The sequence below is a fragment of the Rhynchophorus ferrugineus genome, unplaced genomic scaffold (genome assembly GCF_030347505.1).
Source record: "Rhynchophorus ferrugineus isolate W39M unplaced genomic scaffold, kcgeb_rfMv2 rfM1, whole genome shotgun sequence".
Lineage (NCBI taxonomy): Eukaryota > Metazoa > Arthropoda > Insecta > Coleoptera > Curculionidae > Rhynchophorus > Rhynchophorus ferrugineus.
In genome coordinates, this window is record NW_027472580.1 from 60209196 (window position 1) to 60353374 (window position 144179).

The 144179-nt window shown below is 30.9% G+C and overlaps 2 protein-coding genes, 1 long non-coding RNA gene and 2 pseudogenes across 7 annotated transcripts; 2 read left to right on the plus strand and 3 right to left on the minus strand.

The window, feature by feature from the left end:
• Nucleotides 1-7844: 7844 nt before the first annotated feature.
• Nucleotides 7845-9993, minus strand: LOC143191454 (putative RNA-binding protein EIF1AD pseudogene; annotated as a pseudogene). The gene is made up of 2 exons (XR_013004512.1): nucleotides 9905-9993; nucleotides 7845-8391 (listed from the first exon to the last, which is right to left on the minus strand). The product of XR_013004512.1 is annotated as a putative RNA-binding protein EIF1AD pseudogene (transcript).
• A 3376-nt stretch (nucleotides 9994-13369) lies between these two features.
• LOC143191497 (putative RNA-binding protein EIF1AD pseudogene) lies at nucleotides 13370-110569 on the minus strand (annotated as a pseudogene). Of its 2 annotated transcripts, none has more exons than XR_013004528.1 (2): nucleotides 110430-110569; nucleotides 13370-13824 (listed from the first exon to the last, which is right to left on the minus strand). The product of XR_013004528.1 is annotated as a putative RNA-binding protein EIF1AD pseudogene, transcript variant X1 (transcript). The 2 variants fall into 2 exon arrangements; XR_013004546.1 differs by lacking the exon at nucleotides 110430-110569 and adding an exon at nucleotides 88420-88557.
• LOC143194046 (uncharacterized) lies at nucleotides 23850-27750 on the plus strand. The gene is made up of 3 exons (XR_013005170.1): nucleotides 23850-23983; nucleotides 27434-27556; nucleotides 27610-27750. It is a non-coding gene; the product is annotated as an uncharacterized LOC143194046 (long non-coding RNA).
• On the minus strand, nucleotides 38991-40067 carry LOC143194051 (uncharacterized). Its single transcript, XM_076400605.1, has 2 exons — nucleotides 39969-40067; nucleotides 38991-39879 (listed from the first exon to the last, which is right to left on the minus strand). Exons 1-2 carry the CDS (start codon nucleotides 39985-39987, stop codon nucleotides 39125-39127), a joined length of 774 nt encoding a protein of 257 aa, XP_076256720.1. The 5' UTR covers nucleotides 39988-40067; the 3' UTR covers nucleotides 38991-39124.
• On the plus strand, nucleotides 46578-85731 carry Nplp1 (Neuropeptide-like precursor 1). Of its 2 annotated transcripts, XM_076396359.1 has the most exons (7): nucleotides 46578-46739; nucleotides 57839-58002; nucleotides 58059-58246; nucleotides 58404-58655; nucleotides 62146-62331; nucleotides 72222-72402; nucleotides 85436-85731. In XM_076396359.1, the coding sequence occupies exons 1-7, from the start codon at nucleotides 46668-46670 to the stop codon at nucleotides 85581-85583; spliced, it is 1191 nt and encodes a 396-aa protein (XP_076252474.1). In that variant the 5' UTR covers nucleotides 46578-46667; the 3' UTR covers nucleotides 85584-85731. The 2 variants fall into 2 exon arrangements, with proteins under 2 accessions (XP_076252474.1, XP_076252566.1); XM_076396451.1 differs by lacking the exon at nucleotides 72222-72402 and having other exon boundaries at nucleotides 85436-85648.
• Nucleotides 110570-144179: the final 33610 nt, after the last annotated feature.

The following is a 144179-nucleotide window of genomic DNA, read 5'->3' on the forward strand; positions in this document are numbered from 1 at the left end:
AACAATATTTATAGTAATAACTGACATTTGACAATATCTAGTATCTGATAACTTATAATGTATTTTCTAATATTATATTGCTATTAACTCAAAAATCAGTTAATAATGCATGTTATATAATTATAATTGCATGTTATAATATTTATCTCAAAACCTCATTTTCTTTGTTATATATTCTTTATACGTATTTAATTGGACACTATCCATATTATATGCAGCCATACACAATTTTTCACTTTTATTCTATGCAATTGATTTTAGCTTTTTTCATCAATCAGAAAAAGTAACACCTAATTATTATTTTTCTTATTACATTGCCTTTGCTCAGCATATACAATTAATCATTTTAAAACAGATCCCCATTTGCAGATATAATATCTGAAAAAGGATTTTCGTTCAATTTGGTTTTGTAATTTTCAATAAATAAATAGAAATAGCTTTGCACACAATTGAATTAAATAGGTCCGTAGTATCATTAAATAATATTTCTTACTAGCCTGAAGTTGAAAGTACATATTTATTTGTTTCAATGGCATCTGCGGATAAACTATAAAACTATAACTATAAACTTAAAAATTTAAATTACGTTTGAATGACGTTTTAATGAAAGCCTTACTAATAAAATTACAATTAGGAATTGCATATTCGTTAAGTAATGATATTCCATATTTGGGTCCATTATCATTTTGTCATTTAAATTTCGTATAATTAAAAGAATGTAATACTTAAAAACCGTTTGTACGCTGTACCAGAATCCCATTGGAAAATATCGTCTATACTATATCTTCTTACGTCCGGCATTTACTATTTCAGACACGCAAAGCATGGTTAAGGGTGTGCCCATTTAAGTTCCCATTTTATATTTCTAGGTATTGTGATTTAAACGGCTTACTTTTGCTAGTTCAGAGAAAAAGTATCTTTGTTAATAATCAAATAACTCAGTATCGAGACTAAATAAAAAAGTCCGAGAGGCTGTTGGGTCGTTAATTAATAATAATAAAAAAACTCAATGTTTTGGAAAAGGGCTTACATTGGTTTTCCATTATATTGTTAGGAAATCATCCTTTAAATCAAGTTGCTATGCGATCCGAGACGAAGTGTCACTCACACAAGTGGAGGTCATCACTTGTCAATAACAGAGCCTACAGAGGACTCTCTGTAGTATTTATGATTGTTGTAGCACAGAGAACTGCTTCACCCACTTCCTTAATATAAATTAGCCAAAATTTCACGTCTGGACCGTTCTATCCTTTTCTATTAAGAAATCTCTACTTGTATACAGTAAAGAGCATTTGGTACAAGATATTTCGAAAATCAAATTCAGTAAAACCCGAACTTACACCCCTACCTAAACACATTTACATCGATGAATCTAAGAGCAAGGAAATAAAACGGTTGGCCTTATGATCAAGGACGCCATTAATACTGGCTCTCACTATTAAAATACATTTCAATATAAATGTATATTACCTTACATTGAATCCAAATTAAGTGACATGACTACCTACTTGGCTAGCGCAGAGGTCAAGGTGACAGGAAGTCCTCTTTTATAATTGTTTATAATTGTGATTGTCCAAATGGCAAGATTGTGAAATCCGAGGCTAGTGGCTTAGGACCGTGGTTCGGTTCGGAAACCACGTTAAGCACTTCGTCCAGGTCAGATAAATCCTAGTTAGTAAATACGAGCATGATACAACTGAACTGGGACCTAATGGAACATAGCAACAAGTTATGTCCCATAAAACACGACTTCTTCTCCTCTATTCTCCTTTTCAAATCCCGGTAGGATTATCCTTAACCAACGTTTGCTAGGGTATACCATATATTCTTATAATGTAACTCTTCGGCCACATTGAATACCGAACCTACCTATCCTCGATGACAAACAGACTTGTTCAGCAGGATAAATCTACCCAAGTTCGTTAGATTTCTTGAAATCATTATCTTACAAAATTATATCTGATCACGAATTTTGCTATCCAAATCTATCTTTCTTTTACACGCACAAATTTCCATATATATGTGTTTAATCATGTAGCTTTTTACTTCATTATTTTTATTTTATTTTGTTATGTAATGTTTATATTCATATTGAGATCGTAACTATACACCATGGTATCGCCAAATTATACATATGTACTCAAGCGGCAAAAAAATGTAAGAAATCATTATTAAATTTAATATTATAAATATTTAAGCATTGAAGAATCTTGCAATATATGTCAACATCGGATCGGTCCAAATTAATTTAGCTTTTTTCATATTTATTCAAATTCATTTCAACCCTATTCAATAATTATACGTGCCATCTATACATTAATTGGTTTAGCGAACATTTTGCTTCTGTTTTTATACAAAACGTGGGAATCTGGCATGGTTAAGGATTATATCGAGGGAGAATTTTTACTATGAAACTGAGAAACTTTAAAAATTTAGAATGAAACTAACTACACAATCTGCATAGATGGAACACGTGGGACAAATAGAAGAAATTAAGAATTATTAACAATACATTTGTGAACATTTTAAAGATTTAATAAATATTTATCTGTTTAATGGTTAATGCAATAGGATATGTACTATATAAAATTTTGTTCTTTGAACTTTGTCGCACTTATTTTAATTAATTACTTTATAGACCTAAGTTTTGGAAAATCATTGCAAATAAATTCATAAATTTAATCATTGTATATTTATATAAATTTCTAAAGGAAAAAGGAAGAAATACATATAGTATGGTTATAAAATCGTACTATATATAGTGTGAAATTAAGCGTTGGGCTTCAAGGCATCAATGTAAGAGCAATTATGAGCTGTTTACGTTGAAACTGACTATTTTAGAAATTCCAATTACTTGATACTGAGTAACAGACACAAAGACTTCTGAGCGATCTTTTTGCATGATAACGTTTGATCAAACGTTGCAAAACTTGTTATAGATAACGGTATTTTATGCATACCTTATCTTTCTGATCACCAATTTTTCAGATTAATGCAGCATGATTTACGACTGCTCTACAATATCGAAATCGCTGAAGCGGCACAAAAATGAATATATGAGCGAATCGCTCTCAAACTAACATCGCTCTTTTGACACCGTATCGCCAAAGAGATGAAAATAAGTTATATAAAATGATGTCAATGTCAAATGATCAGGGCAATTCTTAACGGCTTTCTAGAAAGAGACTCCCGTGTATTTGTTTCAATGAGAAAAAAAGAAACATACTCATAGACAGAAATGTAATAAATTTATAAAGCTTTGCTGAAAACCTTGAGATTCGGTTTCTCACTGCTATTTATTATTTAATTATATATATTGTTAAATAGTTGTATCGAATATATAATATCTGAAATAATAGATCATGTTGTTCAGTTTAACCGGTTTTTATTAAAATTATTTTTAGCTTGTTGCAGCTGCACTGTATATAAGTATGGGTCCATTGGTACGGCCATCACAACATGAAAATTATAATTTTGGATTCACCGAACAGAAACGGTCCTTATACGAAGCCGGTGACTCACGATCAACTTCATATCAGCTCTATCAGAGATCAAATATATGAAGTGTATAAAAACAGTGAGTAGTTGTTTTGATTGTTAACATAATTCAATACAAATATTTTAGAGGAAACTGTCTTGAAAGTATCCATAGATGGCTTATAGAGATGGCCTTTGAGGCATGTTAGTTTACATAGGACTTAAATGGAGTAAAGATATCCCGCGAAGATGCCTAATGAAATTTCCAGACATTGCTTTAAAAAGAATACAATTTTTAAAAGCATATAATAAAATCAAGGACGATTTATTATTTCAATTAGTGTATTTAGATGAGACATGGATATGTCAGAATGAGACATTCAGTCACTCATTGCTAGATGATAATAAAAATAATGCTAAAACAACAAAAGTTGGCGGAAAAAGGTAAACGTTGGAATAACAATTGATTATACTTTATTAGTTATAATATATATTGCTCTTAGAGCTGGAGAATGATTAAGATTAGGATTAAGATTAATAACAAATTCGGTTTGGATCAACTCGACCAGACAGAAAAAGACATTGATATAAGATGAAATCGTGATCAATTGTTAATTAGATTGAAAACAGCTTAGCTATTTCACTTAAGTTAAATTTTCTGAACGTGGGATTATGATTCAATGCTGACAATTTCCAAGGCAGTGTGATGAGAGTGGAAACAACTAAAGGTGAGCATGTAATTAATATAAAATAACACTAGGAAGTTGTATAGTATATGAACGATATATGTGTGTAACTGTTCAGAATTATACATGAGCATTAGGTTAGAATGCATGAGAGCAGGATGATGATGTAGATGATGTAGATGTTTTGTAGATTTGGTAAATGTATTATGGAGAATTCACTAGTTAATTTTATCAAGAATAATGTACAAAGTTATGTTTTTGTTTCCTTATTTATATAATCTTCTCTTTTATTACAACATAAATATATAAATACGATTTAGCATATTAAAACAATTTTATTTTCAATAATCATTCTCTTCGTCATCACTATTTTCAGAGCTTCTCTCAATGGACGGATCTTCACCACTATTAAGTGAAGAAGAAGGAATCTCCTCAGATCTCGCATTGTCTTCACTCGAAAATCTCTCCGGTCATACGTTCTCCTTTTTAAAATACTTGATGTTATCAGGAATAAGTATTTTCATGATCTCTCACTTTATTGCTTTCCGTTATAGGTTTAATCAACAGATAGTCGCCCCGTTGTGATCACATGTTTTTCCGCAATTTATACGGCATAGATAGGAAAGTCGCACCTTTCGAGCCTGCTACTTGATGTAGATTATTGGCGCCGGTGCTGACTAACCTAACTATTTGCTGCTTTCCAGTCGGTAAGTCGAAATCGCTTCGGAGAATTTCGCGAAGGACATGCTTCTAATAGGCCTCGACATTCTAAAACAAAATAACAAATTGCATACGTTTTATTCAAATAAATCAGTTTATCAGTGTAATAATCAAGTTATTACTGGAGCAATTAATTAAAAAAATATTTTCACTAGCATTTCAAGGAACAACAAATAACTCGGTTACCTAAAGTAAGTCTTTCTATTATACAGTTGTCTAACACTTGTCATAATAACATTTAATATATATATATATATATATATATATATATATATATATATATAAGTTATATTAATATATACAATACAATAATTTATTTTATATTGGAAGCATCAATAAATTTTTATAAGTGAATATTTATATATTAATCGGCTTAGCGGTAATATTGCCTCATATTGCCTTCTTTTCTGAAGAAATTGGGGCACCTGAAAGCCTGAGATATTGCACAGATAAAGTTTATATCGAGGAAGAATTTTTAGGGCTAATGTTTTTTTTGATATGCGCTACAAATAAATATATTCCTATAAAACCGATATGAAACGTAAAGTGAGCCGTTAAAACATTATTAAACGAAGTTATTTATTTCTAAGCATTGCTTTGTGTTATTTATTCCTGGTATTCGGGATATTCCCCCGTATTATTGAAATTATAGGAGAAGCGTAGCAAGTTTGTATCAAAAAACGATTAAGAATAGTAAGGGCAGTGAAAAAGAAATCCGACATATGAGAAAATATCATCTCAACATATATTTACAAAATTCGGGAATAATAGGAGTTGTCTGTGTTCTTTGCGTATAAGATTTAAATATTTGAAATCACTGCTTGCTAAGGACTGCTATTAATTAATATGGTGCTAAAAGTTCGTTTAAGTTGTTTGTGTAAATTTTAGTGGAAATGGCTTCTGAATAATTTCTGGGTTAATTAATAAATACGTTAATTTGTGCATCAAGAGTTAATATGAATATTTCATAGAATGTTAATAGTTATATAATAGTTTCAGAGATTCATCATTTTGGTAGGGACTCAATGGAAGTCATAGAACATAAACTAACGATGAGCTATTTGGAAGGCCGGTATCGAAGAGTGAAGTAAATAAGCAAATAACAATGCTATTTTATATAAAAATTTATGTTTTTTTTAATCAAGCAGGTGAATTTATTTTCTTTGTAATATATATTTTTGTGAGTAATATGGATAAAAGATAAGGACTATATATATATATACATACATATACATAAATGAAGTAAAAAAAAGGCAGGAGTCAGAATGAAACTAACTACATAATTTGCATAGATGGAATACATTGGACAAATAGAAGGAATTATGAATTATTATCAGTCCATTTCCAAAATATTTAATTGTGTTCGTTATTGCATAATTAATTGGATTTGTTATTGGTTTAATATATATGTTAAAGCAAAATATCAAGTTCAAAATTTTATTCCTAAATTTTCTATTTTAATATACCAACACGTATTACTTCATTTGTTATACCATACTTATGTTTACATAAGAGAACATAAGAGTAAAGAAAGACCATGTATTTAATACTCTGAAGTTGTTACAGTTCTGAAAACAATCTTACTTATGATACTTTGTTATAATGTTCAGTGGCGTAGTCAATTACACTTATTAATATTTTCTTGATTGTTGAAAGATATTGGAAATTAAATTTAATTAAACGCAATTTAAGCAATGTTAATGAGTGTTAGGTATTGACATGGTGTGAATATATTTTAATACATATTCATTTATTATTTTAACTTCTGACTATTATATTGAAAAATCGTGAACACAAGGTTTAGTAATATATAATTTATAAATTAGTCCATTTACTCTATAACGAGAGAAACATTATTAAATTAAGAAAGTGTGGTCGAATTTAATTTATTATCCATTACATAGAATTCTAATTTTATTTAACATTAAAAATCTCAAGAGAGAGTTATTCAATAAATATTTCTAAGCTTTTAAAAGTCAAAATTTTATTGTTCTGTTTTTAATCTATATACAAAAGTATTAATTAGTGTATTCCCTTTATAGTTTTGATAGGTTTTGATTTGAACTTTTTGAAATATTTGAATGCAATATATTGCGACTTCTTGTCGAGGTACAGTTTCCTTACTAACTAAAAAAGTAGTGAGTGTTAATACAGTATAGTCTATCCAAGACATCGGTGAACATACGCCATAAAGATGTTTAATGTATTGCCTACTGTAACTTGTAAGGTCGTTTTAGAATTAGCCAATATTCTCTTTCTCATTTTATTCAAGTCAAAAAGACATACAATGATACCTGTTACGATCAAATACGTAAACAAATCGGCCTACAAAAGTCGTTCGGTTGTCAACTGTCTTCAAAATTCTTCAAAATATTAGTTTAACAACTACAGGTTGAAAATGGACAAACGCAAGCGCTTTGATTGTTTTTATACATTTCCATACATAGCTTAGAGATATGATCTATGAGGCATGTAGAACATATATTCGTACACTGTTAGGCAATATAGGATTTAAATGCAATAAAAACGTCCCGCGAAGAGGTCCAATGGAATTTCGGAATTCATTTAAAATAATACAATTTTTAAAAGCATATAATAAAATCAAGGAAGATTTATTATTTCAATTTGTATATTTAGAAAAGACATGGATATTTCAGAATGTGGCATTGGTTTACTCATGACAAAATGATAATAATAAGTGTTAAAACATTAAAAGTTGAAGGAAAAAGTTAAATGTTGGAATAACAATTGATTAGGTATATTTACTCATAACTTTCATTAATAATTCATTGTTGATATTCTGTTCTAATTCTTAGAACTGTTGGGCTGGTACGGTTAATTACACCTCTGGTTTGTATTAACTCGATCTGATACATTGAAGAAATTGACATATGATGAGTAAATAATTAATATACAAATTTATATATATATATATATATATATATATATATATAAATATTATCAAGAATGGCGTACACAGATATGTTTTTGTTTCATAATTTATATTATCTTTTATTACAACATAAATATCTAAATACAATTTAACCTGTCAAAACCATTTTATGTTCAATAATCATTCTCTTCTTCGTCATCACTATATTCTGAGCCACACTCAATTGTCGGATCTTCATTTCTATTAACTGACGATGAAGCAATCTCTTCAGGTCTCACATTGCCATCACTTGAAAATATTGCTGGCCATACGTTCTCTTTTTTAAAATATTTGATGTCATCAGGTCCAAGTATTTTAACGATTTCTCCCTTTACTTTGTTGCCTTCCATTATAGGTTCAATCAGCAGATAGTCACGCCGTTGCAACCACATGTTTTTCCGCAATTTATTCGGCATAGATACAAGGAAAGTGGCACCTTTCGAGTCTGCTACTTTATGTAGATTATTAGCACCAGTGCTGACTAACCTAACTATTTGCTGCTTTCCAGTCGGTAAGTCGAAACCGCTTCGGAGAATTTCGCGAAGGACATGCTTATATCTGACAGCCCTCGACATTCTGAAACAAAATAACAAATTTCATACAATATATTCTAATAAATCAGTTATCAGTATAATAATCAAGTTATTACTGGAGCAAATAAATAAAAAAATATTATTTTCACTAACATTTCACAAAACAACAAATAACACGGTCACCTAGAGTAAGTCTTTCTATTATACATTTCTATGCTTCTTCAACGGGTAGATAATACTTAACATAATAACATTTATTACCCTTTTCAATACCCAAATATATTAATAAAATACGGTATTGTTAACTAATTGAATGCAATACAATTATATGTTTTATATTGGAAGGCTCAATTAAATTTTACAAGTAGATTTTATTGAGGGGAAAATATATATATTTATATATTAGTCGGCTTAATAGAAATAATTCCTTCCGTGCTGAAGAAATTAAGGCACCTGAAAGCCTGTAATTTTGCAAAGTTAAAGCTTATATCGAGGGAGAATTTTTAGGCCCAACATTTTTGTGTAATATGCCCTACAAATAATTATATTCCAATAAAACCAGAATTTGGAATAGCCGCCAAATTAGTGATGTTATTTTTTTTAATAATTGGAACGATACGAAAAAGCAAAGAGACTAGTTAAAGCATTATTAAACCAAGTTATTTATTTCTTAGAAGTGTTTTGTATTACTTTAGGTTATTCCCGTATTATTGGAATTATTGTAGAACTGCAAGCTTGGATCAAAACGGTCAAGAAAATTGAGGTCACGTAAAAGGATATTTTACATTTTAAATAACAAATTAAGGTGCCGCTTTATCGAAGCTTTGAAACAGAAACACGACATATAAGAAAATATCATCCCCACATAGATTAACAAAATTCAAGAATAACAAGAATCGTCTGCTTTCTCTGCTTACAAGATATACATATTTTTGAAATAACAGTATTGATTTAGTTTGTTGTCTGGAGAAGATAAAGAAAATAAGAAAAATTGTTCTTGGTTAAGGACTTTAATTAATCGATATGGTTAAGGAGACATAATAAATCATTGTGCTAAATGTGATATTAAAGCTTGTTAAGATGTTTCTGTAAATTGAAGTGCTATTGACTTCTGAATAATTTCTGGGTTCATTAGTAAATGTATTTCTTAACAAAGCACCAACCTAGTATTATAGATAAGAAATACGTTAATTTGTGCATCAAGAGTTAATATGAATATTACATCGAATATTGACAGTTATGTAATATATTGGTTTCATAGATTTTTCATTTTCTATGGTCTATATGAATACATAAAAGAAGTAAAAAAATATATGCTCTAGCAGAAATGACACTAACTACATAATTTGCATAAAACTCTACTTTTAATTAGCAGTAAAAATCTCAACAGAGTTTTATTCAATAAATATTTCTGAGCTTTTAAACGTCAAAAATTTGTTCCTCTGTTTTTAATCTTAATACAAAAGTATTAATTACTTTAATAGTGTGTAGTTATTATTAATTTAGATATTACAATTATATATAAATGCAGATATAGAAACAATAATTTCACTTACCTTTTAGCAGAATTGTATATATGGTAATAATCCTTGTTTATAACTTTTATTGTTGTCTTGTTTAAAATAAATGTTAAATGTTAAAAGTTATGATCCAGCAATATGCACTACTTCAATAGAAACTTAGTACTGACTTGAAAATGTCAGATGTTGTATCTTTTATACCCTACATAATAAGTTTAGTATTGTAAAATAATAATAGCAATAAAATATTATAGGCCCTAATTTAAGTTATATTAGAAAGGTCGGAAATAATTTATTTATATAACTATATATTTGATCCATCTATTCAATAGATCTACCTATTGATATATATTTTATATATAACTGTTCTAAGTACAGAAGTGAAACGTCATAAGTTAATTTATACCCAACATTTCACTAAATAAATCTAATAAAATATGTTACTCAATTGCTATTAATGAAAACTATAATATTATGTCAATAATATGTATTAATGAAATTAAATATACCCCTTATATAATATGTCATATTGGGAAATATAACATATATTAATGATATTTGTTGTTTTATTTTATAGTTTTGTATTTCAAAAGCTGTGAATTATCGTCGCATTAACCTCTTTAATATTTCATAGTTTGAGATTAACTATTAACTGATTAGGAGGCCATACCAGAACGTTTCCGTCAATCTGGCCATTGGCGTGTCTGGGATGAATGTGCGATTTTATTGTCTTATCTATGAACTATTACAATTAGAGACATAGATTTACAACCATGCTAAAAGAGAATTTCAACACGCGACAATCTCAGAAATATAGGGCCGTCTTAGAGCTTGACCGCTTACTGTTACTACCATTTTTATCAGATCACTAAATATGTGTGTGACTTGATATATTTGTTTTTGTTGACAGTAGAGAATAGATTTTATAATTTGGTTAGGCACGAACAACTCTGAGTTGAGCGATTCCTTTCTAATCCCACATAATATTACCAGCTTCTTTAGCGGGTTATAAAGATTGCGGATCAAGTTATCACTCATCGTCATAAATATTAAACAATTTTCAATAACCCCTTGCTACGTTTTTAAAATATAATAAAGCAGCGTAAGATAAAAATTATCTTCTGCTATCAGTTGACAATTTGTGGAAAATGGAACCTGAACGAAAATATCAAATCCCATTTCGCTAACCAAACATATTTTGATATTATTCTGAGGGTATACTATCACCCGGCGCATTCGCCTAAACTGGCTAGAAATTTTATCTTTATCGCTTGTTCATCTTTCTGAAGATATATAGGTGATGAGGAATGTAAGGACCATCGTTTTTGTCTACGGAATTCAAAAATTGAGTCCTCGTCATGTTATGTGTATGAAATGTCTTGATTAATTTGAAAAGACTACCGAGAGCATTAATGCAATTGTGTAATCGTTACATTATTTCATACATTTCCAGAAAGCTATATATATGTGTACTTGTTTATTTTGAACAGTGTTATCAGTATTCATTAACCTGGTATCCGTTTACATATTTTCACAAATATTAAGCAACGTAACCTATATATTAAATTAGATGATTTCGACATTTCTCTACATAAAATAACAATGTTTCAATATTACATTTCAAAATGTTTAACAATAATTCTACAGTAACTACTTTTGTAATTTGATTGGAAAAAATCTGCTACCGAAACTCTTCAAACACTTTTAGAAACTAATGGTGTCGGTTTTGATTTAAACTTTATAAAAGTGGTTATATAAATGTTAGTGAAAAATAATCTAGATGATTAAAAATGAATGCAATATATTGCGACCTCATGTCGTGGTATACTTTCCTTACTAACTGTAAAAGTAGTGCCTGTTAAAACAATATAGTCTATCCAAAACATCAGTGAACATACGCCATTAAGATGTTTAATGTATTGCCTTCTGTTGTTTGTAAGTTCGTTTTGGGATTAAACAACACTTTCTTTCTCATTTTATTCAATTTAAAAAAACATACAATGATATTTGTTACGTTCAAATCCGTAAACAAATCGGCCTACAAAAGTCGTTCAGTTGTCAACTGTCTGCAAACTGCTTCAAAATATTAGTTTAACAACTACAGGTTATAAATTGGCAAACGTACACGCTTTGTTTATTTTATACATTTATAATCGGTGCTTATTTTTACGCTGATTGAAAATGCCGAAGACAGACAGAACATAACGCGTCTCTAAACAGTTACTTCGGACAGGAATGAAGTAATTGAACTCCCTCTTGCTAGTAAAATTCATAAGATAAATCGAAACATAAACATTTTTCCTGTTAACATAAATATTAAGTTGCAACGGTTTATATTCAAAGTATTATTAGCGTGTTGCAGCTACATTATACATTAGTTTAAGTCCTTTAGTACGGTGGTTAAAATATCTCAAAAATGAAAAATATAATCTAGGATTCAACGAAAACAAACGGTCCTCATACGAAGCGGGGATCTTGATGTCAAATTTGGAATCAGCTTGATGTTAGCTTTATCAGACATCAAATATATGAAATACATAAAACAGTAGTAGTTTTTTTCACTGTTAACGTAATTCAGTACAATTATTACAGAGGGAACTGTGTGGCAAGTATCCATAAATAGTTTAGAGATATGATCTATGAGCCATGAAGAACATATCTTCCTATACTGTTAGGTAATATAAGATTTAAATGGAATAATGATATCCCGCTAATGGAACTTTGGAATTGATTTTAAAATAATACAATCTTTAAAAGCATATAATAAAATCGAGAAAGATTTTTTATTTCTATTTGTATATTTAGATAAGACTTATAGGATATTTCAGAATGAGGCATTGGGTTACTCATAGCAAGACGATAATAATAAGTGATAAGACAATAAGAGTTGAAGGAGAAAATTAAATGGTGGAATAACTATTGATTAGATATTTTTACTCATAACTTGAATTAGTAATTCATTGCAGATATTTTGTTCCTATTCTTAGAATTGTTGAGCTGGTATGCTTAATAAAACATTTAGTTTGGATTAGCTCGATCTGACATATTGAAGAAATTCACAAATCATGAAACCATAAACAATTGTTAGATATATTGGAAATTATCAGCTTAGTTATTCACTTGAATTAAATTTTCTGAATGTTTGATTATGATTTTATGCAGACAATCGGTCAGTAAATAATTAATATACAATAACACTAGGAAGGCTTTATTGTGTTTGAATAACAGTTGTGCATATATATATATATATATATATATATATATATATATATTATATGTATGCAATTGTTCAGAATTAGATATGAGGATTAGGTTAGAAAGTATGAGGACTGGATGAATATTAACGATGATGGATTTGGAAATATGATAAATGCATTAGGGATAATTAAGTGGCTAATTTTAATTTTATCAAGAATGGTGTATACAGATATGTTTTTGTTTCATTATTTATATTATCTTTTATTACAACATAAATATCTAAATACAATTTAACCTGCCAAAACTCTTTTTTTATTCAATAATCATTCTCTTCTTCGTCATCACTATTTTCTGAGCTACACTCAATTGTCCGATCTTCATTTCTATTAACTGATGATGAAGCAATCCCTTCAGGTCTCGCCTTGCCATCACTTGAAAATATTGCCGGCCATACGTTCTCTTTTTTAAAATATTTGATGTCATCAGGTCCAAGTATTTTAACGATTTCTCCCTTTACTTTGTTGCCTTCCATTATAGGTTCAATCAGCAGATAGTCACGCCGTTGCAACCACATGTTTTTCCGCAATTTATTCGGCATAGATACTAGGAAAGTGGCACCTTTCGAGTCTGCTACTTTATGTAGATTATTAGCACCAGTGCTGACTAACCTAACTATTTGCTGCTTTCCAGTCGGTAAGTCGAAACCGCTTCGGAGAATTTCGCGAAGGACATGCTTATATCTGACAGCCCTCGACATTCTGAAACAAAATAACAAATTCCATACAATATATTCTAATAAATCAGTTATCAGAATTATAATCAAGTTATTGCTGGAGGAAATAAATAAAAAAATATCATTTTCACTAACATTTCACAAAACAACAAATAACACGGTCACCTAGAGTAAGTGTTTCTATTATACAGTTCTACGCTTATTCAATGGGTGGATAATACTTAACATAATAACATTTATTACCCTTTTTATAACCCTAATATATAAATAAGATACGGTATTGTAAACTAATTGAATGTAATACAACTATTTGTTTTATATTGGAAGACTCAATTAAATTTTACAAGTAGATTTTATTGAGAGGAAAATATAAATATTTATATATTAGTCGGCTTAATAGAAATATTTCCTCCCATTTTGAAGAAATTGAGGCACCTGAAAGCCTGTAATTTTTCAAAGTTAAAGCTTATATCGAGGGAGAATTTTTAGGCCCAAAATTTTTGTGTAATATGCCCTACAAATAATTATATTCCAATAAAACCAGAATCTGGAATAGCCGTCAGATTAGTGATGTTATTTTTTTTAATAATTGAAACGATACGAAAAAGCAAAGAGACTAGTTAAAGCATTATTAAATGAAGTTATTTATTTCTTGGAAGTGTTTTGTATTACTTTAGGTTATTCCCGTATTATTGGAATTATTGAAGAACTGCAAGCTTGGATCAAAAACGGTCAAGAAAAGTGTGGTCACGTAAAATGATATTTTACATTTTAAATAAGAAATTAATGTGCCGCTTTATCGGAGGATATCAAAAGCTTTGAAACAGAAACACGACATATAAGAAAATGTCATCCCAACATAGATTAACAAAATTCAAGAATAACAAGAATCGTCCTTTTTCTCTGCTTACAAGATGTATATATATATTTGAAATAACAGTATTGATTTAATTTGTTGTCTGGTGAAGATAAAGAAGATAAGAAAAACTGTTTTTCCTTAAGGACTGTTATTAATGGATATGATTAAGAAGACATAATATATCATTGTACTAAATGTAATTTTAAAGCTTGTTAAGATGTTTCTGTAAATTGTAGTGCTATTGTCTACTGAATAATTTCTGGATTCATTAGTAAATGGATTTCCTAACAAAGCACTAACCTAGTATTGCAGGTAAGAAATACATTAATTTGTGCATCAAGAGTTAATATGAATATTACAACGAACATTAACAGTTATATATTAATTTCATAGATTCATCATTTTAACTGCATCAAAATATAATCAAATATAATTTTAATTTAATATATGAATTAGCAGAAATTACACTAACTACATAATTTACATAGAACTCTACTTTTAATTAACGGTAAAATTCTCAACAGAGTTATATTCAATAAATATCATATATCATATAAAAGTCAAAATTTCTTCCGTTTTTAATCTTAATTCATAGGTATTAATTAGTGTAATAGTGTATAGTTATTATTAATTTAGTTATCACAATCATATATAAATGCAGATATAGAAATAATAATTTCACTTACCTTTTATCAGAATTGTATATATGTTTATAACTTTTATTCTTGTCTTCTTTAAAATAAATGTTAAGATCGAGCAATCTGCGCTACTTCAACAGAGACTGAACATTGACTTGAAAAGGTCAGATGTTGTATCTTTTATACCTAACATAAAAGTTTTGATATTGTAAAATAATTATAGCAATAAAATAATATAGCTATAATTTAAGTTATATTAGAAATGTCGAAATAATTTATTTATGTATCCATATAATTGATCCTTCTATTCAATAGATCTACCTATTGATAGAAATTTTGTATTTGAACTGTTCCAAGTACAGAAGTAAAACGTCATAAATTAATTTGTACTCAAGATTGCACTGAGTGAATCTAATAAAAGATGTTACCCAATTACTGTTAAAGAAAACTATATTAATATATCAATAATATTATTGAAATTAAATATACTCGTTATATAATATGTCATATTGGGTATAAATAGCATATATTAATGATATTTGTAGATTTATGTTTTAGCTTTGTATTTAAAAGCTGTGAATTATAATCGCGTCAACCTCCTTGATATTTAATAGTTTGAGATTAGCCATTAATTGACTAGACCATGCCAGAAAGTTTCCAGTTTTACTCAACCTGACCACTGGCGTGCCTGGTAGGAATGTTCGATATTATTCTCTTATCTATGAACTATTACAATTAGAGGCTTAGATTTACAACCATGCTAAAACAGAATTCCAACAAGCGACAATCTCAGAATTGGAGGACTGTCTTAGTGCTTGATCATTTACGGTTGCTACCATTTTTATCAGATCACTAAATATTTGTCTGGCTTGATATATTTGTATTTGTTGATAGTAGAGAATAGATTTAATAATTTGGTTAGGCACGAGCAACTCGTGTTGAGCTATTCTTTTCCAATTCCACCAAATATGGGTACCTTCTTTAGCGGGTTATAAGGGTTACGGATCAAGTTATCACTCATCGTCATAAATATTAAACAATTTTCAATAACCCCTTGCTACGTTTTTAAAATATAATAAAATAACGTGAAACAAAAATGATCTTCTAGTATCAGTTGGCAATTTGTAGAAAATGGAGCCTGTATGAAAATATCAAATCCCATTTCGCTAATCAAACAATTTTTGAAATTGTACTGTGGTTATACATTCGTCTGAACTGGCTAGACCGTTTATCGTTTCATTTTGATGAAGATGTATAGGTAACGAAGAAAGTAAAAACCGTCCTCTTTGTCTGCGGAATGCAACAATTGAATCCTCGTCAGGCTATGTGTATGGCTAATGTCTTGATTAAGTTGAAAAGACTACCGAGAACATTAATGTAATTGTGTAATCGTCACACTATTTCATACATTTCCAGAAAGCTACATATTAGATTTTCGTTTGTTTTGAACAGTGTTATCACTATTCATTAACCTGGTATCTGTTTTTGTACAAATTTTAAGTAAGGTAACCTAAAGGTTAAATTAGATGATTTATACATTTCTCTACATAAAATAACAATTTATTACTGATTTGTTCGATATATAAGACGCTAATAATAGGACGTTCAAAACTAATTTTCTACAGTAATTACTTTTGTAACTTGATTGGAAAAAATCTACTACCGTAAACCTTCAAACACTTTTAGAAACTAATGCTGATGCTGCTTCAACATATTCCAATTGTCGGTTTTGATTTATACTTTATAAAATAGATGATGTAGGTAATAAAAAGTAATATAAATGATTAAGGGTGAATGCAATATATTGCAAGCTCATGTCGAGGTATAATTTCCTTACTAACTGTGAAAATAGTGAGGGTTGAAACAATATAGTCTATCGAAAGTATCAGTGAACATACGCCATTAAGATGTCTAATGTATTGCCTAGTGTTACTAGTAGGTTCGCTTTAGAATTAGGCAATATTTTCCTTTTCATTTTTTTAAAAGTTAAAAGACATACAGTGATATTTGTTAAGTTCAAACACGTAAACAAATCGGCCTATAAAAGTCGTTACGTTGTCAAATGTCTGCAAGCTTCTTCAAAATATTAGTTTAATTATTATATGTTGTAAATTGGCAAACGTTGGCTGCTTACTTTTATTCTGATTGGAAATGCCGAAAATAGGCAGAATCTGTTTACATGAAAATTGACAGGTTTATGGAACGAATTAAATAATGGAGTCAATGCCAAAACCGAAAATGAATTACCTGACTTAATGTTAATATGGAAAATTCTGCATATTTTACTAGCAAACTTTGAAACTTTCAAATTAAGTCGGATGTTGTTAACTAGGAATGACATGAGGCCATTGGAAGAGCTAAAATAACAACTTTACATGTTTGAAAGGCATGTTACAAAAGGTAGTGATGTAAAAATCGAACAGGAAGTTTTAGTGGTAAAATCAAGTAAACTAAACAGGGTAACAGAATTAGAAATAAGTTTAAGGGAAAAAGTACTTGTAACTATTGCAAACAACCAGGCTATTGGATTAGACAATGTCAAAAGTGGATTGGTAATGGACGACCATCTAAGGATGCAACACTGAAGGAGGAAAAGGACATAGCAGTAGAGACAAATACAGTATTATTAACGATATGCAGTGAGATATTTTCTCAAGAAGTAGACGAAAACAATTGGTGGATTGACAGTGGGGCTATGAAGTATGTGACAAATAAGCCAGATTATTTTGTCACCTATGAGGCATTCAGTCAACCACAAAGCATTAAAAGTGCTTTAAAAGAATTTTTAAATGCTTATGGAAAAGGAACAATTCGGTTCCCATCAACAGATGTGAGGAAATAACATTGAAGAATATCTAGTATGTACCGAGTATTTCCAAAAATGTGTTTTTTGTTCTAGTATAGTAAGTTTGAGTCAACACCTATGTCTTGTTCAGTAAAGAGTCATGGTCAATTGATGTTATGTGGTTTTCGTGCAGTTAATGGTATTCTGTACAAAACAGCTATTAAACCATTAGTACCTGAACAGCGAGTTGATGTATGTTGTGTTGTAGAGGGTAAATCTGATCTGTTACAGTTGTATAATGGGAGATGGGGTCACAAAGATAAACGTCATGTGAAAGCAAAACTCAAAAAGAATTTTTGTATTGATGTCAAGATAGATAAAGCAGAAATCTGTGAACCATGTACATATGGAAAGGCACATCGTTAACCATTTGGTACAAGAGAGATGCTAAAAACTCCAGGTGAACTAATATCAACAGATGTGTGTGGATCTTTTGATGAATAATTTGGAAAGAAGCGTTACTTTGATTTGTTTAAGGCTAATTATACAAAATTTTGGTATTATCATTTTATAGCACAAAAGTCAGAGGTAATTGAAGCGCTGAAGGATTTTCTAAGGCACACAAAGACATTGGGACATTCAGTAAAAGAGATGCTGAGTGATAATGGCAAGGAGTTTGACAATGAAAACGTTAGATCTACCTTACGCAAAAATGGATTTACACAAAGGTTGACGGCACCCTACACTCCTGAGCAGAATGGAGTTTGTAAGCGAGACAATAGTATTGTAGTTGAAATAGTCAGGACCTTGAAATATTCATATCCAGAAGTGACCTATCCAGCAGGATTATGGGCTGAGTTAGTTAACACCACGGTATACATTATCAACAGAACGGGGAAATCATCTGTAGATGGTGTCAGTTCTTACGGATTATGGAGTGGGAAGAAGCCGCGGACGTTCTAAGGATCATTGGTTCAAGATTGTATGCCCATATCCTTAGTCAGAAAAGAAGAAAAATGGATAGAAAAGCTGTAAAAGGGCGCCTCATAGGATATGATGGTGATGAACGGTTTAGAATTTGGATTGAAAAGGATCAAAGCGTTATTTTATTGAAAGATGTATAATTTGAAGAGAAACCTGGATGTTGCAATGAACATGTTGAACTACCATTTCAAGATGTGAAACCAGAAGAGGAAGTTGTTAATGATGTTAGTTTAGCTAGTAGTTTAATTCATTAGTTCGTTTATATAAAATCTTCAACTGTTTAGATAGGTGTATTAAATAAAGCTCTTTGTTAAAACTAATATCGGTATATCAATTAATAATCGCAAAATCTCAACAAGTATTATACATTCTGGGAATTTTAAAATAAATGTTCAAATAGTAGATTATTAAAGGACATATTTCTGATGTAAGAATTGTTATAGAGAGCAATCTTGCAACATTGTATTGCGGTAATAATATTCTTGACAAAATTTTGGAGATAATACATTTTAATTTAACGTTAGGACTAAGATAACAGACCATATAAATGTGTGAATAAATTTGAATAAATCTCCGTAAATAAAACCTAAAAATGGATAATTTAAGTTAATTCAATAAATTTTAAATATTTTGGTAGTGGATCATGATGATAGTCTTAAAGATAGTACCATTGAAATTGAAAACACATTAATTGTATATCTTATATTTTGTCACAAATTAATAAAATACCCAAATGATTAAAATAAAGTCTTTTTTCTTAGAAAGTAGTCTGGCAGTTGGACCTCATCGAAGGCATTAACGGCAATTCACCCAAAAATTGCGAAATTGACTTCACAGAAGTTATAAAATAAACTGCAGGTATAAAATTAAACAATGGAGAATAAATCATTAAGGATAAGACATTAAAAGATCAAGTAGTTAAGAGTATGTTTCCATTATAGAAACACAATAACCGCCAACTACAATGTTCCAAGAGCAGTCGGTGCGAAGTCTTGCGAGGACGCTGCGAGGTCAGGATGGAATTAATTAGGTGGATGCGTCTACTATATATGGTTGCATAAGTAGATGTTTAAAATAGTTTTCTGTAAATTGTAATGAGAGCTACGGCGCATGTTCGTTACCAGCACAGGACGCCACTCGGACAGGATGAAGATCCGCCATCTTGAATCATTTTGTATTGTGGCTTTGACCGAGTTGTTTGTAGAAATAAGTAGAGAGCAATTCAGTTGAATCCAGTGTTTTGCCTAAACACCTTCACCAAATCGATTCTACAAAATCGATTCTAACAATTTCAAAAGCTACGAATTAAATGTTTCTAACACTAATTAATCAATGGTTTTTGATATATGGATTATAGTCGCGTCAACCTCTTTGATATTTCATTGCTTGAGATTAGCGATTAGCTGACTAGGAGGCATTTCAGAAGGTTTCCGGATTTACTCAACCTGGTTACTGGAGTACCTCGGATGAATTTTATACTCTTATCTATGAACTATTACAATTAGAAACATACATTTTCAACCATGCTAAAACAGAATTCCAACCTGCGATAATCTCAAAAATGGAGGACCGTGTTAGTGCTTGATCACTTACGGTTGCTATCATTTTTATCACTAAATATGTGTGTGGTTTGATATATTTGTAGTTGTTGACAGTAGCGGGTAGATTTAATAATTTGGCTAGGCACGAACAACTCGTGTTGAGCAATTCTTTTCCTATCTCACCAAATATTTAGCGAGTTATAAGTCTTATAGATCAAGTTATCACTCCTTGCCATAAATATTAAACAATTTTCAATAACCCCTTACAACATTTTCAAAATGTAATAAAGCAACGTAAGATAAAAAAGGATCTTCTGGTATCAGTCGGCAACTTGTGCAAAATGGAGCTTGCAAGAAAATATTAAATCCCATTTCACTCACCAAACAATTTTTGAAATTGTACTAATTGTATATTTTCCATTGCCAGGCGCATTCTCCTAAACTTCTAAAGAATGAACTATTTCAAGTGTTCACTCGGTAAATATAAATGAAATATTTAATTGCATTTTACATAATTTACTGTTTTAGAAATAAGTCTGAGAAAATATACATGGTAGGTCAGGTTGCTGAACGTTATGGCCACAGAGTTATTATGTCTTCCTCCCTATTACTGTATATTTAATCCAATTGAGTTAATATGGGGCATTGCAAAGAATTATTACAATATATACAAACATTCAGGTCGAGTAGGATGTTCAAACCAGAACTGTCTGGATTTATGGAAAGAGGCATTGTCGAAAAGTAACACCTTCAGTTTGGATGAGCTTGGTCATACACATTGAAGAACAAATTGGACAAGTGGTAGAATCGTGAACAAGTTTATGATATATTTGAAATAAAAAGCTTAGTTACTCACTTGATTGGTGTTTATGAAAGTGACAGTGATTGAATAAAACTTTATAAATGTTGGTTTAAGATTCAATGCCGACAATTACCAAGACAGGGTGATGATCTAAAGATACTTGATCTGTAGGAAATTGTATTATAGAGTGTGCAAGCTTTATGAGCACGTGTGTTATTATTCAGAATATATATGAAATTTGGTTAATGTAATTTGGTTAAATGTATGAGGAGAGAAATAATGCTAACAGTTTTGCAGATATTGCAAATGCCTTAAGGAGAATGCAGTGATTAAATATCGATTTATCAAGAAAGATGTATACAGGTAGTATCAGCACAAACTAAGGAGAAATATAATAATATCAAAATGATTTTAGAAGGAAATATTACATTGAAGGAATGAAGCCGAAGGAACTAAGCGTAAAAGGTAAATATGCTCTCTAATGAAAGTAAAATAAATTACTCAGATATTCAATTGTATATAATTGTATAATTACGTGAATTAGGCTTTTGAAAGATAGCACTACTTAAAAAAAACGTGCCTAGAATTATGTGTCACCTACCTATATTATTGTGGAAAAAACTTAAATGTAAATATATTATAATACATATATATAATAAACAATTCTAACCTATAAATTATTGTGGCTGTATAATTAATTATAGTATTAAGTTCTTCAATAACATATGCATTAGATGTATAATATTAAAATAAATTATAATACCTAACATTTTTGTTTCATTATTTTATTTAGATTAGAATTTTGTTATATGTTAAAGTTAAAATGTATTAAAACGCAGAGTTGATGCGGCAACATTGCGACGTTTTGACAGGTCACGTAGGTACACTGCTCTTTTGAATTGATTGTATGATTGAATTGTTGACAAACCATTATTCTTCGTTCGACACAGAGCCAGAAGGACAAGAAAAAGTTATAGATAATGATGTCAAATAGATGTCACAGCACTTCTACGACATTTTAGTTAAATATTTATGTGTATTTGTTACAATGAGATAAACAAGAAACTTATTCAATAACGGAAATTACAAATATCGAAAAATAGTACTTTTGAATAAACTGCTATGTACTCATCCTTAAAGACTCATGATCAATCCTGATTATGCTTTATGCAAATGTTACAAAGTGTATAAATAAAATATTTTATTTAAATCCTATTTTCTAATTATCCTCTAGTAAATATTCCCTCTTGGCAGGCTCTTATGTCTTTAAGGTTCACAAAACTGGGCTATAACTTTATGTATGGTAATTTGAATTTGCAGTTGTGAGAGTTCTGTAATTGACCAATAGCCATTGTTAGTCATCTCTTGTCAATTTATAATCGCTGTGTTCCGAGTCTTAGTTATTTCACCGAAAATACCTCCCAGATTCATGCGTATTTACCCAAAAAAAATGTAAATCTGCTTATGGGATAAGGTTCTTGGAAAATATAATATTCTCTCAGGATAGGGTTGTATGCCCATTACGTTACGATGCTTCAAGAAAGCATAAGCATCAACTATACCTCTTGAACATGAATGTTTATATTCAAGAGGCATAGTTGAGAAACAAACCATCGTTTTGATTCACATCAATGTAACTAATTGGATTAATATACAAATAGAATAGTACAATGGGTACTAATTTACCACCAAGTTTAGCCCAAAACGTTAGCCTCAATCATTGTGGGTCATCAAGGTAAACTGAAGTTGGCGTCAATTTGTCAATCGCTGGTAATATAATAATACAAATAATAGAGGCCTAAAGGCAGTTATACTTCGGAGCTATCGATTCACTATTGTTTTGGATGGACTATTAATAGAATACCTCAAAACTAATTCATTCGATCACCTTTTCAATACCAATAGACTAAATTTTGATTTATTAAATATTTGATTTTTCCAAATAATTACAAATAAATGTTTTGTTAGCCGGCTTGATGGCGCAGCGGTAAAGGCGACAGGACGGTCCTCCCACTGCTGCGATAGTCGGGAGTTCAAATCTTGCTGGGGCATGGTCGTAACATTTATGTTTGTGATTGTTTAATATTTGTGATTGTTCTAGGTAAGAGTATAAAACCCGACAACTAAAATGATGCCAGTTACGCCAAGCTGGGTAAGACCGGAGGTCTTCTGGAATGATTTATAAAGTTGGTCATTCTCCAGTCACCCTACCGACTGCCAGCCTACCTGCTAATATATATATATATATATATATGGTATATGGTATATATAAATATGGTATATAAAATTTAAATTCTAGCGTAAGGATAAAAAATAAAGGACATACAAACATAGAGAGATAACAAAATTAATGATATTTCTGAAAATTTTCAAAAATACAAGTTGATTTATTTATTAAACTAGAACGGAATTGCACATCTTGAAACGGTGCGGCACGCTTTGTCGTTTTTTATTCTCAGACCATACATTTCTTAATCAGTATTATTTTTATGGTGGTATCGAGCACACGTAGTTGATAGAAAACATCTGCTATTTTAGGGTTGAGTTTATAATTTAAGGCAGATTAAATTGCATTGTGAGTATATTTTATAAAATTTATTATTATTGGTTACATTTTTAGTAAATTGATTTTACAAATTAAGGGTCTGTGTATGTAAATTTTCTTAAATGTCTAATCTTGAATCTATCTTTAAATTGGTGGTATAAGTCTTCTGTTGTAGAATTTTGTCATATATTTTGCATTTTTACGATGTTATAAAAGTTTATATTAAATTTCCTCTTGCATATTTTGAACAAAATGCCTTAGAGATAAATTCAACGTTTGTTCATTCTAGTTTGATTTAGCTAATTCAACTTATATTTACCAAAACTGTAAGTTGCTTTTGGTATTAGTATATTAGGTATTAAGTATATCGAATTACGATTACAAATACGTTTATAACATAGTTGTTGGCTGCATAGTATCATCGATCACGACTGAAATAATTAGATATAGAAGATATGATGTTATTATGTTATCGTTGAAGACTAATTCTATTTTTAAGATAATTGCAAATAAACCAATTCTTATAAAGATCCGGACAACGTATCTATTTTATTGTATAGTTTGGGTGGTAACAGGAATAATGAATGAACTGATAATGATGGAAAATATCAATGATTCTATTTAACAATTGTATGTAATATAATTAATAATAAGCTAGAATAGGAGTTGGTCTAAACAGGATAGCCGGAACATAATTTATATTTTTCATAGGGTGTGAAAACAAATTCTGAGTTTTTGGGAAGTTTAGAGTTGTATCCAATAAAACTAGAACGGTGTATTTGTACATTGTTAGCCGGAAGTTTAACTTTTAATCCAAAAAATTTAGAAAAATATTCGGCTTCTTTATTAGAAGTGAAGACAGAAAGCCCTAATAAGCCTGATTTTATTTTGCTAGGTTATCTGATCGAATTTTTATTTCTATAGCGATAATTTTTCTTGAATACTTGATTCAAACATAACGATATATATTTAAAGTAATCTTTGATGATATTTTAATTCGGTTTGAAATTTCAATTTCACGTATTCGTACATTTTCGGCGACTACATATTTTGATTCGACGAAAAATCTACCGTCCTAACTTTTGATAAATTATTTCACTTAAGTCAATATTGTTATTACCGATTGTGCAAAGACTATTTTGAATATCAGAGTTTATTTTCGAATAACACCAATAGGATGCAATTGAAGTAGAAATACTGGGTTAACAGGTTTCAGTAGGTTCAGCTTTATAGTGTGAAAATACATATTATTTACATCAAATATATTTATAATTTTAAAGGGACATAATACTCATATCACAACTAGTTATTCAGTAACTAGCAATATTTCCTTAATATTGTTCTTTGACGATGATTGATCTTTGATGGACATACTTCCATTGACACATTTTACATAAATTTTGAACGGGTCACCGTTTTTTCACATATCTAAACTACATATTTAAAAGCGCTTTTCCTTACCACTGTTTGACGACGGGTAAGTTCACTGCGATCGAGTAATTGTATACTTCAACGTTTTTATGCTCACATAATCTCATTAGATGTTTTTTTCGCAAACCATTCAATTTCTTCGCTGACTGTTGGTATCCTTAGTTCCTTTTGGATTCTTCTTCTAATAATAACCACGGAGTGTTAATAATGACCAAGAACCTTGCTTTGATAATTCTGAATTATAATGATCTAGGATTTATTTGTGTACGTCTATTCGCACTTTGCTATTCAGATTGTTATCCAAGAAATCACCACATTTTTTAAGTCTCATGCGAAGTTCTGCTCAGAGTTATTTATATTATACTCAAATTTATTCAATTCAGGTCATCGTCTTACAGGTGAATTGACAATTACTTGACCGACTTGAAAGTTTTTTTTTTGGTAGAAATTCTAGAACGTTAATTTATCTTTTTCAAGCTTGTTTTTCAATTTTTGACAATAATTTTGTAGCCTGTTTAGTAAGAATAGTTTTAAAATACTTGCTATCATATCAAGATCAATTTTGTTGATGTCTTGTTCTTCTTCGAAAATTTCATAAGCTTTTTTAGTATTTTAACGACCAGAGAATAATTTATCTCTCACAGTCCCGTTATGAAACCGTTTGTTGCGTGCAGCAGATCACTGTAGACTATTTCAAAGCCAACAGACACCATACTACATGAATTTAAATGTTTATTCTTGCTGCGTTTCTACGGCATTTTAGATAAATACACAAGTGTATTTGTTTTTCATACGCCTTAACTTCGATTCTTTTATCGTTTTCACAATTCGGCGTGTCACTGCAATTTTGATATAACACTAAATATATTGTTAAATAATTATATCTAATATTTAATATCTGAAAAAACAGTTCATTCTGTTTAAGTTTAAATAATAAATATTACGATGTGTTTTATATTGCCATATTACTTGATGAAATTTATTTTTTTTTTGCATTCGAAGTAAATCATGTTAAAACCTAAAAATTAAATGCAAGCAGTTTTAGAGAGTTCTTAAAATAATAATAGTTTTCGTCCTAGTTTCATGTCCAAAGACAAACTAGATTTGCTTTAGGTTACTATTATTAATTGTTAATTAAATATGTAATTATTATATTCAGTAAACTTAAATATAGTATTTTTAATTTATGTTTTTCAAACTTAACTATTGAGCTTAATTTTGTAGAATATTTTGTACAAGTGGTTTCAAAATTATGTTGTCATAAATGCCTGCCATCATTTAAAGATCGACATTGTTGATGCTTTGTTGTCCTTTTTCGGAAATTCCACAAGTATTTTCAGTATTTTGATGAGCAGAGAATAATTTGTCTCTCACAGTTCCATTATGAAAGCAAGCGGTTTCCGTGCTGCACGTTTTAACACTGTAGATTCTTTCAAAGCCAAGAAACGCCATTTTTCATCTACTGCATGAACTTTAATGTTTATCTTTGCTGAGCCTTTTATTTCATGCAAAATTAGTTAGTCATCATTCTTTATTCCAAAGTTCGTATCGTTTGATATTGTCTCATTATGCATTGTGATTTACTAATTCCAGTTAACCAAAATATTCGTGAGAAAAAGCCGTATTTTAAAAATTTGATTAACAACATAATGACATATATTTATCTAACTTATAGAGAGTTGTTTTACATTTGTCAAGGCGAAAATCTATTTCAAAATGTCAAGTACATTTTTCAAGTAGAAAAGAAGCTGATTGGATTAACTTTCAATACCGCAACATCCAACTGTGTTTTTTCGAATTTTATTCATCTTAGTGTATAGTAATATTCTCAGTTTTTTAGCTAGTGAATTTTCTTCTATTAATATATCTTATCCAGCTTACCTATTTTTTTAAAATTTCATATTGTTGGATCTATTGGAGAAACATTGAATAGACACCAATTATACAAGTAGTTCTTACGTGTTTCGCTATATGGCGATTCGTTAAAGATTTCATCATCAAAACAGAAGCTTTTGGTACTTTCTGAAATATTGTACGTTTTTTTTATAGGATATATTAAAGCAGTATTGGCAACATCAACTCTGTGATACCAACACCATTATGAACGACATAAATACGAGTAGTAACGAAAATGACGTGCTAGAAGAAGTTCAGCCGCAGCCTACTCCTGAGGTATAAGTAAAGAGGTAAATTGTTATGCATTGATTATAATCAGGTTTTTGCAGGACACGCCTAAAATGAAGAAATTAAAATCCAAAGTAGATCGACAACTAATAGATATCTACTTGATGCGTCAAAAATTTAGATTACGAATGCGTCCTCGTCGGTTAGTAAATGAATTTTAACTATGGCCTGACAACTTCTACCTTTTGGTCATCTACCTTTTGTACTTATGTCTATCATACTCACTATGTTATCATTAAATGTTGTTTGTTTGCCTTGTTAATATATTCTATATGTTATATTATTATTATATGCTGTTATATTTTGTCAGCAGTAAATTTGCTTTTATTAATTTCTATTAGAGTATTTGTAACTATAAAATCCTATATGTAGATATATAATAGCATATAATATATTTGTTCAGTGTATTTATTTATTACGTTACTATTACCATATAATTTAATAAATAGTAATATTACTATAGTATTAAGCCATACGCATGTTATTCATTTTTATTTCTTTAGAATAGATTCCATATTAAATAAAAGCAATACTTAGTTACAAAAATAATTTGTTTTATTATTTTTAATCATAATGTGATTTACTTACAAACTAATTACTTAATTGAATTAAGTAACTAGTTAATATACTATTTACACGAATTGGAATAATAAAAATAAAATATATTCCATCGTTTTCTACAATTGCTTCTAATATTTCTGTTAACATGGTAATACCATGTCAAAAGAACGATGTTTCTGTGGCAGCGATCTAATCATCGATCAATTTTCGCTCTTTCAGCATTTCTAAACCATGTGTCTACGAAGCCATGCTGTATCAATCTGCATGGTGCCATCAGGTTAATAGCGATAAGTTTTACTAATTCATCGAAGAACTTTGTCCTGGTACCGTTGTATTTGATCGTCGGGTTGATGCCTTAGCAAAATGTTATAACTGCACTACATAAATATAACTAAGCTTTACTGTAAATTTTCTTAATTTTAGTTGAAACTGGTTAGTCTTCTGACTAACCAGTACAGTTGTTTAATATTGAGTTTAATTTCTCAGCTTTAGTCTAATGTGATTTTTCCAATATAATCCCCATCGAGATGGATGGTGAGGTATTTTATAAATTCTTTTCAATGAGGATTTTGAAGGTGTGCTCCAGGCGGAGATGTCTTTGGTTATAATGCATTTGTAAACTTCTAGAAGCATTTTATGGGCTTAGATCTTACCTACTTAGGTCTTGATTTTCCATAATTTCTCAATTTCGATATCTGTCTGTTCGCACTGTATAATTCAATACAAATTGTTATTTTATGTAGAGAAATGTCAATACCAAATAATTTAATGAGTTGATTTAGCAGCTTTTGTCACTGATATTTTGCCAATTCACATAGATACCGCTGATAATGTATGCAAGCTAGGTGCATACATAAAAGCATGCATTTTGATTTTGTTATGTGATTTTCTTCTGTTGTTCAAATTAGCAAGCATCAATAGTTCATTAAATTTTCATCGAATTGATTTAAAATTGTGAGTGTTTAAATTTATATAACGTAGCTTTCTAAATGAATTGTGTGTCTAAATAAAATCTTGTGGTAGTAAGTGGTAAGTAGAATCCCTAGCGACAGCCCGTCTTCTATAGAAGTAATGTTTCAATGAATTAAATATTTCTTTGCTCTATGCGATATATAGCCAATTCAAAGAAGCAGTGGATTCACGTCATTAAATTCTGACGTCAAAACGAAATGTTGGCGCATTTAACGTATATATTTAACGCGTTTTAGTTTATTTTGGCTTCGACATATAACAGTATTTTAATATAAATAAAATAATGAAACAAAAATGTTATAATATATAATTTAGTTTAATATTAGAGTACTTCTAATGTATATATTATAGAAGGACTTAAATCACAGTAAATTAAACGTCCATAATAGTTTATTGGTTAGAGTTTTAGAGATTTTATGCTATTTACATTGAACTCTTTTCTAATCCACCTATATTGTTCCCTGTAGGCATAATCGACCTAATTAATAATTGTATATCTAAGTAATGAATTTTATTTACATTTGAGAATCTTTTTATGTTTAGATCTTCTTCTTTTTGTTGCTGTGTTTTCTTGTCAAATGATTCTGATGTCACTCTATTTCACCTTAGTTTCTTCTGTTACTACCTGTCGACATTTTTCTTGATAAAATTAGATTTAATCACTACATTCTCTTTAATACAATTGTCATATCTCCAAAACATGATCATATATATTCTGAACAATTACACAGATTTCTATATACATAAATATTTTAACACGATTTTATTACGACTTAATACGATTTTCTAGAGTTATCCTAAAGTTATCCATTGTCCTGGAATTGTGAGCATTGAATCATAATCCCACATCCAGAAAGCTTCATTCACTCATTATCATATTATGCACCACTATACAAATCAACAAGTAAGCTCTTAATTTCCAATGTAACACTAGTTCACAATTCCACTGTTTGTCAATGTCATCTTCTGTATGTCTGATAGAGTTCATCCAAACCGAAGGGTGTAATTGTAGAGTCCATTGATTTCCACATATCCATACGGTTCTTGTCTGAATATCTTTCTTTTGCCCGTATATCTGCTGTAGTAATTATTTGCTACATCCCATAATTCGATTTGGTTAAATATGAAGTGTTATGAAGGAAGACGTTACAATCTGTGGTCATATTATTCAGTCATCTGATCTACGGTTTTTTTTCACAGATCTCTAAGAAAGTATGTTACATAAAACACAATTAAACATTTCATTTATATTTTCCAAGTGACAATCTAAAATACTTCATTCTTTAATATGGTATCATCAAAACTTTTATTTCTAGCATGAAGAACAATATATCTGTAATTAATTATTAAAACATATTATGATTTAGAAAACCTAATCAAATGTTATTCTAACTTTTACCTTCTTCCATCAACTTCTGTTTTCTTTTTATGCGCATCTTCCCAAGTGAGGTAAAATTTATTATTTTGAAATACTTATGTTTATACTAAGTAATTACTTATATCCCTCAAAGAGCTTCATACCCCTAAGCTTTCTACAGATATTTTCCATACCAACAGTTTTATCTGAAATAATTGTATTAAATTATGTTTATATTAAAAAAACCACCCATCGTTTTGATACATTTCATAAATTTAATCTTGAATAGAGATAACATCACGATGTGTAGATACATTATTTTCGGTGAATCCAAAATTATATCATTTCTCTTTAATTTGAGACATTTCAGTTATAGTGACCATACTAATATTCAATGCAGTTGCAACAAAAATATTTCCAATAAAAGACGCAGCAGCTTAACATTTAAAAATATCAATAATAGGTAAATTGAAACTCGGCCTGACACATAGATGGCGCTATAAGAATTAAATCCATACGTTTTCAGTTAGCCCAGACCCTTAAAAGATGCGTGTACAAATTTGACAGCGGTTGTGAATTATAGCATTTTGAGTAAAGCAACTTTTGTTATTGTGAAAAAAATGGATAAAAAGGAATTTCGCATATGGATAGAATATTGCTTTTGAAGGAAAAAATACAGTTGAAGCAAAAACTTGGCTTGATGCTTTTCCAAAAAATTGGGTTTTACCTTGGTAGGCCGAGGACTTTTCAAATGATTTGTTACTTACCTCTCTAAAGCATTTTGCAGTCCAATTAAAATTTGTGATATTGCTAAAGGTAACGAGAATATAAGGTCGATTATTAGTAAAGTGTTGCGACATCATTTGGTTTTAAAACAGCTGCAAATCTTCGCAAATTAGTTTCTTAGAGTGTCTAAATAGTTTCAAACGAAATGTTGTCCCATTCTTGGAACCAGAACCATTGATTGCCTCAATGATGCTGGACATGGAAATTAAAATCCAGGGAAAAAGGTCACAACCTGTCAAATTCCTATACAATCATTTCGCAGACGTTCAGCAGAACAAACTAAGCTTCTAGCTGGAAAAGTCTAGCTACAGCTAAACTGCATTCCTGATGACATTAAAGGATTAATTATGTTCATAAAGTATGCCATGTAATCGGTATGAAAATGTCGGGTGTGGTTATTGAAAAGTGAGCTCTATTCGTTCCAATAAAACAGTTAATGTACGTTATTAAAATTTATGATGTAATGTTGCCGCATTTTAATTTTAATTTGGTTTATTTTGACATAAAATACTAATTTAGATAAAATAATGAGAAACAAGAATAACTTTATAAAATATAATTATTTTATTTATTTCATTATAACACATCTAATGCTTATATTATTGAAGGGCTTAAAGTACAGTTAATTAAACAGACAAAATAGTTTGTAGATTAGTGTTGTTTTATTATATTTACATTGAACTCCTTTCCACACCACTTATAGAGTAAATTTCTAATCGTGTTTTATATAATGGTATCCCCTGAAGGCCTAATCCACTTTATTCAATTGTTTAATTGTTTCATTGTTTATCAAATTAATGTATTTTACTTTTATCGGAGTGTTTTTTTTTGTGGAGTAGTTCTTGTTCCCTTCGTTGGTTTGTTCACTTGTCAAGACTTTTTGATATCACTATATTTCATCTTTTATTACTTGCGTAAATTTTTTTCATAAAACGAGATATAATAACTGCATTCCCTCTAATTCATTTTCCATATCTGCAAAACAGTTAGTATGAATTCTCGCCTCATAAATTCTAACAAGTACTCATGTATATTTTGAACAATTACATACTCTACTATACGATGTTCAATAATGAAGCTATATTAATTATATACTCATCTTTAGTTGTTTTCCCATTTTTCATTCTGCGAAAGTAGAATCGTTCGTAGGTAGACGTGTTTCTTGGTTGCATCTAACGTATTCTTCTTCATTTTATAAGCGATGTTATTCACAGTACCCACAGTAATATTCAGCGCAGCAGCAACACGCTAAAAATATTTTCAATATTTATAACAAGCAACTTATAATATTTAATATAATTAATAATTATCTCTGTAACGGAATTTACGGGCAAAATGGGGCTTTCATTATGTCGTTCCTTTTCGAAATAACTCATTAAAGCCACAATCAGTTTGTGACCCTGAATATTTATTGTTTGTGGCATTTTTAAACAAAGTGATAATCAAAATTACCAAAGTACTAAAATAACGTTTGCCGGTTTATAACTTGTAGTAATTATAACTGATATTTTGAATAATTTTGCGTCGCGACAACCGAACGACTTAGACTGGCTTATTCTTTTACGTTTTCGAACTTACCAGACTGTATTGTGTCTCTTTTTAAATAGAATAAAATGAGAAGGAAAATATTGTATGATTTTAAAACGAATTTTTAAATTGTGACAGGCAATATATTAAACATATTGATGACGCATATACAAATAAACTTTGAATAGATTAAATGTAAAATACGTGAAATATAAGAAAACATTGAGTGGATTTTTTTATATTAAGTTCTCAACACAATCATAATTTAATACCATTAGTTCAGAAGAGGCTGTTTGATCCTGTAGGAAGGAGCATTGTCTACAGTAACCCCTTTGGTTCGGATAAACTCTATTACACATACAAAAGAAGAAATTAACAAATCTCGCAATCATGAATAAGTGTTCCATATATAAGAAATTAACAATTTAGTAATTGAATTGAACTAATAGTGAAAGTAAGAATGACTGAATAAAATGTGGGCTTGTGGGTTAATGCTGACAATTACCAAGACAGAGTGATAAGAGCGGAAACAACTAAATATGTCTATTTAGTTAATATGAGTTAAATGTAAAACATCATATAACATGTAAGATTAAAATGCGTAGATATGTGTCTAACTATTCAGAATATATATGAGCATATGGTGGGAATATATGAGGGGATAATTCAAACTAATTCTTTTATAGATGATTTGGCTAATGCATTAGTCGAGGATACATAGCTGTACTAATATCTCCGGATATAGCGCATGCGCATTTTGAGTTCCATTTAATTTTAAAACAGAAAATAATCCGAGTTTGGCGCATGCGTACATACAGCTTTATTTACTAGCATTTTTTATCCTGAATATTAGATTTAACGGCAAAAATATCTATAAGAAGGTACATACGTTCAGGAGGTAAATAAAAATGGTAAAATACTGGAAATAACAAAATAATAAAAATAATTTCTATATGTTTTTCTATATTCTTTCCTGTCATTAGATCACTAGGGTGTCGTTGATTGTTTTATATTCTGTTTATTTGATTTGAAGTCTACTTTTGTTAGCATATTTCATTATTTCATAGTATCGCTGTACACTGTTTTTACAACTCAGCAAAATACTGTCTAATTTATACTTCTTTGATTCTCTTTTTTTCGAAATTCACTTCCTCCGACTTTCACTCTCAACAAATTGTAGCTACATCTTACCTATAAAATCAAATTTAAAACACTACTTAAATATATTATGTTTAAAGTAAATGTCTAATTATTACCAGTTACTACAATTGTTGCTACTTTTCTTGATGGACAAACTTCATTAATGACTTAACTACTTCCTAAACAACAAGAATCATTTTCTTCTCTGTTCTTGTTATCATTAAATTTTGGCATATGTTGATACCTATTCATTTAACAATCCCACTATAAATAAAATTGATGCTGTTTGGATTTTGTAACTTTTACTAAAACCAATGTTAAACCACCAAGAATAACACAAAAATTTAATTATTATTGCCATAGAATTATTGATGCAACATAAAATTTAAATATTCTAGATTTTTTGTTGTTTTGACTTGATCGACTGTGCCGATCAACTCGAGAAGAATGTACAGAAGTTAATGTAATATTATATGCAGGAGAGTGCGCATGTGTCAAATCCGAAAATATTTGTGAAGTTGTGTATCCTCATTAATGGGAATGCAAGTGTTAAATCAGAAGATATACAGGAAATCACTAGAATTTTGCAACAAAAATGTACATGGGTAGTAACAGAAGAAAATAAGAACAAATATACTCGCAGCAATATGACGGGACAAAGAAATGTGAGATGAAAACAAGACAACGAGGGAAACCCGAACTAAATGTAAAAAGGTAAATATGCTTTTCAATGAAAATATAATGCGTTATTTGAAATAAATTTGTACACACATATCTGTGCACATAAATCTTAGCAACATTTCCTGCAGTTATCATACTAATTCTTTACTCACCTTTATTTGTTTTCACTCTCATGACCCTGTCTTAGATATTGGCAGCATTGAATTATATCATATTCCAGAAAGTTTAATTCAACTGGATAACTAAATTCCATAATTTGTCAATTTCTTCTTCAATGTATCTGATCGAGTTCATCCAAACCGAAGGTGTTATTAACCATTATTGTTTTCAGCATGACATACAATGTATCTGCAATGAATTATTGATAAATGATATGACTAATAAAACTTAATCAATTGTTATTCTAACGTTTAACTTTTTCCATAAACTTTTATTGTCAAAACACTATTTTTATTATAATCTTGTCATGAGTGACCATTGAGTATATTTGTCCCCTTCTGAAATATCCATGTCTCATCTAAATACATGAATTGAAATAAGACTTCCTTCATTATATTATATGCTTTTAACAATTTCATTCTTTTATCAGCAATATCCAGAATTTCATTATATCTTTTCCATATTTTTCAGACTAACACTTTCGTTTGAAATAATTGTATTGAATTATGTTAATACTGAAAAACTACTCACTGATTTTATATATTTCATATATTTATTCTCTGATAGATCTAACATCACGCTGGTCTTGATTCGTCACCCGCTTCGTATGAGGGCGGCTTTTTTTTCGGTGAATTCAACATTATATTTTCTATTTTTCGAGATATTTCGATGTCCGCGTCCATACTTATAGTGAATGTAGCTGCAACATGCTAAAAACTAACGAATTTTACTGGCAAGAGGGGGTCTCCCTTATCTCGAGAGATATATCAGAGACGCAATTTGTTTTGTATGGCTTCGGAACTTTCAATCAGAGTAATAATAAGCAGCGATTTGAAGTGTATCAAATTAAGCAAAGTATTAAAACAACATTTGCCAGTTTATAACCTCTTATCACTATCGCTTTAAGGAATTTTGCACACGTTCGAACTTATCAGACAGCATTGTGTCTCTTTTTAGTTAGAATAAAATGAAACAGAAAATATTATTTGATTCTAAAACGAATTTATAAATTGCGGAAAGCAATACATTAAAAATCTTGATGACATATGTACAAAACTAATTTGGATATACTACATATATATTATATGTTATATTATAGGACATAATCATTAATTTTGTTTTCTTGAGTAGGCCCATAATAAATAGCAATTACAACATCAAAACCTCATGCTTTATGGTATAATATTTTATTATATTATTCTATAAAGTTTTTGTTTGACAATTGATATCTTTAATCGTTAAAAGCCACCAAGAGCAACTGTCCATGACAGCCAATTATTTTTACCTGTAGTAATGTAGTTTCGATTTGCTACTAAAATTTACAAAATAAAAATACATTAATTCTGGCGCACTTTATATTTAATCAGAAAACTAAGGTTTCCAGTAACAACTTGTTAGTAAAAAAACCGCCTATTCCTCCCGAAAGATGTCATAAATCATCATTAGGATATCGTCAGTAGTATCGTTAAGGGATCTTTCATAAAATTACATCACATGCAGTATTCATAAATTTTTATCGTGAAATGTATATTCTTCCATTATGCGTTATATTACATAAGTATTATCACTTATAATCACTTATTAACTTAACTTATATTGATTATGATTTGTGATATTTATATTATCACTAGCTGACCCGACAGACTTCGTCCTGTCAAAAAGATTTGTAATGTGGCAGTTTTTGTGATAGGGCGTTGTGAATAAAAAATAATTAAATAAAACATATATAAGGATTGAAAAGTAAGTAATCTCTTTATTGTTAATCATGTGAATCATAATTATTATTATTATTATCATTGTAGTGCTTTGTGGTATACGATGTTTTTTGTTTGATTACCTGGCGCATAGATAAACAAATCTGATGGTTTTCCAACACGGGAACAGGCAACATACAATTGACCATGTGAGAAACATGGGTTTTCTAGATTAATACCACAAACACTTAATGATTGCCCCTGGGACTTGTTTATAGTCATAGCAAAAGCAAGCCGCACTGGAAACTGTAGTCGTTTAAACTCAAATGGCACATCAGTCGGAATCATTGGGATGCGCGGTATGAGAACATCTTCTCCTTTATACTTTCCTTTGAGTATAGTTGCTTCTATCACATTGTTTAGTAATTTTTTTATCGCTAACCGTGTACCGTTGCAAAGACGCGGTTGGTTGATATTTCGCAACATTATAACCGCCGATCCAACCTTTAATTGAAGATTGTGAGGTGGCAATCCTGGCAAATCCAGCGAGTTTAAAAATTCCGGTGGATAGTTGACTACATCATCTTGATTAGTAGCCGAATCAACTGATTTATATATCCTCAATTCGCCTGTAATTTGTTCTTGAATTTTGAAATTAATTCATTTACATCTATGTTTCCTGCAGCCAGTATAGCTCGTTCGCTCAACCAATCATGGTTTCTGTAATTTTGAGAAACATCTGGAAACACCTTCTGAATAAGTTCATCTTTTGATCGAGTTAACTGACAAAACTTTGAGGAAAGTTAATGCAGCCAGTCAACATGTCTATAGGAAATTTGCCATTACCAATGTCAATGAGTTGTTTAGAGAATATGTTTCCAGATTGGTCATTTTGCAACTCGACACGCATATTCTTGCTTAAATGAAGTACTTTGACATGTTTTCACAAATTGGAGGACTTTAGACATGCATTGAGTTCATCAGCTGGCGTTGATCGTGGAATCACTGGCAATGTTTGACGAAAATCTCCTGCTTATAAAATCATTGCACCACCAAATCGGTTATTATTGCTACGTAGATCTTTTAAGGTTCTGTCTAAAGCCTCCAAAGATTTTTTATGTGCCATCGTGCATTCATCCCAAACAATCAATTTACATTGCTGCAAAACATTTGCCATTGCAGAGTTCTTCGAAACGTTGCAGGTTGGAGTTTCATTGCTTTCCATATTTAATGGCAATTTTAGTGCTGAATGGGCTGTTCGACCGCCTTCAAGCAAAGTTGCTGCGATTCCCGACGAAGCGAGTGCAAGTGCAATTTTATTTTGTGAGCGAATTGTTGCTAATATTAATGAAATCAAAAAAGTTTTTCCTGTAAAACCAGGTGCATCTAAGAAGTAAATCCCTCCAGTTTCATCATTTGTTACTTTCATAAGAGTTTCAAATACATACTTGTACACTGTTGTTCATTTAACAGTGGAAGATTTGTTTGAATTAATTCTTTCAAAGCGTTGAGATCATACAGTCTTTCTCGATGCAACTCTTGGTTAAAAGCGTCATGCATTGGACGATTGGGCGCGGTCAGGCTTAATTGAATTAATAGTTTGTTTGACGTTATCAAGCACATGTCCTCAATTAAAATCAATGCTTCATTGTAAATTTCTTCACTGATTTGTATATTTGGATTTCCCATTCTATTCCGTATTTGATACAAAATATCATCACACATATAATCTTTGTACCTCATCCACAAATCAATTGGGTTTGATGGGAAGCATGTAGATATGATTATAGAAAACAATGTTCGTATTTGATGAGCGTGTGATCATATTACAGCATCATTGAGAGTTTGATCCCAATGAGCGTCATTTTCAAGCAATTGCAAACGTTGACAGGCTTCTCTGTAGGATCCACACAATTCACCATCAACAGTTCGTAACTGTTGGAATGATGTTGGGCCACGTACATTGACTAATAGCAGTCGTAAATAAAAACATTCATCATTGCTTGGATGTACTGAATAAATCCGGCCAATCGCATCGGTGGAATATATATCTGTATATCCTGGAACTGGTTTTCCTTGTTTCCGTCGTATAAATCTCCTTGAGGATTGATTCCAGGTATAATATTTTGGCATTTCAGAATATAGCAATGTTTGTGCGAAATCATCGTTTTGGCATGTCTCAAAAAAACTGGTTAATGTAGTAGATGGTGGCTGAGCAGCTTTTTGTACTGCGTTCTGTGCTGTAAAATACACTCTTTGTCCATTTTCTAAATGCACAGCTAAGTGAACAACAGAAGGGTGTCTCTCATGAATAGGAAAAGAAAATATTCGCCAAACTGCTTCATTACTACTGACATAGCGGCCCATTTGGTATTGGGTAACTTCATCATTAGAATTCTCTGCACCAATTCCAATCACAGCCATATCACTCCCTTTGGTTACATATTTGCAAATGTATTTAATCGATTTCACTGAATGGCAAGATTCAACGTTGATGTGTGCTTTGAATGTCTTTGATAAAATGGGTGAATACGGAACAATCCAACGATTATCTATTTCAATATCTTGTTGATTTAATTTGACAATTGTTGATTTTCCATTGTCTGCTGTCGATCTGCGACGATACAATGGATAACCGTCATTACCAGTAATTGTTTCCGATATTAATGTCCGTGGATATCATTTTGAACATTTACCATCCATCATACACGGTGAATTTTGATTAAGAGTTCCACAGGGACCATGTATCATGTTTTTGATAACTACCTCATGCAATCCAGGATCTACTTGTACATTAGGGATTTCAGCTGATATCACTGCATCAACTTCATTTGGCCTTATCTTTTCAACCAACCAAATCAAAATGTGTGCATGTGGCAATCCTCGTTTCTGCCACTCCACAGAATACATCCAGCAGCGTGTCTCACCAAACACATTATGTTTTACGATGAAATTCATTAAAGATTTCAACTTTTGTCTAAAGACTCTGGCTGTAATATCATGACGATCAATGGGTGATTGCCCAGGGAATAACTCCTGCTTAATTTCTATCCATTGCGGATTGCATGTAAATGTGATGAACAAATCTGCTGTACCATAATGACGAACATACGACATGGCATCTTGAGCATATTCGTGCATATGCCGAGGGCTTCCGATGTATGTTGCTGGAAGAATAGTCATCCGACCGACATTCTGTGCATTTCCATCAGTATTAATCGCATCTCGAAGGTGAATATACTCTTCAGATCGGAGTTTGGTTTGATTCAACCTGATGAATGTTAATCTCTCCGTTTCAATTTTAACATACATGTCAACAACATATTTGTGATATAATCGCCGACATTTCAATATGTGATTATCTTCATTTTCCCGAATCATTAGGCGGTATGAATAATAGTTCATTGAACTGACTTTTTTGTTGGTTTCAGAACCTGTAAACAGATTTTGTTTTAATAACATTCAAATACATAATATAGTGACTGAGATATTATCGCCATAGCTAAACTAATATTTTAGTTACCTGTAATGGGATTTATCATTTTTATTGATAAATCGTAGCCATCTTCACCTTGCCAAAATATAATGGGATATTGCAGTGCATCATATGAGCGGTGTGTTTCCTTTATACGTTGTAATTGATCATTCCGACGATGTAAAACAATATCACGGGATTCCAAATTTTCTCCAACTACAACGATAGCAACTTCATCAATAGTTGGTGCATTAAAACGTCTTGTATGTTGACCTGCAGGTGTTTTATCAGCTCTGATTACAATTTTGTGATTATCGGATGGCATCAGATCCAGGGCAGTTTTAAACAATATAATCAATCGATTGTGTTGATGAAACAAAGTTTGTAATTGTTCTACAATAGACCTCTTTACTAAATTGTTATGTGCACAACGCAGATCAATTTCTTGTGGTGAATTGCCCATAAAATAAATTTGCAGGAATTTGTTGTCGCTATCTGACACTGGTAACAGTGAACCTGCTCTGTCATATATTTGCCCTTGTATCTGTAAATAAAAAAAATATTATGGTGTGGTATAAATTAATGGATTGTCAGTGATCAAACTTAAATAATATTTGATCTTAAAAAGTATATATTTAGTTTTAACTAATATCTATCAAATATAAAATATAATAAAAGTGTCACTGAAACTGAATCACCATATAATATGATGACTAAGTGATATATTTCCTAATGATTAAGAAATTGAAGATTAGTAACACATCTTAACTTTGGTGACAGAAAATTTTGTTCGCTAAAATAATTATGAGTAACTTCTATAATACATACCTTGAAAGTTGGCATAAAATTTTCCCGAACTGCATTTGTTGCCCCAAATGAAATCATTTGAAAGCAATTGTTATATTGTTGGATATGTGTCAAAAAGTGTATAGAATCTGTTCCTATTCCTGAAACCAATGAGTACAATGGTTCTGGTGGTGGATCCAATGGTATCAATTTCACTTTACCATTTGCGCAACACAATCCATTGGCTTCGTTTTTGTATTTTAATGCCTTACAGTGTGAGCAAACCAAGTTCATAGAACCAATAACAACACATTGGTAGTTACTGTAGTCAATTGACACATCGTAACTGAAAGCAGCTGGATTCAAACTTGCGCGATTATTAGTTGAATGTCGCGCTCGCGCTTCACGCGTTTGTGATATCCGAATTCTTTCACGTTCATTTCCGTCGTCACGTTCTTGTGCAGTACGATTAGATCGGTAATTAGCTTGGTTTATAGCATTTCTGGTTCTTCTACCTAAATTGCTTCGTCTTATAGGAGGCATATCAAATATAAATTATTTTTTCACTAATCACGAACTAAACAAACACTAACTAACTAAACACTCTGCACAAAACACGATATACGAATTTGTTTCGTGTATCAGTTGACAATTCATCTGTCATCTGTCAAAAGTCATCTGTAACAGACAACTTTTTTTTTTAAATTTGATATGACTTGAACTCAAATCCTTTTAAGCCGTACGAATTGTTTTATTTATTTAAAATTTGGATATTAAAAATAATAAAACACTGTTCGTAACGCGATTTTTGTTTGACTGATGTAATGACGTGGAAACTGATGCATTTTATCTCGCGTGCCGAAACTAATACAAAAGAAACGCGAGTTTCGGAACGCGACATTAAACTCCTCCAGCTATGTATTCTGTGCTCCAACGCACACACGCACATTGTTTTGATAGATATGATCTTTGACGTTAGGAACACACCTACATTGCTTAGACAACAGTAAGTGCTTGTAATTTAATATGAACTTTATACCATAGCAAAAAAGCTCAAATTGACTACGTTTTAGTTACAAATCATTTGAATGGGAAAAAGAAAAGGGCTATTTTTAGGGTTTTTCCAGCAATAATTCTAATTTTTCTCGCCGTAAAAACCATCCTTGAACTTCAACGAATATTTTGAAAAGAGATTTGGCCAAATTGGTCCAGGCGTTGTTGAGTTATGCGCTTACCAACACATTTTGCGATTCATTTTTATATATAAGATTAAAATCATAAAACAAAATTTTTTTAAGTAGTTAATTTTTTTATCATTCTATTATATTGACATATAATATATTGATACAATGCGTAAAATTACTATTTAACATAAAAAATACCTATTTATTTTTAACGCTTTTTTTGTACCGATGAATTTTTTAGGAAGAAAAATTTAAAGAGTATATTAAAATGAATTGAGTAGATAATATATAGTTGATTATGATGTATTTGAGCTATGGCGTTGTTAAAAAGTCTTTTTATAGGCATTATGTAAGGCGTTACTTTTATCCATCGTATCCATCATATTATACGAGTATAATATATAGCGGAAAGTTGGCAATAATGGGAAAGCTAATATACTTTACACCGGACATCTGAAGCAAGCACAATATATATGTCCACGTCCAAATATGGTAACACCAATACTATTTATATAATTGGTAAAAAATCTCATTTCGGCGAAAAGGTATCTAGAAATAATTCATTATATAAGATTTTAGTTTTGTCAAGAATCAACGGAAATATCTTTCAGATTATTTTAACTATTTTTTAAATAAAATAAATCTGCACTTTCTCTATTGAACTCAGTAAACTTTACTTTAAATGAAATATAATTAAATACTTAAACACTTAACTGCTATTTAACGCATCCAGATTAGTGTCTTCATAGGCAATTAGCATAACTGGTTAGACCAGGTAGTATCATATATTTCGAGTCTGAAGGTGTGAAACGTAGACTCTTACTGTATCAGTGTCCAAAGTATGTAGCGATACAAAAAAATTAGATAAGTGTTCTTAAGAAAGAAGCTAACTTTGGCCTTGATTGTAAAATTTCCTCCCTTTCACACTCACCATCTTAAAGAAGTAGAAAATGTCATACAAATGAAAAGGTGTGTTACTGATTTCATATATAAGCATGAAGACAATCCAGTTGAAGCACGTCCAAAACATTCAGTATAAGGTTTTGGGAGATTGTGGATTAACCAAGAGAGACCTAGCAGTAAAACTTTGGGTTATATTAAAACAGAATTCAGTTGGCAATATTATCTGAAGTATTGATTCAATCAGCCGCTAATTTTTCGTTAAAATAAAATTGTTTTTAAGAACGCGTTAGTTTTAAGTTCTACATTTTTCATAACAGGCTTAATCGATATATTAAATAGGTGTAATAACAAAGGAATGTTCGGTTTTAAATTCATTTAATTAACCGCACTCAACTAGTATATCATGAAACAAAGACTTCATTTATATTAAAATGTGATTGAAGTAACTTCATAAATAAATCGCCACTTTTTTCTGTTGAATAGTTTTTAAGTAATTTAAGATTCTTATTTTAAACCTAAAATGATTCATAACCTATATCTCCCCTCCAACCATGTTTACCATAATGACCTCGAATTAAAATAAAATGGTATAAAATATATCATTGCAAAAACGTTGGTTTTCTCACAGAAGTCTAAGAGGGCTTCATTTCTAATATGATCTCGGAGAGAAAACTTAAATGGAAATAAAATTAGCTTTAAATATTGCACCTGAAAGACCTCAAACTAACAGTTTTCAGATTGTAACAGTATACAAGTTTGGGGGCCATTCAGAAGGATTGATAAGAAAGCATTATAATAAATGAGGGTTTTAGTCTTGTTTATAATATTTCCTCTGTTACACACTCGTTATATCTCATATAGGTGAATTCCTGCACTTGGTCTAACAGGAACCCGTTGAGATTTACAAAAGCAGGCGACACGCCAGTTATCATAATAGGCTCTTTCTGAGTTTTTCCTTCATTAATTTTTAATTGATATTGCTATGCACTACGAACTATCATAAAGATTGAAATTCGAAATTACAAAACAGAAATAATTCGAATCTTCATAAGGTTGGAAAGTATAGAGTGGGTACAGTAGTGTCTTGTAAACTATTGCTTGTAATATACTCGCAGTTTTTTTATCTTAATTTTGCATCATATTAAATACGTATGGCCAAATAATTAAAACTGAATCTGTTAGCTTCTTTAACTCTCCTTAAACTCTTCTAAAACTCTTCTGGATGTTTGTGTAACAATAATTACAATTTTGCATATAATATTTCAATAAAACAAAATCTGAGAACATTTTATACTTTGACATTAACTCTCTTAGACAGTTAAATGTCTATTTCTAAAAAAATAAAACATTGGTACATTGTTACAACTTTATAAGTAGAGAAGTCTGTTACGTCGTTGTTTGATTCGTGAGTAAATGATTTTATTGACTGGATTGAATAGAATTGAAGCTGAACGAAAATATATTATTATATTATGGCAGATGTTTAGCTGATATCCAATAAGTTTTATATGTGTTCTAAACAACCAAATGTTTTCAGTTAATTTATTGTTATTTTGTCAGTTTTAATTTAGTTTAGTTGGTACAATGTATTGTATTCATTATTTTAGACTTTTCCTCATCTCTCAGATGGCTATATATCATTTAAATTTTTCCGATCAGCTTGCATATGTAGTTGCATAAATAGTTGTGGGTAACATTTTAGAGACATAATTTCCTTAAGCTGCAGTTGTTTATAATTAATTACAAACGTTTCTTGTCCGATTTTGCTTTTGTTTTACTTGTTGACATGTGAATATACAACAGTCAATGACTATTAGCTTGAGTTCATATGAAACTACTTCCTTTCCTTGAACTTTTATAATGTTTCTCATTTTTGTTTATTGATATAGCAAACAGCAATGTTTATCAGCTGTCTATATATTGTTACTAATTACATCTTACATCAGATATGAAGAATATTAATTTTCAACTTATTTTACTACTACTGTTCTGTTATCTGCAAACGAAATTAATATATCAGTATATGTATGTATTATATCAGTATGTGTTTCCTAAATTAAAATAAAACTACTTAAGCTAAAGTTAAGAACATACACTTATACACAAAACAACACAACACAACGCAACTTTATAGTAAAACAAGTTCATCTTATTTAGTTTGCTTCAATTTTCTGATTTCTTGCGTGTTGCTTTATTGCTTCCACGTTGCTGTGGTTTAGGAATCTTATTTCATATATTATTGCGAAATTTTGCATAACTTCCTATATCCACTTGATTTCCAGGTCATCGTGCAGCTCTTCGTTAGTTATGTAGCGATAAGCATTGGTAATTAATGATAGGAGTTTGTTTTGGGTGCGTTGGATTACTAGTTGGTTTGATATCTTAGTACAACTTCATATTGGCATTTGAATTCATATTGGCACCCATAGGTACAAATTGACTTCATGATTGACTAATTATTCAATCACTTTGATTTTAGGTCAAGTTCATCTTTCGGCTAGTCAGTACAGTTGATTGACTTTGAGCCTAATCTGCTCAGATTTTTGTCTACTATGATGTTTCCAATTTAATCTACCATCGAGATCTATACCGAAGTATTTAGCTGATTGTGCTTGAGGAATCAGGTATCTGTGAAGTAACATAATTAGATTTTTATCATTTCGCCGCAACCTCTAGCCGAAATAAATTTAATATTGAGAATGTTCCTTTATGGGATACTCTAAATTTTCTTTCGATTATATATGATTTTACAGTCGTTAGTAATTCCGCGGTAGCAATTTGCTCATTTTGTAAATTAATCCCAAATGCCATACCCCGTCAAAACCTTGTGAGACCTCCAGGAATATTTCAGGACTGGACTTGATCGATTGTCGAGTGGTGATTTCGAAATCCAAACTTGATATCCGGTATTTTTATAGAAGTTTTAGTACATTTTAACATCACTTTCTCAAATAATTTTCAAATAATTTTGATATCGCAGGTATATCGATATATAATATCATTTCATGTATGTTGATTATATAGTTCTTAAGTTAAAAATTGATTAAAAAATATCAATCGACGCATATACATACTCATATATGATAACTACTTTGGCTGTTTTAATGTTATCACAATAGAAATGCAGTAGTTACAGTCGCTAATAATTTGGTATAAATTTCATTAACTTACGTGTGGCATATTATTCGAAAACTAGATTCAAAATACTAAAGTTTTTTTTTAATATAGAACAATACATTTTCATTAATGTTTTCGATGAATTGTTGATGAATGAATGCCATGTTGTAGTTTTTAGGTGATTTATATTTAGTATGGTTACTTAGTTCATCATGATTATATTAACGCCTGAATAAAGCTTCTAAATTCTGCAAATCTATTCTGAAATAATGGTTTTGTTCATTGGGTTATCAGGCACTAAGTCTATTTTATGGTTTCTATTAAAACTCACTAATTATTTGTATTAATAACGCAATGATTTTGCACCACGTTAACTTTTTCTTTCTTTATTGGATTAACTTGGATAACAGAGGAACTGTAGTTTCTACAAAACAACATATCACATAGTAAAATGTATCGCATAATTCAGATTAGACTACATCCGAACCCCTAATAGACACCGTTTATTTAAATTAATTTTCTAAATTTTATAAGAAAATGTTGCTTTCGGTCAACATCTAATGCTTTCGATCTTTATTCCGGCCTTATTAGGTCCTTTTAGGCTTCGACGCGAAAGTGCGGGGGCGCTCCTGTTATAAAACAGATGGAAGCATCACGACGCCGACAGACGCCCTTGGCGCCAGCGTACGTGTTGCATCAGCCAGCAACAGTTTGCGAATTTTATTGATAGTTCCGTTCACGGACTCTCGTTTGAAAAATGGGCAACCTGGGGTTGGTTCATGTTGCTTTGTGGTGTGCTTTAGTGGCTTGCGCCCTAGTCGATAAGAAGGTAAGTGAAAAAAATAGCAACAAGTTATTACATTTTTTTAGGAGCTTTTTTTCTTTTATGAATTTATTATAAATTATTTTCAAAATCCGTTATTGATAAATTCTGTTATATTCTAATTAATTTTCGAAATATATTGCATCAACATATTTATTAGATATTAAATTGGTATTAGAATTACTAAAATTTGCTTTTTAAAATATTTGTATAAACTAATTTATAAAATGTTTATGTAATATTTATGTAAAATAAGTTCCATTCATAAAGATTTTAGTACTATTATTAATAATATAAACGCGAAGCAAATAATATTTTATAAATCTGACATGGATTTATAATGTATTGTACTGCATATTGTATTAGCATATCGTAGGTGCTCATATTTCCTGTTTTGAAAGACAAATTCCAAAAAAAAACTATATAGGTGCTAATTATTATCGATAATTATAGTAAATTATTTATTAGCTTTTAATTGATAAATAATGAAAATGTGTGTTTCTTCAAACATTTCGTGCCAACAATTGTATTCTTAATATGTTATTATTTTATCAATTTACATGTGTTAAAGTCTAGAATATGTATTGTGGCAAACACAGCAGTACTTTTATATACAGTAATTTAAGTTTTAAGTTATGATAATTAGGCATCAAGCAGATTTTAAAATGATATTGCCTGTTTACCTATAATACCATCTCTTGGAGATTTTAAAAATATTGTAAATTTAATTCACCAACTATGCGAAAGGTGGTACTGTCGTTGATTAATGATTCATCGCTGAGAAATATGGGTTTTTGTACTATGGTATAAAGTTTAATAAATCACAATTAAAATTATTATTTGCAATTTAATTTACATACACAATTACTATTATATGAAAATAAATAAATATATACAATTGTCTTTAGAAACACAACATAAACACAGTTTAGAATAGCCATAGCCTTGATTTATTCCTTTTAAAATAACCAGGTATTTACCAAAAGGTAACGGTGGAAAAAAATAATAATTATATTAGCTATATGACTTTATTTTTTTCAAGTTTTTCAGCTAAATCAACACTCCTGAAAAGAATAACTTTTTGTCAAAATTCTATAAATATTGTAGATACAAGGAAAGCTACTACCACATCAGGAAGACAAATTCTATTAGCATGTAATGAAACATATATTGCAAATATACATGATATTTAAACGTTTGAAAGTTAATAAATTCGAATAATTTAAAAACTTTAAATTTTCTGGAATATTATCATATTAATTGAGCAGGACAAAAATAAGCGTAATTAACTGGTAAATTACATAATTTAACGGTTTATGATAGTCAAATTATATTTTTTATATAATTAATAAAAAAAAATAATCTGAATTATCCTATTAATTCAAATAATTATCGATTACTATAGCATATTCTTGAGAAATATAATTACACATAATGTATGGCTATTAACTACTAATACCACTATATATTCAAAAGTATATTTCATGCATTAATAAATAGTTTCATGTATCATATTTTATAAGTTGCACGATATTTAACTCTATACTTAAACAAATTGACACTTTCAGAAATAAATATTTATTTTAACAGTACATTATTTAATACTTACATGAAGTTAAATTTTTATCACTATTTGAATAATGAAGTTTACTAAATATTAGGTGTATCTCTTAATCCTTAGAGATTTCTTTATTTAATTTAAAAATTATATTTAAAATAGCGGTCTTATGAACGTTTGAAAATCATAAGCTCGGACTCAAGGATTCAGGATTCAAATGAGAACTTGATATAGAACTTGAACAGAAAAACTTACTATAATTTGAAACAGTTAAATCATATTGCGGCATGACAACGCTCAACCACAATTTCCTCACATAACTCCATATCGTATTTTCTTGTCAATGCAGCATATTATTTATGATTAATATTTTATTATTATTCTCCTGTAAGCCAACCGAAATTTATTTGGACTAGACTGGGCCTAGCGAGGGTCTCAAGGTATCGACATATAGAATTTATAGCAAATATATAAAGTGCACCCATGCCCAGCGGTAGTCGAACCCGCGACTATCACAACAGTCCTGTCGCCTTAATAGTGGCATTTATTATATAAAATTTATGTAATTAAACTTAGGGAATTAAAATTTTATAATAAACATAATTTAATAATTTTTAATATCAATGAAATATTTTAAAATGTGGTTAATACTTCATTTGAATTAAGTCTTATAATTGAGCACATAAAAAACAAGCATAATCATTAGCCTATATAAAATGAAATTTATTTGACAAATAAATATAAAGATATACAAGGTCCGACAGATACTGTTACAGTCTCGCGCGAATGTTTTCAGAATGGTTTATATCTACTTGTTCCGGGATGTCATCTCAGTAGACGTGGAGTAACAATGATCTTTTTAAGGGAACATTTCTTTGTGCACCTTATTTCGTTGCGCGGGGATATGGATTGACCACTACTGTCACCAGAATTGCCACCACTTTTTATAGGGTTACTTAAAATCTGAAGTTTAAATAGAACGCAAAATCTTGAAAATCTTTCCACAACCATAATAGGTGAAATTCAAAGTTTTATAGACTCTAATGGTTATATACAGTGAAAGTATAAATCAATAATATTTAATATTCACTTGAAAATAAGAGTTGTCATTCTTTTAAAAAACATCATATGCGCCTGTCGCACTCTGTTTTCTATTAATAGAAAGTAGATTAAAAAACAGCAAATTTATAATAAGTATTTACATTAAAATATGATTACCTCGATATTAGAGTCAAAATATAACTTTATTTTGTCGCTTATTAATGGATTATTTTAGATCTGATAGTTCAAAAATCCTAGATTATAATCATATTATATTGATTTCAAATTTACCGAAGGATCAAACGCCATATATTTTTACTTTCTTTTGCTACTATCGAAAACGTATTTATTATCTGTATTTTATATCTAAATAAGTTGTTTTTATCGCAATATGAAGGCCAAATTAATACGCTATGAAAGCATCACAATTTTAAATATTTGTAAATATTCATGACAATACTGTTTGTAAACAATTTTAATTGCAATGCTATAAAAAGATGCTCTAGATAAAACACGATTAATAACAGTTAAGGAATAAGAATTAGGGCTTTCAGAAATGAAATCAACCATTATTACATATTTATAACTGACAGTATATTTATATTCACAAATTAGTATCTATTATATAAAAGCTGAAATGTAAAGTATTTTATTTTTATAAATATTTATAAATATTTAATTATTTATCACAACACGGCTTGTAAACAACTTTAAAGATATAATTAAAAGGTTGCATTAAAATAAAATACGAGAAATAACACTTAAGGAATTAGTATTAGGACTTTGACAAATCAAAATGAAATCAAACATTATAAAATATTTATAGCTGACGCTATATTTATATATCCAAGGTAATTTTGTACATACGTCATCTAAATTTGTGACGTCAAAACATCGCAGTTTTGCCGCATTAACTCTTAATTTAAGTTCGATTTGGATACGATAACACTCTATTCTAAATAAAATAATTAAACAAAATGATATCAATTATAATTTATTTTAACATTATAGTAAATATAATGCATAAATTATCAAAGGACTTCAATCTACAATCAAGTACACAGTTATAATTGTAGGTTAGGGTTGTGCTTGATTATATTTACATTGAACTCTTTTCCATACCACCTATGAGTTTAGCGTACAGCTTTAGGCGCGCTCTTTCGTTTATCCTGTTAATACCTCTTTCTTGATAAAACTAGATTTAATCACTGCATTCTACTTAATGCATTTGCCATATCTGCAAAGCAGTTACTATTGTTTCTTTCCTGTTAAATATTAACCAAATACTCATGTATATTCTAAACAATTACATACATATCTGTGCATATAAATTTTTTACACTGTACAATAAGATTTTCTACAGTTATCATATAATGATTATATACTCACCTTTACTTGTTTCCATTCCCATCACCCTGTCTTAGAAATTGGCACATAGAATTCAGAGTTCAGTCTTTTTTATACCAGACACTATCTTTTATTTTGTTGTATTGAAAAACTACTCAATGTTTTTATACAGTCAGTATATATATTTAGTTACTGATGGATCTAATAACATCAAGCTGATCTTGATTTGTCAACCGCTTCGAATGAGAACGGTTTTATTTTCGTGAATTCGAAATTATGTTTTTCATTTTTTGAAATATGTCAGTGCAGCTGCAACACGCTAAAAATGTTTTCAATAAAAATCGCAGCAAATTTATATTTAACAGTATAAATGCTTATATCTCGTTGCTATTTAAAATATAAGTGATCTGGCGTCTCTACAATATGTTCCGCCTGGGTTCGAAATTTCTAATTTGAGTAATAATAATCAGTGCTTTATAACCTCTTATCAATATTGTTTTAAAGAATTTTGCATACGTTTGATAACCGGACGACTTTGACAGGCTAGTTCGGTTACACGTTCGATCTCTTATCAGACAACATTGTGTCTCTATTTAACTACAATAAAATGAGAAGGAAAATATTGTCTGATTCTAAAACGAATTTTCAAATTACGGCAGGCAATACATTAAAAATCTTGATGACGTATGTACAAAAATACTTTGGATAGATTATATATCCAAATTAGTATCTATTACTAGATCAAATTCATTTTATCAACATATGGAATATTTTAAAAACATTCTTGTGATAGATTACTATTTTGAGAATAAGCTTTTATTGGAACTATTTTATTCAAAAGAAGAACATAACTTAGTCAAGGTTTGCAAGACGTATTATATAAGTTATATGAGTTAGGACTTTGCTGGCAAAATAATATTTTAATATATCCATTACAAAGGTTTATATGAGTTTTCTTTTGTGGTATCCAAGACCACTGTTTTTCTTTATTTTTAGTACATCCGAAATTAGGTTTGTGGTCAATTTTAATTTCCATTGTGAATTTAATTTTTGGGTGGATCTTGTTCGTATGTAAATGGCGTTTTTTTTTTTAAATTTCTATCATCATGTTTGGTAACTTTAATAAACTAAATAGTAAACAAATATATTTTAAACCCACCTCTCTACTATTTCAAATTAATTAAAATTATGTTTCCTCACTGTAATTTTAATGTAACTTTGCAAGTCAATATTTATTGATCATTGGTCACATCAGATTTATTTGTTTGGAATAAATAACAATTCCAATTTGCTTGAATGTGGTATATTTTTCTATCAAACCTTTTGATGTGGAAACATAATGAATTTTCATTTGGCTTTAAGCGGAAATTTATAGCAGGTAGCGACTGGATATCACGTTGAAATTAATGGTCCATTTAGATACTGCGGTTCTGTTTTCTAGCGGCTAAGGCTAATCTGCTTGTGCAATGTTCCGTATTTTTTAGAACATATTAAAATATTTTAATAAATTGTTTAGTTTATGAAACAATTTTATTTGATGTTATCTTATTTTAAATCAATCAGTTTTGTTAAATATACTTAAACATATCTATTATTAAACATGGTCACTTCTAATATATATTTATATTTTATCAGTTTTCCTTGATAAAATAATCGTCGAATGGCGATGGGATTATTAACTTAAAAACTTAAAGTCTACTAGATATAAAAATGTCTAAAGTCTATCGACGCTTTCTGTTTAACAGTTTTCCATAACAACTTTTGTTTTACTGATTACAAGACTAACGTTGGTAGATTTTATTATATATCCAAGATCATTTTTCAATTGCGTCAATTTATATGTTTAATGGATAGAACCAAAGTATACATTTTACTATATATTTATAACTCTTCTAATATTATAGTTTTAGTCATACATTTATTTTTCACTTTTTTAACATTTATTTTCAACAATTGCTTAAGTAAGTTATTGAACAATCTCACAATAGAAGTCTTCTAATATTATAGTTTAAGTCGTACAGTTATTTTTTACTTTTTTAACATTTATTTTCAACAATTTTTAAACCAGGTTGTTGAACAATCTCACAAATGAACTCTTCTAATATTATATTTTTAGTCATATATTTATTTTTCACTTTTTTTACATTTATTTTTAATAATTGTTAATCTAGGTTATTGAATAATCTCACAAATGAACCCCTGTAATATTATATTTTTAGTCATACATATATTTTTCACTTTTTTAACATTTATTTTCAACAATTGTTAAACTAGGTTATTGAACAATCTCACAAAAGTGAAATAGAATTTTCAAGGAACGGAAATAGAAAAAGACTAATTGTTGGTGTAAATTATTACGAAGATTGTTACTGATTCTCCAATTTATTGTACCTATTACACAAACAACTCAAGGAATCATGTTTATAGTGATAAAAAGTTAATTATTTTTCAGAATTATTTTGCTCAATTTCAGTACCCTTATACCAACGATCTTCCAATTTATTCCTACTATCACTTTAGTAATTTTCTGATAAATTTGTCAGATATCCTTTTAAAGCAACTATTACTTAATATATAAATAAATAAAAAAAATTATATTTTGAGTTGTGGGAATCTGTTGAATAATTTACTCTGCTTATTGGCATCTTCTATCCATTCAGGATCATGGAAGAAGATCAAGTTTCATCCAGAGCATGTTTTTTGTTCCATTGTTAACCACTTCAGCAACCATAAATATTTAGCTTTAAATTTAATTTAAATTTGGAAGTTTAATTTACGGTCAATATAAATTGCTGTGTAATATTGTAGACCTAATATATATATACCTAATATAAATCATAAATTGCCGCATTTGTCATGTTAGTTTATCACCTAACACATTAGTGCGACCAGTAACTAATGGAAACATAATAGCTACGACCACAATACCTTTATATTTATTAATCTCCAAGTTTCTTATTGGAAGGTTGATGATGCGCCAACAATGAAGCTTATAGTTATAAATATACGCTAATGGAGGCAGAGCGATACATTGATGGGTTAACTTAAGCATTATATTCCCAAAATATATTGATGGAAATATTTGTATTCTTGTGTGATACATTTATATAGTAAGGACAACTCAAACGATAGAAATTTTAGAAATAGAAAATAGCTTACATTTTGACGTAATCCATATTATTTCGTCGCATATTCCCTCAGGCTCTACATCTGTTTTTAAAAAGATGTTCCCTGAATGTTGTATATATTGATATTTTAAAAATGTATGGTAAATTAGCTCTTCTCAATATGCATTTTTCAAAAATTGCCATACCGATGGGGTGTACTTGTGAATGTCTAAATTAAATATTTTCTAGAATAGTATAAAATTTCTAGATCAACGAACATATGAATATGAACCATATGATCATGAACAATGCTGTCAAAAATTAAATGAAACCTTTAATATAACAATACTTTGTATCAGCAGCATCGATATATTTTTTTGTTTCTATTCGAATATTATAGAAGCTCCAAGCCTGTTTTGATCTAAATTAGTATGTAATAGAAACCAATATATCATAATATACAATAGTTCAACATTTGAATAACACAAACCGTGGGAAATTGAAGAACGATGCCGTCGATTGCTTGCGCACTCTTTCACATTTCTATTCAGATCAATTAATATTTGATGAAATGAAGGAAAATTCATTCCATCTATTATTTAGGTCGTTCAAATAACATCGATTCTTGATATGTTATATGAGTATATCTGAGCTGAATCATATCATACCTCATATCTCAGCTGAATAAATATTTTCAGATCGACTGATCAAATTTAACTCCAGTATAGACCCTGTTTCAAACATTTTGATTTAAGTTTTAATTCAAATTATTTAACAAAACACGTTTTATACAATGCATTTATTTTGAATCTAATTAGTTTTAGATTATGTTTTTGTTATAATCTTAAACGTATTTCTATTATAAAACTTTATTTAAAATAAGCATCCTTTTATAAGCAGATTTTAGTGGCGACTGTTTTAAAAATAAATAGCTTTCTACATTAAACCTTAATGTTTTTCTTTTGTTCAAATGGATTACGAGACTGTTGTAGTTCGTATTCAAACTACGTAGACAATAGAGGTATTAGTAAAAGGTTTATTTTTAAAACACTGCTTGCTAAAAAACAAAAACATGTTTCCTCAACAGTCGCTTTATGCAAAATATATTTAATTCAGTTGAAATTTAAATTAGCATAAAATAATAAAGAACATGGCCGTAACAACACAGAATTTTTTCATTCTCAAATATATTTATTTTATTATCATTTCATCTAAATCTACGTTGCCGCTTATAGACAAATTCAAGTCAGACAGTAATTAATTTATCGGAGCTTATATATTATATGAAATGCCCACTTTTTAATTTCGATTAATTGTACGATTAATTGATGTAATTATGCGTTAGAATAAAGCTCCGAAGTATCAATGTAGAAAACTGTTACCTAAAAAACCTAACCTAACTGTTAAATTCGATGGTTTTGACCTTTTTTCAAAAAAAAGGCCATGAATTACAAGGATTTTAAACGGAAACCAAGTTCAAGCTCTTAAAAATACATTTTAACACGACTAATCAGTTGATTAATCAACTGTTCCTAGTCCATCATAGCAGTTTCATTGCTTGAAAAAAATTTTTGTGGCATATTCTGACTCATGATGGAAAGAAAGGATACTACGACATTTCTTATTATAACAATATAATATAAAGGCCAAATTTTGGTATGCATATGTCAACAGACATTGTTTTTCCTGATTACATATGTCGGTGTTTTAAAAGATTGTCTTATTATGGCCTGGTAATTTTCAGACTGCCTCTTCGTGGCCCACTTAACACTTTTAAACCCAAGCTAATTCCTTTTTACTACTAGAGGTAGTTCAATTTTAATGCGAAGTATTGAGCTGCTGCTTATTGTTTACTAAAGAGTCCAGTTTCGCGCAAGTTTTATCCTAAGGCCTGATTCCACTTCAAGTCGGTTTCCATATTTATTTTTAAGGTGAACTAGTGTTGAAACACCAGCTTCACATTTATAAATTGTAATAAAAGCTATTCTCTGATGAGCTAATTTTGCGTATTCTTGACGACAAGATAACGATCAGTCAAGTGTGTATCCAAATATATCCTTAACTGCCGTGTCAGTTAAAAGTTCAATTATCGAGTCGACATCTGAATCTGGCAAATTAGTTTTGGAATCTAGAGATAGGAAAACTAGAATGTAAATGGGTTTCTTATCAAAGATTTGTTGCTGTCGATTGGAGAAAAATATTCATTTCCAGTCCTAGTGAATGTTCTTTAATTTGAGTCAAGATGTTTTGTAGCAATTCAACAATATACTCTTTTTGTATATTTTAACTTTAAATATTATTACATTGTTACCTTGCAAAGCCATATTTAGATTATTTAAACATTTAAACATATCAAATATGTAAGCCACTTTTGTCAACCGGTTAGCATCATGAAATATGTCCTTGAATTCAAATATTACATCTGTGTCTATTGGAGGATGTTGTTTAAAAAACCTTTTTCTTTTTCTTTTAATTCAATAAGGCTTTTAAGAGATTGCCTCTTGAGAGTCATCGCAACTCACAGTGTAAAAAAAATATTCGTGATCATTTTCCATTTCTTTACACAAAACAGAAAGTAACCTTGAGTTCAGTGGACGAGATTAGATAATGTTTATAAACTTGACATACTCTTGCATCATTGCTGTCAAGAGTAAATGCATTTTCTTGACAACCAGTGTCTCTTTATGAATGTTACAGTATGTCCATACACATCTCGACGCTACAACGTTTACCCTTGCATAAAGCTCATTACGAACGCTCACCATTGCTCGTGCGCTATCACTACTCAATTCTACACACTTCTTCCATTCAATATTATTTTTGTTGATATAATCAGTAATCAAGTTTAACATTTCTTCGACTGTCGTTGCTGTTGGCAAATATTTACAAAACAAAAACTCTTCATAAATAGTATTCTCATTATCATATCATACAAAACATATCAAATTGGTATTATCGTAAATGTCTGTATTTATATCGATTTGCAAGGACAAATAATGACATGATTTCAGATGGCCTACGACTGCTTTTTCAATGTCATCTGCTATATCAACAATCCTGCGCTTTGCCGTGTTATTTGATAACACTAAATGACTTACTTGACTTTGTTTTTTTTTTCGAACAATCTAGATGCGGAATTTGTTACGATGGAGATATTATCTTCTCACCAATAATATGTGGATAGCCGGACTTGGCAATTAATTGTAAAATTTCACAAGAACTCAGGAGAAGATTATGACTATATATTTTTTCCCTATTCCCTTTGTAGTCAGGTTGTTTAATTCCAAATGCCGTTACAATTTTAAAGGTTCCATTGATTCGTTTGATAGTTCAACAATTACACATTTCCGATAGTTACTATCGATAGTTACGACAGTTCGCAAATCACACCTAACGATTTGTTATCTGTGCCTTAATTCAATGTAATCTTCAAGATATTGTCGGATCCACGACCACTTTTTCTTTTCTGATTCTTTTACCTGTTCTTTGTGCGCCCGTTTGTTGGAATCAATATTAGAACTTGTACTTAGCTGTACTAAATCACTATCACTCAACTGTTGTTGCAACTCTGTATTTTATTTTGATGACCCGTTACCGAATCGCGTCCCAACAAATGGGAGACACTGATCTATGTTCGGATCGATATGGCATACCTTAGATGATACACGTATCGAAGTACTGAACAAGTGCGAAATATTGCCAGAAACATTTTTCCTATGTTCAGCACAATATTGGAAAATATTTTGAGTAATATATGTTATACCAATTTTTTTCAATAAATGACTTTTTAAAATGAACAATCATCAGAATACATGCAACCATCTAATATATAACTCTCGTTGGTTTGTTTATGAAGAATTTTATAACCTCGACGTATCTCAAAGTATAACAATGTGGAATTTATATTATATTATTGTTAATGTTTTATATAATTTTTATACTATATGATTTAAGTTATTATATTTGCCTTGCTTTTAGACTTATTGCTTAAACCTAACCATGACCAACACCTAATTCTATAATATAATTAAGATACATTATTTATTTTATAGGTTTACTGTGCTTCCTGTGATGTAGAAGTATCTGAAATATTACGCACCTTACTGAACCCTCAGGAAAATGACTCATTACAAGTTCAAGCTTTAAGACGACAGCTACTCCATAAATTACAAGACATGGATGTTGCTGATCAAGAGTATGAGAAAATATATAAAGGGTAGAATAATTTCATGTAAATAATCTGCATATATAATATTATCTACTTTCTATCAGATATACCTCTCCAACAAAATGGACCGAATTTTCGGATGAACAGAAACGTAACCTGGAATCATTGGCTAGAGGTGGTACTTGGTATAAAAACCCACCATTAGCTGATGACTACAAGAGAAGTCACTATAATTTACTTGGAAGTCCTGACTTACCACTAACAACTGAACTATTAGCAAATCAGAAACGTAGTAAGTATTTTCAAGTAGTAATTTTTGTCATGCTATATATCAACTTATTTAATAAAATTTTAGTGTTTTATAATATTATAATAACATTATAAAACCAACTTTTTCATATTAACTATGCCTATAAATAAGAAATTCTACTGATATATTTTTGTTACAGGCATTGAGGCGTTAGCAAGGAATGGAGAATTGAATCATCATCAGAATAATCAAGATTTCCGAACCATGTTGGGCGAATTTAATGACAAAAGAAACGTTGCAAGTTTGGCGAAACACTTCAACTACCCGAGACAGACAATTGGAAAACGATCAATTAGCAGTGTGGCTAAAAATGGCGATCTTCCTAACGTTTATGGAAAACGGAACATTCAGAGCTTAGCCAGGGATGGACTCTTAGGAAAGAAATTTACTGGTAATTAAAGATTAACATATTAAATTGAAGTCAATTTTTTAAAAATTATTTTTTATAGCAATCTTGAAAATTAACACTAATAAGTTATTTGTCTTTATCGTAATCTACTTTGGCAATTAATGTAGTAGTAATAGTCTAGTGGTCTAGTTAAAATTTTCATTATTAATTTAATCGACTAAGGAGGTTTTATTTTCAAAGTTTGTGTCCAATTACTTATATTGATACTTGACAGCTGATCTCCGACAGCTACAATCGCAGTGTCATCAGCAAATGTAGCCATCGTAATATTCTTCATTTGTGGTATATCACAAGTGTAAAATATATAAAGCATTGGCCCCAGTACACTTCCTTATGGTACACCTGTTTTAGCTTCTTTTAGGTTACGAACAAGGCATTCATGCCAAACCTTATCGAAGGATTGTGATACATCTAAGAATATAGCTGAGAATACTTTTTTAGTTTCGTAGGCTTTTTCAATAACATCTGTTATTTTGTGGACCTTGTCAATTGTTGAATGCTTGTCAATAAACCCAAACTGGTGTGTTGGTATTAGGTTTTTTCTTTCTATGAGTATATAAATAAAATAAATCTTTTTTATTCATCATTTCAGATTTAATATATTTATTATATATTCGGGTTTGATAAGTCAGTAATAAATATTGTGAGGCGTCGATAATAACTTTCATCAATTTCCATATGTTTCTATTAAGAATTATGTCTTTATCACCAATCTTTCAGCTAATGAACGAGTTTTTCTAACTACTTTAAAATATTTCTTTTTTTTTCATAACTTATAGATAAATGGTACGCACATCATATATTTTCTAAGTTTGAGTTCATTTCATTCAAATATACGTAAACCACATCAAAGAGAAATCGGCTTGTTAGCCTTTGCGGTCAATTACTTCTGCGATAGTTTTGGGGGTTTCTGTTCAAACATGACTCAAAATTTAACAAATTCGAATGTTATATATCGGTTAAATATTAGTTTGTAGTTATATATTAATCTTAATATATAAGTATATTATAATAAGTCACTTATATTAATCTTAATATAAGTACTTTACCACTTTCTTTACTTTTTTAAATAAACATATCATATTGAGATAAATCTCGAGCATTCCAAGCTGTTGCCTAAGATATGTCAACATGTCACCGCATAGGAAGGGTCAGATAGTGTAAGCAATTTTCATCAAAGCTGAATACGTTAAAGGATAAATCAATTTGATAGTTTGGTAAACACTTTAATTACCTAATATTGATTTTCTGTATTAGTTTACACAGAATAGCTAAAATAACTGGGGCTACACCACCCTAATTGGAATTTCCTCGTAACTGATTGATTATATTAAATTAAAGATTATCTTTTGCCTCGCTAAACAAGAATATGTTTAGCTTAAATTTCCCTAAACAATCTGTCGAAGACAAAATACTTTAATAAATGGTGTTTTAATGTATTCCATTGAGAATTAAAATACGATATAGTAAAAGTATATTTGCATATTTATACTTATTTTTTGGAAATATTATTTCAAGGAGTATAGCTCATTGCTGTATACAATTTTATCAGTATTTTTGGCACGAATATATTAGACTTATTTCTACTATTAGTTAATTAACTAATTCATATAATTAATATTTATAATGAATTATTATTAATTACTATTTGTAATTTCAATTACTTATTTTTCCGACGTCATTCCATGATTTTAACATTTTATGATTAATTCAATTAGAATAAGATTAATAAGATTATTTGTTTATACGTACCTTATTGAATTTATAGAATGAGATTGTATACTCTTGATAATAGAATAAATACATATTTTAATAAATAGTTATTTTGGTCATCGTGGATAAACTTGAGTTTACTAGCACTATCCTGAATCAAAATAAGGAGCTAGAGGTTATACCAAACAATAGGCGAATGTGATACCAATATGGAACCGACATTTCCGCATAAATGAGTTAAAAGCCCCTTTTGTAAATGCGAGCACGGTGGATTTAGCACAGAAGTTTCTAATACAATACAACACAAGTTACTCTATCTAGTTTAATCTTTCTAAATTATGAACCCACTTCTTTATATTTTCTATAATAGTAATATTTTCAATAAATTATTTACACCAATGATGATTTGATTTGATTTCAATAGAATTTTTAAACAGTTTCAGTGAAACAAGTAACGATGAAACTGAGTTTTTAACCGACTTCTAAAAAGGAGGAGGTTCTATTCGGCTGTATTTTCTTAAATGTATATTCTCCCATTTCTCCGTCTATTACGGATCGATTTTCAAAATTCCTTTTTTATTCGAAAGAGTGCACATTCGAAGTGATCCAATTGTAACCAGGTCAGGATCCTATGGGGAGAAAGGAAGAAATCAAAGAAAACCCTCAAATTTCAAAGGCACATACAAAGTTTACACATATTTTTTTATCTAAAATAATCAGATATTTGGGTATACTATTATTGCTGAAGTGATGTAACTGAAGACCGAAAGTCACTCAATGCAAAAGCCGTTCAGTTTGCATTTTAAACACTAACCATATCATATGAGTAACAGTAGAAATATTGCAAGTAACTGCTTCTATGGTGTAGTGGTTAAAGCGCTCACATCACATGCGGAGGCCACGAGTTTGATTGCCGGCGAGGATAACGACTTTTTGTTGTTGTTCTAGTTTGGTTAAAATATTTGTCAAATCTCCTAGGTTAGGTAGCGAACCCCGGGGACCTGAAACGTTCCTTATTTTCTATCATTGTTTCTTTATTCCTAGTTTTCCTCATACGGACTGCAACTTAACTTGGCCTACCCCTTGTAATACAAAATAACTGGGTAATTTATTAAGTAAATATCTAAACCAAAAAGAGAAAAATAAAATATTTTTAACAAAAAAACTGAACCGACTTCAAAAAATAAGTAAGGAACTCACTAAAAATTAAAAAATAATCCAACAAAATTATCAGCTTCAAGTCGGTGCCAGGCCCATAAAATACATGGATAATAACATAAATTTGAGACAAAATTAAATTACGAACAAACAAATCTAATTTTTGGCTCGGCACCGACTTGAAAGTAATCAGTTGGTAGTAGCTAAAATAAAATTGTAAATAGATAAATAGGTTTAGGTAGGTATTAAGCTTAATTGTGTGTATAAAGTAGAATAAAATACATATATAAATAAAGTAGTAGATATGTTAAATAAGGTTTTTGTTCATTTTTATTTAGTTATTTCAACAATTATTATATACATATTTTATTCTAAAACGTTTTTTGTATTAAAAATCTTTATATTAAGTTATATTATTTTTTTATTTTTAGTGAGTTCCGTTTTTTTTTAAGACGGTTCAGTTTTTTTGTTAAAAATATTTTTATTATATAGTGACAATATGTATTAAGTATTAAATAAATAGCTCAACATTTCATAAGTTCTATTTCGCACTATTACCCGTGTTAAATATCATTATCGCATCAAATTTAATCATTTCCAGAATTTGTAGAGGCGCCTCAGGATAAACGCATTCACTCAATTAAGACAGAACAGCGGAGGAAGCGACAAGCGGATTATTTCAGTAACGAGGCCGTTTATCAGATGCCCGTTGATTACGAGGATGTTCTACAAGACCTGGAAGCTGCCGAGCAAAATATTTATCCATTAGAGGATAAAAGATTTCTGGGTAAGTAAATATTTGTATTAAAAAGTTGTTTTCGAAAAGTACATCATGTCTCTAAAAGAAAGCTTTAAATTTGAAATAAACTTCGTAAACATTATGTTTACTTATATTTTTAAAATTTCTGTTTTTGTCAATACTAATATGTGTTATAAATGAAGATCGTTTTTTTAATTTTGACTTTGCACCTGTATAATTTTTAATATTAAGTATTTTTTATGTTACTAAATGTTAAGCGTATGAATATCATTTAACTTTTAACTACGTATTTAAAAAAACATACTGACATTTGATTATGTGACATAGCTAAGATTGATTATAATCAGCACTAATGGGTAGTGTCTCATCAACCAACACGCTGCTGTTAGTGCTGCAGACATTCGACTACTTTTTATTAAATCTAGGCACACCTAAGGATCGATCGCAAATATTTTAGATAACCTTTCGTGGTTTTGATTCATGTTTTTTTTCGAAGCTACGTCTTTCATCTAAAAGGTGGACTTCATACTGTTCCTCAACTGTGCACTGTTTGTTGCGTCTTAAACGAATGACTTTATTTATAATACAATCCCGCAGCATTACATTTGAAAATGTTTACTAATGTTAGACTTTAATAGTGTCCAACTCTCGGAGCCATACAGAAAGATTGACAAGAAAAGCGTTCGAATAATTCATAATCAATATAATAATTCATAATTCGTGTCTCAAATAATTCATAATGAAAAACTATTTTACCGTATAAAGAGCCATGGAAACTTTTAATGAAAATTTTCGTTTGACGATATTTGTAAATAATATAACTGAAACAAAGTAATCTTTTTTAAGGATATTATATTGTTTTACACCATAAAATTGTGCTTTCCTTATAATACTTATAACATTTCCTTATAAAGCGTAATTGTGTAAAAAAAATTTAAGAAATAAAACACAAATTCAAAAGTGCGCTTTAATAAATAAAACTAATGAAAAATTGCCGAAAATAATAAGTTTAACGAACATTTAGTTACCTGTTAATTGTTTTTTTTAATGTTATATAAATTGTACTACTTCATGATATTTATTTTGAACTTTGGATCCGTATGAGCTTTCATATTTTATGGTTAATTTTCAATACAGGTTGTTTTGACGTTGGTTTGTTCACCAACTATAATATTCATTTCCTCCATTATGACACATATTGTTTGAACTACCATCACTGAACAAGCAAGTGGTCAAACATGCAATTATATTCCTGTTATACCATTTTGATATGATTTTGATCCTACTCTGTGTACTATGCTCTTGTATGTGTCGATACTTTGTTTTGCCATTACTGTTGATTAATGATCATTCTCAAGACTCTACTCACTATTTTTACCTACTATTAATAAGTCAACTTACAATTATTTGGAATATTTTTGAGTCCAAATTTTTGACTTGGACTAATCTTAATCGATCAGTTTCTTCAGTTTTTCATCATTGAACATTTTCAGATCGATGACTTAGTATCTTATAAATTGCAGGTTTTTATTCCAAAAGCGTAAAATGCCAAAAAAGGTATATTCTTTGAAAGATATATGTCGGTTGTATGAAGCTGTTCGTCATGAGAATTTAAAATTATGAACATCCTGCTTGGAGCTTTTTTAGCAGTAATTGATGAAAAAAGTAAAATAGACATACATACAAATAGTATGCAACATATATCAAAAGCCATTTAAGTTTAAATTGAAAATCTCATATCTGAACTTGAACAACAATATTAAAATAAAATTACTAAATAATGAAAATTAGTTGTAACGTGAGTAACATTTAAATAAAAAAATATTATAGCAATTCTCCTAATCGCCTCATTTAATATCTGGCTGAAAACGGAACTCTAAAACGAATAAACGGAATGAATTTAGGATTTCAAGGCACATTCCAGAAATTCCTAATTTGATTACGCAGAGTTTAAAAAGAATGGGAGACATCTTATTACATTTTATTTGAAAGATCTTAAAAATTCTTAATCACACTAATATGTTATTAAGTTATATCCAAATGTGTAATTGTATATTACGTGCTTGCACGTACTCTGATCATATCTTCATTTTAAAAAGTATTTATTGAGAAAATAGGTTACAATAATGTTAATTAGAATATTTTTCAATATTTCTTACACAGTGTTTCAGTCTTTATGGAAACATGGCCATACCGTGCTGAAAGAAATTTTTAGTTTGGCAGCAATCAAGTGGTAAGCAGAAAGCGCTATTTCTGATTAGTACTTTGAATAGGGTAGAAATTCCCACTCGATTCAATGGTGTATCCTTCACAACTTCACAATATTCAAACATTGTCATGCAAGAGAATTACTTGCATTTGTTTCTCACCATTTCTGATATTGTTTGTTGCAATGTGTTTAATTAACGTCAGTAGTCTTCTGCAGTAATAGTTTATTTGTAGCTTGATTGAGTTTAAGCAGTTCGCAATCCTCTACACCTTGCTGGTCTCACCATGCATACACGCACAGCAAGATTTTACGGCCATTAATATTCGGCATTTGTGTCAATGTATATTACTTATCTTTAACATAATCTTTTACGCTTGATTTTGTCGTAGTAGATCCACTAGTTACTTCGCCAGGCACACGACGTCACAAAAAACTTTTTTCTTCCATTTTCGATCAATTCCTGTGATTAAACATATCTCCTGCCTTTGGATCTTCCCCATCGCATGTATACATTTTGAAACAGCTTCTTTATTAACTGCTAACCTATCTGAAATTTCTTGAACTATTTGAGCTCGATTTTCATCCTATAAGTCGTATTTAATTTATTATCTAATTTATAACTAACTACTAATTTATTGTCTTCGAAATTTTTTGGTACTCTTTGTCGTTGACATCAAAATCACCACTTTCAGAATTGGCCATTGGTATATCAAGGAACAGACTTCTCTCAAATCAAACAATAAAAGTAATGAACATGGAAATAAACTGTATAAATCAGTATACACACAATAAATCAGTAATCACTGAATAACTCAATAGTATTAAATCGACAATTGTTATTTTATATAGGGATATATGAAAACTGCCGAATTTATCAATTAGGTTAGGTTGCTTAGCATTAACACTTTGCCTTTTCACTAATAGAATAGATCAAAATTCATGGAGCGTCTAATAATTATTATTATGAGTATAATGTACATTTTTAAATTTCAACTTTTTTTCATATTTTTTTTCGGACAGTATAAATTTAAACTAATTATTTATCAGCATCTAATCAGTTTTAGGTCAGATAAAAAAACACATCCTTTTCATTCGGTAAAGGCGGACGGGATAATTTATGGAATTAAAAAACGTTTTTAGCTTTAACCGAGCGCGTAAAGATAAAGTAAAATAAAAGCGGAACATTCAGTTTTTCCGATAAATCTCCTCGACGGAAAAGTTTCGACAAAACCGTACATAACGGTTTACGTAAGCCTGGTTTTATCTCTACTGATTGAATAAAAAGGCTATTTTTGTCTCGCTTAAATACTGCAGCAACTCAATGGTTTTTATGATCTTATCCTCTTAACCTGCAAAGCTCTCTAGTTTTAACATATTTAAACCGATGTTTCGAATCTATTAAAGTCATTTTCGCTGGAAAAGTTAACCAGAGAATGATATAATAGATATTATGTGCATAATCTAAAAATAATTTTATAGATAACAGAAATTATTTTAAAAAATCACGGTTAATGCTGCAAAATTACTAATTTTCAAAACTTCATTGATTGTCGTTACTATCAATACAAATTCAGCACTTAGGAATAATCTCTACTCCTTAATTAATACAATATGTTGATGTTAGTACTGCAGGATTTCGAACATACTTCATCAAACCTCGTCAATGCTCATAATCGAACGCGGCTTCGATAACTGCCCTCAAATACAATTACATTTAATTACGCAAGCAAAAAATAAATGGAAGTGAAAAAGAGTTCATTTTTTGCTAGAAAAATATCTCAAAATCAATGAAATATGCGTATTTCAATTATCTCTCAGCTATATATTAATTTTAAGCTTCACATTTGGATCATTTTTAGAATTAGAAAATACTTCAAACTATAGAACCATTCAAGTTTTGAAACCAAACAAACTGGAAAGCATAATTATTATATTTGTTCTATTATTTTCTATCTTCGTGAATCGAAAGCTTTAAGGCATTAATTTAGAAATATTGTTACCACATATATTAGTCTAAATATTTACAATATGAGTAAATTTAAGACATCATTTTGGCAACATGGCGACACCGTGTCGAAAGAGCGACGTTGGTTTGGCAATGATCTAAGCATCCATTTTTAGTCCTCTTGAGTATTTTAAAACCCTATTTTTTAACAATTAATTTGTAGTAATAAATTTGTTCTAACGTACATGCATTAATACACAGGCAAGGCGAGTACGGGATTCATCATCATTCAATATTCATCAGTATGTATTTCCCAAATAAAAAAACTAATATACTAATATTACTTAAGCTAAAGGTAAAAACGTCACGTTGCTGTGATTTAGCAACATTGTTTCATGTATTAAAGCGAAATCTTTTTTTGCTAACCGTTACTTGTACTCTTTCTACACCCTTAGACAAAGATACATTTTTGCCATGATAACAGTGTCGTCGGCAAAGGTTCCAAGTACTGTTTCTTTTATTGTGGGAATATCAGGAGTATTGAGCAGATATAGGAGTGGTCCAAGACACTACCCTATGGAACTCCAGCCGAACTAGGTTTAGGTGTTGAGAATGACCCTTTATACGAGGCTTTAAATTTTTGTTCGAAAAGATATGATTCCAGCAGTAGACAGTAAATCCGCCGTAGCAAATTGCTTATTTTGTATAATAACCCTTCCTTTTCCTTATCAATTCAGCCTTTTTAATAACCCTGGTGAAAAATCATCAATTCCAGTAGCCTTTTTGGGATTGAGGTTGCTGTCAATTTCCGAAGCAACTTCCATTGGAGAAATCAGATTTAAAGCTACTTTGAGCTGATAAACAGGATTTATATCTATTGTACATTCTATATCATTGGGTTGGAATATGTTAGCTAGATATTCTGCAAATAATTCAGCTTTTTCGTCGTTCATTTTGATCATTTTTAATAGGCGGTACTCTAATAATTGGTCTTTTAAATCTCCGAGTTGCTTTCCATAGCGAGTAATCTTTGTCTGCTTCCGGGCTTAACTTATTTACATATTTTTCGAAGCAACTCTGTTTATATTCTTTGATCTTTTGATTTGTCTGATTACTAATTCTATTAAATATTGATTTGTCTACAGAATTTCTGGTTCTATGCCATAATATTCTAGCTTTTCGACTTTCTTTTATCAATTCACTAATTTCAGAGGGGTAATTTACCTCATATTCTAATTTCTCTCTTGATATTGGGGTAGCTTCTTTTACTTGAGACCGAATTTGTTCAATTATATTTCGGGTTTGCATTTCAAGATCATCTATACTTTTGAGTCTTTCGATTAAACTGATTTGTTCCGGTATTATAAATCTATACGGGTCCCAATTAGTAAATTTGTTAGTAAGATTAGGCTTCTTTTTTCAGAATTATCGCGACTAGTATTAACAATACTGGAGTATCATCAGATGACAGTTCGCACAAGCCCTCGATTTTTATTTGATTTGATTCGATGGTATGACTTTTGAAATCTAAAAGTCCAGTAGGTCTGGCATTTTATTACTATCGGTAAGCCAGTACGTGGGTTCACGCCCGAAATGAATATGAACAGGTAGTAATCAAAACAACTTACCATTAAACTGCAATTGTATCATGCAAGAGGATGATTTTGCAATGCATCTTTCAATTTGTTCAATTGGCGTCGACAACATCTGCAGTAACAGTTTCACTCGATTTTAGCAGATTGTAATACACTACACCTTACTGATCCTCACATGCACAACAATACTTTATGGCCTTGAATATTTTGTTTTTGTACAAATAGTGATGGGTCTCTTGAAGTAGCCCATGAGTTTTTGAATTCATTTTAAATTTGAATTTAAAGATCGTAGTAGAGCCACTCTTTATCGCCAGCTATAATACGCTACGGTAAACTTTTCTATTTTTGATCTGACAAGCAAAAAAACCGGGTTTTTGAAACGGTTTGATTCGCACGGTTCGCATTTTCAGTCAATTCATGTGGTACAGATTTTCCCTCCTCTTAAACCTTTTCCATCTAGAGTAAACGTCTATAAACAGTTGATTCATTAATTGCTAAGCCCTCTAAATCTTCGTTACCGCCCGAGTTAAAGTTTTTCCAATAAGCGTGGAAATTTGTTGTCTTCGAACTTTTTTGTCCATCAGGCTATTCTATGTCAATGACAACAAAATCGGAACTTTAACAATAACCGATAATAGTTATACAATAGCAGCTGCTCATCCAGCTAGAAAAGCTGCTCTAGAAAGAGCAGTCTCCAAGCTCACTCCACACCTATACAATTTAAACTCCCAAGAGGAATTAAAGAGCTAATCAGGTACAAGAGCCGATCAGCGAGAAGAGCTCGTATCACACTGGATACTGAGGATAAACGCGTGGCGCAGTGCATAATCAGAGAAGTCAAGGACAGGGTTAGGGCCTGGAACGAGAAAACATGGGAATCATTTCTTCAAAGTCTAGTCAACCCCACTGCTCTTTATGACTTCTCTGGCGGGCCCCGCCTATGGCATAATGGAGAAATCTTCGAACACAATCCCTCCTTTAAAAGCCGATTCCTCCATGGATACCGCCTTAACAAATCCGGAAAAAGTCGAGTTTCTCGCTGAAACGTTCGAGAATCTAATAAAATGCAACTCTTCACTTAGCCCTCCACAACGGACGTTCACTTTCATTACTGATACTATCCTTATCTATCTATTTGAAAAGGAAAAGCTTCCTGTCAAATCATATTCTAAAGAGCATATTCTCCCCTAGAGACCTCCAGCCTCAATAAAACGTCTATCCTCCAAAAAAGCTTCCGGCCCATATGGAATCACAAAAACCATCTGAAAAACCTCACCAGAAAGCAATTTTCAGAGCTTGCCAATATCATTAACTCCATCCTGAGGATAAAGCATTTCCCTAAAAATTGGAAACATGCGCTTATCGCTGTTATCCCCAAGAAAAAGACCAAGTCAAATCCATCCAACTACAGGTCCATGAGTCTGATTAGTTCACTCTCTCAACTTGCCAAAAAATCCTTGTCCCAAATTTCCCTGACCCAGTCATACTTCGAAGATAGACCCTTTCAAGTAAATGCAGTCTCTCGGACACAAATATCTACAGGATTGAATACCTCGGTCTCAAATTTTGCAGGTTCCAATGGACAGCACGCAAATCAAGGTTCACGCGATACTCAATGCCGCATGGTTTATGAGGAACATGAACACACACCTAGAATCAGACATCCCGTTCGTGAAAATATCCGTAAACCCCGGTACTTAAACCAAATACAACATTCCAAGTCATAACCCAGGGTTAATGTCGCCCGCAAAACCTTACTTTCCTGAAGCGACATCAGCAAAAGATCATTTGGTTCTAGCTGGTCATATTGAAAAAAGAAAAAAGATCCGCCAGCTGTAGTTAGGTATAGTCGTTAATATTAGTGTCGTCGCAACATCAAATCGAGAGCAACACCGTTCTAGTAGGCTTCTGTTCTTAAGTTCAATTTTTGGTCCAATATATTCATTTAAATGTCAGTATTTTTGCGACTTATCAAACTCAATGAATTCGAGTTGTGTTCGTTCTTTACTCAGCTACAAACATCCGTGAGATATTCAGAAATGTGTTCTGTATCTTGAAACATTGTACATTATCCTATTCTCTACCTGTTCTATATATGAAAGTTCTTTATGGTATGTACAATAACTATTTCGAATTATTGTATTACAGCAATTTTTATCAACTGACATTTTCAACATACTTGGACAATTTCAGTTTTTTTAGGAATAGACATACATCAGACAATTTAAATTGTTACTTAAATTATTAGAGAATATAATTGTTGCACGGGTCCTATAGTCATTCCAATAAAACATCAGAAACAGAAAAGTTATTCAAACATAGCTTCACTTTCCTCATTCTCTCATTTACATATTATCGGTAATAATTCCTGGATCAGTTTAAACTGTTTTTAACTAAGGTTTTAGGTGCATTATTGACATATACCGTCGTTATTAGGAATATCACATCAATATGATGGGTTACAGAACTTATTGATTACAAATACGAATTCTCTTTCTTTTTTACTACATTTAATTTATATACAATGAAATATTTTTCCCACATTTTTCTTCGTTTCATTTACGAAACAATAAAAAAATATCGATCTGCTATAAATATAAATGCTGTACTTTTATCCAAATCTTATCAGAAGTAAGTAGATAATGTCGATAAACTTTTAAAGGAATTGATGACATTTTGATTTGTTTACCTATAAAATATAATGATTTAGGTATGTAATGAAAAAATATTGATATGTCGATATTTTTTGAAAAAAATATTTTTGGCCCTTACTTTTTTGACCGGTATATCAATATATCGACATTTTTTCAGCCTATATTTTTTAATATTTAATAAAAAGAAGATATTTCTTAAACATTATAAAAAAACACTATAAAATTTTTTAAAAAGAATTTTTAAAATATCGCTGTTTTTACAAAAAAAATTCGATACTTTTTCCCTCCGATATATCGATATAATTTTTAAAATATCGAAAGCGATATATGGATATCTTTTAAATTATCGATATAACGAAATATAGATATTTTTCCCGCCGGTCGACACCTCTATACTGATAAACTGCTGTTTTGGATTTCAATAAAAGAGTAAATAATATATTATTTTTAACCAATCTACTTTTATTATTATTATTTCTAGCCGTAACACAGTGTTATTTAATGATATAAATTACATTCTCAGATATACCTGCCATTACTCTAAGTTGGAAATGTATCCAAATTATATTATGGGCTTGCATGTATATTGATCAGTGATAGATATTGGTGAAAAAAAAAATCTAACTTAATTTTATATATTTTTTTATACTTCTCTTATTTTTATATTTCTCTACATAATATAACAATTTTCCGTTTATTATTATTTTATTATGCGAATCATGACATTCTTTAATTTTATGGCTTGATTCGAAAAATTTGCTGGCGAAGCCTATTCGAACATTTAGAAAGGTATTTATTAATTTAAAATTACTTTTAAAAATTCTTGCAAAAAATTCCGCGATGTATAATAGTCATTAGTAGAAGACGCAAAGTCATTCTCTTGCGTGACGATTCGCGGTCACACCTTGCAAGAGTTGTGAAGGATACAGTATTACAGCTCATATGGAACATTTTGCCAGGCCCAGGATACTTCCTAGACATAACACGTTCTGATTAGCGCTTGTTCAGGTCGACCCAGTATGGTTTCGCTGGAATAGGGTTTCGATACTCTAAAGAAGTATGAAAATGAAACAATGATTTGATCGCTGACAAACCGATATCTTTCTATCGACACGGTATCGACATGTTATCAGAAAGATGGGAAAAAGTTGTAAAAAATAGTATTTTAGTTATTATATATTATACCAATTTTTTTCAGTAAATGTATTTGTAACAAGAAAAAAAAAAGAATTACATGCATGCAAACGCCTGTTATTTAACATACAACAATTAAAATATAGTTAATGATGATTGTTAAAAATAAAATGTTATCTCAAGGAATTATACGTGGATAATTTTCTCATATTTATGGTACATAATGCATGGATTATGTTAAAATAAAAACAATATAGGTAATGTAAACAATTCACATATATTCATTGACCATAAAAAGATAGACTTAAAATATAACTACTTAATTAGAAGTATGTATAATTTATGCTATTAAGGTTTTATGAATAAAATTAATTAAACAGGTTCTGTGGCAAAAAGTGGTTGGTTTGAACCATCGTCGAGGAATTACAAATACCTACCAACCAAACGTCATGTGGCGGCTTTGGCGCGACTTGGTTGGTTACCGAGCTATCGATCATCAAGACGTTTCAACCGATCTGGTCGTTCCTATTTAAAGGAGAACGATACAGAAGATTCGTGCAGGTTTCAAATTCTTGTTATTTTCGTTCATAGGATGTTTTAGATAGAAGTAATAGTTTTGGTATCAGTAGAAATGTAGTTTTAATGTCATTTTTAGTTAGATTTGGTGTTTACTTATTGCATGTCATGTTAGTTCATTTTATAAACAAAGATATATTCGGATATCACAAAACATAATTAGGACATGATTGGGACTATACAAAAAGAAGGCTATTTACAATTCCAATATGGAGGAATTTTCATATGATGCATGTGATTAAAAGTTGCCCCTTTTAAAATTATCTCATTGATTTCATTTAGTTATAAAATATAAGGCAAGGATGGAGATAATACAGTATATATAAATGGACATATGAGTTTTCTGGCACATAAGTACACTTTCGTTGATATTTGACCTTTTAACATAGTGTAGTTGTATTTTTATCAAATTGTAGTCAATTTCACCCTTCAATCAATTCAATACAGAATTTTATGATTGTTAGCATGAATCTCAGATATTACTAAGGGATCCAGTGGTGTTAAATCAAATGATTTGGACAACCAATTGTGATCACCAGAAACACAACATTAAATATTAAAATTTCAAAATTTATTATTTAGCCAATAACCAATTTTTCGCGCTGTATTAATTATCTTTCTTGTAGCTTTCTTATATCTTTCTGGCAATATGACGATGTTATGAACGAAAGGACGTTGGTTCACATCATTTTATAACCAGCCAAGCCAATTAATACATTGATTTCTGAGTGCGACAGAACATCCCATTCGTGTTGCAACAGTGTATAATTCGTAAGTCCTGCGATATGTAACCAAGTTGTTGTTATTCTATTTTAGCAACTCACAATAATACCTTATAGGCTTAGGTTATAACTCTTTGTGCCAAACAATGAAGCCGCGATGCTTTTCGTTCCATTTGAATATTTCCCATTGCATATAGACGTCATAGACGTCAGACGAAATAGTTGATACATCAACTGCCCATGCAACTGTATTCGACAAGCTTTGTAATTCATTGGCTTCGAAATCAGTTAGTCTTCCCGGTCGTTCTTTGTCGCTGACATCAAAACAAAAACTACTTATAAATAATGGGAAAAGAAAACCGACAACTTGGATTTTATGGAGCAACACCACCATAAGGTTCTTAAAGTGTTTAGTGGGTATCGGCAGCAAATGTATTCAAATTAAAAGTTAATTGATTAGCATTTTGAGAAATAATTTTGACCATTCCATGATTAACGGCAAAGTTACAGTATATAATACAATAAAACTAAATATAAAACTGTTTCATAGTGTATATTATAGAGACCGATATTAAAACCATTGAATTTCTGATAATCAAAACTTGGGATCAAGGAAATCATCAACAAAAAAATTAAAGTCTCTTCACAAAATGAGCATTAACTTGTTATTGTTTCATACCAACAAAATGTGGTACTTCTTAAATTATTACGCAAAGTCAAAGAAAATAAGAAATAAGAAAAGAAATAAGAAACTAACTATACTAAGAATTATTAATGATTAGGTTTTCTTTTCTAGCACACCTTTTCGCTACGGAAAATCTTACCAGAAGAAATATATCTATAGATAACAAGGAACAGCAAGTTTTCTAGATTATTACAAAAATAATTGAATAAATAGGTTCCATATATCACAAAACAATAGCAATTTCCGCTTCATAAGGGAACAAAATGCGATTTCGTATAAAGCCAGACTTCAAATTGGACCAAGCACTAGGGGATAAATTGTGGTATTTACGGTTAAATGCGTCATATTTCAAGCGTAATATTTCCCCAGCTCGGTATACAAAAGTCGTTATAGCCTTCTAAATTCTTGTCATAAAATTTAATCGTTAAAATATAAAAGCATAAAACTTACTATTTATATCCAAAGCAGTTAATTCTATATAGGTTTAAATAATTGCCAATTAGTTAGTTTATTTTGATATAGTGAATTTGATAAGTGAAACCATTATCATATTAAGTAAGTCATTTAAATGAAATAAGTTTACTATTTATTTTACTAGTATTAAACATGTTAGTTACTTATAAATTATATAATAATTCTACCAAAAATATGTAAAAACCTTTAAAATACGTATTAAAGCTTCATCTATATATACAACATTATCAAAAACTCACTATTTGACAGCTAGTTAAGTTACCTAAATATAAATGATTTTCTTATAAAATTTCACGAATTATTCATAATTGTTGTCAAATATTTGGAGAATTTATTATCCATAATGGGTGTTAATAAATAATTTATATTAATAAGTTTTTTTTCATCGCCTATGAAGCAGCATTGAGTTTAAAAAACAACAAATATAAGAGCAACATATTGGCAAGGTTAGGACGGAGGGCGAAGTTTATATAAATGTTATCTATATGTTAGTCTGAATCACAAGATCTAGAAAAATGGTGGTTTTGCTAGGTTCCATTTAGGAGACAAGATGGAGTTATGTTATAAATTTTTGGAACAGGAAATTAGGAAAGTGAATATATGGTACATTTCATTATAAATGAGAATTTGAACAGAATTGTTCATCCTTTATTTCCTTTAAGAAAATATTTACATCAAGAAATATTTGATATTTACAGATATCTGGAAGGTCGAGTATCTGTGTTTAACAATAAATGATAACTAAAGATATTCTAGAGTGAAATATCAAAGAATAAACATTGCGAAAATTATGTATTAGATAAATTACTGTTAAATTTAGAATTACTGAGTTATTTAGTATGCATTATTCAATATACAGATTGTTCGAAATTCATTATACAGATTCTAATAATGAAAAGTTCTAAATTAAATTTTCGACATTCATTATTTTTGTTGATTTATTTTAAGAAATCTGCTGCCAAAGCCAATCAAGCATTTTGTTGTTGTTTTACAAAGATATTTCTTAACGATATTCTTTCACCACTATTGCTTTGATATTTGATTATTTGACATTTACAATCAACAAATTACAATTATTTTGAAGTTATACGAGTGTAAGTAAGAGTTCTGATAGTTATAATGAACATTTAAAATAATTATAGTTATTTATATTATAATATTTAAAATAGCATTAAATATAAGTATTATGAATTATATCGTTAAAAGTATTCGCTAATAGAAGCTTTTGCTCATTTTAATTTCAATTTCATCCAGTCACTTCCAAAATATGCATTTTAAAGGCAACGATCGATCTTCAGTTGTCGAGTAATGTTGCTTTCGCAATTTAGTTTTTGACGTGCATCAATAATAAGAAGTAATTTTGTACAAAATCGGAACAATTGGTTATAAGCGATGATGTGTATCTTTTATAATATAAAAGATACACATCATCCCCATAACAATTTTTGAATATTACTTCAAAAAACTAGCATTTACTGACTAAAAATACATGATTTTCGATGATATTATGTGTCATTTTATTTCAATAAGAACAATTATTCTGAAGCTCAATAAATGACATATTTCGAACTCAGTTTTAAATATTTTGAGTTTAACTTGTGCATTTAATAACTAAAAAGGAATTTGACCTATAATAACATTTAAACTATTGTTATCCGGATTGGAGTAGTATAAATAGACTAAAACTAACCAACTGTTCAATTATTACTGAGGATCTCTTATTCAGGTTTCCCTTTTTAAGCAAGTACCTGCAATAGTTAAGCAATTAGTTTTTCCGATGGTGCATTGGCCTTGAGAAAATCGGGAAAATAGCAGATAGGATGTGTTCTACAGCATCGTTTTGGGATTGTATTGCGGCTAATAAAAGTTTGTAGTAAACAAATATTTATAATATATAATAACATTTTTCCAATAATCATCCTTGCCGGAGCTTCATCACCAGAAGTTGTAATATAACCAATCGATTTTTAATCATATGGAATATTGTTAAAATAATATATCACATTTTTGCACGATTTCATTTCTTTCTTAATGGAGCAAATTTTTTCAATATTTTAAAATTATATTTTAGTCTTCTTTTTATCTACCCACATTTATATGAACTAAAGCTACTGCTTAACGAGAGCTTCGAACCACGGTTCCCACCATAAAACCTACCGACTAGCTAGTGACCGACTCAGAGCCCATTCTAAAAGGCATTCTTTTATACCCAGCCTGGTTACTAGCATGACTGGAATAATTATTCCTTGACGGATTTTACACTGTTGCCTAGAAATATTTACTATAAGGCATACAAATAGCGTTCGTTCTCTGAAGAATATATTTCATAAAATCTCTTAAACTTCATGATATAAATGACAGTTATCAACGTTATCATTAAATAATTTTGAAATACTAGACATATGTATCAATATTTGCAAAAAAAAATTATCATAGTTGTTTATATATATTACAAATTCTTCATGTATATAATAAAGTATTTAATAATTCCTCTGTTTCTAAATAGCTTTTGAGTTTTTATCGAAATGCACTTCTTTGGAGTGCATTTTCATATATTCAATAAATTTTCATAAAAATAAAATTATTACTCTATCGGCAAGAAATAAATCAAAGGAGCAATATCTAGTGAAATTAAAATGAGCATAAGCATTTCGATGGATGTTCTCAGGAATGTTTTGCTTGTATAGCAACTGTTTTTCCTTCAATTCTTTGCTCAATCACATTAACGGAGAATGATAAAGATTTTCAATAATAGTTCTGTGCGGTGTGAATTTTCATTCCAATTTTCTCGGTTAACGGTGACATTATTTACTAACAGCATTGAAATTACACCATTTTTATTTTAATTAAGCAAGCAAGAAAGTTGAAAAATCTCATTTATATTTTAGTCAAATAACGCGCAATAACAAATAAAACCTAACGGCAGAATATAGATACGATTATAATTTTCCGAACCGACCTACTAAAATCTCCTCAAAATTTATTCATATTCATTTAATTTATTAAAAAAAAACAATTCAATTGATATAAAGATATAAATGTGTTATATATACTAATTTTTAAATTATAGTCAAGTCATTATTATCCTTTTTATCTAGATTTAAAAAATCTATAGATGCAAACAACTTATATAATGCAACTCTATTATCTTCTATAGTAACAGATCAGTCAGAATTAATGGAACTCGCTTTAAATTTAAATTGAATTGAGAAAATCCGTGGAAAATTCCAAACTGAGACGTGTTATTTAGAACTAAATTTATTTTTTAATTTAATGAGGAAAAAAATTCATCCTCACGTCTTTAAAGCAATATTCCCCAAAAAAACCAACAAATATTAGATGAAAGCTCTCGAGAAGCCCGACCAAAAAGGATGGAAAATCAATATCGATGATGGCTTTGCCTCTGAAAGCACCCTTAGTTCAACGTAAACCTTATTATGTCGACAATATATCGATGTAATAGAAACATGAAATAATTATGTTAGAATATGCACGCCAGATTAAGCTTTATTCCATTTCTAATTTAATTAAATTGATAAGATGAATATTGTACATATATTCAAATACAATATATAATTTGTCAATGATGTAATTAAATCAATGTCAGTGAAATTAATTTGGTAGAATTTGATATCAAAAATCTAAAATATATCTATCTTTTATTTTATCGTTATTTTATTTTGTGTTATGTACGTTTTTATGATTCTGAAGACAACTGCTACCCATTTTCACATATATATATATATAATATTATGGTGTTTATATCGTAATTGGTAGGTTTGGTGACAATAGTTTAAATGTTTTGGAAGCTTTTGATAGTAGTGACAGAAAACACTTTGAACAGCCAAATAAATGGCTTGAGAAAGATTCAAAAGGAAGAAAAGTGGACTGCCATATAAATAGACTAAAAATTATTACTAATTTGAATGAAACCATTTGTAAAAATTAATTCACATGAAGTAATAGCAAACAAAATAAATTTAATATCAAAAGTTTCGTGAATTTGTAAATGCAATACTGCTGGAAATATAAGGCTGTGGAAAATGTAATTTTAGTATTTTCAAATATATGGTTTTACATTTGCATATATATTATATACTTATACCTGTTCACTGAAGCCATACTATGGTGTTTTCGAAAGTTGATAGTTAATTATATTTCTATTCATTAAGAGATTTCTTAGTCCCGTAAAGGGTGGAGTAAAGCACAAGTATATAAGAGTTTTATAGCGATGGAGCCTCAAGTGAACCATAAGTATCACAATTAGTTTGCCCGTTTTAGTTTTGGACATTTCGTTTTTGAATAAATATTCGCTTAAACATCAATGAAGTTTTTAAATATATATAGATGCATACCGATATATTTCATCTCAGGACGTTGTTACAAAACTGAACATCGACCATACATAATTTTCAGCCATTTGCATGACTCATTTGAATGAATTCACTTTATCAAATATGAACAACACTAAAATTATTTCTTCCCTAACTCAATATTAGGTAGATGTTAGATAGGACTGCGAACATAAATTGCTCTGGTTATTGATGCTGCAGCACTAAATCTTTAGTCCAATCCTAAATATGTCCACTAATTACAGTAAATGTAGAAAGTATGTACAAGTTTCCCTGTTAGTGCGGAAAGTATATATATAAGTAACAGAGAGGATGATAAACACATTCATAAAAATCATTACTGAAGTGTGAGATATGGGCACGCGATCCAAGCTGCGTTGGGTGAATACTGGATGGATAACTAACTGCAGCATTCATTTAAATAACGTTGAAGCGTGAGCCAGTCTACAAAATTATAGAGGGAGGTTTTTTAGATTAATAGAACACCAAAACAATCCTATCTGGCATACTATCATTCCAGTTTTTTTATATATTTTATTACAAGGACTAGACTTTTCTTTTATCGGTTGATTGCTGGGTTCCGACAGCCACTTGTATAATAACTTGATTAGGAGAGCTTCGGTACTAGACCAACCGACCTGAGGATGGAATCTGCAGTGATTGCGAAACGTCGACTAGTTTTAATCAGTAAACACGGCTCAAATGCGGAGGCCAATAGTTTAGATATGATAGAAGTCTCAAGTTTAAAATAATAACTTGTATTTATTATACATGTACAATAATACAATAATCATGTACCACAAAGAACGTACCAAAATAAATAACATTTTTTAAAAGCTTTCAATCTATGATGGCTACCTAAATTGGCAACTACATTCTTTACTAGCATTCTGAGAAAATTTTATTCGGCTACGAGAATTTGTGATAAGAAAAAATACCATTAAAACTGTACATAAGTTTACCAAAGATTTGGCAAAATATACACTAGGGTTAATAAAATTGAATTGTTTATCAAACTTGTTAAAATGCCCAAATCTAACACTATTAGATACTTGCTCCATCACACTCATACCCAGCAACCATACTAAAAATTGCATTTACTGAGAATGCTGACCTCAATGTCCAAAAAGTCTTAAACCAATATTCTCGAAACCATATCAATGTAAATCTAAACTAGACTATTTTGAATAAAATAAAGTTTTGTTAAATTAATTGGTTCATGCTATTAATTTTTAAATAGTGTACTTTATATACGACACCTGAGTATAACATGCAAAACAGTAATCAATATTTTAATATCATGAGTTCTTTTTCTCAATTACTTATTTCATTCCGATTTGAATCGAATATATAATAGGCAATCTGAGTCGTTTTTATGATGCGAGTAAAATATTATCTATATAAAGTGTTTTCGTATAAATCTGAAACTCTATTAAATTATTAAAAAATGCTTTCAGAAATAAAAAAAAAACATTTTTTATTTTTACTAATGAAATATCTACATTTCAGTTAGAAATTATTCAAAGTTGGAGTGCAAAATACTGAGTGATAGCATGTATATTTTCTGAATGAATGATGTTGATTTGGTGGCAATCCAATCATCGATCCATGTTTATACTTTCGAAATCGTGTTCCGGCTAAGCTATTCTGAATCGTTCTGAACAAGTGGTAATCAAAGGGCGCTATGTCCGTTACTAGGTGTGAAATAACTTCATTTTCGAACGACAATAGTGTACTGTTCAAAGTTTATCTTCTTGCAATATGTGGCGTTGCCATGCAAGATGAACTTTGCATCAGTTACTCGCTATCACCGGATTTTTTTTGCAAAAATACTTCATTCAATTTGTACAACCGACGTTAGTAGGAATCTGAATTAGCAGCTTTATTCAGTTTTAGCAGCTCGTTATAATATAGCTTAACACCTTGCTAGTTCTACCATTTATATAGAAAAACTTTATGGTCATATATATTCCACTTCGATATCGATATGAATAGTTCTGCAGGACTAACCCTTAATGTTTATGTTCTTGAGATTGTCGTAGTAGATCTTGTTAACACCATACGCCATAAAGAATACTCCTTTTTCTGACTAGTAATGAAACTGGGATGTTTAAAATGGCAGTTTCTGCCAATTGGTGTGGTAGCCATTTTCCCTCCCTCTGGATCTTTCCTATCGCATATTAGTAGCTGCCTGTGTCTTCGCCCAATAACTAAATCTTCAATATTCTGATTTATTGCGAGTTGACCAGCAGCTCTATTGCTTCCACGTTGCTGAGATTTAGCCATCTTATTTCATATTTTAGGACGAAATCTTGGGCCAGTTCGTGTAACCATATAATTTCAAAGTCATCGTGCAGCTCTCTGTTGGTAATTAATCATAGAAGTTTGTTTTGGGTGCGTTGGATTACTAATAGGTTTGATATCTTAATGCAACCCCATATTTGCAACCCATAGGTTCAAATTGGTTTTATGATTTGCTGATAAACCAATTTCTTTGATTATAGGTCAAGTTGAAAATATCTTATTCCTAACCAGTACAGATGTTTGACTTTGAGTCTAATCTGCACTACTTTTTGTCTAACATAATGTTTCCAGTTTAACCTACCATCGGGATATATTCCAAGGTATTTGGCTGATTCTGCTTGAGGTAGTCCGCACCTGGAGCGCATTTGGAGCTATTAAAATACATTTTCCAGTCTCTAGTCCTTTTGTACATTTTGTTAACCGCTACTTATAGTTTTTCTACAACCTTAAACAAAGATATATCTTTTGCCATGATAACTTTGTCGTCGGTAAATGTTCCAAGTACTGTTTCTTTTGTTATTGGGGTACCAGCCGTACAGAGCAGATACAGGAGTGGTTCCAAGACACTGCTCTATGGAACTCCATCTGAAATAAGTTCAGGTGTTGAGAATTCCCCTTCATGCGAGACTCATGATTCCAGCAGTCGAGTAATATTAATTCCGCGGCATCAATTTGCTCATTTTGTATATTAATCCCAAATGCCATACCCGGTCAAAAGCTTGTGAGACATCCAGGAATATTGCAGGGCCATATATCTTTTCTTCGAATGTCTTACAACCGCTCTTACGTGCGCTTGGTCGATTGTTAAATGGTGATTACGAAATCCAAACTGGAAATCTGGTATTTCTACAAATGTTTTAGTACGTTTTAACAGCAGTTTCTCAAATAATTTTGATATTACAGGTAGCAGCAAAGGCCTTTAAGATCCAACTTGTTCTGCCTTTTGTCAGATTTTTTAAGCATAATTATTCGATCAACCTTAAGACATTCCGGAACATGGTTCAAACCGGTCAAAAACCGGTCTCAAAAAGGCATTGAGTATATATGTCAACATGATTATTGCTTTTCATGGCAGCTCTTTTAATAACCCAAGTGAAATATCATCAATTCTAGGAGCAATTTCATTATTGAGGTTGTTGCCAATTTTTGTGGCAACTTTCATTGGAGAAATCAGATTTACAGCTACATCAGGCTGATAAACAGGATTTAGGTCTATTATAGGCTCCATATCATTCAGCTGTTCGGTTGTTCATTTTGTTCGCTTGTTCATTTTGTTGTTCGGTCATGAGGTTTTTCATCGTTGCCTCGAACCCATTTATTTTGATCATTTTTAATAGGCGGTATTCTAATAGTTGGTCATTTAAATCTCTCAGGTGCTTTCCATAGCGAGTAATCTTTATCTGCATTCGGACTTTATTCACTTACACATTTTTCAAATCAACTCTATTTATAATATTTAATCCTTTGATTTGTTTGATCACTAAATTTACTAAATATTGTTTTATCTAGAGCATTTCTAGTTCTGTGCCCTAATCTTCTATCTTTTCGTCCTTCTTTTATCAATTCCCTAATTTCTAGAGTTTAATTTAGCTCATATTCTGATTTCTCTTTTGATGTCGGAGTAGCTTCTTTTATAGCAGACCAAATTTGTTTAATTATATTTCGGGTTTGCAATTCAAGATCGGATTTTTTTTCTACATAATATATCTATAAGTCTAAACATTAAGTTTAACAGTGGTAAGATTAGGTTTCCTTGTTTCTTCAGAATTTTCACGCCTTGTCTTGATAATACCGGAGTGTGATCAGGATGATAACTATTTTATTTCGGCTAATTTTAAGTTACGATTTTTACAAAACTTCTTATATCATTTTAACCAGCTTTTACTTCCTTATTCCATTTATGATATTATGCAATTTATAGTAATATTAGCACTAATAAACCTAATAATGTTATATTAAACTAAAAAATACATAAATTAATTATACATAACTTTGAAGCTTCTAAGTGAAAAAACGTAAAATAAACAAAACGAATTAAAGAATTTTAATCAAGCAGTATATCGCAATGCTTCTGTTTGTACAACATTTAAAATAAAGTAAACTCGGATCCGAGCAAATAGTATACGAAAAAGATAAATCTTATGCTTTTCAATTTCCCTCAAATCTCATCTCATTTAAAACGGAATTGGCTAATTTAGTTGGCAATCGTCTTGAAAACCAGGTCAACAAGTCCAACCTTATTAAATGCTGTTGTCTGTGCAATCTCGTCGAGAAGATTGATGCTTATTAAGTCTGGATTTGATCGCTGATTGTGTTTATTGAAAAACTTATTAAGAAAAAGATTAATAAATAGGATGAGAAAACAAAGCCGAATAATAAAAAAAGTTTATGCAGATTCGACAAATTTAGTATTGAGTAATGGATGTTTAATTTGCTTCTATTTTTCCGGGATGTTTTTCGATTTTAAAAGTGTATGGCGTAGTTTGTTTAGTATATTATAGATACTAATAAGAAATATTTGTTTAGTAATTTCTCAAATTTATATTTAAATTTATTCTTAACTTAACTAATTATTTTTAATATATGTACAAAAGATACGTATATGCATTCAAAAGCGATCGAAATTTGTCTCGTTCTGGCTAGGGATCAATTTATTCACCTTAAATTCATATCGTTAAAATGAGGGAAATACATTAAAAAACTGATGTTGAGCAAATTCTTCATTTAATCAATATATATCATTTCACAAGGCTATTGATCTATCAATAAAAAAAAACACTACTTGATTCAGCTCGGGTTGGCTTTTTTGCAGTCAATTAAAAACATTAAAGGAAACTCCTTATAAATTTCTAGTATCTTTTGACATTTAGACTAGATCTAATTTTAAGCTCCTATAGAGATTAGTTAGTAATATTCTAATCAATATCCTTTTAAAAACTTTATTCAAATATCAATAAAATAACAATTGAACACATATTTAAAACTTATTATATTAATAAAATAATTATTTCGTTCTTATTCAGAATACATTTTTTTTTAATATTCATTAACAAGGTTATTGTTGAATTTTAGCCAAATAAAGGTTTTAATATTAAATACAATTACTTATTAAAAATATCCATAATGTAAGAGATTGTTTTCAATAATAAAATTGAATTTTTGCAAAACAATAGGCTTCAGATATTCTTATTTTTCAAATATTATTATAATACGCCTTGCATTTTATTGTTTAGGCTTTCCAACAATTTTAATTTCATATCATTTCAATAATCTACGCAGTGGTCAATAAATATTTCTTATAATTATTATTATATGCAGGACGACGTACAGAAAATCACTTCAATGAGTGATGTCTTTTATATCTGTCCAATAATATTAATACATCATATGGGTGCACTGATATAATTTTGAAATAATTCTTTTGAAATAATTATCACTAATAACTTGATTTACAGTCGTTTTAGGTTCTATAATGATATCGGGCTGCATCACTTCCTTACAACATAAATTAATAGATTTAAATTTGTTTTTAATATTTGTATATAAATATATCCAGGAATGTTTTTTGTTACAAGCTTAACATTAAAGTTGGGGAAAAAGTGATTTTCAGTTTCTCCTAATAGACGAATTTCTCGCATATATCTAGTAATATTGTGGCAGCCAAAAGAACATTCTACAGATAAAGGAAGCATCACTTAATTACTCAATAAAAAGTTATTGTGCTTAAAAATTGAAATTACAGTTTATTTTTATCGAATTTTGCTTATTCTGAGAAGCAAGAAAGAAAAAAGAAAGGAAGAAAGCTTCACTAGGCCATCGAAAATTATTTAGTGTTTATAATATCAGAATCAGAATTTATTTATTCGTTTAGCTTAAGGATAAATTCTCAACGCTGGCTATCAGCTGACATATTTATCTATGAAAGCAAACATAGATCATAAAGTAGCTTTGAATCAATTAAGCAAGACTGGGACCAAATTAAATTCGATATTTGCTGTTAAACTATTTAATGATTTCCATTTGTGATGTGCCGTAGTGCCATTTTTAAAACGAATAATTTTAGACGATGAAACATAGATCATATACAATAATAGTGTACCAGATATATCGTGGACGAAGCACGAAGAAGCTTGCTGAATGGCCACAAAGCCCGCATAGAATCCACAAAATATAGACATCACTGTTTCAAAAGATGGACTTAAAACTGAGCTAATTTTGAGCTCAATATCATTTTTGTTGCTATTGAACAATATAGTAGTCGTAAATAATTAATAAACCTTTTTCTTGGCTACTAAAAAAGACAATAACTGATGTTGTCCTTCAAAATATTTTTAAAATTTTTATTGTAATTTATAATAGTTTTTTAGTCTTATTACTTAGTATACTGCGTAATCTTATGAATATAAAATTTTGATAATTAAATGTTAAATATGTTAACCGCAATAGCAAAAAGTCAACCTAAGTTTTAATTTATATTACAGGGAGACTTCCACAGATGGGAAAACCCAGAACTACAGCTATACCAAAGTCTCATCGGTACCACTAGACTCCAAGAGATTTTTACTCCAACCAGCTGTCGACAATATTTTATTGCGAAAGGTATTTAGACATCCTCGAATGACTTTTTAATTTTTCTACTGTTTCTTCTTGATTAATCTTTTTAAAGATATATAGGTATATCTTGAAAAAAAAAACCGAAAATGTCTTTAAATTATATAAGACATCTGTTAAGATTGAAATTACAATTTCTTTTCATATTTTCAACTTCAAAAATTAAACCAAACCAACATATCTTTTAACTGCACTCACTATATTCAAACAATATTCAACATATCTTTTTTTAAAATGATAACATATAAATTTCGATCAAGAATATCGTCTGAAACATATGGATTTAGATTACGATAAGCGTATAATATATAAACGGCCAATTGACAGAAGCAGAAGTAAATCTATATCCTGATGAGAAAATGGTTAGTTAATTATAAAATATTTTCTCGAAAACCTACAGTATTTTTATGAATCTACTGATATTTTAGTATTGGCTGGAAATCATACATATATAATGACAATATAAGCTGTGTATGACAATATAAAATATTAATTATGTAAGGGGAATTTTTCTATATCTATTCTATGTGTGTCATTAGGACGGAATAAAATTAATGACAATAAATGTGTTTAAAATATTGACAATAATATTAAACAAAATGTACTATTTATTGAGTGTGGATTTTTCCTTATATTGATTAAATGTAATGTATATTTATTCCAATAAACTTTCACAGTTACAATCTTGTTTTATTATAAATGTCGTAACTATGCTTTCATTTGTTGCGTCTGTTGAACTTGGAGAAAAAATTAATTTAAATTTGAAGCAATAGCCAGTAACAATTAAGGTAAGTAGTCTTTTATAATGATAATAATGTAGACTAAATAATAAATGGTAGTAACATAAATAAGTCTTCAAACAAGAAACCTATAATAACTTTTAAATTAATTTTATATTCGGAACTACGTCCTTCCTTCTCTCTATTTTCAGAACACTAGTAAATTTATCCTAAAACTGTACTCCCGCCTATCCCATGGATCCGACCATATGAAAGTTATGATAAAATAAATACGTGTACAAATTAAATAGTGTCTTTTTCCTCTGTAAACTCCCAACAACAATCAGTAATGTTCGTTGAGAGCAACCAAGCAATTATATTAATTGCTTAGATGTAGTTTAATCAGCGATATCGACCAGGTGTACCGGAGAGTCATTGCCGATTTTTTCGGAGAAACTTTCAAGAAAATGGAAAAACAAATTATTCAAAATATTTGGCATTTAATTCTATACATCTTTCCATCTTTCAGGTAATTTATGCCATGCAAGATGCCAACCCTAAAAAATTATTTGTCCTTTGAGCAAAACCAGTCATTGAGATATTGCCTAACTTCTTCGAAGTTGACGAAATACGGGTCTGCAAGCGCGTTTTCCGTTGATGCGAAAAGTTGATAGTCAGATTGGGCAAGGTCTGGAGAGTACGGCGGTTGCGAAAATATGCTCCATGCAAGTGTTTTCAACGCCTCCTTGACCGGTTTTGCTTTATGAGACGTCGCGTTATCGTGCTGTAAAATCACTTTTCCGTATCTTCGGGTCCATTCTGGACATTTTTCGGACGTACAACATTGTCTTGCTATCAAAACGATTTCGTTTTGGAGTCGATCGGCCGGGTGATAGCCATGAGTTTTTGCGGTTAGAATTTTCAAAATAAATCCACTTTTCACTTCCCGTCATTATTCAAAAATGTCATGCAGAAATAACTTCCGATCATACCTCTGAAGCACCGTTACACAGACGATTTTTCGATTTTCAATTTATCTGTCATTCTATTGACATGGCGACCATCTTCTCCTTTTTGGATGTTCCTCATGGTTGGTGGTCGATTGCTAATCATTTCCTGGCCCACATTTGATGCTTCTTCCAACTTTTTTCTGAGTCAGGGTTGGGCTATGCATTAACTTTTGCAATTTTGTATCTTCAAATTTTTCGGTCTACCATCTACCAGAACGTTATTTGACTTGCACATTGAATCACCGCTTTTGAGATTTTGAAACCACCCTCACATGTCTTTAAGGTTAGAGCATGCTCACCGTAACTAGCAAAACATTACTTTCAGGGGCTTTTTTCTTTTAATTATTTAAGAAATATATATAATATGCGTACAGTAAATGCACGTTTTCAAGCCCGAAACTTGACATTGTCAGAGAGATATAAATCTATGACGGTGTTACTTTCGCAAAATATAACAAATATAACAAAATATAATAACGCAATGTATAGTTTGAATCTGTATTGAGGCAGCTGTAATGTCAGTAGAATAAATTGACATATATTCAAATCATAATATTGCATACTTGAGTCTAACGATATTTATTATAATAACCGGTAATGACTTTCCAGTACACTTGGTATTGGTGAAAATACATTTACGTATTTGTTTTAATACCACCTGCATAAAATAACAGTTTTTCATATATTATTAATGAATTATTAGTGTATTTTTATATTATTGCCTATACAAACTAATAATGGCTTTAAAAAATCTGCTGCCGATAGCGATCAAACACTTTTAAGAACTTGTCATCTTATGTAAAAATATCCCACTTTTCTGTTTTTATTTCAGTTAACGCTGAAACGGAATATTCATCGTTATAAGGTATTGCTGATCATTTGTCAGGATCAGGAACGTGTGCTGTATTACGATCTGCTAAAAGCGCATGAAATTTTTACTGCAGATGTCTGCCGACGTCGTACACTGCCATTTGAATAAATTGAGATACATATTGTTCCAAAAAGAAGAGCAGCAATAGCGAAAAATAGACGCAAAGTCATCCTTTTATATGACAACGTAGCAAGAGTTATGAAGGATATCCTGTTGCAGCACGATTCAAGTTATGCCGCACCCAGCATACTCACCAGATAGGCGTTAACTTCTAACAATCACATCTTCAGGTTGACGGCTTGACTGGCACATGATTTTGAAATGCTGAAGGATTGTAAATATAGATCGATTATTGGAACACGATATCGCTGCCTAGCCAGAACCATGGAACCATGGTTTTGTTATTAAGAACTGTAAAAAAATAAAAATACATATAAACACCTAATATATTCGCTACAGGTTTTTAGCAATGACTATGCATAAGTCAACTGAACTATGCATAAGGCAACAGCACATTCGCCTGTTGGGGAAAGCTGGACCAACTAAGCAGAGAGCAGCATAAAGTTATAACATAATTCTCGAGGAACATCATGCCGAAGCTATTGATCACTGAACCTCATTTTAAAGAGGTTCAACCCAAAAAGGCCGAAAAGAAAAGACATTAAAATTCTGGCTTGTTCTTGAACAGAAAACTAGTTTTGAAAAATAAACTAAACATTTTCCGAAATGTCTACAATTTAGGAAAAATTATTTCTTTTAGTACTTTAGCCGTCAGCCGATTTCCCGCCGATCCTTCAGTTGACCATGTGCAACTTGTAACCATATTAATAAATGCAAACGACGCAATAATCAGAAAGGCCAACATCATTCTAACTTCAGTCCCTCCAAGATTTCCTTAAAGCGTCTGAAGATGATGATCAACAAATCTTCATATAAAACGCCGCCGGGTTTTGACAAAATTTGTCACCCAGTTGGGAAAGCTTCCGCACGAGCAGCTCATAATTAGTTAACATTCAATTCTATTCACGGTCTTTTATGCTCTAAACGAATCTATGAGGGCTAGCAACACCATTACCGACGAGCAATTCTGATTCTAACCGAACCACTCATCTAACCGCAAACATTCAACGTGCCTTTAGTCGAAATCAGAAGGATGGGGCAGTCCTTCTAGACCTATCCAATATAATCCATGAAAGATTTCGACAAAGTTTACCACTACCGGAAGATCTTGTCTTGTTAATAGTCTAGTCGACGGAGGCTTTTCCAATTGGAAATTCATAAAATTAGAACTTCCTTAAGGTTTCCCTCTACCTCCCGCCTTTTTCAACTTTATGGCTGATATCTCAACAAAGTGTTAGAAATATCTTCACGTGCTCGCTCAATGTAGATGGTCTACAAAGGTTCAAATAACGTTAAGGAAACAGCTGGATGACACCGTCTAATGGTTTGAGGGTGCAAATCAACCCATAGAAAACTCAGGCTGTCATCTTCCACAAAAGCGATTCGTACAGCACATTTTACAACTCTAAATCAAGAAAGTCACCAAACCATACCGACCGAAGAAAGATTCAGTTGGTTTCGGCATATTCAGCTCGCCATTCAAAGAAAAAACGGTTTAGCCAACTTTCTGAATCCGCTTATCTACAGTCCAAGGTGAATCGTACAATTCATCAGGAACACTCAGATTCTCCGAGTAACTGACATCAACTAGTCCAGATATTATTATTCAAACTATTTACGGAATCTCAATAATATTCAAGGCACTCTTAAAATTCATGCGGGAGCTGACCGACTGGTTAGGCTTCTACTAGCCGCGACCAGTTTCTATCTGCATTTAACAGGCGCCTTAAACAATCGGGTTTGCGGGATTATAAATAGATGTCTCATCTAGTTCTGTCAGATCTAGTGATTACAAAATCAGCTGGGAATTGTAGTTTCAGTAGGTATGCTAGATGTGAGCCTTCACAGATGCTTTCATTTATCAAACAAAGTAAAAACAATAATTATATATATATATATATATATATATATATATATATATATATATATATATATATATACATATATATATATATATATATATATTATTGTTTTTACTTTGTTTGATAAATGATCCATAAGCATATATATATATATATATATATATATATATATATATATATATAATATATATATATATATATATATATATATATATATACCACCAGGTACTAAGTCAGTATAAATGAGAGATGTCAACACTGTGGAATTGTTCCAGCACAGTCTCCCTTGGTTATTGATTGACACTGACACATTGTCTTGCCTGCCGGACGAATAAACCAGCATTTTTGTCGAATAAAGGTTTTTTATTTAAACAAATTGGGCCTTAATTTATAGGACAATAAATATTTATTACGCATTCATTAATATGGCTAAAAATATATTGGAGTACTTCATTCTGCATTTATCAGAAATCGAAATAAAAAGTTAAAGCAATCATAGCTTCATATATCGGCAGTCTTTCGGATTCACATTTTAATTTATGTTCATACAATGGAACAAGTGAAGGGGATTGAATAGAATTGAACAAGACTATTTTAAACAAAAAATATTTACAACGTATTTCAGATTTGCCCTAAATCTTCCATTGTTAAAATTCGGATTTTCAATATAAATATACTGATATTTTAATATGAATGAACTCTAAAAACACAATCAACTATTAAAAAATAACTATTTCTGAAGCAAATTGAAAATTTGCAATTTCGAAACGTATTCTCTAACATATCTCCAATAAATGAAAGTGATTTTTACAATGCGAAAATAGAGATAATTTAATTAAAATATTTTTTAAAAACATTAGTAGGATATTTGTATAATTTAATTTAACGAGTCGAGAACAAGGAGTTTTTAAAATGGTAAACGAAGCAAATATAGTTGAAGACACAGGTTATTCAATAAATTGTGTAATCTACTAGAAATACATTTTATGGTTCGAAATATAGGATTTTTGAATGCGTACAGGTCGATGAAGGTTTTCAATGAACGCATGAAGACACACGTGTGCTCCTGTTAATTGTCCTGATGAAACACAACACTTTTTTGCTAAATACGGTCTGATTATTTGAGTCAGAATATTCTTCAGTTTGACGATTATAAGATCAATTGATGATGCTATATATTTTTTAGATCGATATGGTGTGTATTCCTCCTACAATATTTTCAGAGACTCGACACATGAAATTCCATATGCAATCGAAATTTTTTATTACAAAAATTTGTATCGTGTACTGTGAACATACTTAACGACAAATGAGGTTTAAATTAAACGTCAATATAGAGGAGAGTTGTATCAATTTAGCAGCAAATTTTTTTTAATAGTCCCTTTAAGTAGACTTTTCAAATTATCAACCCCCAATAGATTTTTAACATAATGTATATAACATAACAATGCTTAAAAAAGCTGTTAAAATTATTATCATATAAATTTGTTGAATTAAATTTGGATGGGGATTACAAAGTATTTAAAACAGCATTAAAACGTTATTTTTATTGAAATTATTAAGTTAATTAGGTAGGTTCATTTTGTAAAGGCGCCGGAGATATAATCCATTTTTAACATTTATTAATTTACATTAATTAAAAACCCCGCTTCGAGCTATTCTTATTCGAAGAGTTTACTTTATAGTCTTTAAATACCCTTAATATTGTAAATTAAAATTAAGACCCTAGCAAACATTTTTAGCAATTATTTTATATGCACATTAATTAGAGCTTTTTTATATTACACATACATCATTCTTATCAAGTAAATATTTTATGTTGATGATGATAAATTTAATGCTCATCATCAGTCAATCAGTAAATTTTACGAAATACTAAAAAATATTGGTGAATGGATAACAGATGAACCCATGAGTTGAATAACAAAATACATTAATGTATACATAAAAAGCTCGTTATTTTAATGACATTATAATAATAATAGTTCTCTTCGATGTATGTGTTGAACCTTATAAAGTGTTCTCTTTTATCCTTAACTAGCTGACCAGGCGAACTTCGTACCGCCTGACAGTCAATAAATGTCGTGCTACTTATTAGCTGAATTAAATTTATGATTTTATAAAAATTATATAATGAATATAAAATAAATATTAAGTCCAGTATTTAATATATATTAATAGTATTAAGTTAATAAAACAAAAAAAAACTAAAGTACAAAAATCAATTATATCAATCGGTTTAATTCTCTTCATTGAAGTACCTTGTGATAAACATTGTTCCTATTTTTATCAGGCGCTAGAACAAATATAGCGGTTGGTTTGCCGACACATGAAGATGCCTTGTACAAATGACCATGTTGAAACCACAAATGCTCAGTGATTGGCCTTGTGATTTATTACTCGTCATGGCGAAGGCAAGACGGGAACTGAATTCGTTTAAACTCAAAGGGCTTATCCGTTGGGATCATCGGAAACCTCGGAACTAACGCATCTTTAAATTTTCCTTTGAGTATCGTGGCGTAAATCACATTACTCATCAGATTTCTTAACACCAAACGCATTCCATTGCATAGTTTTGGTTGGTTTGGCCGCCAAAATTGCCGGCTCACTTAACCATATATTATTTGTATGGTTGGCAATGATGCTCGGAAATACTTTGCTGATGAGCTCTTCTTCAGTTCGACGAGACGAAATTGCAAAAATTCTGAGGAAATAAATTCAATCCACTCGATTCGTCGACAGAAACACGACCATTACCGATAGTCAGCAATTACTTGGAGAAATCTTTAACATATGGGTTGTTTAACAATGCGACTCTCATGTTTTCTGTCAGTTGAAGTTTCTACACATAGCGTTACAGATTTGATGATTCGAGGCAAGTCTTTAATTCATCCGCAACAATCGATATTGGAATGACTGGCAGTATTTGGCAGAAATCGCAATATAGTAAATTAATTGCGCCACCAAAAATTCTCGAGTCATTGCGCGGATCTTTTAACGTTCAATCAAGAGCTTTCAATGCGAGTTTGTGCATTGTTTGAGGCTACTAAAATTTTTGCCACTGCAGCAGACCTTCTCGTGCAATTTGTCGTTCTTAATCAGTTAACAGATTCGTAATGTTTCGAAACATAATTGCATTAAGGCTCCGTTGGGAACGATTAGATCTTCTTGGTCACGGCCTTATTATTAATAATAATAATAATACTCATACAAAATAATTTTCGAAACAGGTCACAGACAACTTTTGTTTCGTAAAAGTGAGACAAATCGTTTTGACAGTGGTCATTTTAACACAATATTTTGTATGGGAAAATATATTTTCTTTTATTTTATTTTTTTGCCAATTTTCCAAAGTTACTAATAGTTATTCTGCTATTCGGGACGGAGACAAATCGAATAAATTAAAAATCATGAAAAGTGGTCCAGCAGTTCTCGAGTTATAAGTGTTCACATAAACCCAACTTTGATTTATAAATTAAAACAAAAACAAACTTAAAAAAAGAGAAAGAAGAAAAGAAAGTGGATAAAGAATTTTTTTGGACCGATATTTTTTTATTCTGGTCTAAAAACAGTCGGTGCATGAATGCATGACGCCTAATCCGGACCTAATCGCGGAGACTTGTTCTGGAGTGACAAGTTGGACATCGAACCATCAATCGAAGTGGAGACCTAGGTACGTCACGTTATCCAGCCATAGAATTGTTGCGGTGTCGATCTTAAGTTACGTGACGCGCAGTTGGTAATGATTCTTATGGAAAATGATGATTGATGATTTCAGGAGGTTGATTTGCAACCTCCAAAATTTGAACCCCTTGACCGAATGATCGAGTTGCTTCTGTAAACGTTCTTGAATGGTACCCTCGAGCATGAAGGCCGCGAAAAAAGCAGTGTCTTGAGCGTAAAACGCGACGTCAATGTACTCTTTTCTCTGCAGACCTGAGATAAAAAGGTAAAATAAGGCTTTTTTTTCAACTGGAAAGTGTTTTCCTGATCTTGACCTAGAAAAATCTGTCCGATTGATAGGACTTGATGAGAGCGGTTTGGTTTACTTGGAGGCGATTTTGCGATCACACCGTCGTGTCAGACCTTGTCGAGAGCTTTGGTTAAGTCAAGGAGGACTGATCCAAGCTATTTACGTTGGTCAAGAGCGTGGTAGATATGTACGGCCAGACGTGACCTGATGGGCAGATGAATGGTGAGCGCGAAAGTTGAATTGTTCGTCAGGAATAATGTTGTTTTCCTTTGTGAAAGAGTTGACAGCGTAAAGTTTTGCCCTCTCGGCAAGCGTCGAAGTGGCGCTAAGAAGGTCGATGGGCCTGTAATCAGATGGAGATGATTTTGTTCCTTTCTTGGGCGCAACCGCTATATGTGCGTGTTTCCATACGCCGGGAAATGTTGAGCCTCATGATGGAGTTAATGATGTTTTCCAGTTCCGCGAGCTGATTAAGCGGGAGATTCTTTTATCTTTTCTCTTTTAATTAGATTCTTATTCTTTTAATTAGATAAATGGGTAATTGATTTTCGTTTTTGAAATCCAGAGATTCTTTGGTTTGAAATTTGCCGATCATTGTTTGTAGATATTTTGAAGACACGAAATGGTTGAGAAGAAAGGTTGAGGTGATTGGTCTTTTAATGAAGTTGGATTCGTTGATGAGAGTGTCGTTGTGTTTAGGTTTGGTGTTTTCAGAGGGAGGCAGGCATTTTATCTGTGCCTCGTAGTTGTCTGCGAGAAGCTCGACTTTTTCTTGACCAGTGACTGCGAAATTTAATGTAACCACTGACTTCAGGGGGGGGGGGGTGATAATGAGAAAGAAGGGATACCGTTCAGTTTTTGGCTCGTGACCCCCTTGCGTGCTCGGTTCGCCTCCCCTTTGTCTGCAGCATTGAAGGTGAATCGAGCTAATCTGCAGAGACCATTTATAATGGGAATGTCACGTTTCATAGAAGCGAGAAGGTTGTTTCTCAACGGTTGTGGCTGTGATGAAATTTCGACTGACAGAATCGTGAGCAGACTGAATATCACGAGTGAGCTTGAGTACGGCTCCTCTGGAGTGCTAATTTTCGGAACTAGATCAGATTCCATGAGAAGAAATTTGTGGTTCTTCTAGTCGGTCTTCTTCAGTGCGAGCTGGAGTTCCCGAAAAGCTGGCAGTTGAAGCACTGCACTGGCTGGCCGTTTCCCTTATGGATCTCGACCTTCACTGTGATGACGCTCAGTTTGATCATATGGACGAGCTGTCGCTCTTCGCGAGGGACAACTACCTGAACAGTTGCTAGTTCTAACCCGGATTCCAATTTCTATACACGAATTTGGCATGGAAGCCTTGATCGAAGAGAAACTCACGTACCTCGTCAATGGAGGGATTCTGGGGTTCTTTCTTATAATCACGCGGAATGCTCTCTCCTCCGAATGAGAGAAGGAATGGTAAGGATAATTCCTTTCCTCGAGCAGGGTAGTGAGTTTACGGTAATCATTGCTTATGGGGCTGAATAAAAGTATACCCTTCTTTTTATTTCGGATACTAATTTCGATTTTGCCTTCGATATTCTAATGAGCTCCATGAAACTCTTCTTGTCACGAAGTTTTTTTTCTTTTGAGGGAGATTAAGATACGGTCGTCGAAGTGGTTGGCACTGTTTTTACTGTGAAGGTTAAAATTTTATTAGTATTCTGGCACAGGCTGTGTTGATCTGGTGGTGATTTGTTTCGGTGGTGTCTGTGGGACCGTCCTGGCAATCAGCTTGGTTTGTACTGGTCTGGTGGCGAATTAAGTTATATTGATTCTCGAATGGGTGGTTTGGATGGCCGGCTTGGGTTATGGTATGGAAGCAGTTGCCTGTTACCTTGTTGGCGGCCTTCGGCAGCTGGATTTTCTGAGGTGGAGTGATGCGGAATTTTAACTATTGTCATCATCCCTCAAATTATTTTTCCTCATTCGATGTTATCAACAAGTATTCAGTAAATAAATAAAAATATGCTTACTAGGATTCGAACTTACAATATATATAACACGAAATAGTAGAAAACATAGTAGTAGAAAAAAATTAATTGCTGTTTGTTATTGTCGCCAAAACCAAAGCAAAGCAACAAGTGGAACGATTTGGCTAATTTTTGTTTTACAATATTTGAGGAAATCGAGGTGAGAAAATATGAAATGATTGCCAGGAATAAAACAATTTTTCCATACAAATTATCACTGTCACTCATCAATAGTTTCATTGTCACAAGGGATCATCATTCTTTTTGTAGTCAAATAATTATAAGGGTATTTAGAAGTTCATTTTTCTACTAGTATATATTTTTATTAACTTTTAATAATTTATCACGATTTTTGTTTCATATAAATGTAGGTATTTTTTGATATGTATATCAATAGGAAGGATAATGACATATACGTTAAATATGGTAATTTCAAATCGAATTCTAATTGCGGTCAAGTAAACACTTACCAAGAATAAAGTTGAAATATATAACAGTCAATTGAAAAGTCTCCGTCCTACCATAGTAAAACACATTTTTTGCCAAAATTAGTTTTTTTATTCAACATAATCCCTTCAAGGGTGATACACTCATTATAGCGACCCTCCAACTTTACGATACCATTTTTGTACTACGATTAGTCCTTTGCTTCAAAATATGACTTGTGACACGGTGCATTGTCTTGGTGAAGCAGCATTTTCTTTTTCTTCAAATGAGGCCGTTTTTCGGCGATATCGTCCTTCAAACGGTGCAATAATGCTATGTAATAGTCGCTATTGATGGTCCTTCCTTTTTCAAGGTAGTCAAAGAAAATTATTCCATGCGCATCCCAAAATACAGATGCAATAACCTTGCCTTGCCGACTGTTACTTTAGAGCGGATTCATCGTATGCAGTATACTCGGATGACTGTCGATTGGACTTCGGAGTGAAATAATGGAGCCATGTTTTATCCATTGCTACATATCGACGCAAGAACTCGGATTTATTATGCTGGATCATCTTCAAGCACTGCTTCGAATCATCAATTCGTCGTTCTTTTTGATCATAAGTGAGCTCGCGCGGCACCCACTTTACACAGAGCTTTCTCATTCCCAAATATTCGTGAATTATATGATGTACACGTTCAGTTGATATCTTTAGAGTGTCTGCTATTTAATTCATGCATTTCAATTTACGGTCTTTCAAAACGATTTTGTGGGTTTTTTAAATGTTTTCGTCGGTAACTACCTCTTTTGGGCGTCTACTGCGTTCACCGTCTTCGGTGCTCATTTCACCACGTCTAAACTTAACATATCAATGCTTGACGATTGATTTTCCTGGGGCAATATCCGGAAACTCGGCATTAGGCTAAGTTTTTGCTGTATTTTTTCCCTTTAAAAAGCAATATTTTATCAACAGGCGAAATTCCTGTTTATCCATTTTTTTCACAATAACAAAAGTTGCTTCATCAAAATGCTATAATTCACAAACTAATAATCTGACAGCTGTCAAATTTATACACGCATATTTTGAGGGTCGGGGTTAACTAAAAAACGTATGGATTTAATTCTAGTATTCTAGCCATCTATGCATCAGGCTGGGGACTCTTCAATTGACTTGTTAGATATCTGAAATAGGTTAACAAAATCTTAAACATTTTCAGATTACTTACTTACAACTTGATTTTATGTTCAATCTGGGTGCTAAAATTGATAGACACTGTATTCATAATCCAACGGTGAAGCAATAATTGTCCAAGAAATGCAAACGTTTTTTCATCAGAACAACGAATTAGTCAGTGTTCGAAATAGAATTCGATCCTATGCCACCTAGTAGCCAAAATATTGTCATTAGGCATGACAAAACCCCTATCTGTAAATTGGAGAAGGATGAAAGATGGATGTATGCGATACGAAGTTAACCGGGTCATCTAATGATAAATAAAACACTGGCTGGGTAACTATATTATAAAATATTGCGGGACGGTCTTCTTAACTTTTACTATAATCACCGGTTGCTTCTGATAACTTCCGTCGGGGCATGTACATTATTTTATGTTTGTCATTATATATAAGCGTTATCACTCGTAAGCAATAATTTAGAATCTGTAATAGTTTCCAATTTGCCAACTCTCCAGCCAGTAGCCTCAATGACGAGAACAATAGTTGCTTAACCATAAGCAGTAGATATAATATAGCTAAACCCTAATCGCTCAAAAAAACTCATAATGAACAAATTAATAATAAATAATGATGATCATGCAGGGAAAAAAGTTTAAAATGTAGGTCGTTTTAAAAGGTAAATAAATTATATTATAAAACACTTTTAAAATATACCTAAAAGGTTTCTTAAATTATAGGGCGCTAATGATTTATTTAAACTCATTTCTTAACAAAATATAATCAATAGTAATCAAAATTTGGACCTCTAATATTATTATTTATAATTCGATAGATTTATTTATTATTTACAACGTACGAAATACTTATTAAATATTTATTACAATTAATTTTTTATTATTATGTAGTGTTTTGAAATTGTTATTACTATAGAAAAAAATCGACTTTTATAACACTAAAGTAAACTTTAATAGGGCAGTTACTTACAGTTTTACGATTTGCTGCACAGATGGCGCAATCAGTTCCGACAAATAAATAAATGTTTTAATTAATCAATTAATAACATCATCATTTTGAATATTAAATACTCATTTTTATTAACGACATATTTTAGTCCATTTTATAAAAATGATAATAATAATTATAATATAAGTTAAATTATTTATTTCAGCGTTTGGAAATATAATTAAAACGGTGTCTAATAATTATTTGGTATAATTGTTTTGCTTATGAATTATATTATATATAAATTTAAATCAAAATCACATCATGGCTAGAAGTGGAATTATGTGTAATATTATATCTTCTATAATTATTAGTTTAAATAATAAATTAAAACAGAACAGAAAGAAACTTTATACATTAAATATATATGTTAGTTATCTAAATATATATGTTAACTATCTATGTAAATTTAGATATGTTGTGAAATTTTATTGTAATTTAATCTGTAAGAACTAATTTGAACTTATTAGAAATATCTCAATAAATTTACTAAGGATATGTTGTCATAATGGTGGAGGTTATTTTATAATTATTACCCAACGATGAAAATAGATTTAGAAACGGTGACATCTTTGTTGTAATGGTTAGATATTCACCCTCTGATAAAAATCAGCTTATTACCCAATCTGACTTTTTCAATCGGCAATATATGATGAGGTCTTTCCTTTTGCTGCCGGCTCGTAATTTAAAAAAATGATTTGGGCCCCTCTCTGTATCGTAAATCACGCCGCTCGCCCAAACTGACTTCTTCCGGCTTAACGCGTTTGAAATTCGTCTTTTTTCTGTTCGATTGTCGGTTTGTAATCGGATTTCAGCCGATCATTAATATAACAGAGCCGAATTCGTGGCTTTTTGACACATTTTGACGCGCGGGAATTTTCAAAAAGGAAACCGGCCGCCTTCTATCCACTCTTTCCCATTACACGGCCCAGAAAAAATTAATATCTTATTGATGCACAGGTCAATATAAACTGAATACCATAATGGGTCTCAATAATCCAATGAATAAATCATATTTTTATCGGCACTGTTTTTCTTTATAGAGACAACATAATCAATTTTAAATGTCCATTTCATAATTTGACAGTTTAATATGGTCTACCCTAAAACACTCATTACGTCATAAACGTAATTGTAATTTTAAAAATAACTTTTTGTATAATTACCCTTAACTTAAAATCCATCACTGCAGTAATTTTCCACTTGATTTAACACACCAAGTGTACTGGAAAGTCATTACTGTGTTTTCTCGAAAAAAAAAACACATAATTTTCAAGAAAATGGAAAAATACACTATTCAAAATATTGACCATTTTATTCTATATATGTTGTCCATCTTTTATGGATTTATGGATACCGTCATGCCATACCTTCCAAAAAAACGGCTTGTCCTTTGAGCGAAACCATTCATCGGGCAATTTTCTAATTTCTTCGAGTTTTTCAAGAAATTTTAGAATCAAAAAATAGAATTATAAATAGAATCAAGAAATTCGCCAAGTGCTGCAAGCACGTGCCGTATTGATGCTGCTTTGCGGACGGAGCAAGGTCTGGAGAGTACGGCGGTTGTGATTATAAGTGCTTTCTACGCTTCTTTGGCCGGTTTTGCTTTATGAGACGGTGCGTCATCATGCTATAAAATCATTTTATCGTTTTTTCTTGCCCATTCTGGTCGTTTTTAGATAAATGCATGATTCAAATTAGTCATTTGGTGTCGGTATAGAAAACTGTTAACTATTTCACCAGGTTTTAACAGTTACATTCACTAATAATATAAAAAATGCACTTATGTGAGACTGTATAAAGGATTAAAAGGATTTTAAGAGTCGTTTCATCACTGTCATCATTTTATCGGTTATCATGGTGCTGACTTAAAACAAGAAGAAAGATATGTATGACTCCCCGTTCTTCGGATCCGAAAGGAATTTTTTCAAAAATCTACGAAGAATATGTACCAGTTGTACCGAAAAGTCATTACCAGATTTTCTAATAGATGTTGCTGGCTTAAGTGTACAATGTTATGATTTGACATATATAGTCTATTTAAAATTTATTATATTCTTATTATTATATTATTATATTATATTCGCTATATACCATACTGGTTCCACCAAACACAAAGTGTTGTCTTGCGACCAAAACGATTTGGTTTTGGAGTGGATCGGTCGGCTTCGCCAGGTGATAAATCCACCTTTCATAACCCATTCGATGCAGAAATGACTACCTATCATACCTTTGAAGCAGCATTTTATAGACGATTACTCAGTTTTCCCTTTGCCTGCCATTCAAATAATGTGGCACCCATCTTTCCATCTTTTGGACTTGGAATAGAGCCAATATCAAGATGGTCAAGATTCGTCACCCACTTTGTGGTTGTTGGAATCTAACGTATTCTTCATTTTGTAAGCGATGTTATTCACAGTACCCACACTAATATTAAGCGCGGCAAGCAACCCGCTAAAAACGTTCTCAATAAAATTGTAGGGACTTATATAATAAATAATTACCCCTCTAACGGAAATTATTGGCAAAAGGAGTCCTCCATCATCTCGTTCCTTTTCGAAATATTTTATTAAAGCCTCAAACAATTTGTTACCCTGACACTACCTGTATATAAACAATTTGTTACCCTGGCTTACCCCGTATTGTTCTCGGCACTTTCAAACGAAATGATATGATATATTATGGAGCGATTTAAAATTTATCAAACTAATCAAAGCGCTAAAATAAGGTTTGTCAATTTTTAGTCTGTAGTAATAATAATTAATATTTTGAATAATTTTAGGTACGTTTGAGGAACGGACGCTGTCCCTTTGTCAGACGTATGCCAAATTATTTAATGCAATAATGTTAAGAGGTTTCAACTCTTACCTATAAATTATTGTGGCTGTATAATTAACTGTAGTTTTCAGATATAACAGGTCAAATTAAAAGTCCCCGGCCTACCAGAGTAAAACCCATTTTTGTGGCAAAATTATTCTTTTTATTCAACATAATTCCCTTCAAGGGTAATACATTTATTATAGCAACCCTCCAACTTTTCGATACCATTTTTGTAGTACGATTTGTATTTTGCTTCAAAATATGCCTCAGTTTCGAAGATAAGCTCTTCATTCGATGAACATTTCTTCCCACTGAACATTCTTTTGAGATCTGAGAACGATCAACTCGTCGTTGTTTTTGGAAAAAAATGAGCACGCGCGGTACTCAGTTTGTACAGAGCTTTCTCATAGCCAAATATTCGTGAATGATATGATGTACACGTTCAGTTGATATCTTTAGAGTGTCTACTATTTCATTCAGTTTCAATTTACGGTCACTCAAAATAATTTTGTGGATTTTTTAAATGTTTTCGTCGTTAACAACCTCTTTTGGGCGTCCACTCCGTTCACTGTCTTCAGTTCTCATTTCGAAACGACTAAACATAGCATACCAATCCTTGATGGTTGATTTTCCTGGGACAGTATCCGGAAACTCCGCATCAAGCCAAGTTTTTGCTTCAAATGTATATTTTCGCTTCAAAAAGCAATATCTTATCAACACGCGAAAATTCCTTTTTATCCATTTTTTTTCACAATAACAAAAGTTGCTTCATTCAAAATACTATAATTCACAAGCTAATGATCCGACAGCTGTCAAATTTATACACGCATCTTTTGAGGGTTTGAGTTAACTAAAAAACATATGGATTTAATTCTAGCGCCACCTATGTGTCAGGCCGGGGACTTTTCAATTGTTACCATGTTACTCTAATGTCAAAATAAAATATATTTGACAACATTTTTGTTCAATTATTTAATTTAGATTAGCATTTTCTTGTATGTTAAAGCCAATCTAAACTAAAACTCAGAGTTGATGAGGCAACATTGTAATGTTTCGACGTCATAAATATCCCTGACGCATTGAAAAAACTTTGAATAGGCCATAGGCGCCTTTTGGGGTTCTCCATATATAAATGTGACCGTTTGTAGAAAACAGTCAATATCAATCAGTACCGAGTTCCATAGAGTGTTACTTAAGTAAGCGTTAATTTTTCTAGGCTTTCTGCCGCTGTAGGTTTAGGTTGTATGTCCATGATCCTTTTTAATGCTCGTCGAGTTCTATCTTTTAACTTTGGGTTTAGTCCACTATTTTTTTTTTTTGGCCAATGATGCTTTACCATCTTTTGTGTATATTGCCATTACTGTGTATACTGTCGCTAATGAAACGTTCAACTTTAGACTTTTGAGAGATCACACATTCCACCGAACACTCTAGAAAATAATATAAAAGACTGGGTATGTAAACTCAGCAATACTTGAGATTGAATGAAGGAATTACCAAACTATTAACAAGTAGCAAATCGTTTCCTATTACCAATTACACCAGCATCCAATTAGAGTTGTACTACTTGGTGTTAGTAATGCAGGAGAAGAAATTAATTAATGGGCTTTTCGGGGACCGTTGTTTGGAACCCACGGGAAACACAGTTGGTTTAATCGCTAAAATTTGTATATTTAATTTGTGTGTAAATTATATTAATTTTATAATCTAAAATAGGATATAATTTTAAATAAAATTTGAATAATATGAAACAAAAATAATTAGTAATCAATATACAAAGGTTTTTTATTATACTTTTTACGTACAATACTAGTTACAGATACCCCCCTCATCCTTTACAAATAAATAAATAAATAAACGCTCCATTGTCAGCTTTACGGCGCAGCCCAATTTAACATCGATATTTCTAAATCAAATTCCGCGGCCGCCTTTGACGGTTCTCGCCCACAATGGACCCCATTGTGGGCCCCGCCGTTTCGGCCCCTTTGGCGGCCCACAGCCTCAGGCCCACCCTCTGTGATACAGAGATTTATAGGCCGACACCTTACATACACACGGTTTCAGGTGACAACCAGATATTTTTCTTCAGCTTTCTCACTCTCTCGCGCCTATTCTGTTTATTCCTACATGTGGTTCCTTAAACTCTTTCTTTTTATTATATTAGCGTTTATTATTCCTTATATATTTTAAAATTATTTTGAAAATACTTACATAAAATACCTAATTACTATTTCAATACTATACATTCTTTGGGGAAATATTTAATATTTATCAATATAAATATCTCTATCTATACAATAGTAACATGACGCAAATATATTGTAGTCGTAAATTAATGGAATATCTTTGTTTCGGCTATAAACACATATGACTTGTCTTCACCATCATATTAAGACTAATTCGATCATACATGTACGAGACCAGAGGTCTGTTCAATTTTGGAGCTAATTCTGGCTGATTACATCCGAGCAGCAATGATGCTTGAGCAGATATGATTATAGCAGCAAGAGGTTAATATATTGGCATCCTAGATTAGAACGAACACAAACAGTACTAAACAACAAAGGCTGATTTGAATAATGTGTTATGCCATCAAGAATAGTATATTGGTTGAGAAGTCTCACCAAGCAGCTGCTAACGATCAGGACAAGTTATTCGAGCTTTAAAGTACTGAATACAAAATATTACATGTGCATCCTAAGGTGGGATATCTATAATATTTTGGTTGCTTCCGATACATTTTTTTCTCCAAAACTGATTAAAAATTGAAATATAATAAAATGAAATTAACTTTTAATTATACGAATGATTGTTAACATGTATTAATAACATCATTTGACTTCTTGTGGTAGCGTAGATCCGAATTGCCCAACGACTCTGGACGATAGCCTGCGTTATGCTATATTTAATGCTATCGGTTCTTTTCAGCTTATTGGCATAAACCCAGAACTTCAAAAAAACTACCAGATGTCTACTTCGGATAAATTCTTACTTAGTGGACAATTTACGTCTTTTTTGCAAGAGATTGTTAATCAATCAGATACCATTCATGCAGAACATTCATAGTGTCATGAAACCTTATATCGTCCGCACCCAGATCGTTTAGTTTGAGCTACAATAAATGATTTAGCATCCATCTGTAGGGTTCCAACCATGCCAAACAGAGATTTATTGTGGATAAATTACCATGTACTAAAACTCATTACAATAAAATATCGGCCATATATGGTTAATATGTTATGCTTGCTAACATTCTGAAGTATTGTCATCTGGACTGTCTGCTCACGCATGCAACTTAGTATCGTTATTTAGTATCGGTATATATAGAATTATAGAACTTTATATTCAAATTTTGTATTGATTTGATGTTGATTTTTGTTATTTCCTCTATTTTTGACCTCTGGCCTGACCTCGATTTGTCCTTTGACCACATCTCTTTAAAATTCAAAATAGTGTTGTGTGCGGTTATGATCAAAATTTTCATATTAAATATTATTATATGATTTCCATAATTAACTAACTTTTCTATTTACATAATGACTGATATGTTTGCAAAACAATCTGTAAAGTAAAACAGTTTTCATCAGCATCCTCAAACTTGAACGAAAGTAAATTTAAATGTAATATAATTTTGCATTAAGTCATTCAATTCATATATACTCTCATTCGATTTAACAGGCCCATTGAGAAGTTCCTGGCCTGATACATAGATGGCGCTACTAGAATTAAATCTATATATTTTTTAGTTAGCCCTAGCCCTCAACAGATGTGTGTATAAATTTAACAACTGTCTGATCATTACCTTATGAATTATAACATTTTGAGTAAAGCAACTATTGTTATTGTGAAATAAATGTACAAAAGGAATTTCGCGTGTTGATAAAATATTACTTTTTGAAGGGAAAAAATACAATTGAAGCAAGAACTTGGCTTGATGTCAAGTATCCGGATACTGCCCCAGGAAAATCACCCATCAAGGATTAGTATGCTAAGTTTAGACGTTGTGAAATGAGCACCGAAGACGGTGAAGGCAGTGGACGCACAAAAGAGGTTACCGACAAAAACATTAAAAAATCCACAAATTGATTTTGAATTACTGTAAATTGAAACTGAATGAAATATCAGACATTCTAAAGATCTCAATTGAACGTGTACATCATATCATTCACGAATCTTTGGGTATAAGAAAGCTCTGTCCAAAGTGGGTAACGCGCGAGCTCACTTTTGACCAAAAACAACGGCGAGTTGATGATTCGGACCAGTGTTTTAAGATGGAGTTGGAGGTTTTGCGTCGATGTGTGACAATGGATGAAACATGGCTCCACCATTACACTCCGAAGTCCAATCGACAGTCGCCCGAGTGGACTGCACACGATGAACCCGCTCCAAAGCGTGGGAAAACGCAATGGTCGACTGGCAAGTTTATGGCGTCTGTATTTTGAGATGCGCATGGAATAATTTTTATTGATTACCTTTAAAAAGGAAGGACCATCAACAGCGACTATTACATAGCGTTATTGGACCGTTTGAAAGACGAAATCGCCGAAAAACGGCCGCATTTGAAGAAAACGAAAGTGCTGCTTTACCAAGACAATGCACCGTATCACAAGTCAGTGAAAACGATGGCAAAAATCCATGAATTAGACTTAAAATTGCTTGCTCATCCGTCGTATTCTCCAGATCTGGCCCCCAGTGACTATTTTCTGTTCTCAGATCTCAAAAGAATGTTCGCTGGGAAGTAATTTTCGTCGAATGAAGAGGTGATCGCCGAAAGTGAGGCCTATTTTGAAGCAAAGGACAAATCGTCCTACAAAAATGACATCAAAAAGTTGGAGGGTCGCTATAATCAGTGTATCATCCTTGAAGGGAACTATGTTGAATAAAAAAATAATTTTGCCAAAAAAATGTGTTTCACTATGGTAGGCCAGGGACTTTTCATTTGACCTGTTACTAATTTCTTCAAATTCAATTCAAAAGAGAATCCGAAAATCATACAATTATAAATAAATATATCCAGAATATTTGGAAGATGTCTGAAACCATTATGAACTCAAAGCCACAAAAAATATCAATTCTGTATCCTATATCACGGCCTATATCACTGCTATTGATGAAGCTAAGGTATTTGATATAATATTGTTGAACATACTAAAACACATTATAGAAAGAAATAATAAGAATAATTTAATATCTTCACATGAGTATTTTTATAAACAACATATTAGTGATTACAATATAAAATTTGATAAAAATATAAAAGTACAGATTCTTTTGAAAGTCTCCATATTTATATTTTTAGACATAGCCCAAAGCTTCGACACAGTTTGATACGTTGGATTCATCAAAAAACCTTAGAGAATGCTACCAAAGCAACAGACTGAACTTCTAAACTCAAACAAGAATGTTTAGTGAATCGCTAGGATACATATTCTACAATGAAAGAAGCTAGAGTTGGTGTACTACAGGGAAGTCTATTGGTGTCGGTCCTTTATCTGCTTTAAACATGTGATGCAAAATATTACTATGGCTTCATTTGCTGATGATACTTGTTGTTGGAGACAAGAGTTAAGAAACAGCCAGATATTATAACACACGTATATAATATAATATGATATAATATAATATGATATAATATAATATGATATAATATAATATGATATAATATAATATGATATAATATAATATGATATAATATAATATGATATATAACGATAAAATAATATGATATATAATAAAATATATGTTCAATAACTAGACCCAGGCATGGTGAATACAAGCTACCGAAACCAAATCAGTGCCTATTGAATTTAGACATAATTAAACCACACATATAAATTTGTTGTAAAAGAACTGAAAAAAATACTAATTATCCGTACATAATATGTACTATAAACATATCCTCAAAACTGATATTGACTTATACGTTCGAAGATCAAATATACACAAATATTACAGTAACAATTACTTCTACCCTATATAGACCTTAAGGTGCCGACTGTAGTGGAGGAAATCAGGATAATTGCAAAGGTAGATGACGAAAGACAACACCCTATATTAACAAAGAAGTATGGCAACGTTGACACAGGATTCAGACTCAAAATTATAAACCTATTTTTTATGGATGTTGTAATATAGTGAAGTCTGTTTAACAGAAAAAATCAGCAGTGTTATTTGCTATTTCATTTTTACCAGTTTGAATTTAACAAGAATGATAAACTTTACTGTAACGGGTGTTCTATTTGCTCTTATTTTGACATATAAGTTCGATACAATATCTCTGCAGCATTATCAATAATTAATGTTTCAATACAACACAGAAATGCAAAATACATTGCAATAAAGAATAAAAAAGCGTATGCAAATCAGTTTCATAATGAATGCAACCGCATTATAAAATGCGACCCTTTCGTTCAACAACAATTAATGACCGTCATTAACTGGCGCAGAACTATTAAACGGAGGCCGAGTTCCAGTTACAGATTAACCGAGGGGGGTATCGCAATAGGTGACCCCCCATCAGCTTACCCCATTAGTCATCTAACACTTTGATGTCTGAAATATTTCAACTTCAACTTTGGCCGGGTGGGAAAAACGGAAAGTTGGTCGCCTTATTTGGAACGTTTAGCTCTTTAAATTAATTGTTATTAGATGTGTCTGATTAACTGTGTCATTGGTTTACGAAAGCAAGAAAAAATAATAAATAGTAAATGTTACAATCACTGAATTAAAATGCATGATATATATTTCTAATTAATACACTTGATTATTCTACATAATTTCCTTAAATTTCAGTACACCTCTTCTTTTAATCTTTTAACATTCAAAAAGAAGTGTATGGAAAACTGTTAAAGTTATATTCCGTAGCAGCTATTATCTCTTACAAAATTATTTTCCACGCATGAATTTTATAATAAAACAGCTCGGATTAATAAAGCAATAGCTGCAATAAGTCAAACATTCTCTGACATTGAGTTTTTTTGGGCCTTACATGCAGTAGCAGGATGAGTTCTTAGATGTATGTTTGTATTTTGATCATGTTCTCACTTTTGATTCAAAAAAATGTATGAAAAATATATGAATTAAAATATTACTCAATATTTTCTCCAATATATTTCCAAAACCTTAAAACACTTCAAAGACCCCTTTTTACTAAAGAAGGTTTATCTGGATTGGGCATACTATTTAACATTGGTCCTCGACATTAAGCCTACCAACTGGCCGGTGGCTAACTTAGAGACTATCCCACAAGACATTCGGTCTTACCTAGCCTGGTTACTGGCGTGAATGGGATGGTTATTCACTGCCGGATTTTTGACTCTTGCCTATAAAGACAATTATAAACATAAAGTACGTCTATACCCCAGCAGGATTCGAACCCGCGACTATCGCAACAGTAGCGGGACAGTCTTCTCATCTTAACATCTGTGCCACCCAGACTGCTAGATATATATCTAGATTTAAGTTATTGTAAAGATAAATTGTAGGTTAGTCGGCAACGATTAGTAACAATGTAATACATAAATTAAAAATATCTTGGCAGTGAATCATCTGTATCAATTACTTTCAATTCAGAAGTTTTAAATCATTCGAACTAAAACTGACAGTTGGAATATAACGTAGATATTATCATCACGACGTTCTAAGAGTGGTTGAAGAAATTAGGCAACATATTATTTCAAATCAAACTATCCAGTTTAAATGACATTTTAGGATTAATCTACAAAATGAGAAAATTGATACCGCAGAATTACCGTTGTACTATATATATATTTATACATATATACATATATACATATATATATATATATATATATATATATATATATATATATATATATATACGAAAGAAAATGTAGAGTGTCGCATGAAGGGACGTTCTCAACACTTAAACCTATTTCGGCTAGAGTTCCACAGGGTAATGTCTTGGGACTGCTTCTGTATATGCGCTATATTGCTGATATCCCAACAACAAATGAAGCAGTACATTTGCCGACGACACAGTTATCATGGCGAAAGATGTATATCTGCTTAAGGCAGTATAAAAGCACAAATAGTGGTCAACAAGATCTACAAATGGACTATATACTGGAAAATACAGCTTAATAATCTGTTCAGTTAATTTTGCGTTGTAGCGAAAGGACAAAAAACTAATTATATCACTTGATGTGTACCCGATTCCTCAAGTAGAGTTAGTTAAATACCTCAGAATATATCTCGATGGTAGGTTAATTGGGAACATCATGTTAGATGAAACGCAGAGCAGATTATACTCAAAGTCAAGCAACTCTACGGTTAGTCGGAAGATACTCTCATCTTGACTTAGAAAGAAAGAGGTTGTTTTATCAGTCCACCATAAAGTCAATTTGGGTGCAAATATGCGGTTGCACTAAAACATCAAACCAACTGTTAATCCAACTCACCTAAAATAAAGTTCTATAATTAATTGCTTATGCTTATCGCTACGTAACCAACGAAGAGCTGCACGATGACCTCCAAATCAAATGGATATACGAAATAATACGAGAGTTGGCCTTAAAACATGTAATAAGGTTGCTAAATCACAATAACATGGAAGCAATACAGCTACTGGACAATACTTAATAAACCATAAGATTGAAGCGAACCAAATTCCATGAATTTTAGGATTATTATTTTAATTTGGGAAATACATACTGTTGTATTAATTCCGTACTCGCCTTGTCGCGTGCATTAACGTAAGTACAACGGAATAGTAGTAATAAATAAATTTGTAAATTAAGACTATAATAAGCATATCTAATGTAAGATGTAATTAATAAAAAAAATAAAGATCAGTACTAAGCCTACCCTAATAATTGACATTAAACCTGTAAATATAACAATAATGTATTTCATATACCATAACTTTTTTCTACGGAACCGACTAGATATAAACGCAGAACAGTTTATTATTAGACCAAGCTATTCGTCAACTTGCCAGAAGCGATAATAGGACATTGCTAACAATCTAGTATTCCAGCAATGACACGCTTAATTAGTCTGCTTGTAATAGGTCTAAAAAGATAGTTCGTATTGATTATTGACGGCAATAAAGCCGTACAAATTAATACGTTAATTAGTAATACCGTACAAGTTGAATAACTGAGATAAATACGCGGAGATGTCATGATGTTGTTTTTCACATTACTGGTTCACGGATTAAACGCAATTCCGTACGAAATTATGCTAATCTTTAGGATTAAATTTACACTCATTTGAGCATGCGTGGGAAATATTAAAAATAAAAGCGACGGTTAGCTTATTAAATATAATCATCTCTATGATAAATATATAATAAATAATGTATTATAAATATTATTTGAAGTATACATTTTGAGTTACAAATTATGACTTCATGTAATAGTTATGAAATCCCCAAAGTTCCTCAAATTTGAAAGTCCATAATAATAAATAATTACTGATTTTCTTGTTCATTTATTGAGAATATGTTTAACACTTGTTAAAACTAATAAGTATTATTAATCCGTGTCAAATTAAAAATGCTTTTAATTTTATAAGCAATATACCTTATCACGTGATCCAATCCAGAGGACATTCTCTTTTATTTTAACGTAGTGTATTAATGTAGTATATTTCACCAATGTACCCAAAGTAACAATTTCAATAAATCGTTTAATATAACTTCAGAATTAATCGAAAAGAATATCAAGAGACCTGAAGAACTCTCTTGTAGAAAATCATCTTCATTGAACATTGAAAATTGTTGGAACAACCTTAACCAGCGCCCCGCTAAAACGTTTTCTTTAATTAACAATCGTGGGCGACAGCATACAATGTTAAGAGATGGTATTAAGAATACCTACCAAATGATTATTAAAAATATTGCTGAGATCGAATGCTGAGAATATTGGAAAACGAATACACGCATTAATATTTTTTATACGGTTAATAAATGCAATCAAAGTGGTTTCTTAAACTAGAGAGTTTTTTATATGTTAGTATGAACAGAGCAGATGTCAGAAGGAGCTAAATCTGACAAATGGACGAAATATTAAAATAACATTTACTTGAATTCATTGATTTTCATGATACTTTTTTAACTGTGCGAGAGGGTACATTATCTTAATGTTATTTTATATCCTATTTACTATAATAAAAGTTTATTAACCAGTTTGGAGGTATTGTATAATCACAATTACAAAAACCGGTAGATAAACAGATTCAACTTCAATAATTCATCTATTTGGTACGTCTCTCCTTCACTCTATATAATGTCTGCTATCAATAATCAAAGCCAAAAAAAGGTTAAAGAATGGCGTGAACCTAACTGATTGAAGCTATTTCGTATTCAGAAGTCGACCAAGAAAGTGTTAGAGTTAAATTTTTGGAATGTAAAAAAATCATGTAATGATTACCTCTAAACTGGTAAAACATCAAACCCAGATTATTGATACAATCTTTTAGCTACAATGAATAAGATTTAAAAAAACCTTCTAAATCCGTAAAATAAACCAAGAATTGCATCGACATATTTTTTTCCTTTGCTAGATTTAGCTCTATATAGTATTGATATAAAGATGAATAATTTTTTGTACCACTTTCTTGAACAGCATTTCTGCAATACCATCCATGTCATTTACTGAAGCTTATTGAACAAACTAGTAGTAGCATTATATCGATTAAATTTTCAGGCTATATCAGGGGATTGAGTAATGTAAGTAAATAAAATAATAAATAATATAAATGATTTACTAATTTTTATATTTTATATAAATATTTAAGTGTCATTTTATATTTATTATCGTATCATTTCCTTACTAGTTCGGGCAATATATTAAAGCACCTAATTAACTAAAAATATTTGTAAAATAGTCTAGACTGAAATTGGTCTATTTAAATTATTAAATTAGTCAGTCGAAACATCAATGAATAATAAATAATTAAACTGCACGAAAACAATCTCAAAATAAATCAGCATAACACTTTAATTAATTTTATAAACTACTTCAAACCAGAAGAAACATTTAGGTGATAATAGTAAAAAATGTCTTGCTGACATAATAATTATATAATAGCATATAGTTTCTTTAATTATGAGTCATTAGAATTTAATTTTGACTTTTTACCTATATTTACTTAATATTATTTCCCTACAGTATTCTAAAAATATTTTAATATTTTTACTATAATAGTAATGCGTTAAAGATCACTTTATGTAACATACAGATTTCGTTTTATTTGCCAAATTTATTTTTCAAGGAGTTAAAAATATCTCCTCTTTCAGTTTAGCATTTGAAGAATCTCGAAAGCATCCTACGCAAAAAAATGCTTTCTAAGCCGATAGCGAAAATTGACATGGATTTTTTTATTTAATTAAAGTTTATTTTGAGCCAGGAGATTCTTGTTTTATTTCAAGCTGATATAAAAAATAATTCTTCCTGTTATTTAAAAATAGTAACCAATTACGTCGATAATCCCTTCAAATATTGTAAAATCTAACATTGATATTTCTTAAAATTTAAGCGTACACAAATATTTTTATTAACATAAGTGTTACTTTTTATTAATTGTTATATACTATTTTCAAGAACAGTTATTTTTATTTAAACTTAAAATTGTCTCTATTGATTTTCAAAACACTACTCTCCAACTACTCGGGCAGCTCCCAAACATGTTTTGTTTCGAAAAGCATTAATGGATAGCGAAACGTTATTCCTGCAATATATTCATGACATACTACACTAAAATAAACTCAATATATGAAAAATCAGGTCTACGGTGATTACATAAAGGATAAGTTGTTAAGCGCCCATCCTCATTGGAAACATAACCTGTATAATTATAAATTGGTTAAAGTATATTTATTTTATACTTATGGAAGATGTTACTCCTCTCGCTGCGTCGGTTTTATAAACTGATTATCGCCAAATATATCCCACGTAAACCTGTAATGTGCACTAAAATATCCTTCAATATTTTTTAGGAAGTAAATAATCACAAAAAGGAGTTATGCTGATCTTCTGGAAAAACACGCGAGCATGCGAATGTTAACTCATTGATTTTGATAAGAATAAATTGTCTCTGTAAATATAATATAATGCTTTGTTATGATATGGGGATAGAAGTATAATAAAGTTATGTTTTCGATAGTGTAAAATGAATATTTAGTTCATTTCTATAACAAATTGCAGGTGATTAACCTTAAGCTGGAACTGTAAAATCTTTATGATATGATAAATATGATTGATATTATGGTCCGAATAAAAATAATTGTAATTCTGCATTAGAGACTATTTTAATAACGATTCGAAAAATTTTCGGCTAATTTTTTTTATCCCCTAAGGGTTTAGCAAAGTGACCAGTAGGCAATAAGTAACTATCTAATTATTATTATTACATATGACATGTATAAGAGCATTTCAGTACTTAATCATGTACGTCAATTATTCGTTTAGCAAGTATGTGCTTCATCAAAGTTATCGCCGGTCTCGATGCATATCAAGACATTTTGGATCTTCTATCTGGGAGAGTACGCAGGTATCACTGGTTTCACTAGCAATGATACTGGTTAGCAGTATTCACTAGTTGGCATATTCTTTAAAGTAAAGTAAAATTTCCATAGGTTCCATTGGTTTTAATACCCCAAGTGTTCAGTTACAGTTGTATTTTATTAAGGGTATATTAAGGGTAAGAAGAACATACAAAATGATATTGAATAGCCGTAAATTGAAATTTAATGAAATAGCAGACCCTCTAAAGATATTAATTGCACGTGTACATCATATCGTTCACGAATATTTGAGTATGATTAAGCTCTGTGCCAAGTGGGGGCCGCGCGAGCTCACTTTTGACCAAAAACAATGACGAGTTGATGATTCGGTGCAGTGTTTGAAGATGATCAAGCGTAATAAACCCTAGTCTTTGCATCGATATGTGACAATGGATGAAAAATGGCTCCATAGTTTCACTCCGAAGTCGAATCAACAGTCACCCGAGTGAATTGCAGACGATGAAAGCGGTCCAAAGCACGAGAAAAGTCTACAGTCGGCTGGCAAGGTTATGGCGTCTGTATTTTGAGATGCGCATGGAATAACTTTCATAAACTACTTTGAAAAAAGAAGGACCATCAACAGTGACTATTACATAGCGTTATTGGACCGTTTGAAAGACGAAATCGCCGAAAAACGGCCGCATTTGAAGAAAAGGAAAGTGCTACTTCACCTAGACAATGCACCGTGTCACAAGTCAGTGAAAACGGTGGCAAAAATCCATGAATTGGGCTTTGAATTGCTTCCTCATCCACCGTATTCTCCAGATCTGACCACAGCGGCTATTTCCTGTTCTCATATCTCAAAAGAATACTCGCTGGGAAGAAATTTGTCGAATGAAGAGGTGATCGCCGAAACTGAGGCCCACTTTGAAGCAAAAGACAAACCGTACTACAAAAATGGTATCGAAAAGTTGGGGGGTCGCTATAATCAGTGTATCACCCTTGAAGGCAATTATGCCAAAGAATGTGTTTTACTATGGTAGGCCAAGGACTTTTCAATTGACACGTTATATGCTTGTATTAACTGCAAAGGGAGAAATACAGATGAACGAAAGAAGTGATGAGTTAGTAAAGTATTAATATTACTACACTAAACCACAACCAGACAAAATATAAAATTATTGTAATATCTAAAGCTTATTGGAATAAATTGGAATTTCCAAAATTATACTTTGAGAAACATTATGAATATACCATATTATTTAAAATGCATTGCGGTAAATTATCATGAAAGTATCTACAAACTAAAAAAAATAAATTAATCTACACGAGCCCGTATTGTAACCTATGCATTACAGGAATTGAATATTCTGAAATAAAAATTTAATTATATACCTAAAAACTCTAATTTAACATTTAAAGTTTAACAATTTTCAGCCTACATTACTGCATAATTTGTAACAGTTTTGTAACAGTAGCGGCCTCCATTAAACCTACATGATGGCCATATATCGGATTTATTTCGGTTTGACCATAAACCATCGAGCCCGAAGAATAGAGTTTCCCAAAAACCATAAACAATTAAGTCAAAATAACGCGCAAAAGGAACAACTTAAATTCATAAATCGCGTTTCTTATGGCTGGACGTTTTTATTCTTCGATTTAAACTGTGCAAACGGAAAGATTTATATCTTGAAATGTGGACCCTACCACTGAGTTAATGCCAGCAATGAGAAAAAAAGTTTTACCGAGGTTAATAATATACTCCATATACGTTAAAATAGAAATTATGGGGTGTGGAGTTTAATTTATATGTCATTGATAATTTAAATTAAGAACAGGTTAAGTGAGAAGTATCCGTTTCTTTTAACGCTTCGAATTACACGTAACAATTTATGTTTAAATATAATACTTCTGTTTAAATATTTATTGGTCTTATCAAATGCTTTGTGGTTTAAAATGTTTATTACGGTTTTCATGAATATTATAATCGTAATTTCAATTCATCAGACTTAAATAGTTAATAAAAAAGGAAACAAATAAAATAACCTTGAGTATCCGGCACGAAAATGTTAGTCCAACTTATTCAATAATTAGCCGACCGAACACACATAAACATCATAAACTAGTATTATTAAACTCAAATTCATAGTAATTTCCTAAATGTGTGTAATATTTTAAAAACATATAATAATGAAATCTAGATTTGAGACAATATTATTACATAGTCCTTCGGACAAAAGTTTACAATTGCTGTGCCGTAATTTGATTAAACTACATTTGCAACTAATTGATGCTCTAACCCACTAAACCACCACTCTGATTCCAAAAATGACCTCACTTATATGTCCACCACCACCAGCCTGTTCTGCCTTCAAGATTACGCCAAGTATAATAAAACTTTAACCGTCGGTTTGATAAATTATTTTAATTAATTAGATCTTACATTACATATATTTAGTACAATTTTAATTTACAAATTACTTTACTTCTAATGCTTTGTTATGAATATTTTAATACACAAGCAAGGCGAGCGCATCAACATGTATTTCTCAACATAAAATAAAACTTGTAGCGACCGCTACAACCCTTTAGGACACCACGCATTCACCTACATTAAAGTCAAAGGTTGGCAACGCTGGTAGATTGGTACCATGTGGTTCCCGGCTAAAAAAGTTTACCATGACGACATCTGGCAGTCTTTTCTTTTCTCTACCCCCTTGTAACAGTACCACTTCCACAGCGCTACCGAACTTCCTTTACCTAACCTAATATCCTGTCCATTCTCCCATCAACCACATGTATCATTTAATACCGGAGTAAACAACTTTTTATTTAATCAGTGTTTCCAGTTCTGCACGAATAATGCGAATTCCTTCAGCAAAATAGTAGTGAGTGTTTGAACAAACAATCGCATCTACAGCCACACATTCCGACTGAACAGACTAAACTGGTTAAAGTAATTTTAAGAGTAACACTTATACACTATACAAGTTCATACGGTTTGGTTCGCTTCAGTCTTCTGATCAGCTGTATGTTGTCCAGTAGCCAGTATATTGCTTCCACTGTACTATGCTCTAATAACCTTAATTCCAGTATTGTTGCGAAATATTGAAATCAGTTCGTAAATTCATTTAATTTCGAGGTCATCGTACAGCTCTTGGTCGGTTACGTACCGATAAAATTGGTAATTAATTGTAGAACTTTATTTCGGCAGAGTTGGATTACTAGTTGGTTTGATGTTTTGCGGCAATCCCATATTAAACATAATGATTAGCTTAAAGCTCTTACTAGATTGTACAATACAATTGTTGGGTCATATTTGCTAACTGAAAAAATAATATTTATAAATGTACAAAAATGCATTGAAATTATCCTATATCATTGATTTTAGTTGGTATTTAGCTCCATTTGACTTTACATTTATTTGTTATAGTTTAAAATATCGTTTTAACTAAACCTAGGGTTTATTCATACTGGACCTACTGCTTAACGTGGGCTCCGAGCCACGGCCCTCAATATTAAGCCTGCCAACTTAGCGATCATTCAAAAAGACACGGTCTTCCCAGCTTTGTTATTGACGTGACTGGAATGATTTAACGGTAGGAGGTCGTCCTGTCACCTTAATCACTGCACTGCTAGTGCTACTTGCAACTGGCTAACGCCATATTGTTATATTTGGATATTAAACTAGTTCTTGTTATTTTAAAATGAAACGTATATGTAGTATATTTAAACTGGTTTTAATTACTTAAAAAATAAGCAAGATAAGTGACATAAACATAAATAAGCTAAGTTGTCCAAAAGAGCTACCACATTAGAGATATGAGAATATAGTATGTTTATAGGAATACGTAAACGTTTGAGCTTATAGGGTATTCATAAATTACCCTCAAAGCGGGTGCCGAACTTGTACACATTGGAGCAAAAAAACAAAGCGTTAAAGGTTTAGAGTGCTGATTAAAACTGTTCAAGCAAAATAAAAAGGATTTCCTCCATATTTTTTTTTCCACAATATGTCAAAAATATTTCCAACTGAATGAGCAACAGCCGGTTAGAACCTTCAAAAACTCTTCAAAAAAAATCAGTCAGAATCAAAAATACAAAGATATTTTGCTTATCGACCATAGTGAGAAATGTACGAAAAATAAAAACGAATTCATATATAAAATAAAGAGGACCTTTTCATGGCGTACTAGTGGTCACTGTGTCATATGTGTCATGTGTCAATTTTGGAGGAACGTTCTCCTTTGTAAACTATCATTCGACTTGTTAAATCACGTTGGCTTTGTATCTAGAATAATATAGAGACTTACCTTTAAAATGCGCTACGGTATGGCTACATTGAAAAAGTATTGCTAAGGATATGCAGCTTTAAAACCATACGTAAGATTGAAAATAATTTTCTCCCGACCTTTATTTGAAATGAGCTCAGCTTAATATTCGGGCAAATGTTAGCAAAGATAAGGTCACTTCTCCACTGTCTTTCATTAATGTAATTATGTGAACTGTACTTAAAAAGAGCCATGGCATTCAATATAATGCTACAAATATCTTGATCCATCTAATAGTCGCTAATTCGAAGAAAAAACCAACGTATTGGTAACTAAGAAAACGTCCGTTACTGCAAAATCTCAACAACCCCTAGTTCCAGCAAATGCGGGAATTCAAATACTTGACACCAGCAATAAGGTGACAACTAAAATAATAAGAACTGAAAACCTAAAACTTTTAAATCTATTGAATAGGAGTTAATGAAGCAATATTTCAAGCACCCACATGACTATGAAGGTTCCGATTGACTTGAATCTTCTACTAGATATAGTTGATCTAGATTGATGCTGGACATGATTGATCACTTATTATGTGTAGATGCAGACTTGAGCGCATAAGAAACCAGCAGGTGTTGAAATATTCCAAACCTTTCATCTATTCGGGAAACGGCTTCAAATAGTTGCCCAAGGATTATATAAAAAATTCAGATTTTACAACACAACTATGTAAAACCCCTGACCGATATCTAGCCTAATCTCTGTGAGCCTCTCCTGCTACTGCATTAAATTTGTGGATATGGCAGCCGCTAAGAGGGCAGCCGTTATTGAGCACAAGAATCAGGAGAAAGAACTGTGAGTGAAACTATTTATAGATTCGCGAACTTGAGTTAACACACGATTGGGTACTCTGTTGTATGAGGGCAAAAGTTATGACTGCACCGACGGGTGAGGTCGTTTCAGCATGGAGAAAGGGGAGGTTAGCGGTGACGCGGTGCTAAGCTCACAGCATGTCGACCAGCTCGCAAACAAGTGCGTTTTCAGAAGAACTTGAGCTGAGTTGTTGTTTGTGGAATGATTGAGATATGAAGTGCTTGATATATATATATAATAGTAATTTATATAAAAGGTCTTAAATCTGAGGTACACAAGATACCAGATTAATATAATACTTAGATTTGTATTCAATACAATCGATCAATTACTTAAAGTGAGTTAAACATTGATAATGTTGAAACCAATGAATCAACTCAATTAATTCTTTCCACTAAAATGTCGTGGTTCATCAAAATTTTCTTGACTCGATATCGTAGTAAATAATAGTAGATAAAAAGCATTTCTTATGGAGACATCTGAAAATAATGTGACTATTTCATAGCCGCTTTCATTTCGCGCATTTTTTCTGGCGTAAAATTTAATGCTGCCAAAAAGATGGGAAAATTAATGACTGGTGAATGGGAGAATACTTTTGATGGCATGCTTTTATGTTTTTTTAACAACATTAATTTGCACTAGTTCAGTTTTTTTGATCTTCATAGTCTGAGTTATTTTAATATAATAAGTATCTAAATAAACAATTTAATTTGATTTTTCATTCAATTTAGTTTGATTAATCATTTGAATAATAATAATGATAAACATGATTAATGATTATGAAAAATTAAACATTTAATTATCTTAAATACAGTAGCAAAGTAATATTCATGGTATATAATTGACATTAATGGCTGTTTCGTATAAACAGATATAATCTAGTGAACAATAAAATAAATCAATTTTTGTTTATTTTTCGTTCATAAATTGAAAACCACTTACAATCCTCCAGAGGAGAAAAAAAAGGGAACAGCGTTAAAAACCCATTATAGGAAACCGATCTATCCCCTCTTAAAATTAAACATTAAAATTTATTAGTCATTACACAGATTCTTTCGGGCACCTAATAACTTTTGTTTTTTACCTGGGAACCCGTGACCAACTGTTGCGGACAACAGTAAAAATTTAATACGTCACGGACGAGAGGAACCTGTTTGTCTCTGCCGACGCTTTCGATCTAGACAGCTTGGCATCAGTCGAGATGCGGATATTTTAATGTACCATCGGCATTTGGTAAACTTCTTTACGAGTTTTTCGGCATGGGGAGGAATATCATTTTTTCTTCATTATTCAATTCGAGACGTAGGGATCGTAAAACATTATTCAATTTGCATATGGTGAAGCCCAGTTATCGCAAGATTGATATGAGAGAAATGTACGGGTGGTCTGTAAGCTACTACTAAAACTGTAATCCTGATATGGTATAGGTGTACAAACTCACTTTCGTTTAACAAAAGTAAATCAAGTCTCCAGTTAGGCTCACATTTTTGTTTATTTATCATAATATTGCCAAATATTAACAACATAATGACATAAAAGACAAACCTAGAATGCGATGTCCTATGTATAAATTCATCCCAAGCAGAACATGTTAGGAAAGTTAACTTGAGAACTTCAAACATATAGTGTTTTCAGTACATGGCAGGTATCTTTACATCAATCTTTTCTTTCAACTGAAGTATCCTTTAATTTTGTTGAGACATGAGGACATAACTGTGATTTTGTTTTCAACTATGTACTATGGATCTTGCAACAACTGCTCTATCAGAACTTAATGCAGCTTCAGATAGATGACTTATTGAAGCTATAATTCCCTTACATGTCTAACAAAGTTCTATATCGTGATCAGCCATTTATTCACTTGTAACAAACAGTTGTAATAATGTTTTTATAGATATCAAACCTTATTTCATCACTAAATATACTTTTTTTATTATTTAATTATTACATTGTTACTTGTCGTTTCCGACTAACCTACAATTTGTCTTTATGATCACTTAAATCTAGGTATATAACTAGGAGGATCCATCGGCCCTATCTCAGTCTCTGGTGAAATAATGTTTATATATGTCATTGCTGTATTTTTTATTATATGCACCTCACTACACAACACTACACAATATCAGATAGTTTGATTCTTTTGAGTCTGTGTCCTGTTCTGGTGGTATCCAAAAGCTGTAATACTTCAATATTCTCATTAGAATGGAGTTTTTTCTCATGCCTCCTTGCAATTCTCTTGGTTTCTTCAGTGACTGTTGATAACTGAAAGTCTCGATGTAGGTAATCATGCAGGTCCTATATTATTTGGGTACGCCCACAATACCTCTCAGGACTTTGTTCTGAAAAATTTGGATTTTGTTTCTGTTACTCCTTGTAGAACATCCCTATAATTGAACTCCGTATGTCCATATAGGTTTCATTATTTGCTTATATAATAGCAATTTATTCTGTACTGATAATTCTGATTTTCTTCCAATTAGCCAGTACATTTTCCTATATTTCCATTCTAGTTCTTTTCTTTTCTTCTTGATACGTTCCTTCCGGCGAAGTTTTGCACCAAGATTCATTTCACGATATTTAACGTTGTTGCTATATGAAATGATAGTATTATTTAATGCTATTGGTGCTTGTACGGTCTGATTGTAGATGAACTACACACACAGATTTACTTTCATTAATTTTTATTTTCCAAGTTTGTATCTAATTATTTATATTATCACTTGCATGTTGTATTTCTCGTGAGGCTTCTTCACTATTGTCTCCGACAGCTATAATCGCAAAAGTAACATCAGCAAATGTAGCCATTGTAATATAAACCATTTGTGGTATATCACAAGTGAGGAGTAGATAAAACTAATGCTTTATGGAAGTGTACAGCGGCCAATGCCAGGTGTCCACAAGAAAGTGGCTTTAGCTTCTTTTATTGTAGAGTAAGCCACTTCTTGTTTGACTCTAAACATGTTTGTTTTAATGTACGATTTTAATAGTTCGGTGTGTAGTTTTGGTAACATTTTCTGTAGTTTATGATCAAGGCCTTTATGCGAAACCTTATCGAAGACTTGTGTTACATCTAAGAATATAGCTGAGCATAATTTTTTACTTTCGTAGGCTTTTTCAATAACATCTCTTATTCTGTGGACCTGGTCAATTACTGAATGCTTGTTAATAAACTCAAACTGGTGTGTTGGTATTAGGTTTTTTCTCTCTATGATCGAACTAAATATAACTAATATATATACTAATTGAATGTTCTTGAATAAATCTATTAAGTTTGAAGATTTTTTTGTCACTTTATAATTTATAACAAATAATATGTCATTTAACTATATTACTTTATAATAATTGGCATAAATCCCATAATTTTAGTTGAATTAATTAAATATAAATTTCGTTTATATAATTATCTGTTTATATTAAAAAGACATAGGTTCAGGTAGACACTGAAAATTATTTCTGGCTACATCAGACATTAATTAAATAAAATAAATCTTTTACCATATAGCAGTCGAAAATTTAAAGGTATCTCACAAAAACGATTGTTTGCCTGTTGGGACTGAAAGTTATTGTGGAAATACATCCCATCAACTGCAAGCGCCTTTTATCCACGAAATAAAGCAGATTCGGCAAATTTGAAAGTGAGCGCCCAGCAAGGGGTCCTTTGTGGTCAACGAAACTCAACATCATAAAAGCCATTTCGCTTGTATCGACGAAGAAGTTCGGTGTGTGAATCCGGGCGGCTTGTGTGTAAAGATTAATTTGATATGATTACTATCATTAAGTTGGGGTGAAATTTAATGCTGCTTTTTTATTAAACAATAAATTTGTTACATATTAATTAATGTTTTATAGCATGTTTGAATAATTATAAGATGTTCTATTAAATTTGTCTACAAGCTTTATTTAATTTAGTAAGCAATATTTTAATTAAGAACTATTAAATAAAATTATTTTATTATAATTTTATTACATTAATGATATAAATAATTAAGAATTAGCTAATCATCAGTAAACAAATGCCCAAAAGCTTTCAAGGAATATTCTCCCTCAACCGCCTTACTACTTGTCCCGATCAATAATACATTAACCTGCCGAGGTAGGAGTTCTTCTTATAGAAATTATAAAAAGATTCGGCGTTTTTCCAATGTGGAATTGCTGTATTTTCCGAAATATAGGAAGTAGTCATAGTTGGAGATAAACAATATGTTTAGTAAGACATCTTGTAAATATCATTTTATCATCTTTTACCACCGCCTTTTATCACCTGCTGAGTACACTAGTTGATACAGAATTTCCCATTCGAGCTGCATATTCCACTTTTGCAACGTGTGACAGAGTGTTGTCATACAAGACGATGACACTTAACGTCTGTTACTCGCTATGGTTGTTTTGGCAGTAATACATAGTTGAAATGACGGCAGTAGATATCAGCAGTAAATTTTTGGTTCAGCTGCAGCCCGTAATGTATAGTATCATTGTCGATCCTACCATATCACAACAAAAATATATGGCAATGAATATTCAGCTTCTGCGACGATGTAGATGATTCTTCTTCTTCACTCTTCACTGGCAGTCACAATACACTATATAAAATTCATGACATAACCATTTTCCCCCTTTAGGCTTTTTTCCCCAAATTTCTAAAAGTGTTGTATGGTGTTTCGATAGCAGGTTTCAAAATCAAAATCAAAAAACAAAAATAACGAATATTGAAAATTCAATTTTGAGGATTCGATGACCAGCATGTGTTCACTATATAAATCAGTAGTGATAAATATAAAACTATTATTTCATGTAAAGAAATTTCGAAACCATAAAATTTAACAGTTAGGTTAAGTTACTTAACTGTTACTTAGATTAACACAGTGAGATATCACAGTGAGAAATTACATAAACTTATACATATAATTCACAAAAGTAATATAAGAATATTAGGACGTAAAATATAATTATTTATATAGTGGGGGTAACCCGATTGGATAAAAATATTGTCTATTACGTGTCCATGATGTAAAACTATTTTTTTTACATTCAATATGCTTAATACAATCTTAATTTAGAAATTAATTTGTTACTACTGTTCAGTTGTACTTGCCTTAATATACAAGCGAGGCGTGTACGGGTTAAATATATCAATCCATTGCTTCCACGTTGCTATGATTTAGCAAACTTGTTTGATGTTTTAGAGCGAACTTTTGGATCCCTTCGTGTATCCATTTGATTCCGAGGTGATGGTACTCTTTGTTGGTTACGTAGGGATAAGCATTGTTATGGGTGTGTTGGGTTACTAGATGGTGTGATGTTTTAATGTAACATAATATTTGCACCCCATAGATACAAATAGGCTTTTTGATTGACTGATAAATCAATCTCTTTGATTTAAGATCAAGTTGACAGTATCTTCCCACTAACCATTAACGTTTGATTGACAAGTAACTGTTGCTTAACTTTGAATGAAATTCATATTTAACCTACCAACGAGATATATTTCGAGGTATTTAGATGATTCTGCTTGAAGAATCGGGCATCCGTCAAGTGATATAATTAAGTTTTTGTCAATTCGCCGCAATGCAAAATTAACATGGACAGACAGATTTATATGGACAGGGAGCATGTAGTCTCTAGTCCATTTGTGGATCTTGTTAACCGCTCCTTGTACTTGTACGCTAGTCTTAGACAGACATACATCTTAACATCCATCCATTTTAAATGTGTCTTCAGCAAATGTTTCACTTAGTGTTGCTTTTATTGTTGGGATATCAGCAGTATAGAGCAGATATAGAAATGACCACAAGATATGATTCTAGCAGTTGACAGTAATTCCGCGGTAGCAATTTGCACATTTTGAAGATTAATCCCAAATGTCATAGCCGGTCAAATCCTTGTGAGACATGCAGGAATTTCAGGGCAGTATTTCTTTTATTGGAAAGTCTTTTCAACAACAATTTCTCATAAATAGTTTAATGCGCTTTAACACCACTTTCTCAAATAATTTTTATATCGCAGATAGCAGAGAAATAAGCCTGTAAGATCTTATTTGTTCTGTCGGTTGGTTTGGTCAGCATGATTATTGCATTATTCGTGGCAGCTCTTTCAATCACCCAGGAGAAATATAATCAATTCCAGGAGCTTTTTTAGGATTGAGGTTATTGTCAATTTCTGTTGCAACTTACATTGGGGAAATCAGATTTACAGCTACATCGGGCTGATAAACAGTATTTATATCTATTGTAGATTCTATATCATACTATTGAAATACGTTAACTAAGTGTTCTGCGAATAATTCAGCTTTTTCATCATTGCGTTAAAGGCATTCCTTAGCTCTGCTTTCCATAGCGATTCATCTTTTCTTCCATCGCTTAATTCACTTATTTCACACATTTCAAAGCAACTCTATTTATATTCTTTAATCTTTTGATTTGTCTAATTACTAATTGTATTAAATATTGTTTTGTCTACAGCATTTCTGGTTCTAGCTTCCCATCTTTCCTTTACCAATACCCTAATTTCAAGATGGTAATTTACCTCATATTCTGGTTTCTCGCTTGATGTTGGGGTAGCTTCTTTTGCAGCCAACCGAATTTGTTCAATTATGTTTCGGGTTTGCAACTCAAGAACGTCTATAGTTTTGAGTCTTACGTTTAAACTGATTTTTCCTGCAACGTAAAATTATTCGTAAAATTCATTTGAAATCCGAGATGATGTTTTCTAAATAGGTGTCCTATCTACCGTGCTTTCCATAAACTTCGATAAAGCGATGAGATGTTTGCTGGTGATTCCCAAATTGCTTAAGTGTGATATAACAGGCCGATCGCCTGGTACTGTAAATACCAACAGGCGTTCAGACAAAGCAAATTCAGGATTTGAGGTATTTAGGATTCGTAATACAGAAGAAGAAAGTGCGATCTATGGCTAGAGTGATAGATTGAGTCGACCAAGGTGTGGACGCTTTCGGTTCTGAGATAGTGTATATTGAAGGGTGAAACTGACTAAAATTCGATTTTACATAATAATTATAATACATTTTCCAATGCTGTTTAATTATTCCTAGGGTAGGTGTTCTTAGACAATGGGGAGGAGAGGTTGGTCTAATAAGGTGTAATGTGGTTAGAAAACTCAAAATGAACAAAAATGGCCAAGGAATCTAAATATACAAAAAAGAAAAAAATAAAATACAATAAAAAGCCAAAACTATTTCAGAGTTCTTCAAGTAGTTAATTTACCAAAAATTAACACAAACAAATTAATTTAACAAATACGATAACAAAATCCCATCATCGGAATATTATACGAAATTTGCGAAATATTTCAGTTATATTAGTATCAGTGATATATTTCGGCATATTTTTTGTTTTTGTTAGCGTAAATATATTTCATCAATTTACAATGAAATTCCTTAAAAAATATTTCATTGCAAAATACTAATTTGTTAACTGTGTATTTCTTATTCAAACCAACAGTGCACTCTTGCCGCAAGCTACAAAAAACTTGAACCAAAAACCAGAACACCCACAGATTACTTGTTTTTCTTAGATTTTTTACTGCCTAAATCTAGTCACCTAAAACGAAGCTGTACGCTAAATTTCTTAGTGTGCGGTTAAATCAATGAGCATTTATATGCTTCGATTAACATGTCTATTTTTATTTGTCCCGTGTTTGATCATATGTTAATATCTTTTATGAATATATAAGAGTTTTGTAAAGGGTATTCAACTTATTACTTAATACGTTAGTGTCAACCCTACGCTATAAGATATCCTTATTCTTACCTTTTATTGAAACATATTATTAATCTACTTATTACAAGACAAAAATTGCCATATAACTATAGTCAAAAAAACTGTATTTTATGACGACTCTCAAGACGATTTGGACTAAAATCTACTTGTTACAGCTTTCAAACAGCAAGTTTTCATAATAAAAAACATTTTATGACTGAATTTATTCCAAATATGGGCTGAGCAATGTAGCATAATTTTACTTATTTATTATACATTTCCCAAAACGAACCACATGACATATATGACACATGTCAAAAAAGTAAGGATAGGTTTTTCTAATAGTAATCTACTACTGCGTAGCATAAACACCTAGTTATCTAGATGTTCAAATGAGCTAAAGAATAATTTTTATTCGTTGGTATTCATTTTGTTGAAATAAACAAGCGAAAGACTACGCAAGATAGATAACATTTTTATTTATTATTGCTAGTAAATAAATTGTAATATGTTTGTAATGTAAATACTATATATGAACGTTGAACAATAATTTAATAACATAATATTAAATCTGAAAAAAATAATGGTATTTCTCTTCATAAATATCAAAAATATTTCAAATTCTCAGCGACATCACTAGAGGCTTGTTAGGAAGGTATTACATCAAATATAGAAATAGCAAAATATTGAACAAAAAATGTTGGTCATTATAATAATATAAGATAGAGAGACTCTAAATCAAACATTTATTTTTAAATTGTAAATGCGGTTACTAAAGTCTTAGTAACCACAGAAGTAACAGTAGAAATGAAAGCACAAAATTTAAAAATGATCTGTATTAAATCAGACATACATCAAACACTTGGGATCATATATTATCTACCTACACCACTCTGTAAGAATTTTATAAAATCCTATTGTGAACCTAATATGTATGAGTTGCATTTAGCATGGTGAAGTATAAACCGTCGAATTATTTCATCGTCTAGAAACTAGATAATCGATAATATTAACTTTTTATAATCTGACCGAGATGAGATTGATTGATATTTTCTGAAGGCTTGTGGTTAATTAATATTTTTCTGTGTCATCCTTTAGTAGTGTTAGAAGCTCATTTTCTTCCGTTTGGTTGGCATACAAATCTTAAGAATATATTATGACGTCATGCACACTTGTAAAGCTTATTATTTGACAATTAGTAACAATTACTTATTTTTACCGATATAATGTTACATTACGGAGTCACCCACTATCGATATAAATCATTTTTTGTAGAAATAACATGGATTCCACGTAAAGAATATACGTAGAACTGAGAACGCGAGTTAAAAAATAAAGAAAAATAATTAAATATGTTGTGTGCAATAAAATACAATACAGCATAATGCTTTATCTAAATCTATTCCTCGAAAATGGTTTAATAGCTTTGTTTTATAATGAATAATAATTTTGATATAAATCGATTGTCGTCCAATCACTGAACAAACTAATTCCAGAAGATAACCGTAGCAGCAATTTCCATATTAGTATTAAGTTTGATCAAGATATTGATTTTGAAATTGTTTTGGATCATTTACTTAAAGCTTGCCCCGAAAAGATCATTTATGGTTTCTTTTTAAGTTGAGTATGAAAAGCATAAATTAATATGTGTCCTACCGAAATTCAATAAAATTGAGCAATTTCGGAGAAATGCAACAATCGGTAAAAATTATGATCAATCAAAAGCTTCAAATATTATGGACGAAAATCTTCAAAGAAAATAGAAAAAAATAATCAACGACGAAAATATTAATTCTACATCCATCATGAGGTTGAAAACGGATAAAGCAATTTCCAGTTACTTAAAAGATTGATTTTCAAAGTTTAATTTTAATAGCGATAGCTTAGTGCTGTAATAATTGTAAATAATTTGCTGAATATAATGAAACTACTTTCAAAAAACGCACGTGAAAACTACTTCTAAAATAAACCAGAAGTTCTTCGCCATTGGGCATGACATGGCCCTGTCTGAGTAATAATGAAACATTATCCAAAAAAATGGAGTAACCTTATAAATTTTTCCAAAAAACATTAATATGTAAAAACTTACACTACCAGACCTTCATAAAATTTACTGTGAGATTGAGACAACTTTAAACATTAGATATACAAAATATTGTATGAGAAGCAAAATGCTTTATAATCGTTGGATCTCATCTAATTGTAAATCAATTCAAAAGTTTTCAGTTTTCGTGTTAATTGAACTAAACAAAAGCTTTAAATAAAACCAAATAAAAAAGAACTAAATAAAACAAAATTTAACAAGCTTCTTTGGTGCAGTGGCAAAAGCGTCAGGACGGTCCTCTTGCTGTTGCGATAATCGCACGTAATCGCCCGTAACCAGGCTGGAACATAGAATGTAAAATAACAATGAATAAAGAAATGTGATGTAATTATTTAAAACGGAATAGATATTAGTAAAGTACCACTAATCATAAAAACAAGCAAGTAATTATATATTGCCAAAAATGGAAGTTAAAATGGAAGTTTTATTCTTTAGTATATAAACCAAAACGCTCTACATTACGAATAGGGAGAACAAATGAAAATAAAATGAATGAATAGAATTCCTACCCGAAGAAAAAATTTAATATCATCTCTATTGCAACGTATATCAAACGATAAACGCGCTTGGCTAAACTTATTTGGTCATGGCAAGCGATTAATCCTTCTTGCTATGTAGGCGCAGATTCCTAAAATTCTTCACTTCCAAACTGCCAACTCTCGCCGCAATCAGATTCGTTATCAAGAAGCGTTGTTGACGCCAGGCCAGAAACAATTAAGGTTTCGAATATATAAAACGCTCCAAAACGTAATTCTTCAAATACTTTATATAATAAACGATTATAAAATGTATTCGTCCATCTAAATAAAATAGTCTACTACAATTAAAGGGAAAAATTTATTGTGTTCATTGATAAACAATGTATACACAGGTAAAAGTGTAAAGCAGCATTTTAAACAACTATTAAATAACTTAACTAAACTGTTAAATACAATAGTTTTGACATTTCTGTAAATAAAATGACAGTTTTTCATTTAGTAATATGGAGTTATCCAGTGTACTCTAATCATAAAATGATTAAAATTGCATGATTTACATCGATTAATTTTGTTGTTCAATATAAATAATTCTATGTCTGAAGTTTATGTAACCCTTTAAAAACTTGATGATGCTTCATCATAACTCAATTATCGGTTTCTGTATATCAATGACAAAAAATTATATAGAAGATCAAAATCAATAAATATGAAGAAACCTCAACTCAAAACTTTAAAGCATTTTCAGGCAAATTAACAGTTGATGAATCAACTGTTTCCAGATGTTTACATACGATGTAAAAGATTTAAAAGCAGACAAAATGTATAGAAAATATATGGTAGTATAAATTGACGGAAAATGACATTTTGAACAGTTTCAACATAGCTTATCGGACAACGAAAGAAGATCTTTCTGCAGTGAAGAGACTCAGCGCCATTGATACTTTTGATTACCACTCGTTCAGATGAACAATGGTTGGATCGGTATTCCAACTAACATCCTTCTTTGTACACGCTATGACCATGTTGCCCAATAACAACAAAAACTTATAAAAAATTACGAGAAAAAAATTAATTTATTATACAGGGACCAAAAAAAAATGATATAAGCACCATGCAGTGTAGTACACCTTCCAATACCTCTTCCAATCCAACACATATGTATTGCTCAGTATACATGCCAAGTTTTGAGATTTAATTTCAATGTATTATACGTTTTGCTCAGCGACGATTGAAACAAATTGGTGAAATGTGTTATCACTCAGATGTCATTTAATGTTTCACGACAGTATCCACCGTAAAGACAGCATACATAAAACATTGTAAAATATAACCGGTGAGGAGCAACAGTTGACTGTTTAAAGAAGCCCCTGGCAGAAACCGACCAATAGTAAAGCATTGTGACCAGACAACAAAAAACTGAAAATCGACATAAAAAGGAATTGGAGGATGTTTTGGTGCAAGAATGGAACGTTCTATTGGAAACTATGCAAACACTATTTCGCGAAGAATTGCATCTGTTTTAAAAGCAACTGGTGACATCATACCTTATTAATAAATAAGTATTCTGTTTATTATTTTATCCATCTCCTGTGTATTTTACTTTTTTTTCTACTATTTTTTTCTAATAAAGACCATTTTAAAGTGACAAAGTGATCATAATACATACAAATACAAAACCTTTTGCCTTTTACAACTATATTAATGTTAACAGACATAATCTTCACATCGCTGTTAATTTATTATACCTCTAATGGTAGATAAACTTATTTTTCCACATACAATGCTTAAATTAGCTCGAAAGATTTACTTTTTATTATTCGTTGATCAAGAAGTTAGACCGGACCAAAGTTCACCAAACCAAACTTCTGAATTTCTTCTCGTTTTTATGATTTTGGCGTATTTTATATTTAAAATAATGATCAGATTAAATGTTTAATATTATGTGTTTGTTATCTGGCTGCATTTAACAATCTCTCAACCCGTGCCTCAACTAGCTTTTGGTTTACTGTTGTCGTTAGTAAGTTTCTGAAGTGACATTTTTATTTGTTTGTTTTATTTGTCGAATTTCGATTTCAATACTTTTTCTGCTGTAATAAAATACATTCATCAAGAAGGAAATATAAATGCAAATATAGCCCAACTTCCTTCATTGGCGCAGTGGTTATAGTAACAGAACGATCATCCTACTGTTGAGATAGTCGCGGCTTCGCATCCTGCTGGGGTATAGTTGTGCTTTATGTTTGTGTTGCTTTACGAAAATCCAGTCGCTCCAGTAACCAGGCTGGTTAAGACCGGATATCTTCCAGGATGGTCTTTAAATTGGTCACTGGCCAGTAGGTAGGCTTAAAACCAAGGACCGTGGTTCAGACCTGTAGGTCTAGTCCAGATAAACACTCGTTGGTAAGAGAATTTAAAATATATATCAAAAATATATCGCACTGATATATTATATTAAATTTGTCTTATTTATATGGCCACAAAACAGACACGAAATATCATAGATTTTCTCAAAGATTTTTATACTGATTATTTCAGATTACACAATGAATAACTGGATAAGTCATGGATTCGTCATAAGGTTTGCAAATTTTGGATCAAATTTGAGTAACTGGGCGAAAGAAGAATACTACAGGTTAAATTTTGGTAACCTTATAATCGGGATTAAGCCTAAGAATCATTTCAACTACTGCTATTTTTGCGTAGAACACGTTAATGGTGGTAATTACCTTTATTGGAAAATTAATGGAAATCGAGTCGCATCATTGGTTATAACCAATTACAATTCAATAATACTTCTTAAAAGAATGTCAAAACATTAAATTGGTTCTGCAAAAGACTAATTCCATAGAACTTATATGAATTATTTGTACTCATCTAAAATTTGCCTAGCTTATCTATGATCTAATTGCATAATTTGTATGACTGCATGAGTCTGACCGTCGGGAGAAACCTTAACTGTTGTTACCGTTAATATAATTAACAACTCATTGTTCAGTGGGGAAAATCATCATTCCACCAGTACATATCAAGTTAAGTATGATGAAACAGTCAACACAATATTGAGCAAGGATGATGGTAATTAATTAATGCTAATAATAAAATAAATTAAATAATAAGTTTAATGCTTTACAATCATTTGCAGAACATTTCCTAAGCTACGTATAGGAAATTTAAAAACTAGAATATCCGATGATCCCTAAACATTGATGAAATATACAAAATGAGAAGTTATAACTGATCATGAAAGTAAAGTTTAGAGAGTTGTTTCAGTTAATAGCTTAGTTTGAGTTGTTGGTATTTCTAGGTAACTATGAAGTAAGTAAAATTTTAGAAAAAAATCTAAGCGTAAACTTATGCTTACTCCACAGTAACCTAAGCTTACTAGTAACTCCAGTAACCTGGACAAATATCCAGAAATTCTGGGAACAATATGGCAATTCCATCAAGATCTCGAAATGATGGAAGAAAAGCATTGGTGTCAATGGGACTGTCCCATGATTGCTGGACTGCTGGTCTTTAAAAAGTGACTGAAGTGAATGAAAGTCTTATAAAAGGTGTATTTCTCAAGTATAACATACATTTTACATGAAGTGGTCAATACTTTTACAATGGTATATATGGTTTATTATATTTTTGAATTTTGTCGAACAGTAGTGTAGAATCAGCAAAGTACACTTGATAAAAAATTAGACTATATTTTATATTTATCTAAGGTAACCGTAATAAATTTGTAATTAAATTACCAATAAAAAATGTGTTCTTTATGGATTTCCTTGAAACAAATACAGGAAATTCATTTTACGAGAAATTTTTTTTGTCATATTGATCTAAAATTATTTTCTTATTTTTGCAAATTAATAAAACGAAATAAAGAAAAAAACGTAGAAGTATAACATTCGAAACGAAAATATTCCTTACCCGAGACCAATTCAAATAAAAATGACTTTTTCACAATGAATCGAACCATTATGAACGACTGTCACCTGAAACCAAAATAGTACCAGCTCGGTAGCTTTGTTACTAGGCCGACAAAAAGCCATCGGTCTAGGATCAAAGCTTTGAGAGAAGCGGCACCATAGTTAATTCATATTTTGTTTTGGTCCTCAATGGGCAAGGAAAAACTGTACTTGTGTATTTCACAGTTTGTTAATTCTTTAAAAAAAGCTAAGATATTTTAGTCTACAAAGAAATACTAATAGAATTTTCTGTATGGTTTTAAGATAAAAAGCTTTTTATACTTTACCAAATTCCTGTTTGGTTACATCGCATTTTGTAATTTTTAAACACATAGAAATATAATATGGACAAATAATGTATATTATATAAAATATTTAATCATATGTTAAGAATAAAAGTTAAAATTAGATTCTGATATCGCATCTAACCCAATAAAAACCATCTAGTCTAGTCTAGAGAGTCTAGTTCTATTATATCTATTAAGATTATATCTATTAAGATCTAGTCTAGTTCTATTATATTCAACTTTAATAATTACGGTTTACCCTAATGTACTCGCATCTATGACCTTGTAACTTATAAATTCCGTTTCTAAAATAATAATCCAAAAACTGTCGAAACACGCCATTATGAACTTGATATGAATTAGATACATTATTCGCAACTAAATCTGACAAGAAGTCACCACCATAGACATATAAATAAAATATTATTAATTATTAATATACTATTTATAATATCCAAAGTAAAACGCGGACGAGCAGTCGCACCTGTCTTGACATTTGCATTGTCCATAGTCTATTTTATAAAAAACCTACAATATATATACCGAGTAGAAAAATAATATTTTCAGCATTCGGCCCGACAGACACTTTAACTATCCCCAATCAATCCTATAATAGATGAAACTTAGCATATCTGAAAGCTGGTATGTCATTAAATGAAACTTCCTTCACTTTTGATGACTCAATGAATAATGGGCGAAAGTCAAAGTTGCATATCTGCAAACTGCCAACTCGGATAAGCATTAAAAAATAATGTGGCCTAACTATATAAAATTATCGTAGAAATAGTGACAGTACAACTCAATATTTACTTGAGTAACAACAAGTTTCGACAGAAACAGTGCGGCGTAAGCTTCACAAAGATAACATTCAAAAAAGGTTTTCGATTGAAAAACCTTTTCTAACGAAGACTAATGCTAAGCTGCGAAAGAAGTGGTGCAACGTGGCAACGCGTTGATTGTGGTATAGCCCAATTAATTATTATATATATTGTTGCCTACAAGAGACAGTGTTTATGTATGAAGAACACCAAAAGAAACCCATACTCCGGATTGCCTGCTTCCTACCGTCAAGCATGGGGGAGGTTTTGTTATGATTGGTCCAATACTGGTCGGTACCAATACTGGTCGGATTACTACGAATAATTATATCGTCATCCTCAATGATGATGTTCTTACTATGACTAAGATATTGCTGCCAAAATGTACTCACAATCGACCAAAAAGGTTCAATCTTGGTTGGAAGTTCAGTTTTGCCTAACCAAAATAATCGCCAGACCAATCAAAATAATTGACCCGTTATAGGAATTCTAGACCAGAGAGTGAGGAGTAACTGTTCATTCCCAACACCACTGAAGCGGATGTTTGGGTACAAGAATGGGACAACATTCTCTTGGATACCATTCAGACACTATTTCCAAGAATTACAGCCGTCTTAACAGCAAATGTTCGCTCAGTACAGGCAAACAGATACTATGTTTATGTCTAATATACATATATACAGAATAATATATTTGCTGTTGAATGGAGATTGACTGTAAATTATATGTAATATGGTATTTTTAGGACCAAAATCTGCTTTAATACAAATTACTTACTATTAATTATTTACTTACTAATGAACTGAAAATATAAAACATCATTGTCTAACATCAATTGTTTTATTGAAGATAAAATGCTGGAAGCAACAATAAATATCAGGTGTTTACAAATTTTATATTTTGACCAGAGATATCTATTAATGAAAAAACGAAGCATAAATGTAAACAAATATTAAACAACCTTGACTAAATGCAAATTCGACTGAATTAATTTTTAACATATCTACATAAAATAACAATTCTTCATTTAGTAATATTGAGTAATTTAGTGCACAGTGACACTAATCATGGAACGCGATTTCAACATACATATTTATTGCATCATTTAAAGAAATCAGGCGCCAAAGGTCTTCAAGCCTACTTATGGTGTTACTACTCGGTAATATCTTAGTTCTTATTATCTTAGTATCTTAGTTGTTCGTTTTGGTTACAACGCGTAGATGAATATACTGTTTCCGGATATTTAAAAATTTAGTTATAGTTAAACGAATTAAGTGAAAGAACCATTTCAAACTTTTTTAACATTGCAGTTACTTAACAGGTCAGTTGAAAAGTATCCGGCCTGACACATAGATGGAGCTACTAGAATTAAATCCATATAAGTTTTAGTTAGCTCTAACCCTCAAAAGACGCGTGTATAAATTTGTTAGCTGTCGGATCATTAGTTTGTAAATTATAGCATTTTGAGTGAAGCAACTTTTGTTATTGTGAAAAAAAAATGGATAAAAAGGAATTTCGCGCGTTGATAAAATATTGATTTTTGAAGGGAAAAGATACAGCTAAAACAAAAACTTGGCTTGATGCCGAGTTTCCGGACACTGCCCCAGGAAAATCAACCATCAAGAATTGGTATACTTTTGGACGTGGTGAAATGAGCACCGAACACGGTGAACGCAGTAGATGCCCAAAAGAGGTTCTTATCGACGAAAACATTTAAAAAATCTACAAAATGATTTTGAATGACCGTAAATTGCAATTGATTGAAATAGAAGAAACTCTAAAAATATCAACTAAACGTGTACATCATGTTATTTATGCAAAGTGGGTGCCGCGCAAGCTCACTTTTGACCAAAAGCAATGACGAGTTAATGATTCGGAGTAGTGTTTGAAGATGATCAAGCGTATTAAACCCGAGTTTTTGCGTCAATATGTGACAATGGATTAAACAAGGCTCCATCATTTCACTCCGAAGTCCAATCGACAGTAACTCGAGTGGACTGCAGAGAAGTTGGAATGATATCAATCTCTCAGTTATTTTTTACAGTTACGGCTTTTCTTTATATTATAGGCATCATATAAATTCCACATTGAAATTATTCCTTGTCTCTCCAAATATCGATCGAAATAACTTCTTCCCAACGCTGCTCCTCCAGACTATGGATCGTCGATGAAATAAAAAGATACCAACTGAAGTATGGTTTTTCATGTAGGGTTTCAGAAGTTTTGCAAGATATGACAGAACGGTGACATGTTGCGACACTATTTAATTGCATTTTTACTTCTCTAACGACTGTATTTAATGCTATTCAAAAGTATTTACTTTAATTTATCTTCCATGATTGTTTAGTTAAGTTTGAATTTTCAATTCCGATTCTTTATACACTTAAGGGCTTCTGATAAATTGTTTACCTTCAACGCCAAATTCACTGCCTTTAAGCTTTTGAAATCACTTCCAACCACTTGTTTTTCTTAAGTCGGCATAACGTGTGCTTATAAAAGTAATGTCCGTGGATATATTCAAATTAAATAAATGTGATGTTTATTGATCACGGCTTCTTTGATTGAGTATGAAGTACTCAGTTTGGATACCTAATCTTTATTTACAATTGTTCTGTTTGTACGTAACTGAACTCTAAACGGTTGAACCGATTCTGATGGCATGTTTTGTCTGTGTTTTGTGTATTCCAGAATGGCTTCATCACTTGGATCGATATAATCCGATAGGTGGCTGCGATAATGTTCCAGAAATGTTTCAAATATTTTTTATTGTAACTAGCGTATATATGTCAGAGTGACTTTTTTATGATAGCTGCGACAATAATGGTCGTTGCTATAGCAATATTTTGAGATATTATCAATTTTATTCCGAATATGTTTGGTTCTAAATAACTTATATTATAACTTAAAAAGTTGCTTATATTTATTTGAAGTATATTTATTAAAACAATGCAGTGACAGGTACAACATATATAAGTTACATTAATAAGAAAGTTGCTAAAATTATACCAATGCCGCCAGCTATTTCATCAATACATTATAGATATGTATGCGAAAAATAAAATTGGGCGATTATGATACATCAGTTAAGTTTAATCAAGCAAAGCTTCTTTCTGACTACATACATTTGCGTGATGGTATCATCAGTAACGTAGATGGAACAACTGAATAAACAATATCGGTATCGAATATATTCTTCTCATCACCATATCGTGGTAGTCGGTAACTTTTAAATATGTTTCAATTATTAGAACATATCAACAAAATCATTAATTGTTTGTTATTGTGATTAATAAATGTTTTAATGTCGAAATACATTATTCCATTCATAACAGGGCCAATGTTCAGGTAGGACAATGTCTGTTGGGCCCGCTATTTTAAATACAAGTTTTTAATATTCAAATTAATATCAAATTCAACTGCTTTTAATGCAGAATGAAGGCGTATTTCTAGAAACTTGTTAAAAACAAGACTACATCACCTAGACAACAAAAAGTTTAATACAATGGAAACTTATCGTCAACAAAAACAAAATACTTCCTCATACTTAAGCGAGAAAAATAAAAATTCTAAAGCACTTCCTTCCTTTCCCAAGGTACAGAAATAAATCAAGACTTTCGCAAGGAGTTTTTGCCATTATGGACGATGTCAACCAAAACCAAAATACTAGCAGGGCGGTAAACTTTGCAAGTCGCCCGACAAAAGGTCACCGACTGATGATCAAAGTTCCGAGTTGACGGTATCAGAGTAGGATCGCAACAGGGTGCTGCTTTGTACCATTGTGCATTCGGGAAGGTACAAATTGTTAGCATATATGAAGGGAAAGTGTAAACGCAGCCAAAGGTTTTGTGTCAGCCGACGATCTCAGGTAAGGATAATTATGTTTGGATGTGTGATAGATAGCTAAAAAGAACCAAATATTCCTTTCTACCATGTCATATAATTATGGTACAGGTTAGCGAAAGAAGTGTTAGAATAACAATAATACAATAATACATATATTTCCATTTTTTTTGTTATTTAATGATTTATTATAAAAAGTAAGTAAGTAACCATAACTGTTCTGTTTTGTGTAGCACCCAAATTATAAGGAGAACATAATATACACTGAAAAAAGTGCTGCTCATTCAGGAAATGTTTCTTCAATCAAGACAAGCCCTAGTTTGCGAGGAACAATATCTGGTGGATAATACATTTTTTAATACTTTTTTGTGTACATACAATGTTGGTAGTTTATTTATATTTTCATCAGCTATCTCATATACAATAATCGGCTTAATAAAAATTTTGCCTGTCCTATTTGTTTACAAGATATTTATATTTTATGTGGATTTTAATAAATTACTATTATATAAACAAATACTGAATGTATTTATATGAATGTATACGTATATGAATATGCGGAATTCAATTATGGGGATGTTCGGCAAAGAGAAGTATTGTGGGCGCATCCGAATACTACAGGACTATATACCTACATCGAGACCTTCAGATACCTACAGTCAGTCAACAAATCAAGAGAATTGCAAGGGGGCATGAGGAAAGACTCATTCACATGAGAATATTGAGGTATTGCAACTTTTGGATTTCACCAAAGCAGGGCAGAAACTCAAAAGGATCAAACTATCTGATCTTTTGTAGTGTTGTGTAGTGAGGAGCATTTAATAAAAAATACAGCAGTGATATGTATAAACAGTATTTCACCAGAGACTGAGATAGGGTCGATGGGTCCTCCTGGTTATTTATCTAGATTTAAGTTATCATAAAGACAAATTGTAGGTTAGTCGGAAACGACTAGTAACAATGTAATAATTAAAAAATTTAATAAAAACAAAATTAGATTTTCGTAAGCAGCTTTTAATTTAATTTGATGTCTAGTGGACAGAGAATAGCTATGAACGATTGTTCATGCTTAAGGGCTGATGGTAATTGATATGTTTCTGGAGACATAGTATATCACTGTACTAGATGTAATTCTAAAGGTTATTAAGATTTTGTGTAAATTTTAATGGGACTCTTGATTTATTTCAGGTTTGTTTAATTTTATCAATATATTTCTTAAGCAAGCACCAACCCAATATTGTAGATAATAAATACTAGAGAAATAAATAGATAATTTAATCAGCCTCAGTGTATATACTGTTTATGCAACATATATTTTGGGTCAGAAATATGGATAAAAGATAAACGCTATATGAGTACATAAATGAACATATGTATAATTTGTATAGATAGAACAAAACTCATGAATTATTAACAGTAAAATTGTAAACAGTTCAAAATATTGATACATCTTAAGGTGTTTAATCATTAATTTATATATTTTTTATATATTAAGATTTTAAAGTTTAGAACTATATGACATTTTTTGTTTGAACTTTATATCAGTTATTTACTTTATAGTCCTAAGTTTTGGAAAATCAATAGTTAATTTAATGATTGTAAATTACATTCCTTTTATATTGTAAATTGTAAAAAATGCCACTTAAAAAAGTTTAGTGAGTGTTTATTCTTGAAATATTTAGTAGTTTAATATACAGATATTTATTATTTTAATTATTGTATTATATCAAATTATCAAAGCAATTATTGGGAACATATCATTTTTAAATTATTGTCTTTATACTATTATGAGATAAACTTGACTAATTTAATAAATTGTGGTCGAATTTTAACCACAGGGCGATCACTAGTATCAAATACTCTAGGAGAGCGATCCATATTGATATTGAATTGGAATATTTACGTATATAAAATCTTACTGAGCATATGATGAAATTATCAAGTGTGCTATAAGCTGCTAAACACAAATGAAATTGTTACTGCACATGTTTACCGACGTTAAATTAATAAATTGGACCACGTATTGTTGCACAACAATAGTTATAACGGACGCAAAGTTAAAACGCACTCGGCAGTACGTTTCAAGAGTTTTGAGAGGTGCATTTCGAATGGGAAATTCTGTATCTACAGCGTACATAGATTTATCTGTTGAAGTCGACGCAGTATTGCTTGGCTAGTACATGATTTCGAAAATTCGATAAGCGAAAATGGATCGTCCTTTCAATACCGTACCGCCATGTTGCCAAAAAGATGGGCTAAAGTTGTGAGAATTATTTGTATTAATATTTATTATACCAATTTTTCTCAATAATAGCTTTTTTAAAGTAAAAGATGATCAAAATGAAAGCAAGCAGCTTACTTTATACAATACCTCACTAAGCAAATAAGAGTTTTTATTTATTTTTATCTGCATCTAATAATTATAGCTTTCATCGCGTAATAAATTATCATGAATTAACACAATAAGAGTTATTCAATAGTTTACCCAGGAAATAAAGAACTTAAACGTTGCTTTCAAAACAATAATATATTTAAATGTGTACAAAATAACTTTTTAAAAATAACTAATATTTAAATTGATTTGTTTGAAAATCCAATGCGTTTAAGTAATAAATTCAAAATCTAATCTTTCTAAAGTGATTTCTCAATATCATATTTACGTGGTACAATTTATAATACTTGGTATTATTAACTTTGATGTATTCTTACCTATTATTATTTATATTATATTTAAGTTCCAAATTATTAACGCAAATTTTTTATCTTGTTATATGAAATAAGACGATATCTTTTATATTTGCTTGATCTTATTTTTATTCGACATTTATTAGTTTTCTAAAATTAACCGATCTATGCAATATATCGTTCAATAGTTTTAAAGGAAATTACAGAAAAATAATACTGTTATTTTAATCATATTTGTTTAAATATTTGAAGATTCAATAATCTTACAACTTACTAGGTTTTAACCATTCTATCGTTTTTAACAGTGATAATTTCAAAATAATTCAAAAACAAAACAATTGATGTTAAGATATTTATATTATATATTTTTTATTTGTAGTTAAGTAAATTAGTTTTTGAGTTGCTGATAAATAAAAAGTTTTACTGAAGGAAACTGCTCTATTCCGCAAATGTGTCTTTAATCTTAATTAACCTACAAAAAACTGAATTCGAAACAAATTGCGATACGCGCATATCTATTTATCTTAAATTGAACCAACCAAAATTTGCACAGAAAACAACAATAACGCCATCTGCGAAAATACAGGGCGACCAAATATCATAGCTTTAACTGGAGCTTATGGTTATATTCAGTAAAGTGATATATTTTTAACCGACTTCCAAAAGGAAGAGGTTTTATGTTCGGCTGTATATATTATTTTTTTCAAAATTCTTTTTTTATTCGAAATAATGCACTTCAGAGGTGGTACTTTTGGACCAAGCTAGAATCTGATGGCGCAATCCTGGGAAATCGAGGGAAGACCTCAAATTTCAAAGGCTTGTACAATGCTTTCACGTATTTTTTTATACCAAATAATCAGATATTAGGATATAATGTTACTGCTGAACAGATTGTATTTTAAGCACTCTCCATATTATATGAACAGTCGTAGAAATATCGCAGACAACTATTTTTATGATGTAATGTATGTGTTAGAGCGTACAGCTCTCAAGCAGAGGTCGAGGGTTCGATTCCCGATGGGGGCAATAACTTTTTGTTGTAGTTTGATTAGACCATTTATCAAATCGCCTAGACTAGGTAGGGACCCGGGGCCTGAAGCCTTCCTTATTTTCAATCATTGATTCTTTATTCCTATTTTTCCTCATACGGGCCTTTAATTGGCTTACTCACTGTAATACTTAACCCATTGTTATACAAATAAACAATACAAAAAGAATAATTTAATTTTGTGACATATAATTACGAACAAAACAAATCTAATATGTTGCCCGGAACCAAGTTCAAGGTGATCACTTGGTAGTTGTTAAAATAATATTGTAAATAGATAAATAGATTTGGGTAGAAATTAAGCTAAATTGTGTGTATATAGTAGAATATAAAGTATGTGTAGTAGAAAGGTAAAATAAGGTATTTATTTATTTTTATTTTGTTATTATAACGATTATTATGTAGATATTTTATTTTAAAACGTTTTCTATTTCTACTAGTAGTAAAGTCTAATGATAGAGTATTAACTGCTGACATATACATTATCCTCTTGCCATCTTATATCCAGCTTATAGAACAACTGCAGTTTTTTGCAAGATAAATTCACGGAATATCTAAATAGCTTTCAACAAAATAATGTCACATTCTTGTACAAATATTCGCACCTGTCAATTGCTTAAAAAAGTGAAATTGAAGGTATAGTGGTTATGCTGACTAGGAACATTATTTATTGATATTCTGACAGATATAAACTTAATTTGGAATATGGCAGTTGTCGGTTAGCCAGGTTAAGAACTTTACCATTATGTATTTAGAGATGCTTGTTAGTATTAATTGGTGCATTGATGCGAATAAGAAAACCACCTAATAGCACGATATAACCTGCCAAACTAATACGAAATATCCCCCATACTTGACTATTAAAATTAGGTAATCCATTTGTCGGAAACAATCCGAATAATGTTTTAGCAGGCCTTAGAATATTTTTTGGATGTTTTATCCTACCCGCAGTATTAGCCGGACATTATTCCTTTTGATTATTATATATCAGATTGGCATCCTCTATCACATAAAGAATGATAACATTCATTCGATTCCTACAATTTAATTGTACTTATAATTTTAAAAAACCAAATATTCTTTCTACATGGTAACCTTATGTTATTAACTATATAAGAAAAGTTAGTGAGTAGCTAATGTTAAGTGTTCTTAAAAAATTGTGGCATTTTAATTTATTACTAAGTGTATACTAAGTTAATGTTTATATTGCGCGGTAAAATATATAATTATAATGATACTGTAAATGAAATAATTCTGTTTGCTGTCATAATTACCCTAATCGTAGCTATCTCATCCCCCTTTCTGCAAATAAACGCTAAACTTTCCATTAATTTGATGACGTGTATTTACGAGACCCCATGAATATTTAAGATCCATTAAACTAATTGCCTGTACCTCTAAGTTTCAAAAGACAAAAAACCGAAATCTTTTACATAAAAGGATTTTCAATATTTTAAGACATGCTTAACTAGCTAATCTTTAGAAAAAAATTGCGTCGTAATTGGAAATTTCAATTGATTTCTTATTAGTTTAAAACTACTGAATTATCTATAATGGTAAACTTGAATGACAAAATTATATAAGAGTAATAAATTTAGTTTATCTTGAAATAAATTTAGTGAAATTAATTTTATTCTAGTATGAATAAATATATTCTTTGACTAGTTTTTTCTATGTATATAGCAAAGTTTACAAATCTCACACCAACCAACACTGAACTAACATTACATCCAGTCATCAGTACTTGGATGGATTGGATATGGATTTTTTTAACCTATAAAGCGTACCAACTAGTATGTAACTAATGTAGTGACATAACAGAAAGTGTTAACTCATATCTAGTTCATTTATTTAATCGAGCTAAATAAACCTTATCAAATATCTGGTCTATAATCAGTATCATTAAATTCTATTCAGGTTTTAATCCTTAGGGTTTTTCAATAAGTGTTTCACTTAATGCCAATGTCTATGTTGACTTCTAAGGCATGACTGGCGAGCACATACATTCTCATAATTTTGTAGCTAAAACACGGTATTTATTGACCAGCGTTGATACAATATATACTGATTAAAATACTTTCCA

Coding starts and splice junctions, on each gene's coding strand:
- Nplp1 (XM_076396359.1), top strand. CDS start 46,668: ATGGGCAACCTGGGGTTGGTTCATGTTGCTTTGTGGTGTGCTTTAGTG. Junction 46,740..57,838: donor GCGCCCTAGTCGATAAGAAG/GTAAGTGAAAAA, acceptor TTTATTTTATAG/GTTTACTGTGCTTCCTGTGA. Junction 58,003..58,058: donor TATGAGAAAATATATAAAGG/GTAGAATAATTT, acceptor ACTTTCTATCAG/ATATACCTCTCCAACAAAAT.